Source organism: Lissotriton helveticus, chromosome 7, assembly GCF_964261635.1.
Source record: "Lissotriton helveticus chromosome 7, aLisHel1.1, whole genome shotgun sequence".
In the NCBI taxonomy this organism is placed as follows: Eukaryota; Metazoa; Chordata; class Amphibia; order Caudata; family Salamandridae; genus Lissotriton; species Lissotriton helveticus.
In genome coordinates this window covers 1804675498-1804819676 of record NC_136068.1, presented here as the reverse complement: position 1 = coordinate 1804819676, position 144179 = coordinate 1804675498, and the positions used below count along the sequence as shown (strand labels likewise).

Here is a 144179-nt window from a genome sequence, read left to right as displayed (position 1 = left end):
TAAAAGGGGTGAGATTGTTACTCTTGACAGATTTAGCTAGATTGAGAAGATGGAAGATATACTTAGAGTTTCTGACTGTTATACTAAAGTCTCTTCGAACTCTCTAAAAGAATTGGGATCTGCCATAAATAAATTATTACTGGAAGCTAACAAGAATGAGAGGGGCTATATTTTCTAAATCCTGAACCGAAAATGACTATGCTATCTGGTCTTCCGAAGATTCACAGAAAGGCAGTCGATCCACCACTTAGACCAATTGTGTTGAGTAATGGTTCAATAACTGAACCATTCTCAAAGTATTTGGACACCTTTTTGGGGAGATTGTTCTTTCTTTGAAGTCTTACATATGACACTACTGAAAAGCTCAAGATGAAAGATAATTTGACCTTTGAACCCAATGTTGAAATTTTGGTAACTCTAGATGTTAAGTCACTATATACAAATATTCTTCAGAAATAAGCTATAGAGAGAGTCTCTCTAGCATTGACTTCCTATGGCAATTCACTACTGATTGAATATATTGTGAAGCACATTGAATCGTTCTTGTTGGATAAGTATTTCCTGTTTAATGGATGTACCTATTAGCAAATAAAAGGGATTGGACTGGAAACAACTTTCATGATACATAAGTACACGTTATATAAAAAGAGAAAGTCCTTACGTCTGCTCTATTAGGCCAATCCTGGGGTGAGCTTTATGCATGCTGCTTATGTTGTATCCATAAAGTAGAATTTACCATCAAAACTGAATCAGATGGGGATAAGGTGTTCATCAAGGCCTCAGAGCCCAGTGGACTCCAAACATTAGCATGGAGTAAAAGCAAAATCTAAATAAAATTAATAATAATCATGACAAGAGTATTTAGTGGCGAATTTGTAAAAGAATAATTGCCAGAGTCCAAAGTTTGGCTCAGAAGCCTGCGGCTGGTGCTATTCAAATATCAGTACATCTAGTATAGTGAATCTGTACATGGGATAATTTGAAGAACACACCCATGAGAATGTTCTTCACTGGTCAAGATATATAGATGACATTTGTTTAATCTGGATAGGTGAAGAAGAGATATTAGAAAAATTTCTACAATTCAATCTGGGCGACAAGAATTTTAAATTGACAGCACATAAAATCAGGTTTAGCAAAGAGTTTCTAGATCAAAATTCAAACAGAGGTTTGAAGCAAGGTTATGTCTTAGCCCCCCTCCTTTTTGATTTATTCCTGTCAGATCTTAGAACTCGATTGAGCCAACGAGACTCATATCCCCCAAAACTGGCTGAGGAACCATGCTCATCCTTACACTATGGATGTGATGTGGTCTTACTGAGTCAAACTGGAGTTGGCCTCCAGAGACTACTCTACTCGCTGGAAAACATACTGCAAGGAAAAAGAAATGATGGTGAATCTGGAAAAATCGAGCATTCTCATTTTTGGAAACACCTCATCAAAATGGGCTAATGGCACTTGGGTGGTGCCAGGGCAAACAGAACGAGCTTGTATAAACATCTGGGAGTTTGGCTTCAGGGCCTGTGAGAAGTTGGCCTGATATATGATGCTCACTAGTTCTACTGATCACCTTGTATCAGTCCAAACAACCCTTATGGTGATTGGTTGTAAGTCAACCTTATAGACCAGCTATCCTAATGGTAGCATGGACAAAGCAGTCTTAGGCCAAACTCTTTTGGCATGTGAAGCCAGCTGTTTTACCACAATATAACCCCTTGAATACCAGATGAAAGGACACCACACAGGTTGTTATGAAAATAAACAGTATATTTACTAATAACAACACCTCTGAACTCTTTATGAGGTCAGAGGGCTAAGCACATGACAATCTCTTACGAAAAATACGACAAGTTGCACAAAATTACAATGGTGCCCTAGAGGCACGATAAACCATATACTAAGTAAGTGGAATGTGAGAGTCGATAAAAGGAATGGAGCTGTCCAGAGGCTGTAGGATCGGTAATACCACGCTACACTAACTTCAGGTAAGTAATAGGAGGCCCACGGAACGCGTGTGCAGAGTGTGAACTCACACGTGAGATGCGTAACAACGTCTATGGACAGTACAGTTCAAGTTAAAGGTAAGTACGGACAATCCTGACTAGTTAGGACAACAACGACTGTGGAACTGGACACTAGGACAGTTAAACTACCCTTGAGCACTGAAATGCTCTTGTTAACTCACCCACGGACTGCGGATGCACAGGTGTCAAAGTGCGTCGGGTTCTCGCGTTGAAGTCTATGGAGCCTGAAAGAAAAGATGCTGCAGGCGACCAGGAGGAAGATGCCCGGTGCGATCCAAGGGTGGATCGGTGAAGAGGAGGACCTGAAAGCAGAGGGGACAGTGTTCAAAGTCACTGGCCAGTGACCGGTGTGAAACCAGGAAGGAACCAGGTACTATCATCGAGATCAGGTGAAGAGTGGACGCTTGACTCTGCAGCCACGTGGACCTGGAGGTGTCTTCGAAGACCAGGATGGAGGCACGAGCTGTCCCACGCAGGCTCTCACTGTCGGCCGTGTTGGATCCGGAATCGGCGTTAACAGGCCTTGGCAAAGGCAACCCACGCGGTGAGTGGAGAAAGCATCTGGTGCAGACTAGGAGAGTCCGGGGTGCCCCTCTATTGGAAGGGAGCAAGGGCCAGTCTGGAGCAACCAGACCAGCAGCAAAGATTCAAAGGTTCGTCGTCTAGGAGGCCACTAGCCAGCCGGCAAGTGACCAGACAACGCGTCGAGCAGCAAACAAGCAGAAGGGCCCCACAAAGATCTCGTGGATGCTGGAGGGCTGATCTTCGGTGCAGTGGCTGCTCGGGGCTGGGGCTTCTCAGTCCCCAAAGCACTTGGTCGAGTTTACCTCGGGAGTCGTGCTGGAAGCGAAGTGCAGGTTCGTTCAAGATGGCCGGTCTGTGGAAAAGTAAATTTTGCCATGTTATATGTGCCTACGTGTTCCCCATCCTATGTTATATGTGCATGATCGATATGCATGTATCCCCCTATGATCGATTAAAGACGCAATCATAGTTGTGTCCAACTCTAGTATGCCAGTTTCCAGTTCTCGTGAAAGCAACGAGTATTAGGCCTATGTTGCCACGTTTTACAGTGTGCACGTTAATTCAGTAAAATGTCCCCGTTTCTAGGCCTCAAAAGGGGCCCGGACACCAGATTCAAGCTCCAGTCTCCTGAACCCTCTCCGAGGAGCGATACAGCCCCCACCTGCATCCCTGACCCTTCGCTTACTTCCTGCCGCACAGTGCCCGGCCCGGCCTGGCTCTGCCTGCCTGTCTGCCAAGAGTATGTTATGCTTCTAGTTATCAGTCCAGCCCTCCTTCTCTGCATTCCTAAGCTACTAAATCGCATCAATAGTTTCAGCTATGGTCTAGCCTTTCTGTCTCCATGTAAGAGAAATACTGTATTAATATTCATAGAATATTCCTAGCACACGCAATACATGTAGAATAATGCATGCTCCAGCCTTAGTGTCAAGTAGCCTTTGCCCTGATAACTTTTGGATTCTATCAACATGTACTCCAAACACCAGATACCAGATATGATATAGGTACATGTCGTCCTGACACCGCAGACTTTAGTCTCCTCTTCTAGCGCAGAAGTCATAGCCCCCAGTTCTCCCTAGTAACACGTCATTGCCCGTTTGCGCGCACCACTAGGTTAAAGGTCCCAGCTGCTCGAGTAGCCCCCTCCATGTTTCCGCCCCATTCATGACACTTCTGTGACGTTCATACCACATGTCTATGTATACGCCCTGTACACGCCTTCTTCCTCCACCCATTTCACTCTTATCTTTCGCGACTGCTACGAGTTACGCCTACTGCTACGCCTACTGTATTGAATGTAATGTAATTGTTTTAGTATATATACTGTGTACTGTTACTAAAAGTGGCTCCCATATATTCCATTCCCATTTCCTTATCCTCTCATTCCATCCCTGCCCCCGGCAGCTGCCTTCTTGTCTTCCTTCCTATTTTATTTCAGGCTGTCCCGTTCCAGTCCCTTCCTTTTTGCCTGAATAAAATCCTTCTGACTCGGATACATCGGATCCTGCCTCTTATTTATTGAGCTACCTGTTATTTTTATATCTTGTCAAAAATAGTACCGGTAATTAATTATTTATTTACCACATAATGGCGCCCGAATAGGGACTTGCCCTTTCCCCGCGCGCCGGCGAAGCCACGCAGGCCCCCTGACCCTCTGCAGCCGTGACGGAACCATACCGTGCACGTGCAGATATTTCTGCTTCAAGTATCCCTCAGGCCCACGGAGGAGACGGAGGTTGCGGTCCAGCATCCAGACGAGGCGGTGTGGAACGCGGCGAGTCCCGACCAGAGCCCAAGCCGAGAGTGCAAGGTCCGAAGTATCTGGAGGCCCACCTGTAACCGAAGTTTCCGAAGTTTCCGAAGTTCGTAGTCCGACGTCGTAGCAGTCCAGTCCAGTCCAGTCCGAGGCCTTCCAGTTTTTGCTTTCCCGGTGAGTACCGTCACAGGGGGGTATCTAGACAGGAGCATTAGTTTGCTCCTGGTCCGATGGGTTTGGGTACACAGATCCAGCACGAAGTATCCACTTAGGTGGGTACGGGTCCAGACGTGTCTCTTTATGGGACCGGTATGTTCTGTACTGTTTTAGCAGTGCATCCAGTATTTCTAGTAAGTTCAGTTCTCGAGAAATTCATGTGTTCTGTTTTCAGTGTATCAGGTAGTATTCTGTTCGAACTGTTATTCATGTATTTTTATGTCGTGGTATGAAAGTTTGTCTGCTATGTTATTACTGTGATTATTGTATATTGTATTCCAAGTGTATTCCCGTAATGCCTCTGTTTTCCAAGTCACGTCAGTTAAAGACCAGAAAAGGGCTGCTTGAAGAAGCAGTCCCTGTCCCTCCTAGGGACAGTCCAGGACATTTTATGTATCACAAGCATGGCTTAGATGCCATAATATATCTAGACTTATGGTCTGATTACACCAAAGATCTCGAAGAGAAATATAGATGGCCTGTATCAGGTACATGGGATGCCGAGTGCATCATGCGAGTAGAAGAAGCATTATGGAAAAAGAAAGCCAGACAGTCCCAGAAAGATGCCATCGAGTTATGGCGCAAAGAATCTCATAAAAGAACCGAAAAAGAATTCAGAAAAACAGAATTAAGTAGAGAATCCTCAGAGAAAGCCCAAGAAAGGGAATTAATCGAAGAAGGTGAACGAGTTAGAGCAGAACAGTCAGACAGACAGAGAAATGCCCTTATTAAGGGTATGTATCCTCTTCTTGCTGAGGGCTTGCCAAAAGCAACCCCGGAAGCACCCTGTAATTTTCCGCCGCCATTGGTCCCGATTAAGCTACGTCATAAACCGACCGCAGCTGATATTTTTCTTTCGTCCTATTTGGACGACACAGTCCCAGAATATGCAAATCCTGTCCCGCCTGCTCCCGTAAATAATGTAATTCCTGCTCCTCCAGCCGCTGGTCCCGTGGGTCCAGTTAATGTTACAGTACCCCCGGCCCAGTCCATAGTACATGTACCCGCTTTGCCAGTCACTCTACCAGCCCGTACAGTATTCCCCGACGATTCTAGTTTAGGAGCCGCGGGGGGAGGTTCTCCTCGTACCCCGCCTCAACCAAGACGTATGACGCTACATGAACTAGCGTTACAGCGTACGCCAAAAGTGACTACATACGGAGATATCAAGCGAGCACTTACTGAATGTCGATATGATCCAGTTCCAGGCGATGATCACATGGTCATATATTCATTACGTTTAAGACGGGTTGCCAGCTATTTGGACACCCTTCCCGATATGAAAGAGCATCTAGACAGAATATATTGTTTTATCCGTACAGGAGTGAATCCAGAAAGCATTCACGAAGCCATGGTTCAAAGAAAAGTCGAGACTCAGCTCATGATTTTAAAGTTTCTGATTAACTGTTTAATAAGAGAACAAGATTATCCTGATAAAGACAAGGAAGAAATGAAAGTCCTGACCAGGTGGAGTGACAATATAGCAGATGGAAAACACAAGACACAAGGTTGTGTAGAAAGTATGTACAAGAAAATACGTAAAGAAATTGTAAGTATACATGAGAAAGAGAGAGTAAGTAGAGCAACCGAGAAAGAGAATGACTCTTCCAGTGAAGAGGTAGACAGCGAGAATCCCGACAGAATAGCGTATGTAGGTAGAACTAGACTTTCCGACCGATATTCACGCCTAGACTACAAGAAAGTTTTTCCCTCTCCAGCACCAGAACAGTGTTCTCTGGAACAAGTATTCCAGGCTACCGATCATATTCTGAAATCACGAATAGGTTATAGCAATCTCAGTACTATGCATGAACAAGAACTAGCCCGATCAGCAGTCCGGTGGACTACTGATTCTACCACTTTTCCTGACGAAATAGTGGCTCAAACGTTTCTGAAACTGCCCCCAGCCGAACAGCGACTGGTGGGTATGTATATGATCCAGCATCTCATTACACTGTATGAGGATCAGCATTCCGATCCAGGTCCTCTACATGATGTATTAAACGAGTTACTCCAGTACAGATGGAAAGGTCTAGGTACCGATTTAATTAGTGTCATTCTAGAACAGCGCCACAAATACCGAACGTTTCTGAATCCACATTTTGTTCACGTCTCACCCCCAGAAGGTAAACCATTCTACATAGACAGACAGAATCCGTTACGAGAAGTACATCCAGTCAAGAAAGAGGGTGGTGGTCTAGAACGAGTATTTGTTTACACCCCTATTACAAAGATGGAACTCTTAGAAATGAAGAAGTTAATTCCCTGTCATGACAAAGATCCAGCAGGGTTCCACCGTGAATTAAAAGACATGCTCCGTATGGGAGAATACACGTATCCAGATATCATTAAAATGTTAAAGGTCCTGTTGCCTGCGGGCATATATGAAAAACTCAAAGAAAAAGAATGGGAGGTGGGAGAGAAAAAGATAGATTGGACAGCTCTAGAAGCTGAAGATAATACACGAGTACCAGGTACCGGTCTTGGGGATAAAGCTAAAGAATTGCCCGAGTTATTGATACAAGTGTTGCCAAGATTACTAGCCATGAAAAAGGAAGATTGGGATGCCATCTCAGCCTGTAAACAGAAACAAGACGAAGATACTAGTGATTTTTATTCTAGATTTGAAAAATGTTTTATTATTAATAGTGGTCTGAACACAAGTAGTGAATCATACCCTCACCTTTTTGTCACGAAACTAGTCGAGAATTCAAGTCCACAAGTTAAAAATCGAGTACTGAAAGTCGAAAGTACCTGGCAAGCTAATACTCCGTCACAGATGTTACAAATGCTCCAGTACCACCAGAACAGAATCAGGGAAGAACAAGAACACGAAAGGAGACGTATGAAAGACACGAAAATGAAAGTATTAGTTGCACAATCTGTTCCCCAAGACAGTCAGAAGAGGGGTACGAATCCAGCCAGTCATCCTGCAGTTCCCGTTAAAGGGACCTGCAATTATTGTAAACAGCCCGGTCATTTTATAAGTGAATGTGCAGTTCTGAAACACAACATAGCTACTGGAAAGACTAAAGAAAGACCACGTCCGCCTAGACAAGAACAAGTTTCACAGACTTCTCAGACACCACAGAATGCACAACAGACAGTTACAGTACCGCAGCCTATAGCTGCAACACAGCATGTTACACAGCAGATGTATCAGTATGCACAGTCCGAGTATCCAGATTATCAGCCGTATTCATGAAACAGCCTAGAGAGGGAGGTAGGCTTGCCTCTCATCGAGATACCTGTAGATCAAGAGGGTCCCTATGTACACAGTCAAGTATTGGGGAAAGACAGAAAGTTTCTGATTGATACAGGGGCAAGTAGGACTACTATCAGTCATGACGAGGTTCCAGGGCCTCCGCTCTCAGGCTCTAGAAATGTTTCCCTTGGATTTTCAGGAAAGCCTATTGTTAATGAGATATCGAAACCAGTTTCCCTAGAAGTTGGTCCATTGTCCCGAACTACTGATTTGTTACTTACGAAGTCTTGCCCAGAAAATTTGTTAGGCATTAAAACATTAAAAGAATTAGGAGCAGTTATATGCTGCTCTCCAGAAGGAGTACGTCTGTTCTTGAGAGATTTCAAAGGTCATTATGTATTACGTGATTTTGATCCAAGATTATTGAATGTACCACAGCATTTATGGGCGCAAGGTCCAACTGATGTAGGTTGTATGCATATCACACCCCATCGTGTGACTCTGAAACAAGGTGTTGTTCTACCACGAATCCGACAGTACAAATTGCCACCTGAGGCTGTAACAGCCTTATCCAAAATTATTGACGAGCTCATTGCTCAAGGAGTGGTTGTAGAAACTGACTCCAATGTATGTAATTCTCCTATCATTCCAATTCTGAAACGTACTGATCCAAATGCACCTCCAGTTTATCGATTAGTGATTGATCTTCGAGAACTTAATAAATGTATCATACCCCAGTACCCAGTGGTTCCCGATATTTCTTCCCTATTGACAGCTATTGATTCTGAAGCCACATTCTTTACAGTTATTGATCTCAAGAACGCATTTTTCAGTGTCCCCATTCATCCAGACAGCCAGTTCCTTTTCGGATTCTGTTTAAATGGAAGGAGCTATAAATTCACACGAGCTCCTCAAGGTTTCACAGAAAGTCCTAGCATTTACAGTCAAGCACTTAAAAGACAACTAGACAATATTCACATGCCAACTGACACTGCCCTGCTCCAGTATGTCGACGATCTACTGATCACAGCCCGTTCTGAATGTGACTGCGAACGTGCGTCACTTACAGTCCTGTATTTTCTGGCCGAGATGGGGCACAAGGTGTCCCCTTCCAAATTACAATTCTGTGTCCAGCAAGTGGTCTACTTAGGACACTTACTGTCCAAGAGGGGTAGGCAGCTGACACCTGACCGTATCCAGTTAATAGCATGTCTTCCACAGCCCAAGACTCAGAAGGAGGTACGAGCTTTTATTGGCCTCACTTCTTATTGCAGACAATGGATTCCTCAGTATGCATTTCTAGCCAAGCCACTGATACAGTTAACGACACAGGAGGCAGCCGTATCGTCTGTCCTCCCTTGGACCCAGGAACATACACTTGTTTTTAACGAGTTAAAGAAAGCTTTATGTAATGCACCTGTTCTAGCCACACCGAACTATAGTAAGCCTTTTACACTTTTTGTTACAGAACGCGAAGGTACTGCATTATCTGTTCTCACACAAGATCAAGCAGGACAATACAAGCCCTGTGCTTATTTTTCGAGCACATTAGATCCAGTAGCCCAGGCTCTGCCTGCGTGCCTCAAGTCAGTTGCAGCCACAGCACTAGCTATCAGACAAAGTGATTCCATAGTGTTAGGACACTCCCTGACAGTACAAGTCCCACACTCCGTGGAAGTTCTTTTAAACCGAACCCAGACTCAGCACTTGACAATTGCACGTTTAACAGGTTATGAACTGACACTGTTCCAGCCACACATAGAAATCAGACGCTGCAACATTTTAAATCCAGCTACACTATTACCGTCAGTTACTTCAAATCCTGCCACACATGACTGTGTGGCAGTTGTTAACACTATGACAAAGCCAAGACAAGACTTGACAGATATTGCATTACCTGACCCCGACCTGACACTTTATGTGGATGGTTCATGTATGAGAACAAGTACAGGAGAACTAGTAGCCGCGTATGCAGTGACTACTGACACCGAAGTTATAGAAACACACCGTATTGACACCCTGTCGGCTCAAGCAGCAGAGCTAGTCGCTCTGACCCAAGCCTGCATACGTGCCAAGAACCTGAAAGTTAACATATACACAGATTCACGTTATGCATTCGGAGTCGTACACGACTTTGGAGTGCTCTGGCAAGAGAGAGGTTTCATGACTTCTCATGGAACCAAGATCCAGCATGGTCTCCTTATTCAAGCTCTGTTAGATGCAATACATTTACCGACAGCTATTGCTATCATGAAGTGCAAGGCACATACGAAAGTCACTGATATCATTTCCCAAGGTAACGATCTAGCAGATCGAACAGCCAAGCTCACAGCTCAGACTCCAGACATTCCAGTTAACACGACACGGACACACATTCCAGAACAGACTACTTGTATGACAGTTAAGGACCCTACACAAGATGTCATAGATATACAGTCACATGCTACTCCCGATGAAATCAAGAAATGGTCCGAACAAGGAGGGGTCGAGACAGATCAAGGATGGTTGACGAAGGGAAAAGCCACATGGTTTCTCCCCGACTCTATGGTTCAAGTCATTATTAATACCACACATAGTCCAGCACATCTAGGAGAAAAAGCTATGTTAGACAGTATCCAGAACCTCTGGTTCAACAAGCATTTACGAGCAGCAGCCAAGCAGAAAGTCCGTACCTGTATGATATGTTGTCAGTTCAATCCAGGTAAAAGTGTCCCGGTGGAACAAGGTGGATTCCAACCTCCTGACCACCCTTTTGAAGTCCTCCAGATGGATTATATTCAGATGGAGCGATGTCGAGGTTTCAAGTATGTCCTTGTAATTGTATGCGCTTTGTCCAGGTGGACAGAAGCATATCCAGTCCCAGATTACACAGCTGCGACCACTGCCAGGCAGTTGGTTCGTGAGTATTTTCCCCGCTATGGTTTGCCTAGGGTCGTGTATTCAGATAACGGCCAGCCATTCTCATCTGAGCTCATGAAACAAGTATCCCTTCTGTTAGGGTACCAGTGGAAGTTCCATTGTGTACGCCATCCTGAAGCAGCCGGTCTCGTAGAGAGACATAACCAGACTCTGAAAATCCGAATTGCTAAAGTATGTAGAGAAAAAGGTGTAGACTGGCTAGTAGCTCTGCCAGTTGCTCTGTTTTACATGAGAATGGTTGCACATTCCAGATCAGGTCTGTCCCCGTACAAGGTCGTATTCGGCCGGCCTCCAAATATGTGGGGTACACCTATGCCCCGAAAGATTACAGATGTTTCCAGTAATATGCTGACAGATTACCTAGCTTCCTTGATGTCTGCACTACAATCTTGTCGTTCACAGGTTGCCGCTACATTTCCAGACAACACTGAGGTGAAACCGCATGAAGTCGTTCCGGGAGAGCTTGTCCTGGTGCGAAATTTTGATCGTTCAAGTCCGTTGGAGCCCCGGTGGAAAGAGCCTCGAATGGTGTTGTTGACAACAAGGACTGCGGTCAAGCTAGAGGGCCGGAAGGGGTGGGTCCACACCAGCCATATTAAGAAGTTTCATGGACTTAAGCCAAGGACATTTTTCAAGGACTGCCTCATTCCTAAAGACTGCCTAAAATCAGACTCTGAACCGAAACTTCCCCTGTTAGAGAAAACTCCGCAGCAGGAGTATAAAGCCAAGTTGAGGTCTAGTAAAATAAGTCAGCCAGTTTAATTGTCTAAGTCCCTCTCGGGTGAAACGGTTAGACAGGTTCCTGACATATATGAGACAGACCCACACAGTGAGAGAGTTAGTCAAAACTCTAAAAGATGTATTGTCGTTCTATTCTTCTTGTTATTTTTGAGTCTAATGGTTACATGCATAAGTTATGCTTTACATTTATGTTTTCCGATGTCACATGTACATATGTTTTCTAATGTTATAGTAGAGCACACATTTAGTGATCTGCCTCCTCACGAGTTATCCTATCGTCTTGCTATGCGCAATAACAGTTTTATCCGAATGTTGCATTATTCACACCAGACCAGCAATGCCACTAATTGTTGGGTGTGTGGTCGACTCCCCCCTTTCCAGACACCGAAGGGAGTTCTGCCACTCTTTCCTTATCCGTTCTCACATAATGGTTCGTGTGGAGCATGGTCCACGTTAACGTCATCCTCCACTGATATGTCCTTCCTGAATAGAACATGTTTCCCAGACAAGCAAGGTCTTTCCCATAGAACAGGGTTAGATCTAGAAAATGAAGTGTACGATTTAGGTAATTATTCCTCGAATTTCATGGTCCTGAATGTCCAGTCCGAGACTACTCCAGATTTGCCTGCTATTTCAGTACTACCAGTCAAAGGCGAATTATGTGTCAGAAAGAATGGTTCCGCACATGTAGGTCATAGTGATTGTACTACTGTGGTCGAGTATAGTGACAGTGGGAAATCTATTTTCAAAGCCTCACGTCATTCTTATTTTGTTTGTGGTCAGACCGCATATGTTCGTCTGCCCCTTGATTGGGATGGAACATGTTACATTGCCTTCCTACTGCCACCAGTTTTCCTAGCCCCATCCGATTATCACAGAAACACACATCTAGTACACGTTAGACATAGAAGGGAGATCGAGTCCCCAATTGTCGATCAAACTGAAACTGCTTTAGAACAGTATACAGACTTCAATAGAGGTTTCTTTTTCTTCATTGGACCTATCCAGAATAGTAAGTTAATACGTAGGTTAACCAGAACCCTTGAAGCAGTAGTGAATGAGACTACTTCCGCTCTAGGTAATTTAACAGAAGAACAATCTGCTATGAGATTTGTCGTGCTCCAAAATCGTCTCGTTCTTGACGTCATACTGGCCGATAGAGGAGGAGCTTGTAGAGTCATCGGATCTAGTTGCTGCATTTTCATTCCTAATAACGCGCCGTCTGTTTATTCAGCTATAACCAGACTTCATAAAATTGCCCATCAGTTACACCAGAATCCAGGCACCTGGACATGGTCCGGTTGGCTCTGGAGTATTATATCTGCCTGGGGATGGAAAGTATTGTCATTCCTGGGTATAGCAGTAATGATCATATTCAGTTGCTGCCTCTGTTTACAATGTGGCCCTGCGATTTGCGGCATGTGTGCTACCTCTTGTATTCCTAGTCCTAAATCCCGTTCTAAGACAATTCGAGACGAGCAAATGATGCTATATGAAATGATAGATGGTATCATGAATATAGATGTTTCCTGATGGAAACGTAGGGCACAAGGAGGGAATGTGGAAAAGTAAATTTTGCCATGTTATATGTGCCTACGTGTTCCCCATCCTATGTTATATGTGCATGATCGATATGCATGTATCCCCCTATGATCGATTAAAGACGCAATCATAGTTGTGTCCAACTCTAGTATGCCAGTTTCCAGTTCTCGTGAAAGCAACGAGTATTAGGCCTATGTTGCCACGTTTTACAGTGTGCACGTTAATTCAGTAAAATGTCCCCGTTTCTAGGCCTCAAAAGGGGCCCGGACACCAGATTCAAGCTCCAGTCTCCTGAACTCTCTCCGAGGAGCGATACAGCCCCCACCTGCATCCCTGACCCTTCGCTTACTTCCTGCCGCACAGTGCCCGGCCCGGCCTGGCTCTGCCTGCCTGTCTGCCAAGAGTATGTTATGCTTCTAGTTATCAGTCCAGCCCTCCTTCTCTGCATTCCTAAGCTACTAAATCGCATCAATAGTTTCAGCTATGGTCTAGCCTTTCTGTCTCCATGTAAGAGAAATACTGTATTAATATTCATAGAATATTCCTAGCACACGCAATACATGTAGAATAATGCATGCTCCAGCCTTAGTGTCAAGTAGCCTTTGCCCTGATAACTTTTGGATTCTATCAACATGTACTCCAAACACCAGATACCAGATATGATATAGGTAAATGTCGTCCTGACACCGCAGACTTTAGTCTCCTCTTCTAGCGCAGAAGTCATAGCCCCCAGTTCTCCCTAGTAACACGTCATTGCCCGTTTGCGCGCACCACTAGGTTAAAGGTCCCAGCTGCTCGAGTAGCCCCCTCCATGTTTTCGCCCCATTCATGACACTTCTGTGACGTTCATACCACATGTCTATGTATACGCCCTGTACACGCCTTCTTCCTCCACCCATTTCACTCTTATCTTTCGCGACTGCTACGAGTTACGCCTACTGCTACGCCTACTGTATTGAATGTAATGTAATTGTTTTAGTATATATACTGTGTACTGTTACTAAAAGTGGCTCCCATATATTCCATTCCCATTTCCTTATCCTCTCATTCCATCCCTGCCCCCGGCAGCTGCCTTCTTGTCTTCCTTCCTATTTTATTTCAGGCTGTCCCGTTCCAGTCCCTTCCTTTTTGCCTGAATAAAATCCTTCTGACTCGGATACATCGGATCCTGCCTCTTATTTATTGAGCTACCTGTTATTTTTATATCTTGTCAAAAATAGTACCGGTAATTAATTATTTATTTACCACAGGTCCCACGTGTCTCGTCGCACCCACAGGTCTCAGCTTTGCTGTAGATGTAGGTAGAGGTCGGAGAGGTCTGGGAATCTGGGTCTCGTCAGGCTGTGAAGTCTGGATCCTCGAGGGAAGATGACAAAGTGAAGCCGCTGGATGCTTGATGGTGCCTGCAGTTGCAGGGTGGACACTCCTTGCCCACAAGGGAGATTCTTCAGTCTTCTGTGGAGCAGAACGTCGAAGGCCAGAGTTTCTTCTTGTTGAATAGTTCAGGATAATCTAATTTGGAATGGGACCAGCTCCTACCTTTATCCGGCTAAAGGAGGCTGCACTACTGACTAGGTCCCTTCCCTGGGTGGGACCAGGAAGGGGGGTGGTTACACCCCCTATCCTTTGTCCGGTTTCCCACCAGAGCTGGGGCAGGGATGCCCCAGCAACTGGTTTGAACCGGTGTATGCACAGGGCACCTTGTGTGCCCCAGGCACGTCTCATTCCTTTCAGGCCTATCCTACCCAATACACAAAACCCTGTCTGGGGTGGTGCTAGCACCTCCCAAGGCAGGAAACCCTTTGTCCAAGCCGTCCTCGCTGGAAGGACTCCCAGCAGCAGGAGGTCAGACTTGTGTCTGTGGTGGCGGCATCCATTTTGTGATGCTGAGGCTCGAGTTAACTTTAACCGGGGTTCACAGTTACATACATGTCGTGTCCCTCTAGAAGGGTGGAATGCTACCCCCGTCGCCAGAATTGGCGAGGGGATAGTATTCCAAATCGTATGACACCTTACTCGACATGTTTTGACAATGTTATACCAGAGTTAGCATTTAACCGCGAGGTTGATAATGCACTTAAGAGTATATGGTATAGCGTTATCATGGAACAGCTATTAGGACTTGGTTCCGTAAGCTGCAAACGGGCTCAGCTCATGCCAGAGCACCATCTCACATAATTCCAAGCACTCTGCCTTCAGGATTGATAAGGCCTTCCATAGGAGTGACTGATAGGAATATATGTGTCCATTTTAGGGTTAGATATAGGTATACTATATCTACAGCAAAGGGTAATTACACCACCTTGCCCCAGCTGTCATGCAGCCAGTTGTGTCAGTTTTAGATGGCCAGCCAGGGGTGGCATAATACATGCATCAGCCCCTGGTAGGCCCTGGGTACACCTATGCCCTGGATACCTAAGGTATACTGTACAGGGACCGATAAGGTGGCCCAGTACCAATTGGTAAATGCACCTAAAGTACATGATTGTCAATTTAGAGAGAGAACAGCTAGGCTGTGGGTCTGATTAGCAGGCCCACAGCCAGGGAAAGTCGTAAACCAGTGAAGCAAATAGCAAAAATCTGGGGTGACCATAGGATTGCAGACCCCACTCTCCTACATAACCCCCCCCCCCCCAAACTTAGGGACATTAAACTAACCTTGACCAGGTGAGTCTTCCTGTTCTAAGTGGAAATACCTGGAGAGCCCATCTGCATTGCCATGGTCAGTCCCTGGTCTGTGCTCCACTGTAAAATCCATCCCCTGTAGGGAAATGGACCACCTAAGAAGTTTGGGGTTTTCACCCTTCATCTGATTTAGCCATAAGATGGACTTATGGTCGGTCTGAATCTTGAAGTGAGTTCCAAACAAGTATGGCCTCAACTTCTTCAGGGCCCAAACCACAGCAAAGGCCTCCCTCTCAATAGCTGACCAACGTTTCTCTCTAGGGGTCAGCCTTCTGCTTATAAAAGCAATGGGCTGGTCATGACCATCAATATTCAGTTGAGAAAGAACAGCTCCCACACCCAGCTCAGATGCATCTGTTTGGACAATGAAGGTTTTGGAGTAGTCAGGACTCTTGAGAATAGGTGCAGTACACATGGCCTGCTTTAGGTCATCAAATGCCTTTTGACAGCTAACTGTCCACTGAACTTTCTTTGGCCTTTTCTTGCTTGTCAGGTCATTAAGTGGTGTCACAATGGACCCATAATTTTTGACAAACTTCCTATAGTAACAAGACAGGCCCAAGAAAGCTCTGACCTGTGTCTGGGTGGTTGGAGGAGCCCAGTCCTTTATGGCCTGTATCTTGCTCTCCAATGGTTGAACCTGGCCTCCACCCACAAGGTGGCCCAGGTACACAACCTGACTCTGCCCTATCTGGCACTTAGTAGCCTTGATAGTGAGGCCTGCCTTTTGCAGGGCCTCCAAAACTTTCCTCAGGTGGATCAGGTGATCCTCCCAGGTGGAGCTAAAGACAGCAATATCAACTAGATATGCTGCACAGAAGTCATCCAACCCAGTGAGAACTTGGTTCACCAACCTTTGAAAAGTGGCAGGTGCATTTTTCAAACCAAAGGGCATCACCACAAATTGGTAATGACCTCCTGGGGTAGAAAATGCTGTTTTGGCCTTGGCATCCTCAGCTAACCTGATCTGCCAATAACCATCTGTTAGGTCAAATGTACTTAAGAAAGTTGCAGAAGCCAACTTGTCTATCAGTTCATCTGCCCAAGGTATTGGATGGGCATCTGTCTTAGTGACAGCATTGAGACCCCTGTAGTCTACACAAAACCTCATCTCTCTCTTACCATCCTGGGTGTGAGGTTTAGGCACTAGAACTACAGGACTAGCCCAAGGGCTCTCTGAGGGTTCAATGACTCCCAATTCCAACATCTTTTGGACTTCTTTCTTAATGCAGTCCCTGACGTGGTCAGGTTGCCTCCATGTACTCTGCCATCCTGGAGCGGAGACCAAGTACATAGTCCACTATGTCAAGTTTAGGCTTTTTGAGAGGTAACTCCCATCCTTCCTTCACCAGACATAGGGGTCCTCTTACAGGATGCCCAAACAGAAGCTCAAAAGGGCTGTAGCGAACGCCCTTCTGTGGGACCTCTCTGTAAGCAAACAGGAGGCAGGGTAAAAGGGTGTCCCATCTTCGCCTAAGCTTTTCAGGTAACCCTTTTATCATCCCTTTGAGGGTCTTGTTGAATCTCTCAACAAGCCCATTGCATTGTGGGTGATAGGGTGTGGTGAACTTGTAGTTCACACCACACTCCTTCCACATTGCAGTCAAGTATCCTGACATGAAGTTTGCACCTCTGTCAGAGACAACCTCCTTAGGAAACCCCACTCTGGAGAAAACTCCAAGCAGGGCCCTGGCCACAACAGGAGCTGTAGTGGTCCTAAGGGGAATAGCTTCTGGATACCTGGTGGCATGATCCACTACCACCAGTATAAATATGTGCCCAGATGCTGTTGGGGGGTCCATTGGTCCAACAATGTCAATCCCCACTCTTTCAAAGGGTACCCCCACCACAGGTAGTGGTATAAGGGGGGCCTTTGTTGTGCCACCTGATTTGCCACTGGCTTGACAGGTGACACATGAGCGACAAAACTCTTTAGTGTCTTCAGACATATGAGGCCAGTGAAAGTGTGGTGCAAGCCTGTCCCAAGTCTTGTTCTGGCCTAAGTGACCTGCAAGGGGAATTTCATGGGCTAAGGTGAGTAGGAAACCTCTAAGAGACAAGGGGATGACCAGCCTCCTGGTAGTACCAGGTTTGGGGTCTCTTGCCTCAGAGTATAGGAGTCCATCTTCCCAATATACCTTATGGGCACCTGTAGCATTCCCTGCAGCCTCAGCAGCAGCCTGCTGTCTGAGGGGTTCAAGAGAGGAACAGTCTAATTGGGCCTGCCTCAAGTCTGCCCTGGAAGGTCCCCCTGTCCCATGAAACTCAATCTGATCAGGTTCAAGCTCTTCTAGGACAGTTCCTTCTGGGTCTCTGGGTCAGCCTCCTGAGATGGCTGATCCTCAACCTGAGGCAGGGGGGAAAGCTCTGGCTTAACCCTACCATTCCTTCTCTTGGGTAGTGTCTGGTCCATTCTTCCAGGATCCAGCACTTGTTCAGCTGGGCATTTCTTGGCGTGTGACCTAGCAAGGACATGTGAGGAGAGACCTAGCATTTCTACATGAGTCCTATACTCCACATCTGACCACAGTGAGGATTCCAAATCATTGCCCAAAAGACAATCTACTGGGAGGTCTGAACTAACTACAACCCTTTTGAGGCCAGTTACCCCTCCCCTGGAGAAATTAACAACTGCCATACTGTGATTGGTAGTGACATTGCTAGCATTGGTCACTAGGTAGTCTGAACCTAGCATGATCTGGTCAGGGTCCACAAATGTTGGTGTCACCATGGTGACACTGGCACATGTGTCTCTGTAGGCCTGAGCCATCTTTCCATTTATCAAAGGCGTTTGCCTGTATTTGCCCAGAGTACTAGGACTTACAGTAGGGGTCATATCCATGTCCCCAGTACAAACAAGAACTGCCTGAGTAGGAATTCTAACTAAGTCAGAACCCACCTCAGTTCCCAGGGTTAACCCAACTATAGCCTTGGGAGGTACACTAACACTACTAACTGTACTAGGGGGTGCAGGTGTCTTAGGAACAGTAGTGGTAGGAGTTTGGCCTTTCTTGGTGCACTCACTAAACCAGTGAGTTTTACTTTTACAGTATTGGCACCATGGTTTCTTAGGACCATCATTCTTCTTCTTTTGGGAAGTTTGAGACCCACCCTCCTTAGGTTGTTGGGGCCCTGTTGAAGACTTCTGGTCATTTTGCTTATTCTCATTACCCTTCTGGTCTGCTTTCTTCTGGCCACCACCCTGGTTCTGGTTCTGCTGCTTGACCCTTGTCCTGACCCATCTGTCTGCCTTCTTTCCCAATTCTTGGGGAGAGGTCAGATCTGAGTCAATCAAGTTCTGATCCAACAACTGGTTCTGACAATTATTTAAGATTTGCTCTCTCATAATTAGATTATACAATCCTGTGTAATCAGTAACTTTACTTCCCAGTAACCAGCCCTCCAGAGCCTTAGTGATTCAGAAAATGGGGTGGTGATGAACAGAGTGCCTGAATTAAGCAGACCACTCTTACCCAGTCCAAAGATCAGGGCTTGATCCATCACCTTTTTTTAGCTCACTGCACCATCCCAGCTCAGAACTTGGCTGTATGCAAATTAGTCTGTTCCTGTCCCAGTGCATGATGGGAACAGGGCAAACCAAACTACCAAGCCAATTCTTGTACTGGGAAGGAAACAAGCTTCCGGGGACCGGTTTCTGCCATTTCAGGCGTCGTCGGCCCGGCTTGCTTGAATCCTGATGGTGCAATGAGCAAGGGACTCACATCTGAGTATACCCTTCCACGCTTATGGTGGACAAAATGATTCAGAAAATGGGGTGGTGATGAACAGAGTGCCTGAATTAAGCAGACCACTCTTACCCAGTCCAAAGATCAGGGCTTGATCCATCACCGTTTTTTAGCTCACTGCACCATCCCAGCTCAGATCTTGGCTATATGCAAATTAGTCTGTTCCTGTCCCAGTGCATGATGGGAACAGGGCAAACCAAACTACCAAGCCAATTCTTGTACTGGGAAGGAAACAAGCTTCCGGGGACCGGTTTCTGCCATTTCAGGCGTCGTCAGCCCGGCTTGCTTGAATCCTGATGGTGCAATGAGCAAGGGACTCACATCTGAGTATACCCTTCCACGCTTATGGTGGACAAAATGATTCAGAAAATGGGGTGGTGATGAACAGAGTGCCTGAATTAAGCAGACCACTCTTACCCAGTCCAAAGATCAGGGCTTGATCCATCACCGTTTTTTAGCTCACTGCACCATCCCAGCTCAGAACTTGGCTATATGCAAATTAGTCTGTTCCTGTCCCTGTCCAGAGCCTTAGTGGCACAATCAACAAAGTCAGTCCAGTCTTGAGCCTGAGTTTTCTGGGTATCCCTGAACATTAACCTGTACTGTTCAGTGGTTAAGCCAAACCCATCAATCAGAGCAGTTTTCAAGACTTGGTAATCATTAGCATCCTCCTCTCTAACAGTGAGGAGCTTGTCTCTACCTTTACCTTCAAAGGAGAGCCACAATATAGCTGCCCACTGACTCTGGGGTACCTGCTGTACTTTGCAGGCTCTCTCCACAGCAGTAATCCACTTGTGGATATCATCTCCTGTCTTATAGGAGGGCACTATTTTACTCAGGTGTCTATTATCAAAACTCCTGTCTCTATCCCTAGGGATATTGCTGCCACCAGTGGGGACTACCCCACTCAACTGTTGCTCCCTAGCAAAGGCAAGCTTCTCTTTGGCCAGGGAAAGTTCTTCCCTCTGGATCCTCAGATTAGCTTCCTTCATCTTTGCCTCATGCTCTCTCCTCTGAGGGGAAGTCATCCTCCTCTGAGTAGATGCATGAGAGACACGAGAGTGCACAGATCTAATGGAGTCCCTAGAATGAGACCTATCTCTTCTAACTCCATGGTTAGGCCTGCTTAGGTTCAGTACTGGGGGTCCCCCAGTTCCTTCCCTATGTAGGTCTAAGTTGGCCCTTGTGAGTCTGCTGACTATCACAGAACCTTTGTCTTCCTCAACCCCAGAGAGTTCCTCATCCTCCTCCTCCTCCTCATCTACATCTTCTGTTTCAGGGAGATCTGGATCACCACGAGTACCTTCTAAGGGGGGCATGCTCGTATCTGGATTAGAGGGGTCTGTGTTAGCAGCCCTTCTGGCATCATATGTCTCTAAGAGACCTAACAGAAAAGGAGTGGTAGGGTTAGAACCCTGTTTCAATTTCCTGGAGGTACACAATTGTCTCATCTCCTGGAAACTGAGAGCTGCATATTTGGAAAGGACCTGTGGAGGGTCACTAACCACTAGGGGAGTCTCTGAAGTCTCTCCATGGGTAGACATGCTTTCTAGTGAGGTGTAAGTGTTGCACCTACCTACACTATGGGTTTTCCTACTGATCCCTTGCTAAGAGTTGTAGTCAGGGTGTGCTAGGCCCTTTCTACTACAACAGCTGGTTCAGTAGAACTCAGAGTATTTCTAAGCTTGTTATATGTACCTAGAGTACCTTATGTGATCTTTCAAATGATATTTCAAGATTATACATGGTAAAAACAACAGCAAGCTCAAATCCCAACCGCTGCACACCAATGTGAGAAGTTGGCCTGATATATGATGCTCACTAGTTCTAGTGATCACCTTGTATCAGTCCAAACAACCCTTATGGTGATTGGTTGTAAGTCAATCTTATAGACCAGCTATCCTAATGGTAGCATGGACAAAGCAGTCTTAGGCTAAACTCTTTTGGCATGTGAAGCCAGCTGTTTTACCACAATATAACCCCTTGAATACCAGATGAAAGGACACCACACAGGTTGTTATGAAAATAAACAGTATATTTATTAATAACAACACCTCTGAACTCTTTATGAGGTCAGAGGGCTAAGCACATGACAATCTCTTACGAAAAATACGACAAGTTGCACAAAATTACAATGGTGCCCTAGAGGCACGACAAACCATATACTAAGTAAGTGGAATGTGAGAGTCGATAAAAGGAATGGAGCTGTCCAGAGGCTGTAGGATCGATGGGACCACGCTACACTAACATCAGGTAAGTAATAGGAGGCCCACGGAACGCGTGTGCAGAGTGTGAACTCACACGCGAGATGCGTAACAACGTCTATGGACAGTACAGTTCAAGTTAAAGGTAAGTACGGACAATCCTGACTAGTTAGGACAACAACGACAGTGGAACTGGACACTAGGACAGTTAAACTACCCTTGAGCACCAAAATGCTTTTGTTACCTCACCCACGGACTGCGGGTGCACAGGTGTCAAAGTGCGTCGGGTTCTCGCGTTGAAGTCAATGGAGCATGAAAGAAAAGATGCTGCAGGCGACCAGGAGGAAGATGTCCGGTGCGATCCAAGGGTGGATCGGTGAAGAAGAGGACCTGAAAGCAGAGGGGACAGTGTTCAAAGTCACTAGCCAGTGACCGGTGTGGAACCAGGAAGGATCCAGGTGCTATCGTCGCGATCAGGTGAAGAGTGGATGCTTGACTCTGCAGCCACGTGGACCAGGAGGTGTCTTCGATGACCAGGATGGAGGCACGAGCTGTCCCACGCAGGCTCTCGCTGTCGGCGGTGTTGGATCCGGAATCGGCGTCAACAGGCCTTGGCAAAGGCAACTCACGCGGTGAGTGGAGAAAGCGTCTGGTGCGGACTAGGAGAGTCCGGGGTGCCCCTCTTTTGGAAGGGAGCAAAGGCCAGTCTGGAGCAACCAGACCAGCAGCAAAGATTGAAAGGTTCGTCATCTAGGAGGCCACTAGCCAGCCGGCAAGTGACCAGACAACGCATCGAGCAGCAAACAAGCAGAAGGGCCCCACGCAGATCTCGTGGATGTTGGAGGGCTGATCTTCGGTGCAGGGGCTGCTCGGGGCTGGGGCTTCTCAGTCCCCAAAGCACTTGGTCGAGTTTACCTCGGGAGTCGTGCTGGAAGCGAAGTGCAGGTTCGTTCAAGATGGCCGGTCCCACGTGACTCGTCGCACCCACGGGTCTCAGCTTTGCTGTAGATGTAGGTAGAGGTCGGAGAGGTCTGGGGATCCGGGTCTCGTCAGGCTCTGAAGTCTGAATCCTCAAGGGAAGATGACAAAGTGAAGCCACTGGACGCTTGATGGTGCCTGCAGTTGCAGGGTGGACACTCCTTGCCCACAAGGGAGATTCTTCAGTCTTCTGTGGAGCAGAACGTCGAAGGCCAGAGTTTCTTCTTGTTGAATAGTTCAGGATAATCTAATTTGGAATGGGACCAGCTCCTACCTTTATCCGGCTAAAGTGGGCTGCACTACTGACTAGGTCCCTCCCCTGGGTGGGACCAGGAAGGGGGGTGGTTACACCCCCTATCCTTTGTCCGGTTTCCCGCCAGAGCTGGGCAGGGATGCCCCAGCAACTGGTTTGAACCGGTGTATGCACAGGGCACCTTGTGTGCCCCAGGCATGTCTCATTCCTTTCAGGCCTATCCTACCCAATACACAAAACCCTGTCTGGGGTGGTGCTAGCACCTCCCAAGGCAGGAAACCCTTTGTCCAAGCCGTCCTTGTTGGAAGGACTCCCAGCAGCAGGAGGTCAGACTTGTGTCTGTGGTGGCAGCATCCATTTTGTGATGCTGAGGCTCGAGTTAACTTTAACCGGGGTTCACAGTTACATACATGTCGTGTCCCTCTAGAAGGGTGGAATGCTACCCCCGTCACCAGAATTGGCGAGGGGGTAGTATTCCAAATCATATGACACCTTACTCGACATGTTTTGATAATGTTATACCAGAGTTAGCATTTAACCGCGAGGTTGATAATGCACTTAAGAGTATATGGTATAGCGTTATCATGGAACAGCTATTAGGACTTGGTTCCGCAAGCTGCAAACGGGCTCAGCTCATGCCAGAGCACCATCTCACATAATTCCAAGCACTCTGCCTTCAGGATTGATAAGGCCTTCCATAGGAGTGACTGATAGGAATATATGTGTCCATTTTAGGGTTAGATATAGGTATACTATATCTACAGCAAAGGGTGATTACACCACCTCGCCCCAGCTGTCGTGCAGCCAGGGGTGGCATAATACATGCTTCAGCCCCTGGTAGGCCCTGGGTACACCTATGCCCTGTATACCTAAGGTATACTGTACAGGGACCGATAAGGTGGCCCAGTACCAATTGGTAAATGCACCTAAAGTACATGGTTGTCAATTTAGAGAGAGAACAGCTAGGCTGTGGGTCTGATTAGCAGGCCCACAGCCAGGGAAAGTCGTAAACCAGTGAAGCAAAAAGCAAAAATCTGGGGTGACCATAGGATTGCAGACCCCACTCTCCTACAGGACCTTGCTTCCCATCTTCCACACTAAAACACCCTGAAACCCAAGCTTACCTTGTTCATCTTTGCCTTCTGGGAACTTCTGGCCAACATAGCAATTCCACCACCCAGGACCTGATTATGACCTTGGTGGACAGGGTTACTCCATCGCAAACATGACGGATATCTATTCCAACAAATTGCAATTCCATTATATCTTGTGGAACTTGTAATACTGCAGACGGAATATCCACCACGTTTGTGATGGAATATTCCATCCACCGAGATCGTAATCAGGCCCTTAATCTGCTGCTTCATGTGGTGAAGGCAAAAGTAATTCCAACTCTAGCCTATGGTGCTGAACCATTCCCCAACAAACTGACATCATTTATAAATGCTGCACAATGCAAAGTTTTCTGGGCTCCTTTTTGAATTGCTAGGAGATGCCTCATTGTCCCAAAGAAGGCTTAAGTTTGGGCTAATTGAATAAGACCTGGCCCACAACTCAGGGCTCTTGAAATACTTCTTTGCATAGCATAGATACAGAGACCCTCAAGGCGCTAATCTGAGAAGAAATCAATACAGTTCCACTTAAGAATGCCCGGGCAATTGCACTGGAAGATGAACTTTCAACGATCAAAGCAGAATCACTACGGTACCAGCTTATAAGAAAAAAGCAGTTTACACTTCTACTCAATTAAAAAGTCTTACTCATCTCATTCACCCTTGATATGGAGTCAGTCCCAAGTAGAAATCCTGGTTGGATGTCCATCAGCACGTACAAGCACTTGTCATCTCAGGCATATCAGACAGAGAATTACAGATGATACTATAAAACCAGGCAACTACAGGATTTGGCGACACACTGACATTGGAACATTGGCCAAAGTGACTAATGAAACCTTTGACAAAGTTGTGCCGCCTTCCCAACAACCAAGAGGAATCTCTAGCACACATTCTATGAAACTTGCACTTTCTTGTATACCAACTGTCACTGTTGGCTCTGCAACACTTCAATCAATTTTGAGTCAGAACATGTCAACATGCAACAACTTTTCACCTGCATGGAAATCCTACAGCCACCACTGCTATGTTCATAAAGTTTTTTTTTATTTTTTTGTCCTCATCTCACCAATAAGCATCTGCAGATCTTACATGACAGGTCATACCAAACTGTGCACCCTACGGCTACTGCAGTCGCCTAGGTCAAACCAGACCAGCCCCTTTGATGATGGCTTGGTGTAATCATTGGACCGGAACGTACCAGGGGGGGTTATATCAATTTCAGATCCAGGCCCCAGATCACTGGAGCCTGCCAGATGTTCACTTCACTTTCCCTAGTTTCTCCCTGATCCAAACGAGCCATAGAGAACACAGCTTTAAGCCATTCCTCACACCTCGAGGTTGTGGCTCATTCCACTTCATGCAGATCTCTCTCCGGGTCAACAGTACCAGATTTAACAACAACCCTCTATGTGGCTGTGGTAAATTTCTCCCAGACACACCATCATCTCCAAATATTACCAGAGAGATATTCACCACTATATTGACTTTAAAGATGCCCCATACTACATCCCCCACTTCCTTCCAATAAACTCCACGATCAGTACATTAAAAAAAAATGTGTATGTCATTGGCATTGTGAAGATTGCATCTTTGACATTTGTGGGAAGAAAGAGGGGCGAACTTAGCAATTTTTTCAGGTGTGTAGTAAAGTTTGTTGATCACAAAGAAGTGGTTCTTTTTTAAACTAGCCAGTTTAACATGTTTATAGAGAAGTTTTAAGGAAGATTCATAAAAGTCTGCAATATTAGACTAAATTTTTTATCCAAACTATGATAAATTGTTATCATGGAGCATCCGCAAAGATCTTGTTAAATGGCTTAGTGACCTTCAGTTTCAACATCCAAAGAGGAACAAGACAGGGTTGTCCCATCTCTCCCCTATTGTTTGACATCTATATCGAGCCATTGTCACAAGCAACAAGACTAGACAATTTAATTTTTCCATTTAAATCGCAGCAATATAGTAGCAAGTTGGCTCTTTACGCAGATGACTTGCTGTTATATTCTAGTAACCCAGGGGTGGTTATGCCAAGGGTTGAAGCATTGTTGGAGGAATTTGGCTCCCTCTCTGGGTATCTGGCCAACACTTCTAAAACTGAGGTAATGTGCTGGAATATCGATGATTGGGAGGGCCTCATGAGCAAAGAGCTAATATATCTGGGTATTATTATCATAAAGGATTTGTATAAAATCCCCCAGATTAATTTAAATAGGAACAATAAAGAGATAGATTGTCAATTTGCCAGACGGAAGAACCTCCCATTGACAATCTTTGGTAGGGTTATCTTGGTGAAGATGGTCATCTTGCCCAAGTTGACATACCTATTTAATACGATTCCTTTAGCTTTCCGTAGTAAGGGCATCAGTAAAATCCAGAGTAAAATTAGAAGCTTTATATGGGCTGATAAGGGAGCTAGACTGTCCTGGTATTTAAGAGTAGGTAAATTAGAAGTAGGCAGATGTAGGTAATCTTTCTTTTTCAATTACCAAATCTGTCTGATTCGGTATTTACCGATTCGGTAAATACCGAATCAGTATTGCCATTGATTCCTATGGGCCTTGAAGCCCATAGGAATCAATGGCAAATACCGATTCGGTAATTACCGAATCGGTAAATAACTAATCCTGCCAGGGGAAACAGGTTGTCACTTTGACACCCTGTAGCACCCCAATGTCAGGCTTGTGTGCCATGTAGCACACAGACATGCCCAAAGGGCATGTCTGTGTGTCACATGGCACAGGTGTACATGCACAGATGTGCATGTGCACCTGAATTCGTTATTTACCATGCAATACTATTACATGGTAAATAACGAATTCTGAGGGGCCTGTGGCACTGTTTAAAGCGCCACCTACATCTGCATTTACAGATTCGGTATTTTTACCGAGTCTGTATTTACCAATTCGGTAATTTTACCGATTCGGTAAATACAGATTCGGTAAAAATACAGAATCTGTAAATACATGCCCCCTACATTGGAAAATGCATTTACCGGTCGGTAACGGCCGAATTCGGCCGTTACCGACCGGTAAATGCCTACCTACATCGGGCCCTTAATCTCCCCGTGCCCAACAAAAAAAATAATGTGTGTCCTCATGTAACTGGTGCTATGTAAAGTGCTCTGAGACCCGATTAGGTTCGGGTCAAGTTCGTGTTATATAAAACTCTGCAAAAAAAAAAAAGTGTCCCAAGGCTTTTTGATTCCTCCTGGGATGCCTGTGTTTGGGACCAACATGAAAAGTGGGACCCTAGGAATGTCTATTGTTGAGATAACAAATGACAATAATCTTTTAATTATATTTGGTCCTGGGATATGTGGTGAAGATCAGGTACTGGATGATCATGGAATTTTAATTTCGGTAAAAAATGAAAATACAAATAATCATCAGGATGCTCAAATCTTAGGTCAAGTTGATATATCACTGAATTCAGCTGATCCTACTTTAGGTCAGCCTGATAATTCATTGAGCCCTGCTGATCTTTCATTCTTGGACAAATATGACATTTTACCTAATGTTGATACACACACTACAAAATATAAAATTACTGATGATATCGGTGTATGGAAAAGTGTGCTAAACACAATGAATGTCATAACAGGTGCACTTGACTTCCATTCAAATAAACTTGAAATTCAGGTGGATCTGTTAAATATTTTAACAGTCTATGTGGCCGGTATTGACTCAAAACTACAAAACCTGACAGGATTGGTGGTTAAGGCAGAGGCCGAGGTTAATGACCAGTTGATAGGATATACATATTCTCACATGTTGGATAAAATGTCTGAGCTCCTAGAAATTGTAGATTCTCTTGTGAAAGAAAGTAAAGAAAACAGCAGGGAAACCTGGTTTGTATAAAGGAAGGAGGTGATAGTGTATATTCTGAAAACAAGAAGCAGCAAGAAGTTGCGGCGAAGGTGGGTTGTGGCAACTCTAGTTTGTTAAAGGAGGTAGATGGGGAGGCCGAGGTCAGTCTCGGTTTCAATGTACATGTAGAGGATGGCCAAGTCGCCCATGGAATCATTAAAGGAAAGTCACTAATTATTGCTAAACCCCTGTGCTTGAGCTCTGGAGATAGTCCCCCATTATCCAAACATTCAAGGAAAATGTTGCGGGATAAGGCCAGGACAGTTGCCTTAGCAGCTACAGCAGTAAAGCCTAAGGATTATTATCCTATATTAAAACCAGTTGTTAAGAAATGCTTACCTCAGGTTGATGTTGTAGCAGGTGGGGACTCCTCTACATATTGCTGTTACCATTGAGGGATAATGATCAGGGATCTAGAAATGGTAGTAATATTGATGTTCTTAAACCCAATGGCATAAGAAAATCGGATTTGGTAGACATCAGTAAGGAATGTGTGATTAGGTTGGATAATAACCCCAAGGGGCCATGATTTTTGCCCAAGGAACAAGTTGTCGATACACTGAAGCGATTAAGTACTGTAGAAATGGTAGAATCTACTAATACCCAGAGTCAGTCAATCAATCAATCAATCAGGAAATTGTAAGCGCGCTACTCACCCGTGAGGGTCTCAAGATGCTGAGGGGGGGGGGGGACCCGCAGATCTGTTCAACCAAAGAGCCAGGTCTTGAGGGTCTTCCTGAAGGTGTTCAGGGAGCGGGTACATCTGATGTCTGCCAGTAGCTCGTTCCAAGTCTTGGCTGCAATGTGAGAGAAAGATCTTCTGCATGCTCTGGCTCTGTTGATGTGCGGAGTTACGGCCACTGCAAGGTTGGAAGTTATAGGTTTCTTTTGGGTACGTGGATGTTGATTCTGTCATTGAGGAATTTGGGTCCATTGTTGTGTGGGCATTAATAGGCATGAGTGAGGATTTTGAAAGTGACTCATTTCTCCACAGGGAGCCAGTGGAGACTTTGTAGGTGTTGACTGATGTGTTCGTGTAGGGGGATGCCAAGGACGAGTCTGGCGGCGGTGTTCTATATTGCCTTAAGTTTGTGGAGTAGGGACTTGTTGATGCCTGCGGCTTCTTCCGGTGAGGAATGGTTGGATCCAGTCCAGGGCTGTTCCTTGCATGCCTGCGTCATGTAGTCTGGCGACTAGTGTGCGGTGGGAGACGGTGTTGAAGGCTGCTGATAGGTCGAGTAGGATGAGGGCTGCGGAGCGGCCTTGGTCCAGGAGGATGCGGAGATGTCTGTGGCAGTGAGTAGGATTGTCTGTGGTTGCTTCAGAATCCGGATTGGGACGGGTCGAGGATGGCGTTCTCTTCAATGAATCATGTCAGTTTCCTGTTGACTGTTTTCTCTGCAACTTTGGCTGCTTCACCAAAAGAAAGTAACTCAGGAATACTAAACTCCATGTGTGGCAGACAGGACTATAGTTGTAGAAATGGGACACCAAACTAGTAATGCACCCCTTGTATGAATCTCAGGGATCCTATGATACCCTCTACCGGGTATAATATTGAAAATCATCTCAACTATCCCAGACTTAGCATTCATTAAATCCACTGATTTGGTGTCAGTTCAATATAAACAGGTACAGACAATGCTCTTCGAGAGTCCACTATTACAACTTGGTCCTCAAATGATAATGTTACTATGATTTTAAGATCAGGTTTGCACTTTATGGAATGTGGAATTAAGGTTCAGATCTGGGCCTGTGTACAATATCCTCCGATCTTGAAGGTATTTGCCCTTAAGGTGGATAAAGGTCGCAAAACAGTTGAAAGTAACAAACCAAATCCTGTACTTAGAGTAGCAGTGGGTCCATCAAATAATCAATCTTGCAGTTCTGGTCTGTTGATCACCAATCCTCAATCAGGGGGTCAGCTCTGCAAGAGGCTACCCAAAAACAATGTGCGAATGGAGGATTGATCTTGGCAGCCAGCATCATTGGCAAAGGTGCCCCGTGGAGATAGTAATTGAATAACCGGAGCTATGTATGTTAATGTAACTGAAATAAGTTTATGCTCCTGGAATGTCCACGGATTGAATCATTTATTGTTTGACACAGTTACGATATTATTTTTAAATTCATTTGCATTATCATTATTCCAAGAAACATGGTGCGAACAAATGACTCCTTTGTCTGGATTTAATGAATATTGTATTCTGGCACTGAAAACTAATACATTTGACCGTGCAAAATGTGGATTGGCGTGTTATATTGAGGCCGACGTAAACCTAGTTGTGGATGTGGTAGACTTTAATCTGGGTTGGCTCCAATGACTTGTGGTAAATACCACTGATTCAAATTTAGTTATTCTTAACGCGTCCCTGAGTGCCAATAAAAACAAGTCTGCACAGTTGTATATTTTGCGGGATGTATTGAGCACATTAATAATCCAATACCCAGATGCTGGCTTAATAGTATTAGGTGATTTTTATTTGCAATCAATTTGGTTCTCAGAATTTAACTGTAAGTCTGAAAGTTTGGCAAAAGAATATTGTAACATTATGTCTGAGGCAGGAGTCAGCCAGTTAAAAGAAAAATTTAGATCTACTCCCACGTTTAAGAACTCTAAGCAAGGTTCAATCATTGATTATACATTCATTTCAGACAATTTGAGAACAAGTATGTCTGAATATAAGGTAATCAGCCGGCCAGAAAGTGATCACAACACCCAGGTTGTAAAATATAATTTCTCTATGAAATGTCATTCTGAATCTAATGATCGTCCCAACATGGCATATTCTGCATATAACCTGAAAAGGATGGTTTTGCATTTTTTAGCCACAGAAGAGGAAATTATGCAAATAGCTGAGGTATCAATTAAGGAATGTGATCGGGGTGTTCAGGGTGATACAAACATGATTAATAAATGGAATTTTATTACAACGTCCCTTGTGGGGAAATTTGCAACTAGAAAGACTAGGAAAATTAATACCCATCTGAACATTCCAAAAATATGGTTCCCCAAACTATTAAAGTTGAAGAAATTACTTAACAAAGCTGTCCGTGAGGCATATGCCTGTAGATTTTGCCAGACCTATTCAGTGTATAACGAAAATCTGAAGGAACATATGAAGACCTATAAACAAGAAGTATGGAAAGCCAAACTTAAACATCAAAATAATGCAAAGCAATTTTGGGCAGTTGTTAACAAGCTCGAAAGAAGAGGATGTAGGGCTTTTTCTGTAAATATATCAGTTGGGTAACATTTATAGCCAATCTGTATGGCTTACCGGTTCAGATGGGAAATCAACCAGATAAGTTGGTTGTATGTGAGGTAAATAATATATCAACCACCAATGGGGGTATAGTGAGTGTCTGGATTTGAATTCCACAGATCATCTTATTGACTTTAGTCTGGATCCAAATTTTGACTTAGAAATTCCAAGTTGTAGAATTTCCAAGTATTGACCCTGTTACGTGGGCTCCGGGCAAATGGAGCCCCCTGTGCCGAACGGCTACTTAATGCCCTGTTTCGTGCCAATGGTGACATGTGGGGCGGCATTCTGCATAATTTATTTAGGGAAGTGTTGTCACTGGCGATTGTCCCAGAATCATGGCAAGGCAACATACTGCAACCCCTTTATAAAAGTGGCCCGGTGGTAAATCCTGCTAACTATTAATTAATCTCACTGACTGATGTCAGGGAAAGATCTGAAGGTGATTGACCTATTGATTGTCAAGATCTTCAAAGCTAATTTTGGGATTGCCAAGTCAGTGTGTCAAGCAGGAATACGATTGGAGTTTGGTCTTCAGAGACAGAGCCTGGTATCAAAATGAGCATTTTTTAAATGTATGGTCGCATTGTCAACATCAGCCCCTGTATCTTTAGGTAATATTTGTTAGCAAGAAATAGACAAATCTGTCTAGGCAGCTAAATGGAGACATTATATTTTAACTTCCCTACGAGATAACGGCCTCCAAAGTACACTGCAAGATCTGAAAATGCCCAATTAAAAGCTCATTTTAAAAGAGCTTATCAAAGCTGAATCGTTTAAATTGGATAAAAATGCATTGGTAGAGAAAAATTATGCATGGTATTTGATTAATTCATACCAATCCCTGAGTGTTCAGCTGTATCTGAATGTTTTCTTTTCAGCAAAGTTTAAAAATACATTTTTAAGGTTACGTATGGGAATAAAACCAACAAAGGAGGTCACGCAATCTTGGATTAAGCTGTGGCCAGATTCCAACTGTAGGCTTTGTGGATGGCCACAGGAAACTTTAGTACATATAGTATGTGTGTGCCCCAAGTTGATTAATCTAGACGTACAGTTTTGAGACCATTCTTTCTGTTGTGGGGGGAGATGTGCTCAACAGGCCTTAATCATGTCACTATCTGGTGAATCGATTCCATTATTATGTCAATTGGTAAAAATTGTATTGGCAATTGAAAAATGTCAGATACAATAAGGCAGATGTCCACTATTTTTATGGCTTTGATGACTAATAGTTTTAATCAGTTTATACATTGTATCACCTAATAACTTTTGTTGCGAGGGTGCTAATTTGAAATGTTAAATAGCTGGGTTACCATCACAGTAAATTGATGCAGTTTTATTGTTTTGATATGAAGGTTGTTGCAATTACTGCACATTAGCACTTTGAAAGGTAATTTATGCAAGAAATGTACAATAGAAACTTCTCCACTTTAGCCACTTCTGCACTTTCTCATTAGCACTTTTGAAATATAACATGTGTAATGTTTAATAGTAGAAATGAATGGTTATTTGTTAGAATATTTTTCCGTTCTACAAGGAAATAGTATGCTGCACACACCGTCACGTTAAACTGTAAAATGTGCAATATTATCCTGTAATTAAGGATTTAAGGTGGTTAGATTTGAGTTTATTGATAAGTTTTTAAATTGTATATATGGGACCGTTTATTTTATTTTATATTGAGTGATGAGAAGATGTTTTGCTTGTAATTTAAACTTTTTGGGGGGGAGATGTGAAGAAGTTGTGATTGCAATTATTTTAATTAATCAAGCAATAACGATTATACAATAAAAAAAAATCTCTTCTGCAGAGATAGGTGTGGTCTGTTTTCACTTTGTTTGATGTGACATCACTGTGCTGTGAGTGCTGCTTGTCATAGCAAACAAGAAATTTAAGAAACTAGAGATGCAAGGGAAGTTCTTCTCTTGCTTACTGACTTTATTTCTTCAAAAGAAAATGCCTTTTGAGGTTTTGCCAAAAGCATTTCCTGGTTTAATTTCTTGGAGGAGCCGTTTACGACCTTCGCAGTGTGGAGGTAATGCAGTGCAGATCAATGGGTCATCCTCAACATAAAAGCAGTTAAAAGAGCTTGCAGGGTTAATGAAGGAAGTCCTCTGGCTTGTCAGGGCCTGGTAATTTTTAGAGTTGCTCTGAGTCTCTGCTGCATTTTGCATAAGCCCAGCCTCCCGCTGACGAGTTGAAGGGAGAGGATAGACCTGCCAAGAAATTTTCAAAATCATACAAATTGCTACATAATATTCCTCAAAAAATTGTGAGCACTCACTATAGTGCACGGCCTGTGAGCATATCTGTGGCACACTTGCTATTGCAACAAGGGCCAGAGGTTGCTATCTGCCGGCTACAGCAGTAATCAAACAAAGACTTTGATTAGAAAGATCCCAAAGATAGTTGACAGAAGGATGCCCGGCTGAAGGCGGATGCTGTTGTCCGTGCAGGCCAGATCAGTGGCTACTGTTGACCCTTGGTATGATGCTGAGGTGCTTCCCATATCACAGAAACTTTGAGTCGCACAGCCACGTAGAGCAACATTGGAGGTCAGAGAACCTGCAGAGAGAGAAAAGAAAGTCAGAAAATTGAAAAGGTGGGATTTGAAGGAGGGATCAACACAAGAAGGAAGAGCAAGAAAACACAAGCAACCCAGACAAGGTGGATAATGTATAAAGAGTTTTTCTCTGCAAGTTTACCTTGGTGAATCTTCTGCATAAAAAATAGCATTGCACAAGAGAACAACATTATGAGAGTCTGGGTATTTGGACTGGTAATTTCGGCCTCTGGAGTTACTGTTACACCTGGTACAGGATCCTCAGAGGGAGAACAAACAAGACATTCCTTTCAGGACCCTGATGGTCCATAAAGACGGGCATAACTGAGGATGTTGCTTCATTGCATCTCCTTCCCCCGAATATATCTCATTCTGTGGCATTGTTCAAATTCAAATCAAGCTTTATTCGATGTTTGTACAAAAAAAAGCATAAAAGCATACATAGTGTTGCAGGTATAACATAACATTTTGACACAGTGTTAAAATTAGTTCATTGGACAATCATGACTACATAAAAACAAATAGTGCTACGCCATATCATTTTGCATTATCTCGCTAAAATTATTTTCCTGCACTTGATTGTACTTTTAAAAAATGAAGCTATGTCTCTTATAAAACATTAACTGTCTAAAATCTGCAGTGTAATAAAAGCTTGGCGGCATTGCTTCAGGCCCCATAGTTTTAAAATGGCTATGATCCATCTCTTTCTATTTGCAATGTAGAGTTAGCAAAATAATACTACATGCATTGTAGTTTGCTGGGAGACCTCATCACACGGGCAAGAGCACAATGCTTTAGACCAATCGTTTGTTGATGGAAAACTTACCAAGTGATGGAAAGTGCTCAGTCTGAAGCGGGTCAAAACTAATCTATTGTACACATTTGATGTATTAGTTAGATAAGGCTGAATGCCATGGATACTTAGCAGCATTTGGTTTGAAAACTACCATTGGGCGTGAGGCTTCCCCAGCAAATCTGATTGTCTCCAGATGGGCCATACAAGACTTTTTAAAAGCTTTTCTAGAGATGGAACCCATAGAGGGTGGGTCATCAAAATAGCCCAGTTGCCCATATCATTCGTGAAGTCTTTAATATATTTCAGCCAACGTATTTCAAGTGGGTAATATAATTTAAGGCTGTCTCTTAAGATTTTACAATTAAGTACTGTGTGCGATGCCAAAGGAGGACCGGCTGTGCTTTAATTATATCTGTTATATACGAAACTCCCAATTCTGACAGATATAGGTCGAAGTGCTGCATGAAACTGCCAACAGTAATCTTAGAAAGGCATTCTCTGTCTTTTGAAAAGAGTTTACATCGCAGTAATCCCATAGTCCAGCGCCATATATGGCTGTGTTAATGCATTTCGCGATATCAATGTGGAGCAATTCGGCTGGGGATTTTTTCCCTAATTTCTTGGAGATGTTTAACCTAGGCTGACATTGCTCGCAAAGATGCAGGTTTCTAATCTTAATCGCTTGGCTCCACGATCCATTGAAATCAAATAGAATTCCTAAATAGGGACATGTAGTGGTCTTAGCTACCTTTGCATTGACTTTCCCACAGCTCATTACAAAAGTTTTGGTAGGGTTCACTCTCAGGGCCAGATTTTTCATATAATCATTATGGGTGTCAAGGGCCCGTTGTAGGCCCAGTGCGGGCCATTATCACAGCATCGTCAGCGGAGAGAAGGGCAGGCAGGGGGCGACTGGCTATCTGTGGTAAATCACGACACTTCCCAAGCAATGTCTGCGCTAATCCATTAGTGTATAATGTAAATAGAAAAGGAGCCAAAACGCAGCCCTGCCTAACCCCCCTCTTCACACTGAAGGGCACCGTACACTCACCGTTAGACCCGTACCGGACTGTAGTAGTCGTATTGCTGTACAACTGCCTCAAAAATTGAATTAGTGGTGCCTCTACCCCCATGCTAGCTAGTGTGTTCCATAATTTCTTGTGGATGACACATTTGAAGGCGGCTGTGAAGTCTACGAAAGCCAGGTATGGTTGGCCCTTTCTTGATCTCGTATATTTGCCCATCAAAATACTGAGGTTTAGGCCTTGCTCTAATGTCCCAATCCTTTCCTAAATCCAAATTGCAGATCGGATAGAACGTCATTGTCCTCCACCCACTCTTACTATGCGCCCTGCCACCTTAGCAAGAGAGTCAAGCAACAAAATAGGGCGATAGCAAGCTGGATTGTTTAGAAATAGGTACCACTATACATTCAGACCATGTTTTAATGAAGCCAGTTGCACAACAAGCTGCTAGCACTCGCGTTAAAAGTGGGCCCCAGAGGTCGGTGTTAAACTTAAAAAGATCTTTGGGTACCCCATCTGAGCCTGGTGCCTTGCCTAATTTACTAGTATTGATTGCGTTGAGTACCTCCTCCAGAGTGAAAGTTAAAACTATAGGGTAGTTTAATGTTGGCATACAAACTTGTGTGTCAGCACTGCGATCTTTTCCGTCCACGTCCTCTGTCTGTCTATACATATCTGAATAATGTTCCACCCTGTGTCCTTCCTCAATAGTGATTTCTATGCTTGGAATGTCATTACTTTCAAAGAATGGAGCTTTCACCACCCGCCAGAAGGCTTTGCTTTCCTTATTTTTACTATCCTCTTGTAGGTCAGCCCAGGCTTTGTCTTTTATTTCAGTTTTACGTAGTTTCAGAGCATACTTATAGTCCCTCCTGCATGTTCTAATTTCATTAGTGTCACTATTGGTTTTATGTAGGGTTTGGTTTATGTTTGAATATGCTTTTATGCATTTGTGGTCGAACCACCCTAGATTCCTGCCATGGCTTTTGACCTCAACCCTTAGAGTAATTCTTTAATGTCTCTGTTATCTGGACATAGGACTCCATGATTCCTTTGTGTGTCATAGATTCATAGATTCGTCTAAGCAAGTTTCAATAAATTCATAACTGCTCTTTACAATTTTCTTAGTGAAATCGATCGGCTCTATGTTCTTTCATCTCAAGGAGTAGCCATTGTGTTTGGTCAAAACTATATCCTGGGCTGCATGTATCGTTTTTCTCTGAGAAAATCGCAGCTTGGTAATTATAGATATGGTCACACACAGGGGAAAGTGGTCACTTGTGGCATCCTTGTGCGTTTTGTAGCCCAAAATTTGGTTTGAATACCTGTTGGGAGCAATTATCAAATCTATGGTAGAACTCAGACCTCTAACATTGAAGGTCTGAGTAAAAGGGATTGCTGGGAAACATAGTAGGTTGGCAAAAATCCAAATCAAATGGAAATATCATTCTGTTTAAAAAGTCCCTGTATAGAGAATGGGGAAAGTGAGGCTACGATGATCATCATCTATTAAAGAAATGTCACTATCTGCTAGACATAAAGGAACATTAAAGTCTCCTCCCAGACAATAAAAACAGCACCAGCCCATTCATTATGTATCTGATATACATTGTTCATGAGTTGTTTCAAGATGCCCGCCTCTTTTTCTTTTGAAGCATTATTATAAAAATTGATCAACACATAACTGTTCCGGTTATCCAGCTTTAAGATCTAAATTTGATAATACGTTTCTGGTTTAGTGAATAGTATCTATCGCAAGTTCAACATGTTTGAGATATAGATGCTAATACTCCCTTTGGGCCTTCCATGACTTGACGGGATGGCTTGACGGGTGGAAGGTTTTGAAGCCATTTATGTGTGTTGGATTAAGCCTCAGAGGATTTGCCAGTTTGGATCGTATTCCAAAATAGGACAGAGACACAATGCTTGTTATTATTAGAACTGTTTACCCTGACTTGTGATATACTTTCAGGGACAGTATGCTCGTTTCTCTGGTCATTATCTGGTGTAAGTCCTACATCCCTCCCAGAAATGGAGGGATCCATGCCGCTGTAGGTATTACTTACACAGGACTCCCCAAGTTCCTTGCCTAAATCCTGTGGTTCTGGGAGGGACTCCATAAAACTATGGCCATGTTTATCCGGGGCTACTATTGAATGGGTGGGCAATCTGACCGAATCAGCTGTAGTGATTCTGTTCCGTCAATCTATTTCATCCAGGGAAGAGAGGAGTTCAAAGCGATTTCCCACGGTTACGTTATACACATAGTTAGATCTATAATGGATGTCTCTTGTTTTATTGCCCCGCCCCTGTTTACGTGGAGATTGGTAAAAGAAGCCAAGGGAGCCAGTGCAGGAATTTATTTCTTAAAGTATCCCACGCTACCGTGTCATGTGCCCTCAAACTAGGTAAGTTTCCTAGGATACCTGTGTACGGTGTGACCGCTGGAGGTAGATTCAGACGGATTTGGTCAGCTTTCTCTGGGTTAGTAAATAGAGGCATGGGATTATAATTATGCAATGTCTGCCTGGGTTTACTAGCTCGTAGGTTGGAGGCCGTGTTATCCCTATTTGGCGTTACTTTCAGACTAGCAATGCAGAGCTCTGTAGCTTGTTCAATCTGTGCTACAGTATGGGGCTCATTACGTTTTTTTAATCTCTGATTATGACATGGTTCCTCCAGACATTCGGGGCTACTGTGGTGAATTAAGGCTGGCTGCCCCCTGCTTAACTGTAAGGTTAGCCAAACTTGCTTCTATCTGGGTGACTCTTTCCTCCAATGATGATAGTGAGGTTCTTATGAAGGAATCCAGGGGTATATTATCAAGCACGGCGTTAACATTATCGCTGCTTTTGCGGCAGAAAACTGCTGATAAAGCGGCGATAATGGGCTTGATAATACGCCGTAGAGAATTCCCATAGAAGCCCATGTTCACACCAGAACATGGGCTTCTATGGGAATTCACAAGGGCATATTATCAAGCCCCTTATTGCCGCAACTGCCGCTAAAGCAGCGATAATGTGAACGCCATTTCTAGATAATATGCCCCCTAATTTTTCCACTGGTGAAGTTAGATTACCCACTTCATTAACCTGAGATTTAGACTTACTCCTGTTCCCTGCTCCTGACAGGAACTTTTTTTAATTGGCCTTAGATGTCTTTTAACGTAAAGTAAGGGGTGTAGCTCTACATACCATGCTATTTTTCCACCCTGCTCTACAGTCTTACTAGTCTTGCTTGCGGCTACCGGTGTTTTATGGCGCTTATATGGAGGCTGTGCGTGAATCTTGGTCACTCAGTGTGATATGATCTGACATATTTGCAATGCAACCGTTCTGAGGGACGATGACTTGTGAGAGCGCAGTAGAGGAACCGGCCATTATAGGTGTCTCATCATTCATCATATCCTTTGCATCTAGTGTACCTGAATTCAGTGACTTCTCGACCGTAGATATCTGTTTCTCAATAACCCCCATGGCCCCTGTGAAATAGCTTATCAGTGTGTGATGCGTATTTGTGACTGCCTTTTTACGTGTTGGGACGAAACAATCGCAGCCTTTCTCTTCCCCATTTCTTTCCCACCAGGAGCTTTGGCCAGAATAATACAATATAAGTAAGTGACCAAGACAGCCACTTAATAGCTCTTGTGCACGCACACAGACAGGCACATTAAACTGGCAGATTGATTGTTTACTACCCAAAATACGATTTTTTTTTCTTTTGTAAGCGTTCGTTGGAACTCAAAACATCTATGTGTGTATATGGATCAGGTGTTTGTATGCTGTGGGCTACAGTCACATATAATCCGGTATTAGATAGACACTTTTACAAATTGTCCACTAGAGGGCTGGCCAGAATAAATATTGCGGAAGTGAAGGACCTCCCTTACATCGTACTCGATAATGGGGAAGTCTCCCAAAACAAGATGTCCACTGACCAAAAGGATAAGCCCAGCCCAGCCCAGCCTCATTCGATCGTGGGCGGGTGCAGACAGGCCCGCCCTTGGCTCGGGCACTCTCGCGCATGTCCCTCGCTGCGGGAGCCCTGGCCACGGTTTAAGCGCCTCCTGTCACGTGGGATGACGTTGTCGGCGCCGATGCCGCTTGGCAGTCGGGACAATGGAGTCTTACTCCCGCAGGAATGGGACGGGTAGCAGGTCCGTTAGCAGGTCCAATTGCGGGCAAATTCTATGTCAGGACAGGAGGCTCCGATTATGCTTTCTCATTTCTTTAATATAGAAATGCTCAGCAGCCAATAAAACAATAAAAAACTACAGTACCCATGAACACCAGGGTAACAACCATAGAGACTACAGTATAAAAGGCCATATAGACAGTCTCTCTTCCTCTTCCTTTGCTGCTCCACAGCCAGTTAAGTGCTTTTGGTTTTTTCTCTGATGTAAACTTGCATTGTTATGTTTGTAAATTGCTTATTACTTGCCTTGTGTTGAGCGCTTTCACTCGCGCTGCATGTTATCGTCCCAAGCACTTTGATTTTCTTTTCCGCATGTTCCGAAGTTGCCGTGTATTTTGGACTCCGCTTTGCGCGCGCTGAACAGGGGGCGTGAGCTCACCTCCCTTTTAAACCGGGCGCTTGCCGCCCGCGTTTACTTCTACATTGTGGAGCGGGAGATCGGGGTTTGGGAGGCTCGCGCGTTGGGTGCGCGAGCTCTTCCATGTGTTCCTTGAGGCGGCCGTTACCACGCATGCGCGGCGGCCATTTTCCCAGCATCGCAACATTGTTTCCACGATGCTGAGAGGAATAGAAGGTCGTATTTCACATCCCCATAAGTTCGTCAGCACGGTGTTCCTCGTCGAGACAAAAGGGGGCGGGTCCCGCCTCGTTCTCAATCTGAGAGAATTCAACCGAGGGGTCGTTTACAGACATTTCAAGATGGAGGGGATCCATCTGTTGCAAGATCTTCTACAGGAAAGAGATTGGATGGTTCGTCTAGACCTCAAGGACGCGTATTTGTCGATTCCCGTCTTCAGTCCTCATTGCCGGTTCCTTCAGTTCCAATGGCAGGGGACGTGGTTTGAGTATCAGGTTCTCCCGTTCAGCCTCTCGTCAGCACCTTGGTGCTTCACGAAACTTCTGAGGCCTGTCGTGGAACACCTACGCGCACAAGGTATTAGTCTGATTATTTACTTGGACGACATTCTGATTATGGCGGATTGTCCGCTCAAACTCCTCTCTCATCTGGAGTGGTCCATCGACCTCTTACAATCTCTGGGGTTTCTGTTGAACGTTCAAAAATCAGTCTTGGCTCCGACCCAGGTGATAGATTTTCTGGGTTTTCAGGTCAACTCACTTTCATGTCAACTTCTTTTACCCAATCAAAAGGTTCGGTATATCAAGAGGGAACTGACTTCGGTTATTTCCAAACCGACGGTGTCATTGAGATCGTTAGCACGAGTTGTGGGTCTCTTGGTGTCCTCCATTCAGGCGATCTTCCCAGGTCCCCTACATTACAGAGCGCTTGAGCGATTGAAGATTCGTCATCTCCAAAAAGGCCTTCGCTACTCAGATCCAATTCCTCTTTCGGAGGAAGCGAGGTGGGAGAAGCAGTGGTGGTTGGACCACATGGAGGCCTGGAATGGACGAGCCCTGTTCGGTGCATCGCCGGAACTAGTGATAGAGTCCGATGCCAGCCAGTGGGGCTGTCTCGACTGGGGTCGGTGGTCTCCCCGGGAGTTGTCTCTTCACATCAATTGCCTAGAGCTCCTGGCGGGGTCGTTTGCGATCCGTTGATTCTCTCCGACTCAGTAAACTTGCTGCATTCTTCTCCGCATGGACAATATCTCGGCGGTCCGCTATGTCAACAAGTTGGGCGGCATGAGGTCCAAGATATTGGCGGACATAGCCAAAGATTTTTGGCACTTTTGTCTGCAACGCAAGATCACGGTTATTGCAGAATATCTTCCCGGCCGCAACAATCAGATGGCGGATTGGAATTTGCGACATCTTCGGGACTTCAGCAATAGGAGGCTTCATCCTCGTGTGTTACGAGCTCTCCTCCGGATCTGGGGCCAGTGTCAAATCGACCTGTTTGCCTCTTGCCTCAATACTCCGCTCCCGCGGTTCTTCAGCTGGAGGCAGGATCCGGACGCCCTGGCCACGGATGCCTTTCTGCAGACCTGGCCGTTGAGTCTATGCTATGCCTTTCCCCCGTTCATGATGATTCCCAGAGTCTTGGCCTACACAAAACGCTTTTGCTCCAAGTTGATTCTGATTGCTCCTCTGTGGAGGCCTCAGGCGTGGTTCCCGGTTCTCCTGGAAATGTGTTGTGCAGTGCCACTCCTTCTTCCTCGGAAGTGGAATCTCTTGCTGGATCCTATCGGCACTCCGCATCCCCTGATTCTCTCCGACAATCTTCATCTGTTGGCATGGCGGATTTCGGGAACCGCTGGACGGTCCCAGACCTTTCTCGAGATGCTTCCAAGTTCATTAGTGAGGCCTGGTCACCCAATACTCACAAATGCTACAAGGGGTCCTGGAAGCGATGGTGTGACTGGTGTGCTCAACGGGAGATTGATCCCACTTCGGCGGATGTCTCCATGATCATTAATTTTTTGGCCTCTCTTGCTTCTTCCGGTTTGGCTTATCGGACTGTCAATAATTTCCGTTCCGCCATTTCTGCGGGCCATGTCCATATTGATGGTAAACCTGCAGGTGAGCATCCTCTGCTTACTAAACTGCTTAAGGGTATCCGTCTGCCGAAACCCCCTTGTCCTAACTACGTCTCTTTATGGGATGTTTCCATTGTTTTGCGTTTTCTTGAGGCCTGGCCTTCCAATTCTTTATTGTCCCGTAAACAGCTGTCAGCGAAACTGACTATGTTGTTATGCCTTGTTTCCTGCAAACGGGTTTCCTCATGTTCGGGCTTTGGATTTGGCAGGTCGCAGCTTTACACCAGAGGGTGTTACGTTTCTCCTTTCCAGGCGTACCAAGACTAATACTACTTCGATTACCTATCCTTCTTTTCCCACTCATCCCAACCTTTGTGTTGTTCAATGTCTCAAGGATTATGAAGTAAGTACTTCTCCTTTACGTTCTGATATGCAAGGGCAACTGTTGATTGCTTTACAGAAACCTTTTCGCCCCGTTACACCAGCTACTTTAGCTCGCTGGGTTCGATGGCTCATGTCAGAAGCTGGCATTGATGTTTCCGTTTTCGGTGCCCATTCGGCACGTGGGGTGATGGCTTCTAAAGCATTCTCCATGGGTGTCACTCTTTTTGACATTATGAAGGCAGCAGATTGGTCTTCTGACTCTGTGTTCAAAACCTTTTACTATAAACCGATTGATCATATTGCTTCTGTGGTGGTGGATCAGCTTTAAACAAGCATAATCGGAGCCTCCTGTCCTGACATAGAATTCAAAATTTGCAAACATTCGTGACAAGAATTTTCAATTCTATTAAGGACAAGGAGGTGAGGATTATCCCACCCATTATTGTTACTGTTTTGAATGTATTGCTATAATGCACATATATGATATTTGTCTATGGCTTTCTTCAAATTGCCTTATTTTTCTACCCCCCCTGATTTCTGCTTAGACTTTTTGCACTGGATGTGTTGTAGTGTGTTTATCTAGGGACCTGTATCGATACTCCTATTTTTGACCCTTGCCCAGTTATAAATCACTAATATCCATACAACGGCACAGAAACCCGTTTCATAAATTAGTCATAGCGCATGCTGTCACATTAAGCAAGCACTATTCCTCCAGCCCCCTAGAAAGCACACCGAGTTCTTAAACAAATCCAAGCCTCGAGCAACCTGGGAAATCCCCGCCTGCCATGTTTTGATTTAGTCCAAGAACTCCTGTAAAGCACTGCAAGAACGCTCAGTTCTTAGTGACATCCTTATTGACGTCTTATGTCCATCCTTACGTCAAACCCAGCACCTCTCAGGTATAAATATACCAACGCTGTCCTAAGCAGACACACGGTGGTGATGAACCTGGAGCAGTGACTACTTGCCGGAGAGCCCAGCTGATGCGAGAGCCCATGGACGATGCCCCTCCCCTTTTGACGCGCTGTCTTTTCTCTTGCCGAGAAATCCAGCCTCCAGCGTTTCCAGCCCCACCTTCGCGGATGACTGGGATACCGAGTCCTGAGAAAGAGATACCAGATCTCCAGCCTTCTAAATCCCAGGTACTGAACTGACTAAACCCTTATAGAGAATTCTTGAGTCAGATTCTTGGCAAAACAAACTTAACTTAAACTGCTACTTACTTACTCCCTCCCATGTATTAGGCTTAGGTCAGGTACTCCGGGTAGGCGTAGTTAGAAGCACCAGTTGAGTACGATTAGTCAATGTATATATGTAAGTATATCTTTTATCCATTTTAAAGTATCATATGGCTAAGAAACCATATCAATGCTTTTACAGTATTATTTCATGATCCTGCTTTTACTGTATGCACTTTACTTAACTATAAGTATTGCAATTGTAGCGATTCATTTCTCTTGTATGAGAAAAGAGACTGATCAATAAATAACACCTTTTATTGAAAACGCCCGTCTCTCCTTTTCTCTGCAATCTGGTGAAACTAAGTATGCACGTATTGACTGAGTAAAATAGCTGTCTTTTGTTTTCACACGACTCTAGAGATATACTCTTGATCAGGGAGAGCAAAGTTGTCATGTTCTATGGTTGTCAGAAACTAAATCCCTTCTTGTCTATCCAGGGAGGTTAAAATCTTCCTCGCCTATTCGAGAAAGTTTCTAGTGAAGTCTGAGCTAGCTGGCACACAAAAACTTAAGTCTAATATCGTCAGTACAGACCTAGTTAACCTCAGTCCTACGTCTACACTACTGAAGATATTATTCCAATGCGCAGAGCCTATTGGGAATATAGGAACTACACTACATGGCGCCCAACGGTTTGGTAAGGCGATAAATCTAACGCAAGACATTAGAGTAACTCAGTCGTGCTTTTTCACACAGACCCTTTCTCCCGTAAATACTCCAAAGACGTCTGGAGTGGGTCAACGGTTAAAATCCGCCAGAACTTAGTAGAAAGAGATTTCTATGTAAAGTTTTTGGTTTATTCAACGTTGAAGGATACAGTGTTCCAAAATATTGTGCACCTAATCTTTGTTTCCTTGAAAACCTGATCTGCAACAAAAAACCTTCTTGTCAGTAAAATGTCAGACAATGAAGAAGAAAGGGAGGCAGCTAGAATAGCAGCTCAACTCCCGGTCAGCATAAGAAAAACTATAACTCTTAAGCTAATAGATAATGGACTAACATCAAGAGGTGGTACAGTCATATTCGTAATTGAGGCACATGAATATCGGCAGACAGAGGTATTCTATTCATGGATAAACTTTCCAGCAGCAAACGCTGTCACACATGAGTTCCACTATTACAAAATAGAGGAACCACCTGATGAGTACACTCCTTTCGAGGAGGTGGAAATCCCATTAAAATAACAAGAGCACCTGCTCTGGTTTAAAGGCACCCTAAAACATAATAATCACATCACCAGGCTCGGTCCACTAGGTAGACAAGGAGCAACGTGGCCGGTTCTAGCCGGTTACACACCACATCCAGACATTGAGAAAATGTCTATACCAGAACTTCTAGTCCAACTAAAAGTACTAATTAAAATACACAGACAATTAGTCCAATATGTAATGCGGACTTCAACAGTCCAACCAGCTATTAAAATTCCACAGATGACCCCTCATCAGGGGAACACAAATAAAATCACACCACAGAACATACAGTCATGTCTAGGTAAAGTACCCACAAAACGGGAACAAATTCCATTCTGGTTAGCACAAAAAATCACTCAAATAGAGGCGGTATTTCCGGATACTACCCCTACTGAGAAACACAGAATTCTGACTATCTGTCTTCCAATGGGGATCGCACCACATGTGGAGGACTGTGACACTTTGCTTCCATTTACACAAAACCACATGGTGTTCAGCCCATGGCGGTAATACCAGACGTTCTAAGACAGATTCAAAATGAATATGGTCCAGAACCTGCTTTAACTCTGGGTATGAAATTACTGAAAGACTTCAAGCAGGTCTCGGCTATATTACTAGCCAACATAAAAGGGGAAGCAGCATCTGTAGCAATCCGCCAGAAGTTTAAAGAAACAGATATAGCAGAACAACCATTTGAACTTGCCAGAATCATAGAAAAATCCTATGAAGAACTAGGAAGAGATAGTTTGGGTGGGAAACCAGTGAAACCCCAACTAACTGAAAATCCTGAAAAGGTATTTATTAAAAACAATCTAACCGCTCCAAAAAAGAGCTGGGATGGAAATAAACAATCCACTCCCAAAGAAAAAAGATTCCAGTCCAGAGGAAGGTCTCCTCGGCGGAGAGAAAGATCTCCAGACCAAGGACACAAGTCTCCCCAGAGGGAGCCCTCTGAGAAAAAATACAACCTTAGAAATAGGGATAATTTGAAGAAACCTGATAGTTATCAAGATATTGATACACGTCCATCTCGATCTTTTCAGACTTCCTCGCAGAAATCGGAAAGACTTCAAGTCCAAAGACAAGGAACCTGCTCATCAAAGTAAAAAGTTAAAATTTCCAAAGAAGAAGGTAGCCAGTATTAAAGTAATCAAACATGCCGAGGATCCTGAGGACACAGCTGAAAAACGTAGAGTGGGCTCAGACAATGCTAGACAGCGCAGCAGAAGTGAGCATAGCTCGCAAGATCCTGATGAATCATCTGGAGACAGTGGACACGAATGAATACATTCAAGTGGAAACTGCAGACACCAGAGTTAGCAAACCTCATAAAATATACGAAATAACATTACGTATAGAGGGAGATAAGACTAGGAAAATAAGGGGTCTATTTTGGGATAACCTCTCCAAAGGCTATGACATCCTTTTAGCTGAAAAAGACTGGCCACCAGAGTTTGTCAGGGAGTGCCCTCATGGTGAAGAAATGATTATGCCTGCCTTCTCAAATCACATTCCAATACATAAAAAATATACACTTGCAAGAAAGTGGGCAGTAGCCCAAGCTCCTGCATTATATAAAAACCATGTAGGATAGGATGAGGACTCACCTCCTCACAAAATCCAGTTAAAATCTCAACCAACTGCACAAAGACAGTACCCAATTAAGCAAGAAGCAAAAAAACAGGTCAGGGAGATCTTAGATCAACTTGAATACCAGGGGGTGATTGAAACATGCACCTCACAGATGAACAATCCTTTGTTTCCTGTCTCCAAGCCAGATGATTCATATCGTCTAGTTTTGGACTACAGACACCTTAACTCCTGTTGCAAAACATTTGCAGTACAAAACTCACACAGTGCAGCACTAATGAATACCATAGTGCGCAAAAAATACAAAACAACATTAGACATCTCTAATGGATTCTTTTGTCAAAATATAGCACCTGAAAGCAGATATTTGACCGCTTTCTCAATAAATGGCTCGCTGAAAAATTTCTGTTGTTTGCCACAGGGGTTCAAGAACAGCCCAGGATAATTCTCAGCGAGAGTAACAGAGTTACTACAAATATATGATGATGAGGCATTATCTTATGTCAATGACATCTATCTAACAGATGATGACTTGGATACTCACTTGAAAAGAGTGAACACCATAATACTTGGGTTCGCAGCAGAGGGTTATAAATTCAACTTCAAAAAGTCAAGAATTGCCCATCTAACTGTCCTGTTTTTAGGATATGAACTATCAAGTGAAGGCAAAAGCCAGGCAGACAATTTCCTAGAGAAATGTGCCGTAATCCAAGCACCAAGAACGCTGAAAAACTTACAATCAATTCTAGGTTTCCTGAATTTCGGTAGAACGTACATTATAAATTATGCAGAGAGGGTTAAACCTCTCTATGACCTGATAAGACCAGATTTTAAAACAATAAATTGGACTCAAAAACACACAGAAATTTTGAGATCATTACAAACAGACATGTTGACTAAAACAAAATTGCAAACACGCGATAACACACGCAACCTTGTAATCCGAGTCATCCCAGGAAGATGCGGATTCACATACCTGACCTCTAATGAGGGAGAAATGGTACCAATAGCTTACAAATCACATTTGTACACAGAAGCTGAAAACACATTCAGCATTAAGGAAAACATTGTTCATGCGGTTCAAACAGCTGTAGCAAGAGAAAGAGATCAAGCTGACGGCAGACGGATTACAGTCAGAACAGCAGAATCAGCCTTTGAGGCATTAACAAGCCCATGTAATTTACCTATTATGGCATTAAATCCAAAATGGATACAATGGGAAAATTCTCTTGCAACAGACAAAATGAAATACTATTTTGACCGGGAAATGAAAAAATTAAAAAATATAGAATATGAAAGAGAATACCGACTGCCAATCGACATTCTGCCCATACGACAGTACGCCTGTGTAATATATACAGACGGACATGCACAACCCTCGGTTTGGGGAAAACAAGCCTATAACGCCACAGGCGAGATTGTAAAAAACGTGTGGCACGGAGAAAAATTAAGACCTCTGTTAACGAAAACACACTCAGTGGAAAATAATTCAGAACAACAAACTGAAATAATAGCGTTAAAAATGGCGCTAGATAATGCTGATCGCGAATTCCCGACACTAATAGTGTGCGATTCATATTACTGCGTCAAATCATACAATAACAATTTACAGAAATGGATTCTAAATGGTTACAAAGATGACACAGGTGCCACAATTAAGCAAAAATCGCTTTGGGAACAAGTAGTTCTTTTACAGAAAGAACTACCAAAGACTCACGTGATACATTCACTGAGTCATGAACGTGATGGCGTTCACGTTGCAGGGAATTCATTGGCTGAAACAGCCAGAGCGGAAGCAACTAAATCGGCTTCCGTAGCTACAAAAAAGCGTTCGGAAAAATACATTGACGGGGAAACGATGCTGGCGGTGAAAACGTCATCAAAAGGCGACTGCTCAGCGCTACCCATCACCTATCCACTCAATTATACATACATAATCGATGCAAACTCCGTTCCTTTTGCTCAAATCCCTGGAGTGGGGCATAGAGTAATTCCAAACACGAACAGGAGAATATTGTTAATAGCAGACGCACATATGGGTGAGGGTCTTAGACACCTTAAGCTAAAGGATTCTCTGGAAGAATTGTAATCCACATACTGGTGGCCAGGAATGAGCCTGCAACATCACATATTTGCAAAAAACTGTCCAAACTGCAACAGAGATCGCAGTGGCGACCGAGACGGTGTTTTACCATGGTGTTTCGCTCAAGATGGGATTAAACAATAAATATATAAAACCCAGTATGAATAATGCGTCATATTAACATATAGAGACTAATCATCACCTAAAATGTAGACCCCAGCTCTCGGCTGACGTCTGAACTGTTATAAAAAGATTTGCGAGTCTATAATGGCATATACGCAAGGGGCATGCTACATTCTGACCATGGTCCTGCTTTTAGCTCTCGAGCTTATGGGGGGGGCATGGCCAGCATGGGCATTGCATTGCGGGACTCTTATCACTACCTTCCTGAGGGAAACGGGATGGTGTAAAGAAAAAAACAAGGCATAGAGCAATCTATAACGGCAAAGGTATTAGGTTCGGGGGCTGGGTGGGTCAAACATTTAATAAGTGTCCAACGTAGTCTTAATAATCTGCCAAGAAATTCTCTGAGAGGTCTCAGTCCTTAGGAACTATTGTTTGGGACTAGAATGTTGATCCAGGACCTCGATAGTCAATCTTCAGTGGTTAAAGAAAAATGCTTTGATATCAAAGATCGTTTGGCTATTTTACAGGACTTAACCGAAAAAAGAAAAGACCTGAGCAACATAAAATTGAAACAACAGCCAACAACCACTGAAGAAAAACCTCCTGTCCCAGCAAGGCCTGTCTGGATTCCAAAAATCGGGGATCTGGTCAAAGAGAAGATCGCTGTAAAGAAGGAACTTGGGCCTTCTTACAGAAAAGCAGTACCTGTCTTGGCTATCAACGGGACAAGATCAGTTGTATTACCGCCCCTTACTGGTAAAAAAGGAGAACCAAGTTGTATCCATCGACCTGGTTAAACCACAATCATGTGGCCGATAATAAGTAGTAGGCCAAGTGGACTCCCAAGAAATAGCAGAACACCAAAGTTTGCTACAAACAGAGAGGTTCAAACTGAGAGACTAATCACATTTGAAAAACCTACAGTAAATCAACAAGGACTATGCAACAAAGCCATGGAACTTAAACCTCTTGAACCCCAAATCCAAATCTTACATCAAGAAACACCAGTCTACAATGATGTAACCACAGACTATGCTAATGAAACAAAGAGAATTCCAAAAACAAGAAGGAATCCAGAAGCAATTGAAACAATTGACAGAACAGCATTAGGCTACTTCATCAACTTCGATGATTTTTCTGAGGATCCGAGTGAACCTGAGGAACAGCCGACAACAACAAAGACTTTTAAAAACAAAACAGAGGAACTCTTTCATCAACTAGATGAAACTTATCTGATTTCTCCATGGATTGAATTTTGGGTGGCACAAGGTGTATTTGTCCTCATACTTTGGCTCATCATGGTACTATACTTGGGACATTTCATTGAGGGAAAATATGTTACAATGGACACAGCAAGTCAGAATATCAACTTGGTCCTGAAACCACACAAGTCTTCACACATCGAGAAAAGAGAACTTTCTTCAGTAAACTTCACAGCCAATCCTATACCCGGTGGGGTAGCATGGGACAAAACTGATTACGAAATCTATGGCCCGGTCGAACTCTTGAAGTATCCACATCAATTTAAGATTTCTTTAAGTGACTTTGTAAAACAGAGCACATTCGCTGATGATTGGGACTTTGAAAGTATTAATGATATGATGTCAGATCTAGTGATGTCAGCTAAATTTACAGAACATGATTATTTACAGGGTTCATCTAATTATGACCAGATGTACTGTTACAACCACTATGGTAACCATTATCTGCATAAATCTGCTCAACCTAGAAATGTTTTAATTTATAACCAATGGGAACATTGTGCAACTCCGCCAAAAGGAAGCTCGAAAACATTCTATGAGAAATTTCCATACTTCTCAGGGTTTAACACAAGTGATGCAGAAACATTTTATTTCAAATTATTAAATAAGACAGGAATGAAAACCATGCTAACAAACACAAAATTAATCTATTCAGAATCATTTTTTGACAAAATGAATACATTCTGTTTTGATTTCTGGAACAATAATTTTGAAACGAAAACAATCTGGGGTACAAAAGATTGGCAAATGCAAGGTACAGATTCCTTATTTAGAGCCTGCATGATCCCAGAACAAATTATATTCTTGAATGACACAATTCAACAGACTACCTGTCTTGGCCTAGCCAAAATTAAAGACTTGAACAAACCGTCTATTCCAAAGCCAACACCTGACAGTAATAGCACTACAGATGTTGAGATAGACGTATCCCATATTTTTAACCAAAACAGAACACATCCTGATTGGAAAAAATGGTTGATCTGGCCCACAGACACAAATAACTGTCAAGATAGATTCCTGAACAAAATACAGGGGTTCAAATTGACCAGGCCAGACCCTAGATACTCCCAGAGACAACATCCAGGGATTGTAACAACATACAGTGTAGGAAAACTCTGCCTCCCATGGCTACAGACATCCACACTGGCAGAAATTAAGCAACACTTAACTTTACTTAAAGAAGGTGCTGACTTGCGTGATTTCATTATGGGACCACGCAAACAGCGTCAAAAACGTTTCATAGCGGCCTCTATATATGCAGCTTATAACGAAGCTTGGAAAGAAACTCAAATTGAGACAGCAGAGAAAATACGGGAAATTGACCGTATTAATTTGGAAAAATCACTTTCTGTTGTGGACAATGGGTTAATGACTCTGTCTTCCAGAATATATTCACTGGACAGTATTGGATCATCTGCAATCGACATAATAGAGCAAGACTTACTGATGTTGCAACACGGTAGTCCCAATTACGTTCTATTGTACAGCTTGGCTGGACGTTACAAAATCTGCGTTCAGGCTACGTGCCTTGGCGTTTAATCAACACAACGTCATTATTCACTATCTTTAACCTTACTGATACACAAATCAGCTTGGCACAAAAGGGAGCAGAATATACAATTCTGAGCATTGAAAAACTTGAGAGATTACCATTGACAATGTCAGAACGACCTGTCATTGAATGGATAATACATGGGATAATAACTATTCCGATAACGACCTTCCAATTTCGATACTGCCAAAAATATATACAGGCAGGCCAGTATGAAAGGTTGGGTAAAGGATACATTAAGTCAACATGGAACCTACCTTATACACACACATGTTATAGTGAAAAAGGACAGAGTGTATTTCTTAGTGGTAACAATTGTGAAAAATCACTAAGTGGTATACTTCTGTGTCAGGGTATAAGTTTACATGGGGCCTGTGAGGGGACTTCAAATAACCTTTCATGTCACCAGCTCGGCACACCTGCAACGCGAATAGAGCATCCTTTAGACGGTTTTCTAACGGGAGCTACATTCTAATTGTGAATCACAGATGTTGTGGCTTGCTGCCAGGAAAACCTTATCTAGTAAGCGTGAGTTCCATGGTCACTTGCTGTGAGCGAGTATTGTATCCAAATGACACTCCAGACAGGGAGGGAAAAATTTGGCCCAGTTTGAAAATCTCTTCTATTCGAATTGATACTTTAAGCAGAATGAAGACTGTGCTCCTACAGACACCAGTTCATTTGACGTCATCAAAAGAAACGTATGATCTCCAAGTTGCAAGGACAACGGAAGAGATACATGCATTGTTATCGACAAATTGCCCCCTACACTTTGCAGAAATGCTAAAGGAAATATTGAACATTTCGGATACGAATGGTATCGCGAGTGTATTTAAGACCGTTTTTTCGGGACTATTAACCCCATTCAAAGCAGTCCTGGGTATATTTCCCAATTTTGTCCATTCTGTCTTTGGCGGACTTCCACTCCTGTTGGGACTCATAGCAGGCATCTTATTTTTGCTACTCCTGCTTCGTTATGGCAAGCCATGTCACAGACAAGACTCCAGCAACAATGGAAGAAACGATCCTAGCTATACGCTATCGGGACCGCATAACTAAAGTCCTTGGATTAGCCCGGCTAAGAGATCTGAATATGACCTGGTTTCTTTCATTCAGACCCATATGACAGAATTGTCTTACCTGTATTGAGATGCATGCTATGCGGCGAAGAATGCGTGTTGGACACCTGTCTTACACTACACTCAGAAGTACCATTGGATACAGATACTTTGTTGGGTCCAGTAAAGGCTCATGCATCGTGCTGTCCCCAGCGGCTACCTATCCTGATGACGGCATTCGTGGAGACTTCACCACTACGATTGAAGGGTAGTGAAGTACAAGATGAGAGCAGCATCAACCAGGTACGACCTTCCGTAAGCAATGCTGATCGAAACATCACTGAAAGCGAACATGCGCACGACTGCATGGTAGCGACATTTTCCAACTTGGTCGAACTTTCACCTGAAGCGGTAAACTGCTTTTTTGAAAATCTGTCTGACATGATGTTTTCCCCCGAACAGAAAGAATAACTTTAAGCAATCGAGCACACAGCGTTCCCTGAACTCTGAATTTGGCCTTCAGCTTTAATAAACAGAGCTACTTAGACAATTTGGAACTATTTTTCTTCTTCCCCTGAAAACGAAAACTTTTTTTGAATTCCAAAATATTTACCTTTTTTTTTTTGGGCACTCGTCCTCTGCTTAAAGTAGAACTATTCTTAGAGAACAGAGCTTCTATTTTTAGGAACTCTAGAGACAATACTTTACCTCAGCCTCTATCATATTTATTTAAAGTATCATATGGCTAAGAAACCATATCAATGCTTTTACAGTATTATTTCATGATCCTGCTTTTACTGTATGCACTTTACTTAACTATAAGTATTGCAATTGTAGCGATTCATTTCTCTTGTATGAGAAAAGAGACTGATCAATAAATAACAACTTTTATTGAAAACGCCCGTCTCTCCTTTTCTTTGCAATCTGGTGAAACTAAGTATGCACGTATTGACTGAGTAAAATAGCTGTCTTTTGTTTTCACACGACTCTAGAGATATACTCTTGATCAGGGAGAGCAAAGTTGTCAAGTTCTATGGTTGTCAGAAACTAAATCCCTTCTTGTCTATCCAGGGAGGTTAAAATCCTCCTCGCCTATTCGAGAAAGTTTCTAGTGAACTCTGAGCTAGCTGGCACACAAAAACTTAAGTCTAATATCGTCAGTAGAGACCTAGTTAACCTCAGTCCTACGTCTACACTACTGAAGATATTATTCCAATGCGCAGAGCCTATTGGGAATATAGGAACTACACTACATGGCGCCCAACAGTTTGGTAAGGCGATAAATCTAACGCAAGACATTAGAGTAACTCAGTCGTGCTTTTTCACACAGACCCTTTCTCCCGTAAATACTCCAAAGACGTCTGGAGTGGGTCAAAGGTTAAAATCCGCCAGAACTTAGTAGAAAGAGATTTATATGTAAAGTTTTTGGTTTATTCAACGTTGAAGGATACAGTGTTCCAAAACATTGTGCACCTAATCTTTGTTTCCTTGAAAACCTAATCTGCAACAAAAAACCTTCTTGTCAGTAAAATGTCAGACAATGAAGAAGAAAGGGAGGCAGCTAGAATAGCAGCTCAACTCCTAGCGGATGACACAAGTCTCCTACAGCAAGACCCGGGTGCAATACTCATCCCGGTCAGCATAAGAAAAACTATAACTCTTTAGCTAATAGAAAATGGACTAACATCAAGAGGTGGTACAGTCATATTCGTAATTGAGGCACATGAATATCGGCAGACAGAGGTATTCTATTCATGGATAAACTTTCCAGCAGCAAACACTGTCACATATGAGTTCCACTATTACAAAATAGAGGAACCACCGGATGAGTACACTCCTTTCGAAGGAGGTGGAAATCCCATTAAAATACCAAGAGCACCTGCTCTAGTTTAAAGGCGCCCTAAAACATAATAATCACATCACCAGGCTCGGTCCACTAGGTAGACCAGGAGCAACGTGGCCGGTTCTAGCCGGTTACACACCACATCCAGACATTGAGAAACTGTCTATACCAGAACTTCTAGTCCAACTAAAAGTACTAATTAAAATACACAGACAATTAGTCCAATATGTAATGCGGACTTCAACAGTCCAACCAGCTATTAAAATTCCACAGCTGACCCCTCATCAGGGGAACATAAATAAAATCACACCACAGAACATACAGTCATGTCTAGGTAAAGTACGCGCAAAACGGGAACAAATTCCATTCTGGTTAGCACAAAAAATCACTCAAATAGAGGCGGTATTTCCGGATACTACCCCTACTGAGAAACACAGAATTCTGACTATCTGTCTTCCAATGGGGATCGCACCACATGTGGAGGACTGTGACACTTGGGGCACAGTCTTTGCTTTCATTTACACAAAAACACATGGTGTTCCGTCCATGGCGGTAATACCAGATGTTCTAAGACAGATTCAAAATGAATACGGTCCAGAACCTGCTTTAACTCTGGGTATGAAATTACTGAAAGACTTCAAGCAGGTCTCGGCTATATTACTAGCCAACATAAAAGGGGAAGCAGCATCTGTAGCGATCCGCCAGAAGTTGAAAGAAACAGATATAGCAGAACAACCATTTGAACTTGCCAGAATCATAGAAAAATCCTATGAAGAACTAGGAAGACATAGTTTGGGTGGGAAACCAGTGAAACCCCAACTAACTGAAAATCCTGAAAAGGTATTTATTAAAAACAATCTAACCACTCCAAAAAAGAGCTGGGATGGAAATAAACAATCCACTCCCAAAGAAAAAAGATTCCAGTCCAGAGGAAGGTCTCCTCGGCGGAGAGAAAGATCTCCAGACCAAGGACACAAGTCTCCCCAGAGGGAGCCCTCTGAGAAAAAATACAACCTTAGAAACAGGGATAATTTGAAGAAACCTGATAGATATCAAGATAGTGATACACGTCCATCTCGATCTTTTCAGACTTCCTTGCAGAAATCGGAAAGAAGAGCACGGTCAGAACAAAGGGAAGAGCACTTCAAGTCCAAAGACAAGGAACCTGCTCATCAAAGTAAAAAGTTACAATTTCCAAAGAAGAAGGTAGCCAGTATTAAAGTAATCAAACATGCCGAGGATCCTGAGGACACAGCTGAAAAACGGAGAGTGGGCTCAGACAATGCTAGACAGCGCAGCAGAAGTGAGCATAGCTCGCAAGATCCTGATGAATCATCTGGAGACAGTGGACACGAATGAATACATTCAAGTGGAAACTGCAGACACCAGAGTTAGCAAACCTCATAAAATATACGAAATAACATTACGTATAGAGGGAGATAAGACTAGGAAAATAAGGGGTCTATTTTGGGATAACCTCTCCAAAGGATATGACATCCTTTTAGCTGAAAAAGACTGGCCACCAGAGTTTGTCAGGGAGTGCCCTCATGGCGAAGAAATGATTATGCCTGCCTTCTCAAATCACATTCCAATACATACAAAATATACACTTGCAAGAAAGTGGGCAGTAGCCCAAGCTCCTGCATTATTTAAAAACCATGTAGAATGGGATGAGGACTCACCTCCTCACAAAATCCAGTTAAAATCTCAACCATCTGCACAAAGGCAGTACCCAATTAAGCAAGAAGCAAAAAAACAGGTCAGGGAGATCTTAGATCAACTTGAATACCAGGAGGTGATTGAAACATGCACCTCACAAATGAACAATCCTTTGTTTCCTGTCTCCAAGCCAGATGATTCATATCGTCTAGTTTTGGACTACAGACACCTTAACTCAGGTTGCAAAACATTTGCAGTACAAAACTCACACTGTGCAGCACTAATGAATAGCATAGTGCGCAAAAAATACAAAACAACATTAGACATCTCGAATGGATTCTTTTGTCAAAATATAGCACCTGAAAGCAGATATTTGACCGCTTTCTCAATAAATGGCTCGCACAAAATTTCTGTCGTTTGCCACAGGGGTTCAAGAACAGCCCAGGATTATTCTCAGCGAGAGTAACAGAGTTACTACAAATATATGATGATGAGGCATTATCTTATGTCGATGACATCTATCTAACAGATGATGACTTGGATACTCACTTGAAAAGAGCGAATACCATAATACTTGGGTTCGCAGCAGAGGATTATAAATTCAACTTCAAAAAGTCAAGAATTGCCCATCTAACTGTCCTGTTTTTAGGATATGAACTATCAAGTGAAGGCAAAAGCCTGGCAGACAATTTCCTAGAGAAATGTGCCATAATCCGAGCACCAAGAACGCTGAAAAACTTACAATCAATTCTAGGTTTGCTGAATTTTGGTAGAACGTACATTATAAATTATGCAGAGAGGGTTAAACCTCTCTATGAACTGATAAGACCAGATTTTAAAACAATCAATTGGACTCAAAATCACACAGAAATTTTGAGATCATTACAAACAGACATGTTAACTAAAATAAAATTGCAAACACGCGATAACACACGCAACCTTGTAATCCGAGTCATCCCAGGAAGATGCGGATTCACATACCTGACCTCTAATGAGGGAGAAATGGTACCAATAGCTTACAAATCACATTTGTACACAGAAGCTGAAAAAACATTCAGCATTAAGGAAAACATTGTTCATGCGGTTCAAACAGCTGTAGCAAGAGAAAGAGACCATGCTGACGGCAGACGGATTACAGTCAGAACAGCAGAATCAGCCTTTGAGGCATTAACAAGCCCATGTAATTTACCTACTATGGCATTAAATCAAAAATGGATACAATGGGAAAATTCTCTTGCAACAGACAAAGTGAAATACTATTTTGACCCGGAAATGAAAAAATTAAAAAATATAGAATATGAAAGAGAATACCCACTGCCAATCGACATTCTGCCCATACGACAGTACGCCTGTGTAATATATACAGACGGACATGCACAACCCTCGGTTTGGGGAAAACAAGCCTATAACGCCACATGCGAGATTGTAAAAAATGTGTGGCGCGGAGAAAAATTAAGACCTCTGTTAACGAAAACACACTCAGTGGAAAATAATTCAGAACAACAAACTGAAATAATAGCGTTAAAAATGGCGCTAGATAATGCTGATCGCGAATTCCCGACACTAATAGTGTGCGATTCATATTACTGCGTCAAATCATACAATAACAATTTACAGAAATGGATTCTAAACGGTTACAGAGATGACACAGGTGCCACAATTAAGCAAAAATCGCTTTGGGAACAAGTAGTTCTTTTACAGAAAGAACTACCAAAAACTCACGTGATACATTCACTGAGTCATGAACGTGATGGCGTTCACGTTGCAGGGAATTCATTGGCTGAAACAGCCCGAGCGGAAGCAACTAAATCGGCTTCCGTAGCTACAAAAAAGCGTTCGGAAAAATACATTGACGGGGAAACGATGCTGGCGGTGAAAACGTCATCAAAAGGCGACTGCTCAGCGCTACCCATCACCTATCCACTCAATTATACATACATAATCGATGCAAACTCCGTTCCTTTTGCTCAAATCCCTGGAGTGGGGGATAGAGTAATTCCAAACACGAACCACCCCCCTTCCTGGTCCCACCCAGAGGAGGGACCTAGCAGGTAATCCGGCCCCTAGATTTGGAATAAGAGTAGGAGCTGTGTCCCAAGACTTCAGATCATCCTGAACTCGACTTGAAACTAAGAAGAAAACTGGACTTTGACATTCTGCTGCACGGACGACTGAAGAGAATCTCCCTTGTGGCCAAGGAGTGACCACCCTGTGAATACAGGCACCAACCAGCAACTCGATGTCTGCTTTGCCGCCGCTTCCCGCCAAAGCCCGAGCCCAGAGCCCAACAAGACCTGGATTCCCAGACATCTCACAGCCCAATCCATAGTCCCTGAAAAGAAGAGATCCGTGTAGGCATCGAGAGACATGGGACCAGCCATTTCAAAAGACCCCCGATAAGCTGACTGTGCAGCACCCAAGACTCCCTCGATGCTGTGCTTTAGGGTTTGAGAAGCCCCACCACCGAGCAACATCTGCACCAAAGATCAGCCCCCCAGCATCTCCACGATCTTCGTAGGGCCCTTTTGCACTTTGCCACTCGACGCGTCTTCCCGGTCAGTTGCCACGCGGCTAGTGGCCATCTTGGCGATGAAATCTACAATCTACACCACTGGTCTGGTTGCGCCAGACTGGCCCTCGCTCCTGTAAAAAGGAGCAGCTCCTCTGACCTTGCTGGTCTGAGAAATATGCTTTCTTCACTTCCTGCGTGGCTTGCATTAGCCAAGGCCTGTTTGCTCCAATCAAGTTGCCAACACCGCCATCAGCTAGAGCCTTTGTGGGACAGCTCGTTATCGACTCCTGGACGTCCTCGACCTCTTCGTGTCCACATGGGTGCGGAGACAAGCTGCACCTCTTCACCTGTTTGCACCCGACATCGCCTGGTTCCATCCTGGTTCCACGGTAGTCACTGGCTAGTGACTTTGAACAGTGTCCCCTCTGCTTTCAGGTCTTCACATCTTCAGATTCATCCTTGGATCCACCGGAACTCTCCTCGACGACCCGCCTGCAGCATCTTCATCTCCAGGCACCATCGGCCTGCGCGACGAAACCCGACGCTATTTGGCACCTATGCACCCGCTTCCTGTGGGTGAGGTAACTCAGCAACGCCGGTGTTCCTACACTGGTACACACCTCTAGTCCCTAGATCTAAAGTTTTGTCCTTCTAGGTCAGTCGGAAGGTTCCTAAAACAGTAACTTTATAACTTTTATGCACCATTGACATTGCATTGGTGCATGCGTGCACTTTAAGCACTGCACCCGAGTCCCGCGGGCCTTTCCCGACTTCTTCACTGTTAGTCCTGAACAGCTCCAGCGATTCCCCAGGCTCTAGGCCTATTTCCTTTCCAATTGGTGGTTCTTATACCACTATCTTAGTATATGGTTTAAGTGGCCCCTAGGGCTCATCCATATTGTGCAACTTTTGTGTATTTAAACTGTGTTTTGTTTTAACGCATTTGCTTCTGTGCTCATAAAGAGTATAGGGGATATTTGTAGTAAATAAATATATATATATTTTCAATATATATCTGTGTGTTGTCCTTTCATTTGGTATTCAAGGGGATTGTGTATGGTAAAACAGCTTGCTTCACATGCCTTTACAGAGTTTAGCCTAAGACTGCTTTGTCCACGCTACTAGGATAGCTGGTCTATAAGGTTGACTTACAACCAATCATCATAAGGGTTGCTTGGCATGGTACAAGATGATCACTAGAACTAGTGAGCATCATATAACAGGCCAACTTCTCACATTGGTGAGCAGCGGTTGGGATTTGAGCTTGCTGTTGTTTTACCATTACAATCTTTGAGAGTATCTTTTGAAAGATCATACAGGTACCTGTTAGGTACATATAAAACAAGTTTAGTATACTTAAGTTCTACTGAACTTAGTTGTTGTAGAGGATAGGGAGTAGCACACCCTGACTACAACTACTAGATAGGTTAAGTAGGTGAACACCAGTGTAGGTAGATTGCAACATATCCACCCACACTAGAGCAATGTCTGGAGCCGAGGGGTCCACTGGACCTGTCCCTGTTGAGAGTGACCCTCCAAGGGCACCATCCACATTTGCTATGTTAAACTTTAAAGAAATGAGGCAGCTGTGTACCTTAAGAGGTCTCAAGACGGGTCCAGTCCCTACCACAGTACACCTCAGAGAGCTTTTAGACCAGTCTGAAGCTCTAAAGACCTCTAAAGCAGACCCCACAGGGAATGTTGAAGGAGGCTCTCCCACTGAAGATGATAATACTGACACCCCTGTCCCTGTTGTCCAGATAGATGAGGGAAACCAGAACACTTGAGATACTCAGCCTGAGGATGAGGAGGATGAAGAGGAGGAAGAAGAAAGTGATTCTGATGATGAGAGACTTAGTCAGGTGCCAGCCAGAGGGCTTAGCCAGGCTAACTTAAGCCTATTTGGGACTGAGTCAGGGTCAAACCCATTCAGACCCCCAAATGGATTTAACCAGGAGCAAATGAGGAGGAGGAATCACTCAGGTGAATCCAATTCTTCCCAAGCTTCTAGAGGTTCTCATGGTCACTCCAGAAGGGGAATGACTAGCCCTCGGAGAAGGGAACATGAGGCCAGAATGAGAGAGGCTGAGCTTAGGATCCAGAAGCAAGAATTAGAAGTTGCCCTGGCCCAAGAGAAGCTTGCTAAGGCAAGACAGCCTAGAGAGAGTGGATTAGGATCCACTGGTGGCAGCATTATCCCAAAGGATAAAGACAGGTCCTATGACAATAGAAACCTGAGTAAGATTGTGCCCCCCTACGAAGCTGGGGATGATATCCACAAATGGATGACTGCACTTGAGAGAGCCTGCAGAGTACAGCAGATCCCTCAGGAGCAGTGGGCAGCAATCTTGTGGCTCTCCTTTGAAGGTAGAGGCCGAGACAGACTCCTCACAGTTAGTGATGGGGATTCTAGAAACTACCTGGTCCTGAAGAGGGCTCTGATAGATGGGTTAGGCTTAACCACTGAGCAGTACAGGTTAATGTTCAGAGAAACCCAGAAGACACAGACTCAGGACTGGTCTGAATTTGTTGAATGTGCCACTAAGGCTCTGGAGGGATGGTTGCTGGGAAGTAAGGTTACAGACTATGAAGAATTGTACAATTTGCTTATGAGAGAACAAATTTTAAATAATTGTCAGAACCAGCAGTTGCATCAACATTTGGTTGACTCAGATCTGACCTCTCCCCAAGAATTGGGAAAGAGGGCAGACAAATGGGTTAGAACCAGAGTTAAGCAAAAGAACCAGAACCAGAACCAGGGTGGTGACCAAAAGAAAACAGACCAGCAGGGTGGGGAGCAGAAAGCTAAAGACCAGAAGTCTTCAACAGGGCCCCAAACTAATACTGAGGGTGGGTCCCAAACTTCCAAGAAGAAGAAGAAAGAAGGTCAAAGAAAACCCTGGTGTAGTACATGTAAAAACACCTCTCACTAGACAAGTGAGTGTAAAAAGGGTGGAGCCCCCAACACTGCAGCCCCTAAGGCACCTGCACCCACTAGTACAGTCAGCAGTGTTGGTCCACAAACTAAGGGGGTAGTGGGTATCACCTTGGGAAGTGAGGGAGATTCTGGCCTAGTCAGAACCCCTACACAGGCTGTTCTGATTTGTGATGTGGACATAGATTTGTCCACTACTGTCAGCCCCAGTAATCTGGGCAAGTACAGGCAGACGCCTTTGATTAATGAAAAAGTGGCTCAAGCATACAGGGACACATGTGCCAGTGTCACCATGGTCACACCTAGCTTTGTGGACCCTTGACAATACATACCAGGTGATAATTACCTGGTGACCAATGCCAGCAATGTCACTACTACACATAGTGTGGCACTTGTTAACTTTTCCTGGGGAGGGGTAACTGGCCTAAAAAGAGTTGTGGTTAGTGCAGATCTCCAAGTTGAATGTTTGTTGGGCAATGACCTGGAGAGCTCTCTATGGTCAGAAGTTGAATACAGGACTCAAGCAGAGATGTTAGGGATATCATCACATGTCCTTGTTGTGACCAGGTCACAGGCCAAAAGGTGCCTCTCTGAACCTCAGGTCTTGGATCCTGGAACAATGGACCAAGCACCTTCCAAGAAGAAGAACAGGAGGGTAAAGGCTGTGCTTTCCCAGCTGCCTACAAGTGAGGATCAGCCTTCACAGGAAGATGATCTTGAGACCCCTGAAGGAACTGTCCCTGAAGAGCTTGAACCTGATCATGTTGAGTTTCTGGGGACAGGGGGACCTTCTAGGGCAGACTTGGGGCAGACTCAGTTAACCTGTCCTTCTCTTGAACCCCTCAGACAGCAGGCTGCTGCTGAGACTGCTGGGAATGCTCAAGGTACCCATAACGTATATTGGGATGATGGGCTCCTTTATTCAGAGGGTAGAGACCCCAAGCCTGGTACAACCAGGAGGTTGGTTATACCTCTGCAATTTAGGGACTTCCTTCTAACCTTGGCCCATGAAATTCCTTTAGCAGGACACCTAGGCCAGAACAAGACTTGGGACAGGCTTGTCCCTCACTTTCACTGGCCTCACATGTCTGAAGATACAAAGGAGTTTTGTCGCTCCTGTGTAACCTGCCAAGCCAGTGGCAAAGCAGGTGGAACAACAAAGGCCCCCCTGATACCACTACCTGTGGTGGGGCCCCCTTTGAAAGAGTGGGGATTGATATTGTAGGTCCAATGGATCCCCCTGCAGCATCTGGGCACAGATTCATACTGGTGGTGGTGGACCATGCCACCAGGTACCCAGAGGCAATTCCCCTTAGGACCACAACAGCTCCTGTTGTGGCCAGGGCCCTACTTGGCGTTTTCTCCAGAGTGGGGTTTCCTAAGGAGGTAGTATCTGATAGAGGTGCCAACTTCATGTCAGGATACTTAACAGCTATGTGGAAGAAATGTGGTGTCAACTACAAGTTCACCACTCCCTATCATCCACAATGCAATGGGCTTGTTGAGAGGTTCAACAAGACCCTAAAGGGTATGATCAAAGGATTACCAGAAAAGCTCAGGCGAAGATGGGACATCCTTCTACCCTGCCTTCTGTTTGCTTGCAGAGAGGTCCCACAAAAGGGGGTTGGCTTCAGCCCCTTTGAATTGTTGTTTGGGCACCCTGTAAGAGGACCCCTGTGTGTAGTGAGGGAAGGATGAGAGTTACCTCTCAGAAAACCCAAGCAAGACATAGTGGACTATGTACTTGGTCTCCGCTCCAGGATGGCTGAGTATATGGAGAAGGCATCCAAAAACCTTGAGGCCAGCCAAGAATTACAGAAAGCTTGGCATGACCAAAAGGCTGTCTTGACTGAGTACCAGCCTGGACAGAAAGTATGGGTGTTGGAGCCAGTGGCCCCAGCAGCACTCCAAGACAAATGGTCTGGACCCCATACTGTCATTGAAAAGAAGGGAGAGGTTACCTACTTGGTGGACCTAGGAACTACCAGGAGCCCCCACAGGGAGCTCCATGTTAACAGATTGAAGGCATATGTTGACAGGGCAGACATGGGCTTGCTCATGGCTACAGATGAGGGGCAGGAGGGAGAGAGTGACCCTCTCCCAGACCTGCTGACTCAGAACCCTGAAGATGGCTCAGTTGATGGTGTGGCCTTAGATGGCAGCCTCACTGAACATCAGCAAAATGACTGTAGACAAGTTTTGCAGTCATATAGACATATGTTCTCATTAACACCCAGTCAGACTAACTGATGTACCCATGTGGTGGACACTGGTGACCGTCTTCCTGTGAAAAACAAGATTTACAGGCACCCTGACCATGTCAGGGACTGTATAAAGACTGAGGTGCAAAAGATGCTGGAATTAGGTGTTATTGAGCCTTCAGAGAGCCCCTGGGCTAGCCCAGTGGTTCTGGTCCCCAAACCTCACACCAAAGATGGCAAGAGAGAGATGAGGTTCTGTGTGGATTACAGAGGACTCAATGCTGTCACCAGGACAGATGCACACCCTATTCCAAGGGCAGATGAGCTCATAGACAAATTGGTTTCTGCCAAGTATTTGAGCCCATGTGACTTGACAGCTGGCTATTGGCAAATCAGGTTAGCTGAGGAGTCTAAAGCCAAAACTGCATTTTCTACCCCAGGTGGGCATTACCAATTTGTGGTGATGGCCTTTGATTTGAAAAATGCACCTGCCACCTTCCAAAGGTTGGTGAATCAAGTCCTTACTGGGTTGTATGACTTTTGCGCAGCATATCTGGATGATATTGCTGTCTTCAGCTCCACCTGGGAGGATCACCTGGTCCACCTCCTGAAGGAAGTGCTAGAGGCTCTGCAAAAGGCAGGCCTCACTATCAAGGCCACAAAGTGCCAGATAGGGCAGAGTAAAGTTGTATACTTGGGCCACCTTGTTGGTGGAGGCCAAGTTCAACCACTGGAGAGTAAGATCCAGACCATAAAGGACTGGTCCCCTCCAACCACCCAGACTCAGGTCAGAGCTTTCTTGGGCCTGACTGGGTACTACAGGAAGTTTGTTAAGAACTATGGGTCCATTGTGACTCCTCTTAATGATCTGACATCCGAGAAGATGCCCAAAAAGGTTCAGTGGACAGTAAACTGTCAAAAAGCATTTGATGACCTGAAGAAGGCCATGTGCTCTGCACCTATCCTGAAGAGTCCTGACTACTCAAGAGAGTTCATTGTCCAAACAGATGCTTCTGAGTTGGGAGTGGGAGCTGTGCTTTCACAACTTAATGTAGATGGTCAAGACCAGCCCATTGCTTTTATTAGCAGAAGGCTGACCACCAGAGAGAAACGTTGGTCAGCCATTGAGAGGGAGGCCTTTGCTGTGGTGTGGGCCCTGAAGAAGTTGAGACCATACTTGTTTGGCACTCACTTCAAGATTCAGACCGACCATAAGCCCCTCTTATGGCTTAATCAGATGAAGGGTGAAAACCCCAAACTGCTCAGGTGGTCCATTTCCCTACAGGGGATGGACTTTACAGTGGAGCACCGCCCAGGGACTGACCATGGTAATGCAGATGGTCTCTCCAGGTACTTCCACTTAGAACATGAAGACACAACTGGTCGTGGTTAGTCTAATGTCCCTGCGTTTGGGGGGAGGTTGTGTAGGAGAGTAGGGTCTGCTATCCTATGGTCACCCCAAATTTTTGCTTTTTGCTTCACTGGTTTATGACTTAATGTGGCTGTGGGCCTGCTAATCAGACCCCCAGCCTGCTGTTCTCTCTCTAAATTAATACCAATGCACACCAGGCGCATTACGAATTGGAACTGGTTCACCTTATTGGCCCCTGTAACAGTGTACCCAGGTACCCAGGGCATAGGTGTTTCCAAGGCCTACCAGGGGCTGCAGCATGTATTACGCCACACCTGGCCTGGCCTCCATATTTGACACAACTGGCTGATCACTCAGCTGCGGTAAGTCGGTGTAATCACCCCTTACTGAGGTATAGTATGTCTATACCTAACTTAAAATGGACACATATGTTCCTATCAGACACTCCTATGGAAGGCCTCATCAATCCTGGAGGCAGAGTGCTTGGAAATATGTGAGATGGTGCTCTAGAATGAGCTGAGCCTGTCTGCAGCTTTCGGAACCACTTCCTGTAGCTGTTCCATGATACTGCCATACCATATACTCTTAAGTGCATTATAATCCTCGCGGTTATTTGCTACCTTTGGTTTGGCTTTATCAAAACATGTTGAGTAAGGTGTCATACGAATTGGAATACTACCCCCTCACCAATTCTGGTGACGGGGGTAGCATTCCACCCTTCTAGAGGGACACGACATGTACATAACCTGAACCCGGTTAAAGTTAAACTAGAGCCTCAGCATCACAAAATGGATGCTGCCACCACAGACACAAGTCTGGCCTCCTGCTGCTGGGAGTCCTTCCAGCGAGGGTGGCTTGGACAAAGGGTTTCCTGCCTTGGGAGGTGCTAGCACCACCCCAGACAGGATTTTGTGTATTGGGTAGGACAGGGCTGAATAGAATGAGACATGCCTGGGGCACACAAGGTGTCCCTGTGCATAAGCCCGTCCAAACCGGTGCTGGGGCTTCACAGCCCCAGTCTTGGCGCGGAGATGGACAAAGGAAAGGGGGTGTAGCCACCCCCCTTCCTGGTCCCACTCAGAGGAGGGACCTAGCAGGTAATCCGGCCCCTGGATTTGGAATAAGAGTAGGAGCTGTGTCCCAAGACTTCAGATCATCCTGAACTCGACTTGAAACTAAGAAAAAAACTGGACTTCGATATTCTGCTGCACAGAAGACTGAAGAGAATCTCCCTTGTGGCCAAGGAGTGACCACCCTGTGAATACAGGCACCAACCAGCAACTCGACCTCTGCTTTGCCACCACCTCCCGCCGGAGCCAGAGCCCAGAGCCCAACAAGACCTGGATTCCCTAACATCTCACAGCCCAATCCACAGTCCCTGAAAAGAAGAGACCCGTGGAGGCATCGAGAGATGTGGGACCGGCCATCTTGAAAGACCCACAAGAAGCTGACTGTGCAGCACCCGAGATTCCCTCGATGCTGTGCTTTGGGGTTTGAGAAGCCCCACCAACGAGCAGCATCTGCACCGAAGATCAGCCCCCCAGCATCTCTACGATCTGCGTGGAGCCCTTTTGCACTTTGCCACTCGATGCGTCATTCCGGTCACTTGCCACGCGGCTAGTAGCCATCTTGGCGACAAAATCTACAATCTACACTCCTGGTCTGGTTGCGCCAGACTGGCCCTCGCTCCTGTAAAAAGGAGCAGCCCCTCTGACCTTGCTGGTCCGAGAAATAAGCTTTCCTCACTTCCTGCGTGGATTGCATTAGCCAAGGCCTGTTTGCTCCAATCAAGTTGCCAACACCGCCATCAGCTAGAACCTTTGTGGGACAGCTCGTGCTCGACTCCTGGACATCCTTGACCTCTTCGTGTCCACGTGGCTGCGGAGACAAACTGCACCTCTTCACCTGTTTACACCCGACATCGCCTGCTTCCATCCTGGTTCCACGGTAGTCACTGGCTAGTGACTTTGAACAGTGTCCCCTCTGCTTTCAGGTCTTCACATCTTCAGATCCATCCTTGGATCCACCGGAACTCTCCTCGACGACCCGCCTGCAGCATCTTCATCTCCAGGCACCATCGACCTGCGCGACGAACCCCCGACACTACTTGGCACATATGCACCCGCTTCCTGTGGGTGAGGTAACTCAGCAACGCCGGTGTTCCTACACTGGTACACACCTCTAGTGCCTAGATCTAAAGTTTTGTCCTTCTAGGTCAGTCGGAAGGTTCCTAAAACAGTAACTTTATAACTTTTACGCACCATTGACATTGCATTGGTGCATGCGTGCACTTTAAGCACTGCACCCGAGTCCCGCGGGCCTTTCCCGACTTCTTCACTGTTAGTCCCGAACAGCTCCAGCGATTCCCCAGGCCCTAGGCCTTTTTTCTTTCCAATTGGTGGTTCTTATACCACTATTTTAGTATATGGTTTAAGTGGCCCATAGGGCTCATCCATATTGTGCAACTTTTGTGTATTTAAACTGTGTTTTGTTTTAACGCATTTGCTTATGTGCTCATAAAGAGTATAGGGGATATTTGTAGTAATAAATATATATTTTCAATATATATATCTGTGTGGTGTCCTTTCATTTGGTATTCAAGGGGATTGTGTATGGTAAAACAGCTTGCTTCACATGCCTTTACAGAGTTTAGCCTAAGACTGCTTTGTCCACGCTACTAGGATAGCTGGTCTATAAGGTTGACTTACAACCAATCATCATAAGGGTTGCTTGTCATGGTACAAGGTGATCACTAGAACTAGTGAGCATTATATACCAGGCCAACTTCTCACAGGCAGTGGTTATTGGAACTACTTACTTCTCTTAAAAATGTTTTTTTCAACCTTCTCAAAGAGGAAGGGGTCCCAAAGTTGTACTCAACAATGCCACCTCTCTTGTTAGTATAAACACATTGCTTGTCATACTGAAACACCATTACCGACTACTTCAAAGTTAACTTCTCTCCCCCCCCAAAAAAAATTTAAAGTGAGCTTCAACATTAAATTTAGCACTTGAATATAAGTAATGTGAAAGAACTGTGAGGCTTACCAGAGGTTGTTTTGACTGAATAACGAACGCACTTTGTCTCCACTCCAGTGCACTTCATGGTTTCCGACGTATAGCAGGAAGTGGATAATGCATCTATGCAAGATCGGCAGATGACACCGTTCTGTGTACTACCGGGTGATGGCACTGAAACAAAATGAAATACTTGAATTGTAAAGGGCACAGACTCTGTATATTGTACCACTGAGAGAGCGATGATGGAACGATCTGGAGGAACGCCTCTTTCAAAGATGGCTGACGCTAACAACTTGGAGAAGTCTTCATGTTCCAAGGGGTACATTGAGTTTTGGTGACCTGTTTAAGAGCTGGGAAATCAAGGTTCAAGAATGGTATTAGGAGTATGCAATGCAGAGACTTGGTGGTGAAGTTAGTCTGATGTTAGGCCGACATTGTGCAATGCTCTGTAGGATAGATCCCGACCAAGGGCCTAATTATGAGTGGTTCATTAAATTTGCCCTTTGTCTGTAAACCCCTGTTTATGTAAGGAACACAATTATATGTTTGGCTTAATTTAATGCATCTGATAACTATCAAACTCGTTAAATAACCAACATTCGTTACATTTCCGCAGGCTTCACCTGCCGAAATGGAATTGACGGTATTCACAAAATCATGCACACTTGAATAAACACCAAAATCCGCATGTTATTCCAGCTCAACTCATAATCGATGTTATGGATCGCACCCGATTAATAAGGTCCCACATGGAATCATGAACCAGGGGCATTAATTAACACCTCAAAAAGTAATGAGGCCCAAAGGCCCTGACTATGAGCTAAGGCATTATTTATCGCCCATGAAAAATAACAAGAGTACGTTATTTATCAGGTGCAATAATAATATTTTGAGTTTATCTGGAAAAATTTGTATTTTAAGTTTAATGCACCAAAATCCACATGATATGGTAATTATCCTATGTTTTCCCCAGGTAATGGTTTAAATACCTTCACACTCGCAAATGCAACCCATGCTGTAACAGAAGTTAACGCGTGGGTCGGAATATTATTCTGAACACGTAATAAGGCCCCTAGAGATGTGGAAAGAAAAGCTTTCTGTAGCGAAGGAATGTGAAACGACACAAGATATCTGGGACCAGATTTATTAAGTCCTTGCGTTGCCCTTGCATCACTCAAGGTGGTACAAGGCAACGCAAGGGTTTAAGTGAGATTTACTAAGCCAGGAAAAGCCACTTTGCATGGCTCTGTGTCGTTTAGTAAATCCAGAGTAACACAAGGTAGCTCAAATTACTGCCTTCCATTACTCTGTGTTGGAAGTCAAAAGTAAAACCCTAGGCAATCAACTGGTCACATATATGTCTTTGACCTATATTTTTACAGTGCGTGTCTTAAATGCAAAAATTTGTAGAGACCAACTGAAGTATAACAATAAAATATATCACGTTAAAAACATATATTTATTCAAATTATTGACACAATAAACAGTAAAAATTACCTAGCAAAAAGCTAGTATCTCTTTAACATCTCCTATACACAAAACAACATAACATTTCATTCCTAAAAACAGTCTTAATTAAAACACAGCATTTTTCATGTCAACAGACATCAGCAATTCACAATAATTGTAATGTTTCCTGTGGCAAGGAAAATGGTAGTCTTCGACGCGCGTTTCGACGCCAACTGCGTCTTCATCAGGAAGGCCACTTATAAACCTAAAATGTAATTGTAACAGTTATACTCCAGTTTTCTTGATATAGATTAACCAAGTTGACCTTCAACTTCACCCAGTGCAAGAAGATAAAGAAAAGGGGAAGTGATTTCCTATTTTTTTTTTAAAAACAATTTTATTTTAAATTATTAAACTAAAAGATAGTACATTCTGTTAGTGTAAACGAAGATCAAGGCAATTGGTACATTCCATGATCAGATTTCTTCTACGGATCTAGATTTGTTGGGGAACTGCGTGACTCCAATTATTTATCACATCACTCCGATAAATCCAGTGAAACTCTTTCCTCTAGTTTTGTGATGTTTATTATTTTAAACTAAGCCCTTTTGTTCTGCCAATACTTTAGAGTAGATTTCTTACTTGGAAAAAACCTTTTTGACTACACCATGAGATGATGATCTGATGGAGCAGGGTTCAAAACTGTGAAGTTCTAAAATGATGTAAAAAAAAGAATTCAATAACAGCGCCAGTTCGTATATAAATATTCTGAATGTGTCAATTCTGACTGTTGAAGATAACGGAGACGAATATTTGCCCCCTTTTTCAAGTTTTATCAGTAATGAATTTAAGGAGATGAGTTACTCTAGATAAATAATAACACCCACGTGACAGCGTATACTCGCGAGATAGACATGTAAACAAACGTATATGATGTAAGACGTTAGGAATTGCCCTATCAATTCTTCAGGGGGTCCCAGATATTTTTCAATTACTATGTGTTGGGAAAGCATTCGATGGGCGTTCCCAATGCATCCACCTATGGGTTTTGGTGTATTCTCAGATTTACAAAGACTTGTAAACTTGGGAATGCCTCAATGTTGTATGCCTTCTCAACAGAGGTACAATAAGGAGAAATATCCTCCGGTGTGTCCTGTTGTTTGAACCATTACATTACCAACACATTGCAGTGGTCTTATCTGTTCCATTGCTTCTCTCCCTTGTGCACCCTCACTTTTCTGCAGTATGGGACACAAAAAATTCTGTCTATAAGCAGGCACATTTGCACCATGGCGCAAGGGTGACTGCATTTGCTCTAGGCAGCACTCAGTGAACCAGTGCAGGTAGCAAGCAGGAATGCATCATATCTTAATAGATACGGTGCATTCCTGCTCTCTCCCTGTCATGCTACAAAATGTAATATAACAATATATTGACAGTACAGGGGCATCCATCAGACATCCATTCTGTTGCCTGAAAGAGTCATTAGTAGGCCAGAGGATCTGAAGCAGCAGATAGCCACATAGGTCTTACCTTGATATGGTGGATGATGAACAACATTTGTTACTTGCTCAAAGTCTCTGTCATCATTGCCCACTTTAAGGTAAAACCACAGTGAAGCCTGAGGGCATGCAGTGCATTGCTCCAAACGCTCATAGTCACAGTTAACACCTGTACCAAGGTATTAATAGTCCTACACAAGGTGTGTGGGCTCTGCATGCAGAGGGATTTGTGCTCTGAGGTTCAGGAAAGCTACCTGGACCGCATTCCATAGCTTCACCCTCAGGCTTGTTAGTTTGGGGGATTTAGGAAACACCCAGCCAGTTTTCTAAACCTCCATGGCCAGGAGGAAAGGACCACTCTACCCCTTGTGACATTGGAAGGGCTTTGGATGAGCTTTACTGGACCTTAAGTTCTTCTGCAGCCTGCTGGGTGCTGTACCATCCACCCAAATCAGGAGAAGTCCCAAATTTGTGTAATGAGAACAGCAGTGCCCTAGCCCTTAATGCATGCTCTTGTCAAGTTCCCACACTAAAATCACAATCATAGTCACTGGGGTAGAGGCATTCCTTTGGCGAGCTTGGCAACCAATGACCCATGCTGCCCTCCATAGAGATCGGAACTCTCAGTAGAGGATCAAATATTAAGGCTATTTGCCAGGGGCCTACACTCAGTTCCCTACATTTATAATGCTTAATGTTGGTTTGTGGGCAGCTAGAACATTGATTATTTCGGCCAATGTCCAGTGTCACCTGACTCATGAATGACTCTCCAGTAGTGAGATGTGGATTGCTCCCAGACAGTGGACAAAAGGCTTGGGTGTGGACAGTTGTTTTTGTTACTTGAGCAGGATGCCCTGGAGGTCTATGCTCAGCCCCTTCCCGAGCTTCAGGGTGCCTACCCTGGCACTGGCAGATGTGGCTCCTTTGTCTTTCTCTTTCTAGCCCAACCCCAGTGGCAGAGGGGAGCTGTCCCAGAGTTGGTTTTGAGCGACCAAAACAGAACATTTTCCAATTTCCATAGCCACACATCTGGGTGGGCGTATGAAGCTATGATTAGGGAGAAAAGTTTATGCCTTGGTGGGTTTGGGTAGAGAGGGTCACAGTGGGATAGTCTACAGTAAAATACACAGGAAGTGTTGCAAAGGTTGGCAGGGTAACCCCTGGGAACTTTAACCCATTGATGAGTGAGGGGGGTGAGTTCCCCCCACCCACAAGTTGGCCCTATGCAACAATTTATACCCCCAGCACTGTTTCATCCTCAGAGCACTCCAGAACCTGTGAAGATCAGAAGAAGTACTCCCCTGCTGTCTGAATCCTGAACGATAACTGAACATGATTACACAAAACACAGGACCCCAGAAGTGACACATAGGGTCACTTGGCTGACCCCTCTTTGACCTCTCCTTGCAATTTCCCAGAATTCCAGTTTAACTGGAGATGCTCTGGGCCTTGCAGCTAGTCTCTGCTGAAGTGAGTACTAGCCCCCAAGTGAGGTCTCACAGGTCCTGGACCCATGACTGGTGTTGGAAGGTTCTCCACCTGCCAAACTCCAAATGCTGTGACTTAAAAACGTTTTTCCAACTTTTTCTCTAAAGAACCAGTAGGGGTCGGGACAACCTTCGATTTTGAATTGCTGATCTGATTCAACTGAAGGAGATCTGACTTCCAGAAAGGTTTATTGGTCAAAACGCAGAGGGCTTCATTGAGACAAACGCTAGACAGCTACCTGTTAAAGCTTCCCTGAGCACAGTCTTCAGACTTCGCCCGCTCAGAGCTTTCCTCACTTCATACTGGAATGTCGCTCTTTAGCAACCTCCTAACTCTGAAACCAGCATTAGATCCAGCTTGCCCGCCAATCGCTCTTACAATTTCTACGACAGAAGGTAAACTTTTCACCAGGACAAACCTGGCCCCTGAATTTGGCCCATGCTCCATCGCAGTCAGCCTTAACTTTTGGCTTTTACCCTGGTTTAGCATGACCAGACACCCGCAGCTGGCGTTTTTACCTTTTTGGGGTTATTTTTAATGTAAACTTTTAAAAATCATATAACCTGTTCTACTTGTTGAAATATGTGTAGTTTTGGTGTCATTTTATTTATGATAATGTACTCTATTTTTCTAAATGTGTTTGAGATTTTTCTTGAGTTGTGTTTTCAATTGCATAAATGTTTACACATTGCTACTAAGTTGGGCTTGACTGATTTTGTGCCAAGCTACCAGAGGGTTAAGCACAGGTTTAGTTAGTGACTTTAGTAGTTCACTCTGATAAAGATTGTGATTATTATTTGAGATGTTTTCTCTCACCCCTCAACTAATTATCCAATTTCTTGTACACATTGACAAACAAAGCTGTGACTAAAGGCCTGTTTTCTCTTTTGGAGGACAGTACTCCGTCACTCATAGTGGCGGAAAACATTAGCTCCACCATCCTCATGGGCTACTGTCCATCCGATTTAGAGTTGACCACCAGCCCAGGGGTCATCGCTGTACATAGAAAGAAATTGACAATGTTGCAGTTCCTTTCAATGTAAAAAATGTTCGGTGGATGTTCACCATACTTTTCAAAAGTGTCTGTGTTCATGAAACAAACTACCAAAGTTGATTTTGTCTCAGAAAAACAAAAACCTAATGACTCCCACACCATGGGAGTTTTCTCCCAGAATGTAGAGGTGATTATCCGTCCCTCGCTGCCAGGTTTTCCAGTTATTGCAAGACATAAAAAAGAGGTATTATGCAGTTTACCTTAAATAGGGCAGGCAGTGTTATATCCTTCCTCTGACAGCTCTTACTCCATCGAGCCTTCGAAGGACGTTTTCCATCAATGCAACCAACTGGGACTCTGTCAGCAGTAAAACCTATGGTCCACCCATTGCTAAATGAGGCGGGCAGATTTGGGTTTGGGGGACTGGGTATGTTATGTTTATGATGGAGTACCCTGTCTAACAAACGCTACATTGGTCCCCAGGTGAAGTGCAAAATTGACTACTTTCTTTCATGGAGACGTATTAATTTATTTTGGTATTTTTTATGTTCATGCTTTGCATGCCATTGGGATCGTATCTGTCACTTTCCATATACACAATGGGCCAGCACATATCTACTTGTGTAGGGATGGCTGTGTTTCAGACATGTGCATTGGGGAAATATCCATCACAACGCAGTCATTACAACAACCTACCTTTACAACGCAACTGTTACAACGCAGGTGCCTTTACATCAAATGCCATTACAATGCATGCTATTACAAAGCATGTCACTACGACGCATGCCATAACAATGCATACCATTACAACGCATGGTATTACAACACATTTTAAGGTAAGTAATGGAGATTTGTTTAGTATTAGGGTGGGTATGGGTTTTGGGGTACATGGGACTAGTAATTCTTACCCCTACACTATCCAACTCTTACCCTACTGTTGCCCTAAAAGTATTATGCATTGTAATGGTATGCGTTGTAATGGAATGCATTGTAATGGTAGTTTTTAAAAATGCCTTGTAATAGCATGCGTTGTAAAATCATGCAATGTAATGGTAGTTGCGATGTAAAGACTTCATTGTAAAAGCATGCTTTGTAATTGCATGCGTTGTTACGTCATAAATTGTGTGGATTGTATTCTCCCTGCTTCCAGTTGCTTGTTTTTCTGCCGATATTAATTTGAGCACTGTTTGTTATTTATTGTGACTGGACAAAGGGTTAATGTTGCACCGTGTCATCTAATTGGTTATGTATTAAGCCTGGTTGGAACCCACAAAATTTCACTCTGTGGAATTTTGCTGAGTTAAATACAAATGCATGCTGCACTGCTTGTACTGCTTGATTTAGTGTGGTAGCGCATTCAGGCTAAAGAATCAGATCCAATGGCAGTATGTGGTGTGCTGCTTCTTGCGTAGAAAATCTGACCTTGACTGTTTGAGGCCTTCTGCATTATAAAATCATAACGGAAGTCCTCCTAGTGACTGGAAATCACGCTAGAGAGTGCCAAATCTCGCTTGCATACACCATATTCCATACCGGCGTTGTGGAGTCTGGTGGCTAGTGTGCGGTGGGAGACAGCGTCAAAGGCAGAGGCCCAGGAGGATGAGGGTTGCCATTTGGCCCAGGTAGATGAGGGAGCGGATGGCATCCGTGGAGGCAAGTAGGGCAGTCTCTGTGCTGTGGTTGCTGCAGAATCCGGATTGGGAGATGTCCGGGACATTGTTAGCTTCGGTGAAGTTTGCTAGCTGGGTGCTGATGGCCTTTTCGATGGCAGCGACTGGAAGCAGGGAGATGGGTCTGAAGTTCTTGGGCCCAGCGGGTCTGTGGTGGGTTTCTTCAGGAGGGAGTTGACTTCAGCGTGTTTCCATTCGTCGGGAAATGTGCCGGTTTCGAGGGAGCAGTTCATTGTATGGCGTAGTTTGGGTGCGATCGCTGTGGCAGCTCTGTGAAAGATGTGGAGTGGGGAGGGGTCTGAGGGTGCTCTGGAGTGACTGCTCTTCATGGTCTTTAGAGTATCTTTTGTAGTGAGCTGGGTCCAGGTGAGCAGGGTCTGTTGGATGGAGTCGCTGGTGGTGGGATTAGAAGCAGTGCAAAGTTCTTAGTTGTCGTAATTGTTGTAGATCATCTTAATCTTGAGGTGAAAAAAGGTGCAGTTTTTTGCAGAGGTCTTTGGAGGGTGGGACATCCATTGTTTCGCTGTTGAGTTTGGCAAATTCCTTGATGATGGGGAAGAGTTCTCTGCTGTTGTGAGTATTAGTGACGATTCTGTCTTGTAGGAACTTCTTCTTTGTGGATTTGACGAGTTTGTGGTGTTCTGTGGTGGCTGCTCTGTAGGCGGTGTGTGTTTATGGGGTTCTGATGTTCCTATGTGTTTTTTCAAGTGATCAGCAGGAGCGCTTTGATTCTTGGAGTACAGGGATGAACCAGCTTGCTTTCTTGATGTGTTGTCTTGTGGCTTTCTTGAGAGGGCGAGAGTGTGGGTGCAGTTTGCGATCCAGCAGTAGAGGTTGCATGCCACCGTGTTAGCATTTAGCATCATTGGTGGTGGGGTGTTGATGAGTGCAGAGGTGAGCTGGTCTTCGGTGACTTTGTTCCAGCATATGTGGGGGAGGAAGTGGGCGTGTTTGTGTTCGCTGGGTTTTCTGATGGAGAAGTGACTGCAGTGGTGGTCTGTCCAGATAACTTCCATGGTGTGGCTGTAGGAGACACTGTTTCCTTCTGCGAAGATGAGGTCGAGAGTGTGTCCCTCTGTGTGTGTGGGGACAGTGGCCAGTTGCTTCAGTCTTATGCTGACGAGATTCTCTAGGAGGAATGTGGTGTTGGGTTCATCCTGGTTGTCCAGGTGGAATTTTAGGTCTCTGAGTAGGAAATAGTTAGTGTAGGTGAGGGCGTGGGGTGTAATGAGGTCGGCAATGGTTCAGTGAAAGGAGCGGGACCAGCAAATGAGAGTTCTGCGGAGAGTCATTTAGGGTGGGTCTGGATCTGGAAGTGGAGATGCTCCATGAGGGTCATAGTGTTGTCCAGGCCAATGGTTGTCATGCGGAGGGTGCTTTTGTGGACGATGGTGATGCTTCCTCCTGGGCAAGTGGTCTATTCACAGGATCTTGTATCCATCTGGAATGGTGGTGTTGATGTTGGGCACAGATTTGTTGTTGGTCCAGCTTTCTGTGAGGAAGGCGATGTCGGGTGAGTGGTTGTTGAGGAGGTCCCAGATTTTGATGGCGTGCTTGTGTAGGGAGCACACATTGATGAAGTTGCCGTTGAGCGGTGTGTGATCGTTAATGACTGGTAGGCTGCGGGCTGCTGCTGGGGTCCTGCGATGGGTGAAGGTGTAGTGGTAGTGGCGACAGGAGATCGGCCCTTGGGTGTTGCTCGTCCTCGAAAGCCAGCAGTTGTTGCAGCGTCTGGGGTTGAGACCGTGGGGGTTGCTGGAGTCATAGCAGAGGTGGGTCAGAGGACCAGGGTCCCTGGAGCAGGTCACGGTCGGGTTGCTGGCAGGCAGAGACAGGCTTGATTTTGGTGCGCCTTTGGCACGGCTGCACAACAACTGCCATTAACTAGAGGTCAGGGAAGGCGGTGGGCTGGGATGCAGGAATAACATGTTGGAGGGGCTGCAGGGGCAGCAGCAGTGGTGAGCGCGAGAGAGTAAAAAGAGAGGAGAGAACAAAAAGAAAAGAGAAGAGGGAAAAGAAAGCAAGAGGGAAAATAGAGCAGGGAGAGCAAAAAGAGAGGGCACAGAAAAAAGCCAAGAAGATGAACAGCAGAAGAGCATGGTGCTCTCCCACTGGACCACCAGGGATGAGGCACAGGCAGGAGCCTGCAGGGAGAGGAGGGCCTCGGACACTGAGTAAAATGGAGAGCCCAGGGACTCATTGGGCAGCACTTATTGATGGAGCTGCCAGGGGGAGGACAGTCACACTGACCAGGTCAGTGGTCTAGCTCTACTTGCCGAGCAGCAGCCTCCATAAAGTAGGGGTCGGGTGGAGGGCGTTCAGATGGGAGGTGGGAGTGGGAATGACACACTGGAGGGTTGAGGGGCAGAGGGGGAAGCAGCAGCAGTGGGCGCAAGAGTGTAAAGAGAGCGAAGAAAGCAAAAAGAAAAGAGGGTAAACAGAGCAAGAGAAAAGAGAGCAGAGTGAGCAAAAAGAGAAAAGAGGGCACAGAAAAAGCCAAGAGAGGTAGAACAGCAGAAGAGCATAGTGTTCTCCCACTGGACCACGAGGGATGAGACTCAGGCAGGAGCCTCCTGGTGGAGGGGGGCCTCGAACACTCAGTAATACAGAGAGCTCAGGGGTTCAGAGGGCAGCACTTACTGGTGGAGCTGCCGGGGGGAGAGCAGTCACACTGACGAGTTCAGATAGATTTCTGATGCAGAAGGAGCTACTTCAAGACTGCATCTGTCACAAAGAACAGCATTAAACCCCCAGCTGACTATACAAAAAGATAGGATTATTCATAGATCAGGTGGCATGTATCTAAACTGCAGAGACCAGAGCCTAAAGACTTAAAAGTATTCTAAGCCCAAGCACACTCCTTCATGGACATGCTGGGTCAGAACTGGTCTCAGAATTTTTGTAGGAGGCCATCACTGTAATGATGCCTAAGGCAAGGAAAGTGTGCATGAATTTGTATCACACTACCCTCCCTAAATGCTCAGTTTGCATCATGAAATCCAAAGTAAGCTTCTGGCTGGCAAGAAAGATGCAACAGATAGCCAGCATGTTAGAGAACCAAGAAAACTTGCTTTGTGAATGAAAACAACTCCTCTGTCAAGCATGAGAAGTTGTTCTATATTTTGTAATATATGAAAACAAGGATTGGGACATGACATCCTCCATGGTGTTTTTGAGATTCACAGAAAGCTTTCAATATGTCTCAGTGGGGTTAATCTTCACAGTACTTGAGAGACTTAGGGCCTGATTTAGATCTTGGCAGAGGGTTACTCCATCACAACAGTGATTAATACCCTGTCCGTCAAAATATAAATCCCATAGAATATATACACAGCTGATACTGGCTGTTAGGAATAATGGGGAAACAGTGGCGGAAAATTTCAAGACAGGTATGCTGGCCATTGGAAAATGGATGTCAGCAAACTGTCTGAAATTAAATTCTGATAAAACTGAGGTGGTCACCTTTGGCCACCTCAGTCCTAGCTGGTCCCCAACCTGGTGGCCATCATCTTTTGGAGCCGTACCCAAACCGGTTACGAAAGTAAGAAATTTGGGTGTCATCTTCGATGACAAGCTAAATTTTCTGGCGCATGCTAATCAGACGGCCTCTACGGCGTTTTACAAACTACGTCTGGTTAGGAAGATTCTTCCTTTTCTCCCTACTAATGTGGGAAAGACACTGGTCAGCGCTCTGGTATTGTCAGCACTGGACTATTGCAATGGCTTGTTCGCAAACGCACAAGTCAGGATAATAAAGAAATTGCAAACAATCCAGAATGCGGCAGCCAGACTTCTCCTGAACATTCCCAAATTTAAGCCAATACAAGAATCCCTGAGGAGTCTTCATTGGCTCCCGGTCAGGAACCGAATTAAATTTAAAACACTTTGTATCGTCTACAAGGCTTTACATCAACAAGCACCTCAATTCCTGTGCGACCATCTTGTCCCATACATTCCCACTCGAATGCTACGATCAGCAGGACAGAATGACCTAGCAGTGCCTCGGACTAGGCTGGTCAACTGGGGAGACAGACGTTTCCTAGTTGCCGCCCCAAGATTGTGGAATTCTCTCCCACAAATCATAAGAACTTGTCCGAACCTAATGTCCTTCAGGAAGAAATTGAAAACCTGGCTGTTTAACCTCTGAAAAACATCCTCAGTATCAAACAAGTGAGTAATACAATACAGCGCCGAGACGCCTGCGGGCAATTGTTCGCGCTTAATAAATTCTAAAAATAAATAAATAAATAAATAAATATTTGGCAAATGTCACCATTGTGATGGAGTAACCCGTCCATCAAGATCTAAATCAGGCCCTTAATTAGAGACCTGAAATGCATAAATGGATCTGTCTTTTACATACTGCCCTACCAATCTTTGGTCAATGGATGTGCTCTAATTCTTTTTGTGTGCCTGCAGACAAGGCAGAGATGCATCCCTCCTCATGATATTCACTCTTGTTCTACTTGCCATGCCAATGAAAGCCTGCTAATGCAGTACATCTTGATGAAGTTGATGCACTATTACCATGCCCCTGAAAACATGTTGAGCAGATAGGACATTTGTCTGTGTTAGGCATGAAAAGTCATGTTTTTTCTCCTAGAATCCCTGGGTGCAGATAGTGGCAGATGGCATGCAAGCTCGTTGACTTGGGAGGTCGCTTGTTCAGAATATGATGTATAGTATAGCCGCCAATGCACATCCCCGTATTCCCAGTAGGGGGGATAGAACGCGAGAGGAGCCACAGGGGGAGACTACTATTCTCGTCACCTCCTGCATTTAGAACTCTGATAAACGCGACGCCAGCCCACGGCAGACTGTAGCCACCAATGCACATCCCTACATTCCCCAGGAAGGGGGAGAGAATGCAAGATGAGATGAAGGGGGACACTACTCCTCCCATCAACCCCCGAGTTTAGAGCGTTGATAAGCGCGATGCCGGCCCATGGCAGACTGTAGCTGCCAAAGCACATCTCTGCATTCCCCAGGAGGGTGCAGAAAACACAAGAGGAGCCACAGGGGGAGAGTACTACTCCCATCACCTCCTGCATTTAGAGCACCTATAAGCGCTATGCCAAGACTGTAACCACCAATGCACATGCAAGTAGAGCCACAGGGGGAGACTACTACTCCCATCACCTCCTGCGTTTAGAGCACTGATAAGCGCAATGATGCCCCGTGGTGTGGGACGTGCAAGGGGAAGCATCCGGCCCACATCCGGGCGAAGCCCAGGCTAAGGGCGGGCCCATCCATGCCTGCCATCACCCGGAAGAGGCTGGGCTGGGCAATCCCCCTAATATTTTTTCATTTTTGCACCTGATTGACTTGGGGGCAGAAAATGGTTAAGTGCAAGGTGAAGGCTAAGTTCCTGGAACATAGAGGGGAAGCTGTTAATACTTTGGATTCTTAGAGCAGCAGATTTCCTCTCCAGAGAGATTGAATTAACAAAGCGCCGCCTATCTCTGGGGGAATTAAGACTTACTAATGTCAAGACTCTACAGCCTTCTTCTACTGTCCCCAATGACCAGGGTTTGTGTGAAGCCCTTGTGTGAAGCCCTAGCTAGCCATAATCAAATACTAAACATAGCTCCCCTGACCAGAATCTCTAAGTCACGAACTGCTTCTAAATACTCTGAAGATGAGCCACCACCTAAAAGGCAAAGAGTGAAGATAAAAAGATTAATGCTCCCTAAACGATCTAAATCAATTGTATCTACTGCCTTCATTGCAAACCCCAAGGCTTCCTCCACCACCTCGAAAACGCTGCCATCTGGTGTGGAAGCCATGGAGGGTAGACAAGGTAAAGTTTGTGAAGTTGCACTTGATTCATTTTTTTCAATACAAGGGGTTGACTTGTGCCTGAAATTGGGGCAAACTGTTAAATTACTCCTCCAACCACTTATGTCTGAATTGGGCATAATAATGGAGAGACCTGACAGGTTCTCTACCTCCAGACTGATTCCTGCTCAACCAAGGAGGACTCAAATCCAAACCCAAGGAGATCCTGCTTCCAGATCTTTTCCTGTGTGGACTTCTCATCAAGGTTTTGAACCCCACACATTGGGTCCCCTTCCAAAAGAGAGAATGGTTACCACCAATCTTAGGCAATTTGCCGGTGCTGACAGGGGAATAAATCATTATTCGGTCCAACATGTCCAACACGTTGTGTAACCCTCTGGCTCAGCTCAGTTAAATGTTGCACAAGCGAACAACGATTTTGCCTCTGATCCACCCCGAGAATCACAGCTGAAGTGAGTCAAGGAGGGAGGCCTCCAATAACAGTCATGCTACTGGTCCACTGATTCCTGGCAAAATAGAAATTATAGGTGATAGCCTGGATTTACCCCCGGCAGCTTATCCTTTTGTAAATATTTTAGCAAATGTCCCCTTTTCTCTGCGAGATTAGCACAAATCCACAACCCAGTCGATGGACAAAGTCTTACACTGGTTGTCTAAATCTAAAATGGTATTTCTAAACTCTACAAAGATATCATTATGGCAAGACAGGTAACGTGGATAGGTAAAAGCACCAAGTCAATAGGAGGGGATTGTATTGTTGATAACTTTAACAATCAGAGGGTAATTGAACATTTATTAGACAAACTCCCTACTTTCCCCTATCCTGCAAAACAGATTTTTGCATTACCATAGTTTTTTTTATAAACCATTTACCTTAAATTGTGTTTCACATTTTAAGGTCAATCCCCCTGTTTTTGTTTATAATGTTACTTTGTCACCATTCACAAATACAAATAGATTTGCTACTTTGAGCGACATTGAAACATGTGATTGATTGACTGTATCTCTTGAACTATATCTAGTGGCTCTCATCTTTCTCTAAATATTCTTTCTAATCAGGTCCCCATCCGATCCCCAATTTTACCTCCAAATTCTCTGAAAGTTTTGTCATGGAATGTAGCGGGCTATAATCTCAAAAGGAACAATTCCCATTGGCTTGCCATTTTGGACATTTTTGGATATCCCATGCTTTTAGGATATGTGGGAAGCTCACTTTAAAGGAGTGTTTGGTAATTTAGAGAGTGAACTATCTGAACCACCCATCTTACCTGAAACTACCACCACAATTCCTCTATCATTTATCCTGGCTGAAATGAGATTTGCCCTAACCAGTGTAGTACACTTAAGGCTTCTGGTCCTGATGGGGTCCCCATTGATTTCTTTTTGCATAATCAGGATATTTGGGCACCTTTGCTCACTAATGTTTTTAATGTATTAACTTAATCAGGAGTACCACCCTCTTGAAAGAAGACTGTTATTACCCCAATATATAACAAGCATTTGCATGCAATAGGTCTCGCATTTTAGAAACTTTGACCTATTAGTATTGTAAATGACAAGGCCTTTTATTTGTGTAGGTTTTTTTAAACAAATAAATAAAAGGTATTGTCATTTACAATGCCAATAGCTCAAAATCTCGCAATTGCGAGACCTTTGCATGGCAAAAGTTTGTTTGTGATAATGCCCAGCCTTAGTAGTTTACAGCTGTAAGGTGGTCTCTTAACGCAACCACCACAAGCTTGCCGACCCTGTCTTAAAATTTTACCGTGAGAAACTCCTATATCGCTTTTCCTAGAAAATATAGAAGGGTGTTCTAGTGTCCCCAATTGTACTTTTCCCCCAAATACACTGGAACAGGACGATATCCTCCATATCGTAATGGTAACATCATGATGTTAAGTGTTGCGGCCCTTTCTTTGCCTGCTGTGTAATTGTATGGGCAACAATCAATCAGTGGTTTATAAAGCGTGCTACTCACCCTTGAGGGTCTCAAGGCACTGGGGGAGCTCCGGATCAGTGTAATAGCCAGGTCTTGAGGTCCTTCCTGAAGGTGTGCAGGGTTTGCGAGCATCTGATGTTCTCATGGAGCTCATTCCAGGTCTTGCTATGATGCTGAGCCCATGCTGTCTGACGATGGCGGCGAGGGGGGCCATGTAGATGTTGAAGAGCATGGGGCTAAGTGATGAGCCCTGGGGCACTCTGCAGTTGATGTTGGTGGGTTCGGAGAGGAAGGGCGGGAGTCTGATCGTCTGCGTTCTGCCTGAGAGAAAACATCGGATCCAGTCAATGGCGGCTCCTTCTATCCCAGCGTCGTGAAGTCTAGCTACAAGGATGCGATAGGAGACGGTGTTGAAAGCTGCAGAGAGGTCTGGAAGGATGAGGGCAACGATGTGCCCCTGGTCGAGTAGCAGACGGATGTTGTCTGTGGCGGCGAGGAGAACGGTCTCGGTTGCTGCGGAATCAGGACTGAGAGGCATCTAGGATTGAGTTCTCTTCGATGAAGGAGGTCAGCTGAGTGTTCACGATTCTCTTGGTGACTTTGGCTAATTTTGGCCCTTCAGGTCATATCACTGAGTAGTGTTCTGCTGGTCATAATTTTCCCGATAATACATTTTGGCAGGCTGTTTATTGGCATTCAGAATTTGGAATCCCCATGCCCTTTAATATTTAAAAAGACACTTTTATTTCTTTTGTTGTTTCCTGCACATTTGTGGTGCGTGCGGACAACGTACTGACAGCTGATTAAGCTTGCTGTGGTCAATCGCACTTCCACGCACGTAGCCAGTGACACAGCTGCATTTTGTCCAATTAAGGTTACAGGGAAAGTATAAAACCGCACCCATGCCACTCAGAGCTAACATCTGGGACGAGAGAGACCATTCACCACTCTTCTTTCACGTAAACATGGAGATCGGAAGAAATAAAATTAAAGAATACCGACGGGGCTGGACTGGCTGTGGCGGACACCGGGCATTTCTCCATTGGGCCAACAGTGTGGGGGCTGGTTTTGGGCCCCTGGGGGCTGTTTTTGTTACCAGGGGCCGGCAATATCGGCCGTGTAAATAAATCGTCTGAAAGTGGCCCTAGAAAACAGCTTGGCCGCACCCACACTTCCCTCTCCCAGGGGCTAGCCATGCAGTTTGCCAGGGATGGTTGCGGTTTCGAGGCTGGCCCTTTATACTGATTGGTGAAGCCAAAAGTTTCCATCCACATGTAGTGCACTGCCCGCCTCCCATGTAGTTAGCGCAGTCCAAGAAGTCCTAGTTGGGGTCCATTTGTCCGAGGCCACAGTAAATCAAGAGGTGGGCGTGCGAACTGTGCTGAACTAAAGGCAGCCGCCATTGTTACAGATAAAGCGCCCACATGCAATGCTAAAAAGAAATACAACAAGGACCGTTCAGCTAAGTTGGCTACTCGTCTTCCCTAGTAAGCATAACAGGCCCCAAGCACATGGAGCAGTGAACACACCAGGCACTCAGAAGTAACCCCGTTTTACATGCATGGAGCGAGGGGGAGCTGAGAGTGTTGAAAGGGTGCCCCCCAGACGATGCTTGTGGCATTCCACCACATGCGAAGAAGCCCCCCGGCACCCTGAAGCCTTTTCATGTGCACTACTGCGTGTGCACTCCTCGCTTTGCAGATCTGTTGCAGCTTTTTCTGTATAACTATGAAGTTGTTCCTAGCTCGGGATATTTCGCTACATCCTCACCAATAATTTCCTAAAATGTGCACGGCTAACTGATGAAAAATTTGAGATTTCTTTATTTCGGTTAATAAAAACCATAAAAGCAATACAAAATTCATTGTTATACATGTTAAAATTATAAAGATTGTGCACATGATTACAATTCAAGTTTTACAAAATAAAATAATTAAAATCTTTGATACAAGGACAGAGTAAAATGGGTATCAAAGTTATGTTATGTCAAAGTTTGGCCTGTGCGTAAGCTGAGCATTAAGCAAAGGAATGGCGCACCAGGAGGCACCATGCTGGCTTGGGTGACCTGTGTCTGCTCTGAATATCTGTGTACCAACAGAAGAGAGGAGAAACATGAGCTCGCCTCCTGGGAAACTGTGCCCTTCATTGCATACCCCGTGGACTGCCTGTGCTATCCAGATCCATGTATGTTGGGGTGCAGTCCCAACTGAGGCACCCCTTATGTTCAACTGCCCGGTAAAAAGTAAAAAACGCCACACAAAGGGCATAGATTGGGGAGGGAGAGGGAACAAAGGAGGAAGCCTGCTTCCAAGCAGATTTTTTTAATTAGCATCCACTTTGCGGGCATCCGAGCAGCGGGGTAGAGATGGCCTGTAATCGAGTGTATTTAAAAGTTAGAGTGCAACGACAAGCAAGCATCATGTAAACAGAAAACGGATCAACAGCACAAGATAAATCAGGGTATACATACAAGTAATGTGGGCTGCATACCATTAAGCGGGCACGATGGGAAATCACAAGCAGGAAATAAACAAAGTGGTCCCTTAGGGAAGAACTAGCCAGCTAAAGTGTAAGTAAGCTGTAGTTTTTCGGTGCTGCTTGACAAAACCTGAAATGATGTATCCGGACAAGTAACCAATATGGAGTCAGGAAAGCAGAGTGGCGGAGAAGTGAACCAATCCCAAGCAGCAGAAATGCAGACCAATATCCCTTCTGGATAGTACAGCTAAACTAATGGGTTGTCTACTCCTGAACAAGCTAGACATTTGGGTTCAGGAAAGAAACAACTTATCTACTGTCAATATGGTTTCAGAAAGGAAAAGGACACAGTCGATCAATGTCTAAATTTAAATTTGTTTGTAGCCAAATACACCGCGGCTAGGAAAAGTTCATGGACTTGTCGGCAGCCTTTGATTGTCTGATTCATGCAAAACTGTATCTAATAATGGAATCCCTGGGCGTTGGCAAGTCCAGAATTAATTTTATCCTAGATATGTACTCTGAGACATTAGCCTGTGTCCACTATGGGAGACAGGGTGAATCTACAAGTCACTTTAGGATTACCCGCGGCGTGAGGCAGGGTTGTGTCCTCAGACCATTTTTATTTTCTTCATATACTAATGCCATAGAAGCTGTTTTTACTGGGTCCATATGAGATGTCCCCTCAGTCGACTCAACTCCCGTCCCAATTCTCTTGTACGCGAACAATGCGGTCACATTGACCCGGACTGGCAACGCATTACAAATACGAATTACTTCTTATTTTAACTTTATGCACGATCTGGGCCTTGGGGTTAACAAATCTAAGTCCTATGTATTGGTGAAAGGGGCCACATTAAATAAACCTAGCCTGACAATTGAAGGGAGATGACTGGAGGTGGTGGATACCTTCTCCTATTTAGGAATACTTTTTGATAATAAAAATACCTGGCAAAAAATGGTGGTGAACAAAGCCCGTCATATGGAAAGAAGCATAGGAGCATTGTTTGGTTTTATAAAGAAACCTGATTCTAAACCCATTGTACCAGTTAGAAAAAGATGTATAAGGCCAAACTGATCTCTGTTGTCAGTTATTGAGCTGTTATATGGGGAATAACTAATACCTCTATCCTACAAGGAATTGAGGGTAATTTTTTAAGAGGTTGGTAGGACTCCCTTAATCTTACTCCACCTATATTTGTCATTCAGAATTGAATATACCATTCATCTTGGATAAAATCAGTATTGGCCGATACTTTTATGGCACTCTATTCGGAAAAGAGATACACTCAAGATATCGCAGGAAATTCTTCAGGACTGCCTAAACCTAGACAGACTAAGCAAGATTAGATGGCTTCCATATTTAAAGGAAAAGGTATATTTAATTGGGAAGTGTGAATTATTTGACAGTCCAGCATTATGTTCTACTGTGTCTAAGGTTTAACTAAAAGAGTTATTGATAAGCAAATGGATGAGAGATAGGTGGTCTGTTAATTATACCAAGTCTAGGGTAATGCAATATAATGTATTGCCTTAATTAGAAAATACTGCTAGCAACTTTTGTTACGTGGTCTCTACATAGATAGCATTTGTTGAGGTTCCGGCTAAAACCTACTCCCTTCATGTTGAGCTTTCCTCCTAATGTTTGCACCTATGACGAACTCTCATTGTGCCATTGTGCCCTTGTGACGGAAACTCTGTTCAAGGAAATCTCAAACTAATATTTTTTTGCAGGTTTTATAGAGAGGAGAGGAAAAGTTCACTTTACCACTAGGGTGCCCTCTTAAATGTAGGCAATGTCGCCCTGCTCTTTACTATCTCCAATCACTAATAGATCCATTAACCTACTAGTGTATGGCTTCGTTTTCATGTTGTGCTTTTAAAACGAGAAAACAACTCTTTCAAAATATAACAGGAGTAACTCATTATGAAATTATATATTTTTTTATCTTGCTGCACTTAATTATACTGTTATGAGGACTGTTTACTCAAATTTGTATATATTTTGCAAATTGAATTGCACGCTGTAATCTTTTTATTTCATTTATCTCCATAGACTAAGCAAAAACAAGTTGCAGGGAAGTCACAACAAATCATGAATCAGTTGGAAAAGATAGATCAGGACACAGTGGTAAACACCAGACTTTAAGGATCGCTGATGCTTCTAACCTCTGACACCTCTAAACATCGATGGGCAAAGTCTCTATAAGGTTGGACCTCATGGCCTTCAACAGATGCTTAACTATGTGCGAGAACGGACTGGCAAGCATTGAGCAAATGTTAACTATCACAACAGACAGGGAAGAGGACCATTGCCACATGCAAGCCAAACTTACAGTGTTGGAGGATAGAAATAGGGCCAACCTACACGTTTCCACCATTCCTGAAAGGATGGAAATGGACAATATCATATACTGTCATGTTCCACTTTATTCAAAGAACTGGGACATTAGATCTAAGCATGAAGATACCTTGCTGCACTTGAGGATTTGCCACTTTCCCAATGGACCACCATACCACCGTACCACCCAGGACAGAAGGTATGGCTCCATCCAATGAACTGCACATCTTGCAAAAAGGCAAGTCTTTGGAAAAGGGGAGGGATATCCTAATGCACAGTTAAATACATAGACTGATTTTAGAGGATCTTCCCTATTTGGCCAGGGCTTTCTTTTCCCCTATTTCCCTTCTGTTTTAGTTTTGTTTGTTTTAGATAGTATTTCTTGGTGCCCAGCATCTTTCACCGAATACACCAGCCCTATCTAGTTCATTATACTTTTTCTATTTACTCAAGTCAGCGCACTTTGCATACAAATCGTATTACACTGACTCCGCCACAAAGGGCTGTTATGTAGACCCCAAAAGAACTGGTAGTACCCTCTCTCAGTGTGAATGGCCTCAGCCACTTCATTTAACTCAAAAAAATATATTTCACAGATCTTGTCCGATGAGCATTAATTGAGAACATCTTTCTCAGGCAGAAAGTGGGAAATTGGGTTGGCATAGAATATCCTGCCTTTTCTCTCTAGACCGGGGATGAGAACCTGTTGCTCAAACGTATCTTAAATGAGAGGTTGCTATTTTGATCAAAAAGTGACTGCTGCTGAGAGTACTTAATACATTTTCCGCTCTACATATTTAAGACTACTACCCAACACCAGACCCTGTTCCTAGGATCTATTTGTGCTCCATCTGGGGAGAAAAGCCATCTCTGCCATGCGCTAGATCGAATACTATTCCCAAAGTCCAGATCCAAGATACTTGCACGTGGGGACTGGTACCTGGTATTGGGCCCCTTAATGTAGACATCTGACCACCATGTGGTACCTAGCAACAGAAATAGACGTGTTTAAAGACCTGACGACTGACCACTCACTACTGGATCAGTTGCTACTGGCCCACGTCACTTTTAGGGGATACACATTCACTTCTTGTGTGCATGCTACATGGAATATGATATATTTTTACTTAGTGACAGCTTGCCTCTGCAATGTGTCAGAGATGAGAAGCAACACTCAGTGACCTCATCTCAAATAATTTGGGAAGCTGCATAAGAGGGGAGATGGTGCAAGATTCTGTAATGAAACAACAAGCACTGACTAACTAGGAAGCTCAAGAACTGCAGAAGACACGTATCACAACAACTCGATACAATAAGGAACTCATGAGCTCTTGCAAAATAAATTATCGCTGAATGAATTATGGACTTCACTAGCAAAAAAGGCCTTATTCCGCTTTAAGCAAAGAGCATATAGAGCAGGCAAAACAACAAGCTGGCCAACGGAGATACGAAGCAGCCTCTCATACAACAGTAGACATAAAAATAAACGGGGGGCTTCTTATACATCCGGTAGATATCTTATCTGTCTTTAGTGTCCCTTATAAAAACGTATACACTCATCCGGTAGATATCTTATCCACTTTTAATGCCTTCGATAAGGGGCAGCACATACCATCTATTTTGTGCGGAGTAACTTGCAAGATAAGACAGGCTTATCTCTTTATGGGCGGTATTCTCCGCCTCGACTGCGGAGTCTTTGCAATTGTTGTAACATTGCAATTAGGTTGTTTGTTTGTGAATAAGGAAAAGAGTAAACCTACACAAAAGTGCAAGTTTACCTTTGTGAATTGGGCACTGAGTATCGACATTTCTGTCGCACACACTACCCACCATTAAGGTGGCAATAGACTTCCAAGTTTGGGCAATGCCATGGCCAGTGTTATTACTGTAACAACACTTGGTATATTAGATGGAAAAACAAGAGATTGTATTGCACGTCCCACCTTTGCAGATCAAAGGATAATATTGTTTGATGTCTATCCAACTTTTTTAAAGCCATATTCTAGACACATTTTTCTCCAGTACATGACTCAGCCTCTTGCTGATGGGAATCCTCTAGGGAACCTATCGTGTGACAGCAGTTAGTAACATTCTGTACATTTATTCCACTCGCTTCATTAACGCCATGGGAGTGAAAATAAATGTAACATAAAACAAATATATAATGATACTAAACATACCATCACAACGCTGTATTTTACATCGCGGTTTTGGCAACGCAAGTCGTCACATCGACTTGGTTTGGAGGGCGCTAGATTTAGGAATAGTGTGATTTACTATTCCAACTCCAGTCTACGTACAGTAGGAAAGGTGTTGGAATAGTAATTCACACTATTCCTTTGTCTAGAGCGCCCTCCAGTGCAAGTCGACGTAACAACTTGCTTGTTTTTTTAAAACCACAATGTAACCATTACGCGTTGTAATGGTTGCGTGGTAAAGGATGTTTCCCACCTAAAACACAATATTTGGATCAACTATACTAATAAACACTTCTTCGTATTTATTACTAGAGTGAGAAGATCAAACTCAAGTTTATTAATACAGAACAGCAAAACTAACATGAGAAAACACTGCTTACTGCCTCAAAGATTGAATGTAACAAATTACTGTACAGAGGGACACAACATTTTTGTATAGTGAAAAACCCTCTTGAGTGTGGTTTTGCCTTAATGCAGAAATGCAACAACTTGTATCCTGGATGTGTTTTAGTGTCTTTTGTCAAAACAAATACATATGAAAAAATACTATAACATAAATAATCTATGCAGAAGCGCAGAGTATAATATGTTTTTTGTCACCATTGTTGAAAGAGGGGAGACATAAGCCATGGCCTCTCCCTTTACTGAACAATGGTTATGAACAGCATATTACAGTGTGCATCTGCATATATATTATACATGGTATATTTATACATACATTGGGGTGGTGCAGGGGTGCAGTTATCCGTGGTGCAGCACGCCGAGCTGGATCTTACTGCCATGTATGAATTGCTCAAACTAGAGGTCTTATCGCATGCACTGGATAGCCCACAGGAACGCGCAAATACAATGGATTTTTCACTGCCTATAATAAAGAGAAATACATATCAACACATGTTTTTTGCTGCCTTAACAAAACAAGTACAAAAGGAACATAAAGGAATCGTTTATATTGTAAATCATACACAAACACATAGATGAGCACTGGATCCAGGAAGCATTGGAAAGTACGTTGTCATCTATTGAATCTGCATCTAGAAACATATTTGCCTAAGTCTTATTCCACCCAAGAGAGCTCTTTCCCTTTGTCTCCACACTACAGAGGTAAAGATTTAGATAGTGTTTTAACTTAGTTTAATTTATAACCCTAACTGTACACAAACACACATATAAATAAATATATATATATATATATATATATATATATATATATATATATATATATATATATATATATATATATAAATAAGCTTTCTTTATTCGGATGCAACACGTCCATAAAAGATACAGTGATGCATTTATACAGTATAAAAGGATACACAACATAATAAAAGTTCATTGCACACAATAAAAAACTATCACCGACGTATAAAATAGTGCAGGAATAATAAAACTCTAGTGATCTAAGACTGAACAATCCCCCACACTAAAAATAGCCTCTGCATGCCGAACTTTCAGGAGTCAATCAATTCTAGAAAGCCTAGATCTGTGGGCTGCACGTAACAAGCTTATCACTGCACAGAGGGTATTAGGGTTTGGTACCAACTGTAAGTGCAAGAGTGCCACTTTGACCTACCTGAAGCCAAAATCTTTAACAGGTGCCAACGGAATTCTTTTCTAGGCACTGAGAACAATTTACACAATAAAACAAAGTGGAGGATGTCCTGTGGAGATCTAAGATCACAGTCACAAGGACTTCTTTGTTTCACAGGGTGAAAACCAACCGGGATGCTAAAAGATGGTGACGTTGATTCAATCTAAAATGTGTAATTAAAAATCTGGCATGAGCGCTGGATAAGGCAGAAAGGTATTGTTCCATGCCCGACACAGATTTTTACTGGATATACTCCCTCTCTGTGGGTTTACTCAACTCAGTATATTCAAGCAGCATGGTAAAAAATGTATAATGTAAATCTTTTATGATGTTAACATCCCGGTGGCTTAAAGTGTTGTGTGCAAAGAAAATCTCTGTCCTTCTTATCGCCTGGAAAGACTTCCTAATATAACGTATCCATGGGATTTTGTTTGCATGTTCCAAGGCCAAACAATCCGACAGGATCAAGCAGTTTAAATTCTTGTTCTCACATGTCCATATCTTAATCCACCATAGTAAAGGTTTAATTGCCATTTGATCCTCCAATTAATCAACCACTAACTCTTCATGCACAGAGCAGGTTGGCTTACCTTGAAGGACTCACAAGATCCCGCACAAAAACCTATTTTCCAACACCTGTAACCTTTGGGGAGAGGCATACCCCTAAACCTCACTTCCGTATAAAAGTTTCACAATGGTTTTGAACTTATCGAGTTTTAGGATGACCTCCGGAGACCATGAACCCAGTCTGCTTGCAAAGCTGGTAATAACCCCCACAGCTCTGTTCAACTCGCTCAACTTCCCTTCTAGGAGGGCTCTCCATTGTAATTGGTCATCAAATAACACTCTTAGATAAGGGGATACCGGAAACTTAGCAAGAGTATGGTGACCAGCTTTAAACCTTTTCGTCCAAAACCCCCAGGGGCCTAAAACTAATACATAGGACTTCGCAAAATTAACAGACATGTCCAACCTGTAATAAATCCATCTATAAAAACCTGTATGCCCCGATCGATGTGGGCCATGAGCACCGCGTCATCGGAATAGAGTAAAACTGGCAGAACTCTCCTTCCCACTCTAGGGTTGTCTGACTGGAGTGCCAATAAGGCTGCCTCAAGACCACTAATGTATATTGAATATAGGAATGGAGCTAAGATACATCCTTGGTGCACCTCCCACGTGAAGTTAAAATGATCTGTAAGGACCCCCTCATGTGAGTACCTCACTGCCGCTGTTATCTGGGATGAAGTCATATTAGTAAATGCACAATACCTTGGTCCATTCCAATAGAGTTAGAATCTCCCACAACTTAGCCCGATTAATTTGATCAAAGGCAGACGTAAGGTCCATAAAGCCTAAGTACAAGACACCCAGTTGTGTGAGTGTACATTTAGATGTTAAAAAATAAAGATTGAGGCATTGGTCTGTGGTTGACATGCGGCACACAAATTGGATGTCCAATAAAATCTGGTTATCTGTGGCTCACAGGGATAATCTAGATAAGAGAACCCGCTCCATGACGTTTTCAACTGCATCATTCAGGAAGTTCGGGAGATAAGATTGCGGGTTATCCTTGACCCCTTTTTTAAAAATTGGTACACTTGTAGCGGTAGACCAAGAAGGCAACGCCCCCTTTAAAGCTGCCGCATTTCAGACTTGATTCAATATAGGAGCCCAAACCTCAATATTATGGAGTCATTTGTACCAAAAAACTTGGATGATGTCCATGATATTATAAATGTTGTAATTTGAGATGCCATAAGTGATGTAAGAAATGATGTCATGGAACATGTCATGAGTACTGTAACATGTAAGGTCATAAGCAGTGCATGGCAGGGGCGCAAAGTATAGTTACCTCTCCTAATTATGACTTGTATATTTCTGTGTTTTTTTTTAGTTCCAAATGTTAATGTTGTGATTGACATATTCACATAATTATAACGTTACTTTAAACAGGTGTTTTTTCAGTGATTAATATACATTACTATTAATAACAGGCACACAGATAGTGATTATCATAAATAAAGAGAACCAAAAACCCTGGAAGGCAACTGCATGGAAAACAAACCGGAACAGAGTATACAAGAGAAATTCCACAAGTTTAAGGTATTCCTTTTACTTACTTACCCTCATTAGGGCCAAGAGGGAGTGACCCTAAACAAATGGGAAATAGGAGAGACATATACAAATTCTAGATTCTCTATCAGTAGTAGTGAGATTCTTCATTAATGGAGAATGTTATTAATAAATTACTCATGACGATCCTTTGGGTAGGATACAATGATATTTGCAGATATATGGTTTTTTTTTTTAGATGTACTTAGAATATGAAAAAGAGGCAATTAAATGATCCAGAATAGTTCTATAATTTCTAAAATTAGCCCTGAAGAAGTGCAAGGTGTGCGAAGCATGTGTTGGCTGTTTAAGAATTTACTACGTGTATGAATAAAGTACTCATCTTAAGAAATTCTGCTGTCAGACACTAGTATTTTCTGAGTGTTGTTTTTATGTAGTATACTTACCACCACTGGTAGGGTACCAGTGTGCTGAGAGTGTAGCCCCAGGCATTATTGCTGTTCCGATTACCCACAATTTGTGCTACATATTCACACAGACTGTCACTGGGTAGTTATAGTTAGGATCAGGTTTCCATAGGAAATGTATGTTTTTGTTCTGCTACTAAATTGGACACCATTAGACGAATCTTCACAAAACGTTACCAATAAAAATGTATCCACTTCTGCTCTTTCCTTTGTGATGATTTGCCAGTAGGGACAGAGAAAAGGGGGGGGGGGGGGGTTCCATCGGATAATTTGACAAAGCTGCAATCAAAATGGCAAAACAGAAATAAATACACCAGTTTCGGCAGAAATTAAGGTCCCAGAAAGTGTGTTTTTTGTGATTTTGTGCAAATCCATTCAGTAGTTTCTGAGAAATTACGTTTCAGGATTAATGTATATATCACACCGTGGAGGATTCATGGACCCGACATATCTAAAGATAAGATCTGACTGCCGACACCAAATCAATAAAGATGTGGGGGTATCATTCCCTGCCCAGTCAGGCCGGGTGGGAGGTTCCAGAGCACCGAGTCAAAAACGATAATTTTTTTAGCAGAACTACGGATCGGCAGATGTATGGAGGAGCGCCGCTCTGTCCGTTCATATTTCATGTCCCTGGGTGATGGGGCTGTGGTGTCAGCGCAACATTTTTCTTGATGAAGGGAGGGTGCGTACCTCCATCCCCAAGCCTTTTTTAGGCCCTTGGGACTCTGTTACCTAGGGTCAAAGATTTTTTCTTAAATGGGGAGGGGTGGAGCAAATGGGGGGGTGGAGCTACCACCCGACCCATTCTATGGGTCTAGGGTCCCCATTCACTGGGACACTGCTGTTCTCTGCATTAAAAAATAAATACACTAAGGGGCTTATTGATGAGAGCGTTGTGTCACTTTTATACCACGAAAATGGGTACATACGAGATGCAGGCCTCTCATAAAGATCTATGAAGCCACACAAAGCCACCTTGCATGGCTTTAACTAGCCCCATAAATCACGAATAAGGCGACACAGCACAAATCGCTACTTTGCCTTACTCTGCACCTGGGAGGCGTTCCATGGGCATTGCAGTAGGTTTACCCATGCAGCACCCACGGAATTTGATGCTGTCCCAGATTTACAAAGTGATGTAGGGCCTTCTACTAGAAGTTGATGTACTTAAAGAGTGACATATTCTTTAATATCATTGTTCATAAAGAACTGCTGTTACTCGGCTTGTCCACAGGGTGCCTCTTAAGAGAAGATGATTAGCGCTCCTCATATCCCATGACGAGTTCCTCAGTTTTCCGTGCACCATCTCATAGTCCAGTGTGCTGCCACTTTGAGGAATGTTTTCAATTTCTCTGCAGGTCCTTCCCAAGCTACCAAAAACCATATAAATGTTTTCAAGGCTGGAGTGGCTGGGGCAAAGGATGTCTTGATCAGATCCCCACCCAGCTCTCAGTACAGGTCAAATATTATTGTCTCTCCTTGCTTTGGTTACTTTCTGACTTCAGTAAATATGCCTGTTCATCCAATCACCCCACTCTGTTATTCATAGTTGTAGTTCTAAGATGATGGGGACTTCTACTAAATGAAGGGCCTAAGACCTTTTTTCTGTCTGTGACACATATTTAAGCTTGAGTTTCTCTTTGCTTTGAGTGGGTAATGTGATATATGTACGGTGGGTTTGTAGAGCACTGCTTGTCACCCACGAGAGTCACAGTTGTTAGCTGTGTTTATATGAAATAGTAAGTGCAGAGAAAACTTGCAGCTAAGACATCCCAAGCAGAACTCATGGGCAGACAACAGCAGTCATAAGCACAGACAAAAGCACGTATCTGCTGGCTGCTGCAGGGCCACTCAGTATCCTTCCCCCTTATTTTAAAACTAAGGCCCTGCCCAGCGGCTTGGAATTCTTTTATGTGGAGACAGCTTACTGTTTATGGCTGGCATAAGCTCGAGTTATGACTACTGCTCCAGATCGTTGCCTTGCTGATAACAGTGTTTAATTTATAAAAATAAAAAAATAGCAAGAACACCCGCCATTGCTAAAGGTATTTCTCAGGGGTCCCCTGGCGCAGGCACCATCCAGAGGTCCTGCCAGTACTGCTGAATGCCTTACTAGCCATCAAAGTCATACACGCTTGACATTTTGAACAATTTCAGGTCACCTCAAACCATAGGGATGGGCTAGAAGTACTAAAGCTTTGCTGACAGACAGCCATGCTAAGTGTGTTAAAAAAATTAAACCGTGCTAATAACCCAAGATGTTTGGACTATTTCAGGTCACCTTAAACCACAGGGATGGCCTAGAAGTGCTAGTTGTATCATTTTATAAGTATGTGCTCTATTGAAGAGTAGACAGATAATGCAATCTTAATTACCGGTGTTTAGAAATAAGGACCTCATTTACAAGAGGATTGCGCCTCCAGAACATCACTTTTATATGACGCTCTGGTGGCACAAGCCCGTTGCGCACCCAGAACATCAATTTTTGTGACATTCTGGTGGTGCACATGGCTTAGACATGTATACAAGGTCACGTAAAGCCACCCTGGCTTATCCTGGCATTGTCAATATGGAGTAGGACAAAGCAGCGCAAGTCACTGCCTTGCCTTACTCTGCAACAAAGAGGCGTTCCATAGGTGTTGCTGTTGGTGTTCCCTCACAATACACATGGAGTTTGGCAAAGCCCCAGATTTACAGCATCTCGTAAACCTGGGGCAGCGCCAAAACCTTACACCTCCCTAGAGCAGGTGTAACAAGGAGAAATGTCTACATTTCTCCTCGTTTTTTGTGCAGGAAACTTTCCATTCCAGCACAAAAACAATCCTGCCAACAACACACACCCTTGCATCATGGTGAAAGGGTGCCTGCGTTGGTGCTCAGTTGCAAATTGTGTGTTGGTGTAGACAGAAACATGATGGGAATGCACCTCATCTTGTAAATGCAGTGCATTCCTGCCCTTTCGAATGGTGATAAGCAGTGCAGCAAAATGACTTGTGGCTGCTCTGCCTTTCTCTTTTTCCTCTTTCTTGGTGTGCTGCAAAGCACACATAGATACATTTTGACTGAAAACAGCACCAACTCCAGTTGCACTTGCATCCAAAGTGACCATATTGGAATCATCATGTGAAAATGCAAATAATGGTTTTGAATTAACAATTGCTTCTTTCAAAACACTGAACGCAGTGGGGAGAGGAGTTGGCCTAACGGGTATGGTGGTCCACCTCAGTCTGGGGAACCAGGTTTGACTCTCGGCAAGGACTCTCAACATCCAGTGATTCTGGGCAAATCTCTTAATCTTCCTGTGCCTAACAAAAATGAATGTGTCCTCGTGTAACACAACTGGTGCTATTGTAAAGCGCTCTGATACCTTCGGGTCAAGTTTACGCAATATAAAACTCTGTTAATAAAACATGGACATCCAACTACTCAAATGTGATGCCATTTTTAAGTAATGACCTCAAAGGTTTGAACAAACCTTACATAATACTCACATAACCCCAAAAAAGATGAGGGTGGATCTTTACATTTGAGAGTCTGCATATCACAGATGATATTTAGCAAATCTTCTTTAGGAGAAATTCCAGAGCTGGAAATTCTGGGTCCTAGATACTCCAATTTATGCGTGACAAATTTTCACTAATAAAGACATACCTTTCTCCTCCAAAATGGTCAGCAGTAAAGTAGCATGCTGATCATCAGTTTCGAAATACACAAGAATATCATCCTGGAATGCAACCACCCCATTGATATCTCCAAAAAGATAGAACATAATTTTTTGAAATACTGATGCGGCAGACGCTAAGCCAAATGCTCCTTGACCTATCTGAATGCCCGTCAGGTGTAATAAAAATAACCAATTTCTTGATTGAGGAGACAACGCAACCTGATGATAAGCTGATTTGAGGTCTATAGTCGAAAAAACATTTGCCCCATCCAATTTTAATAATAATTTATGAATTCTAGGCAAAGGATGGCAATACGCTAGAATTTGCTTGTTAACAGACCTCAAATCCAAACAGAGGTTCAATAATTCCTTCTTTGCACATATTCTTTAGCATTTGAGACAATTCCGCATAAACAGACAAAGGAACATGTCTCAATTTATGTTTTAAAGGAACAGCACCTTTTTTTACTTGGATATGGTGGGAAAAACCTTTCACTTGACCCAGATACTTGCGCAATAGATTCTAATGTTTATCTAAAATTCACTCTAATTTGTTATCTTTATCCATGACACTTTGTATGCATCCAGAGTCATCAGCAAAACAAACGTGTACCTTAGCATTAGGATGAAGAGTGATATTACACTTTCCTTGAGGTCTCCAACCTAATACCTACAACCCATCTAGCGTGACATACACTTTCCCGAAAATAGATTTATGTCTGAATTTGATCTCAGAAATGAAATAGCCCTTTATGGAGATTTCTTTTCCTCCAAACCCATGCACCTTGATATCAGAAGGCTGCAGAACCTTATCATGCCAATTGTCTCTAAAAAAATATCTGAAATATTAGTATATGGAGAACCGGAGTCTGCCATGACTTGTAATGATCTGCCGTCAATTCTAACGTCACACATAGGCGGAACGTAAGGCTCTGCATCTACATCACACGAGGAAGCACCAGAAATCAAATGACATTCATAAGATTCACCAACACAAGGTACTGATATACTTACTTGAGAGGTAGTTAAACAACCGCCAGAAATCAATTTGCATTACAGATAGAGTTCGTGTTTAGGGTATTTTAGTGTAGCCACGTGAGTTGTTAGAATAGTTTTTTTAGTTGAGTTAATTTGGCTGTTTAGGTTAGGGTCAGAGTTTCGGTTAAGCCTAGTTGTTAGTACTCAGATTGCTATGGCTAGGCTTACAGTTACTATCTAGCTTAACAGTAGTGTCTGGTAGTAGTGGCTGTGAATTGGTGTCATTATGTCCCTGCAGGGCTTTGATCACATGCTAATCAAATGTTGTGATCTGTAATGCCCGCTATCAAACATTGCACATGCAATTCATTTGTATTGTAATCTACCAACAGTAATCCTTTTACCATGCTCATATTTCTAATCTCACTTGTATAATAATTCCAGTGAATTACAGACAGTTAACCAGCCGCTCTGCTTGTTTAAACATGGCTTTCCTTTCAGCAGTAGCAGGGCAGTTCACTCTGCCCAGTTCTCCCAGGAGGTGCCCTTAAAGCCCCTCTATGCCCTTAATTTACCCACTGCCCTCTATTAACAATAGTGGTCACCTGCAGTGCAAGAGGGCATCCAGGCAGGGAGGTGGGGGCCACGGGTCTCTGAGGTCTTAATCTGCCAAATGTGCGATGAATAACTCCAAAATACAGGAGACTCAGGGAGGCCACGTCATATCGTCATATCCTGAACAGGGCCCTGTCATTAGGTCGAGCTACGGGTCCTGTCCCGGACGTGCTCGCCTGACTGGGATCCACAGATTTGTGGTTATCGTGCACGTACCACAATGTCTAATATGCCTGGACAGATGTAGTGAATTGAGCAACCCAATGTGGTTGTATGCAGTCCATACTGAACAGTCAGGTCACTGGTTCTGTATAAAACCTTTTTGATTTATTCACCTGTTTTTCATGTTTCTCACTTATTTACACCGTATTTCTGCAGTAGCTGAACAAATTGACCCTGAAGAAGGCCGCAATACTATTTAGGTCACCTTGGCCGAAACATGTTGGTCTAGCTACACATTTGTCTCTAATGATTGGCACTTGTGTCATCAGCTCCTCACTGTTTTTAATCCTGACACCGAGTAGCTAAATAAAGTTACAATATAGCTAACCCTGTAGCCAGTTTTAACCTCTCACATTACAGCCCAACACCCTTTTCTCACACACACACACCAGCTCACATAGAGGTTTAGTATACCCTGCCTAATTCAACCAAAAACATCCCTGTGGTCCTCCCTCATAAAGAAGGGGTTGTAGCCCATACGAAGACTAGGTCTTTCGTGTGAGGAGGCACTCCCATGATGAAGCATGACACCTCTGGTGTGTGAGGGGAACCGTCCTAAAAAGGGAATTCCCCCATTTTTGCATGACATTCCTGCCTTTTTTACTGCTGCCTCCCCCCACCTTGGTTCCTTTGTGGTTGTTTGTTTTAATAATTGTGGACATTCCGCACTGCACCTGTTTCACAAGCACTGCGCTGGTTACCCTTTCATTCCTGTGTATTTTTTGTGCTCTCCCTCACCCCTCCCAATCAGTCAGCAGGCTCCAGCCTGGCCTGCCTCACAGCTGTAGTGATAGTTTACAATGCCCTACGGTGTCCCGGCCTCTCCTGCTGCTGTAATTGTTCTTTCGCAACCCCAGTTGGTTTCTTTTCAACATCTGTTCGTGGTCGTGGCCATTCATTGGCTCTGCCGCTCCTTTCATTCTTCACCACACGGGGGGGAGCGCTTGGCTGGGAGGCAGGAAGCAGTTCACTGTTTTCACTCACAGTCAGTGGCACACAGCAGAACACTCGTCCATTGTGGAGGACCCCCCTTACCCCCCCCCCCCCCCCCGCTATTGTGTTAAACTGCACTAAGCAGCCCGTAATTCGGTTGTATTTTACATATTTACAGTTTTGAGGCACCTATATTCGGCTGATGTTAGACATTCCATTATGAAACACGGGTTACTGTGAATTTGCTGAGACCCTAAATTCTGGCTCACTTTGACAAGTTGTTTGCTGATATATGATGCAAAAACCTGGATTCTACTTTGGGCAGCAGTGCTTCGTGCTTCTGCACGCCGGAGATTGTTTTCCATTGTATGTATACACCTACAAGTCACTCTAAAGTGCGATTGAATTAGACACAGTAGAAACTGAATGTGACCCCCGTAATAGGGAGCCAAATGGAAACAATGCTATTCGTTCATCTGCAATTCAGAAGCCTACTCCTACAGTATGGTGTGCCAACATTCCAGACCAAAGTACAAGGACGTAGGATGTACGTCACTATTATTCCCTCAATCACCAAATAATACAATAACAATAAATAAACTAACTTGGGGTTTCTATATCATTTATGGGAAAACAAGAAGCCGACTGCATGTCATATGAGGTTTTCGACATGTCGAGTAATGGCCTCAAGGAAGAAAACACTAACTACCGAGTGAGTGGAAGTGCTTTATTTTTATAATTAACACTCCCTCCCTCTGCTCTGAAAGTTGAAAGGTGAGTCACACTTCTTAATTAAGCTCATTAAACACTTGTAATGAACTGGCACTGATGCGCTTACTTTTGATGACCTTTTACCTCCTCATTAGCATTCGATTAGGACACGGGAGTTGGCTCCTGAGAGCAGCAGCACAAGCAGTGAGACGTTTCGTTTCGTTTCGTTTCAAAAGCTTTATTCGATCATTGAAAAAACAATCATGAAAGCACATAAAATACATCACAGCATTACAGGCCAGTTACAATGTTAAATATTTGCAATTATTAACGGAAGGAAACACAGTTAATATATCAAAGATCAGGTCTTATCAGTTATTCAATAAGTGTCGAAGACCATACTTTTCCTGGCAGACACAGATTTCAGAATAAAAACAGCTGTAAAAAAACACACCGGATCGGATCGTCAAGTGCAAATAAAAGGCTCATAGCAGTTTTGATAGTGAACACAGAATATTTTTTAAAAAGAGGCTTAAGATAGGCAATACGGAGGTGCAAGTACAAAGGACAAATAAGTAGAAAGTGCTCAGTGCTCTGCTTCGAAATTCCATCACAAGGGCAGCGGATAGATGGGTGCTTTTTTATCGAAGGGAAAGCCACCAGTTTATGTACGATACCTAGTCTTAACCTGGTAAGGACATACTGGTGGGCTTGCTTAGTAACCACCTTCAGATATTTTGAAAAGCCAGGGCTATTCAGATTGTATTAATAATAAAATTGATGGGTTGTGAGCTTACTGGTGGCCTCACCACGCAATATAGCTTTAGCCTCCAAGTAAATATTTTTAAGCTCCTTTTTAGAGATATCGGTTGCACTAGCGGGGTCTACAGAGACATCCAGGTCAAATATGTCTTTGAATGAAGTTATGACATAATTAAGCCATGGGATCAGGTTACAGTTATCCATGCGTAGGCAATCATTGATAATTCTCCTGGTGAAACCAGTTTCTTCCTTAGCCCAAATCGATCGCCAGGCCATTAGCGGTCTTAAACCAATAAGGTCCGTCAGAAAGACCAACCTAACTTCCTGGTGTACCAATCCATTAGGGGCAGATGTTGGGAGACAAAGAAGTCTCTTTAAGAAACTATTTTCCTCCACTTGCAGGTCCCCGTGTCGGCAATGGCCCCAGACACCTGAACCATAGAGTGCAACTGAAACACATCTATGGCGATAGACGTGCAACATATCGCTTATACGCCTACTTCCTAATTTGGAGGCAAATTTGAAGACACCAAAAACAGTTTTGCCCATCTTTGCCTTATCATTAGATATTTCCTGAGCCCACATGCCATTGCTATGGAAAGTGATGCCAAGATAGCAGAATTTATCGACCACTTGGATTTTCTGGTCTTCAATCTGAAATGTTCGTAATTTCCTGACCTTTTTCCCGCACGCCATAATAAATGTTTGAGAATTATTAATCCTTAGTTTCCTCCCCCTAATGAAATCTGAGAATCTGTCCATTAGTCTCTGGAGACCGATAGGGGTTCTAGAGAGGAGGACCGTGTTGTCTGCATAAAGCAGCACGGGGTCGCATGGCCCTCAACTAGCGGTGCATCAGAATTAACAGATTTCAGCTCGGAATCAATGGCATTGATGAAAAGGGAAAAAAGTAGTGGAGCAAGAACACAACCTTGTCTGATACCTGATTTGACCTTGATGTCATTGGTGCATTCCCCCGCTTGACCAAATCGAATCCGGGCTGATAATTGGGAATACAATCTGGCCAAAAAATTAATGATGGCGGTTGGGGCCCCCAGTTCTAATAGTTTAGACCACAGTAACTCATGGTCCACCAGGTCGAATGCACTAGACAGGTCCGCAAAGCAAAGAAACAACGAACCATGCTTGGCCCGTGTGTATTTGCCTATAATCAGGTCCAGATTAATGCACTGGTCAATGGTACCGAGGCCCTTGCAAAACCCGTACTGGCAATCTGCTAGGATACCATTGTCCTCGGCCCACTCTTCCAGACGCCCCAAAAGTACCGTACTCATTATTTTCAGGGAGGAGTCTAGAAGGGAGATAGGTCGATAGTTCTTAGCCTCGCATCTATCTCCCTTCTTGTATATAGGGATAATTATAGACTCACCCCAGGTAGAGGGGATGCTTTCCATAACTGCCGCATTGAAAACTTTAGTCAAAAAGGGAGCCCATAGCGTTGTATCGGCTTTATACAAATCAACGGGCACCCCGTCGGGCCCAGGAGCCTTCCCTCCCTTGCTATTACATATGACTTTCTCCACCTCTTTGACTGTGATATCTGATGGTGGTTTTTGGCTACAAACTTCAGGCCCAGGGTATGAGACGGCATCCCCCCCTGGGTTAAAAATGCCAGAAAAATGCAGGACCCAACTTTCCTCGCTAACCTGGGCTGTTAATATAGGGAATTCCTCCATTTTAAGGAAGGGGCTATTCACAGTATCCCAAAAGAGCTTACTATCAGGAAGCTCTGCCGCCTTAGAAAGGTTGTCACAGGCTTCCTCACGTAGCTCTTGCTTCCTGCGTTTCAAGTGGATTTTATAATTTGCCCTGAGAGCTGTGATAGCTCCCTTGTCCCTAGTGCTACTTGTTAGAGCTTTCTTTAAATCTTGTAGGGACTTGGTGCAGGCTGCATCAAACCACCCCACGTTGTCCCTCTTTCTACTGGTCTTGGCAATTGTTAATATCTTTTTGGTTGATTCGTTAATCTTCTTAAAACCAGCAAGAATGCATGCAGGGCCTGCATTAACATCTAAACAACTCTGCAGCTCCTGTAAGCTAGCCGATACAATTTTATTCAGCAGCCTCTCTGAATTGTCGCTGCACCACTTAATCCTAAAACCATTTGGCCTACAGGGGGTTATTTCGGCAACAGTCCTTCGGAGAGCTTGATCCTTCAGTCCCCAAATGAAAATGGACATGGTGATACAATTGTGGTCGCTGTAGGCCAAGTCTAGAATAATCGGGACATCACAGAAAATACTAATATTCTCAGTAATCAACACATGATCAATAACAGTGGCTGAGTTCCTACCAGTAAAAGTCGGGACGGGGTTACCATCGCTATCTTTTGCAGGCTGATATATTAGCAAATCAAATTTAAGCAAGAGTGAGTTAAGTGACTCTCCGTGCGGTGTGTGTGTAAAATGAGCACAATCTTCCCCTCTAGCATCGTCAAATCCACAAACATTCGTGAAAGAGAAGGGGCACAAAGAAATGTTAAAATCCCCCCCAAATAATATCGAACGGACCGAGGTTGGCATCACATAAATTAACCAAGGCAGACTCTAGTTCATTAACTACTAGGGAGCTGGAGGGGTCGAACACATTATTATAATGGTTTATTCAGTAAAACATTACGGCCCCCGTATGTTGCAGCCAGAGTACCTGTGAATGAAACCCAATTTTGGTATAGGATTTGACTTGTACCGGGAAGTTTACAGAAAGTAATATCAGGAGCCCCCCTTTAGCCCTGCCCATGGTTACACTCTGCGCAGGGAGGTTATAAGAGATATACCCATCGAAGGTTATCAGTTCCGTAGACCACGTCTCTTGCAAACAGAGAATATCATAAGTATTAACAAGCACCCGCCAGCCAAGGGATTCTTCCTTTTTGCGCCAGCCAGCAATATTCCAGCTTGCAAGTTTATACCCAATACCTAGAGGTCCCATGCCCGATCCTAAGTCTTCTTCCGGGGGGGAGACAAGGGGGCTCCGCTATTGTTATAACATCTGGGTTCTGGGTTTGTATATCACATGTATTCGGAGCAGAGGTCTGCTGTAGGATATCCCCTGGAGAGGCTATCGCCTTTAGCTGACACACTATTGGATCATGCCCTGGTTGATCAGTAAGCTCCACAAAAGGTACTTTCTTCCCCTCAGGATTTCCGCCCTCAATTGTTAGTCACTGTGAGTGCGCTAAATTATGCCTGCGTCAGGTATAATGTATGCAGGGGGGCGTTCCCACGCATGTAGGCCTCATAGAAGTGATGCAGTGAAATCTATGGGATTTCATTGCGTCAATATCTTGCGCCTGCCTCACAGCAGATGTAAGACTGACGCAGGCCCTTTCACATGGGCCTTGCCCCATGTGAAAGGACACATTGATGGAGTTGCGTCACTTTTGTGACACACTCCAGCAATGCGTCATTTTTGCGCCTACAGATACGTCAGAAATACTGACGTATCTGTAACTCCTTGTAACATGATGCGTCATACTGTAAATATGACGCATCCAGCATGTCGCAAGGATGGCGTCATTTTTCATAATTGAGATCCTGTCTCTTTATGCCAAACCCTAAATAAGACCCTTATGACCTGATTTAAGGTTTGGTGGTCAGAGTAAAGGCAAACAAGGTTACAGATTAATGTTCACCACCCTGACTTTATTCTGCCCTCCGCAATTGAGAGATGTCTGTAGTCCCTGCAGACATCTCTTTACATTTGCAGGAGCCGCCACCAAGGCTGTTTCTGTCTATTTCTTTTATTTCCTGCTTGCCTGTTCCTAGTACCAATCGCTGTTTATTTAATCAGCAGAGCGCCCGCTAATTGGGCCGCCGCGCACATACCTTTTAACAACAAGGGCGCTGCGCTTCATGTTTCACCACAACACCCGCTGTCATGTTTCTGCCTCAGCGTACAATGGCGCATTTTATTTTATCACCACGGCTACACCGGCCACCATGCGCATAACACATGGGTAAAAGACATTGTTATTTACAATACTAATAACTCTCACAAATGCAAGACCTATTGCATTGCAAGTGCTTGTTCTCTCTTTTGTCATGCTTGATCCTAACCAGAGCCGGTATTAGGTTTACCTTGTTTCCCCTTGCGCCACAGAGCAGTCAGACAAGCACCCCGTACAACCTCCCTTGGGGCACTCACGCAAGACACTTTCACCCCAGTTCACCTCTGGACCATCCTCCTTCACAGTCTGACTTCAAGCCCCAGGTTTGACATGTAGCGCCACCCACCGGTGACACAAGAGACTAGTTAGTTTTGTAAATGGAACCTTACCAGCGCTGCTCTCCGTGAGCAATGAAATGCAAGTATTAGCTGGGGAAGTGCAGGTCTGTGAAGTCCCCGTGCAGGTCGAAGCAGTGGTGCTAGAACATGTTTGGCATGAGAGGGCATTCACTGGAAAAATAAAAGAGAAGAGAAAACATTTCTGAACCTGAATAAGATGATGGTTGGTCGTTCTTTGTTTTTTTCAGATATTTGAAAGGGCCCACGAGTTGCAAAGATTGCTGGAATGTCAGCAACTCTAATCTCATAGATCAGTCTTTTAATGTGTTTTCTTGTTAGAAATAGTAGAACAGCACAACTAGACCCCTGGGTAAAAGCATTTGCAAACCACAGTGGTTCCAGGGACCAAATATTTGGTGCTGACCCAGTGATTATTTGCATTACGTAGCACCAAGGGTTCCATGGGTGGTGCATTGGGGTTCCCATAAACCCACCCATGGTGTTTGAAACAAAACCCTATCTCCTAAAAAAAGTAGGAAGGGCTTTGCATCAAAAACTAACACCCTTATAAAATAGGTTCTTTGAAGGAGAAATGTTTTTATTTCTTTACAACTTTGCATGTGTAAAGCGCACTTACAAAATAGGAAGTGTTTTAAGTTTAGCCTAACCATAGATGGTTGTACAGGAAGGGAACCGTTCCAGTACTAAACTTACTCTAGAATCACGCAGAAAGCTCTTCTCAAAAGTGTCCGCGTGGTGATCACCAGTCTGATTAGGCACCAGCGCTTGGTAGTGAGGATGAGAGTGGCAGATCTCTGTTGTTATGGCACTGTCCTGCCCTCTCCTGCCCTCACTTTCTCATGCAACACAGTGCAGCATTTATGTCTGCTGCTTTGCCTTGAATGAGAATTCAGTAAATAGACCTCTGTGTGCTGACCAAGCACCAGCAATGGGACACTTGCCCCATGGTGCACGGGTGTCTAGGATTGTTTTTGTGTAGGAAGGAACACCTTAGGGTGAGGGCATATACTTTGAGTAAATAGAAAAGGGGGATCTGAATAAAAAAAGGCAATTTTCTCTTCAGCCTGGCGGACAAGACGGATTAAGGTTGTAGAGAAGCAGTTCCACTCACCCGCAGATAGAAAACCAGGGACCATACATACTGAGGAGAGGGAGAGGGCACCTCAGCTTGAGACAAGAGAGCAGAGATACAGGCCAGTAAGAGGGCTCATCACCTTCCACCAGGAGTGTAAGGATGATACAGGCTAGAGAGAGGGAGAGGGCACCTCATCTTGCACCAGGAAAGTAGGGAGGATACAGGCAAGAGAGAGAGAGGGAGAGGGGTCCTCACCTTCCACCAGGAGCGTAGGGAGGATACAGGCTAGAGAGAGGGAGAGAGCACCTCATCTTGCACCAGGAAAGTAGGGAGGATACAGGCTAGAGAGAGAGAGGGAGAGGGCTCCTCACCTTCCACCAGGAGCGTAGGGAGGATACAGGAGAGAGAGAGAGAGAGAGAGAGAGAGAGAGAGAGAGAGAGAGAGAGAGAGAGAGAGAGAGAGAGAGCATCTCACCTTTCACCAGGAAAGCAGGGAGGATACAGGCTAGAGAGAGCAATAGAGAGGGAGAAGGCACCTCAACTTCCACTAGGAGCGTACGGAGGATACAGGCTAGAGAGAGAGAGAGAGAGAGAGAGAGGGCACCTCACCTTCCTTCCACCTGGAGAGTAAGATGGATACAGGCTAGAGAGAGGTAGAGGGTGTCTCACCTTCTACCAGGAGAGTAAGGAGGACACAGGCTAAAGAGAGGGAGAGAGGACCTCACCTTTCACCAGGAGAGTAGGGAGGATACAGGCTAGAGAGAGAGAGAGAGAGAGCACCTCACCTTCCACCAGGAGAGGAGGGACCATGCAGGCTAGAGAGAGAGAGAGAGGGAGAGGGTAGCTCACCTTCCACCAGGAGAGTAGGGAGGATACAGGCTAGAGAGAGAGAGAGGGGGGGCACCTCACCTTTCACCAGGAAAGTAGGGAGGATACAGGCTAGAGAGAGAGAGAGGGAGAGAGAGAGAGAGAGGGCACCTCATCTTCCACCAGAAAAGTAGGGAGGATACAGGCTAGAGAAAAGAGAGAGAGGACACCTCACCTTCCACCAGGAGAGTAGGGAGGATACAGGCAAGAGAGAGGGAGAGGGCACCTCACCTTCCACCAGGAGAGTGGGGAGGATACATGCAAGAGAGAGGGAGAGTGCACCTCACCTTCCACCAGGAGAGTGGGGATGATACAGGCTAGAGAGAGGGAGAGGGCACCTCACCTTTCACCAGGAGAGTAGGGAGGACACAGACTAGAGAGAGAGGGCACCTCATCTTCCACTAGGAGAGTAGGGAGGATACAGGCAAGAGACAGGGAGAGGGCACCTCACCTTTCACCAGGAGAGAGAGAGAGCGACGGAGAGGGCACCTCACCTTCCAGCAAGAGAGTAGGGAGAGGACACCACACATTCTGCCAGGAGAGTAGAGAGGATACAGACTAAGGGTGGGAGAGGGCAATCAGGGCTGGCTTTAGGGCAGTGTGACAGGTGTGGCCGCACTGGGCGCAAGACCTGTGGAAGGGGTGCCAACCTCAGGGGCTGAGCGCTATGTTTAGCAATAGCTTATGATTGCAAAGATGAAGGACACTTTTGCCTGGTGGTAGTGTGAGAAACTGAGGAGGGGTCATGGTGTGCGCCAAAAATGATTGTCGCACCAGGCCCCACCAGTGCTAAAGCCGGCCCTGAGAGCACTTCACTTCCAGCCTGTAGATCTGAGAAGATACTGGTTATTTATATATACAGAAAGAGACTCGTCTTCAGCCTGTATAGCAGAGAGGACTCAGGAGGGAGAGGGAGAGGGAGAGGGAGAGGGAGAGGGAGAGGGAGAGGGAGAGAGAGAGGGACAGGGAGAGGGAGAGAGAGAGAGAGAGAGAGAGAGAGAGAGAGAGAGAGAGAGAGAGAGAGAGAGAGAGAGAACCTCACTTTCCAAGAGGAAAGGAAGAGGATACAGGCTAAAGAGAGAGATGGAAAGCACCTCACCTTCCACCAGGAGAGGAGGAGGATACAGGCTGGAGAGAGGGAGAGGGAACCTCACCTTCCACCAGGAGAGTAGGTAGGATACAGGCTAGAGAGAAGAGAGAGAGAACATCTCACCTTCCACCAGGAAAGGAGCGGGATACAGGCTTGAGAGAGAGAGAGAGAGAGAGAGAGAGAGGGCACCTCGCCTTCCACCAGGAGAGTCGGGAGGATACAGGCTAGAGAGAGAGGGAGAGCACCTCACCTTCCACCAGGAGAGGAGGAGGATACAGGCTAGAGAGAGGGAGCAGGCACCTCACCTTCCACCAGGAGAGTGGGGAGGATAGAGGCTAGAGAGAGTGAGAGGGCTCCTCGCCTTCCACCAGGAGAGTAGGGAGGATACAGGCTAGGGAGAGAGAGAGGTCACCTCACCTTCCACCAAGAGATTAGGGAGAATAAAGGCTAGAGAGGGGGGGCATCACACCTTCCATCAGGAGAGTAAGGAGGATACAGGCTGGAGAGAGAGAGGGGAAACTTCACCTTCCACCAGGAGAGTAGGGAGGATACAGACTAGAGAGAGAGAGAGAGCACCTCACCGTCCACCAGGAGAGTAAGGAGGATACAGCCTAGAGAGAGACAGGTAGGGCACCTCACCTTCCACCAGGAGAGTATGGAGGATACAGGCTAGAGAGAGGGAGAGGGCACCTCATCTTCCACCAGGAGAGTAAGGAGGATACCGGCTAGAGAGAGGATGAGGACACCTCACCTACCACTAGGAGAGGAGGGATGATACAGGCTAGAGAGAGAGAGGGAGAGAGAGGGAGAGAGAGAGAGGGCACCTCATCTTCCACCAGAAAAGTCGGGAGGATACAGGCTCGAGAGAAGAGAGAGAGGACACCTCACCTTCCACCAGGAGAGTAGGGAGGATACAGGCAACATAGAGGGAGAGGGCACCTCACCTTCCACCAGGAGCGTAGGGAGGATACAGGCTAGAGAGAGAGAGAGAGAGGGCACCGCACATTCCACCAGGAGAGTAGGGAGGACACAGGCTAGAGAGAGGGAGAGGGCACCTCACCTTCCACCAGGAGAGTAAGGAGGATACCGGCTAGAGAGAGGACGAGGACGCCTCACCTTCCACCAGGAGCGTAGGGAGGATACAGGCTAGAGAGAGAGAGAGGGCACCGCACATTCCACCAGGAGAGTAGGGAGGACACAGGCTAGAGAGAGGGAGAGGGCACCTCACCTTCCACCAGGAGAGTAAGGAGGATACCGGCTAGAGAGAGGACGAGGACGCCTCACCTTCCACTAGGAGAGTAGGGATGATACAGGCGAGAGAGAGAGAGAGAGAGGGCACCTCATCTACCACCAGAAAAGTAGGGAGGATACAGGCTAGAGAAAAGAGAGAGAGGACACCTCACCTTCCACCAGGAGAGTAGGGAGGATACAGGCAAGAGAGAGGGAGAGGGCACCTCACCTTCCACCAGGAGAGTAGGGAGGATACAGGCTAGAGAAATGGAGAGGGCACCTCACGTTCCAGCAAGAGAGTAGGGAGGACCCAGGCTAGTGAGAGGGAGAGGGCACCTCACCTTCCACAAGGAGAGTAGAGAGGACACAGACTAGAGAGAGAGGGAACCTCATCTTCCACCAGGAGAGTAGGGAGGATACAGGCAAGAGAGAGGGAGAGGGCACCTCACCTTCCACCAGGAGAGTGGGGAGGATACAGGCAAGAGAGAGGGAGAGGGCACCTCACCTTCCACCAGGAGAGTGGGGATGATACAGGCTAGAGAGAGGGAGAGGGCACCTCACCTTTCACCAGGAGAGTAGGGAGGACACAGACTAGAGAGAGAGGGCACCTCATCTTCCACTAGGAGAGTAGGGAGGATACAGGCAAGAGTCAGGGAGAGGGCACCTCACCTTTCACCAGGAGAGAGAGAGCGACGGAGAGGGCACCTCACCTTCCAGCAAGAGAGTAGGGAGAGGACACCGCACATTCTGCCAGGAGAGTAGAGAGGATACAGACTAAGGGTGGGAGAGGGCAATCAGGGCTGGCTTTAGGGCAGTGTGACAGGTGTGGCCGCACTGGGCGCAGACCTGTGGAAGGGGTGCCAACCTCAGGGGCCGAGCGCTATGTTTAGCAATAGCTTATGATTGCAAAGATGAAGGACACTTTTGCCTGGTGGTAGTGTGAGAAACTGAGGAGGGGTCATGGTGTGCGCCAAAATTGATTGTCGCACCAGGCCCCACCAGTGCTAAAGCCGGCCCTAAGAGCACTTCACTTCCAGCCTGTAGATCTGAGAAGATACTGGTTATTTATATATACAGAAAGAGACTCGTCTTCAGCCTGTATAGCAGAGAGGATTTAGGAGGGAGAGGGAGAGGGAGAGGGAGAGGGAGAGGGAGAGGGAGAGGGAGAGGGAGAGGGAGAGGGAGAGGGAGAGGGAGAGGGAGAGGGAGAGGGAGAGGGAGAGGGAGAGAGAGAGAGAGAGAGAGAGAGAGAGAGAGAGAGAGCATCTCACCTTTCACCAGGAAAGTAGGGAGGATACAGGCTAGAGAGAGCAATGGAGAAGGCGCCTCAACTTCCACCAGGAGCGTACGGAGGATACAGGCTAGAGAGAGAGCAATAGAGAGGGAGAAGGCGCCTCAACTTCCACCAGGAGCGTACGGAGGATACAGGCTAGAGAGAGAGAGAGAGAGAGAGAGAGAGGGCGCCTCACCTACCTTCCACCTGGAGAGTAAGGAGGATACAGGCTAGAGAGAGGTAGAGGGTGTCTCACCTTCTACCAGGAGAGTAAGGAGGACACAGGCTAAAGAGAGGGAGAGAGGACCTCACCTTTCACCAGGAGAGTAGGGAGGATACAGGCTAGAGAGAGAGAGAGAGGGGGCACCTCACCTTTCACCAGGAAAGTAGGGAGGATACAGGCTAGAGAGAGAGAGAGAGGGCACCTCATCTTCCACCAGAAAAGTAGGGAGGATACAGGCTAGAGAAAAGAGAGAGAGGACACCTCATCTTCCACCAGGAGAGTAGGGAGGATACAGGCAAGAGAGAGGGAGAGGGCACCTCACCTTCCACCAGGAGAGTGGGGAGGATACAGGCAAGAGAGAGGGAGAGGGCACCTCACCTTCCACCAGGAGAGTGGGGATGATACAGGCTAGAGAGAGGGAGAGGGCACCTCACCTTCCACAAGGAGAGTAGAGAGGACACAGACTAGAGAGAGAGGGCACCTCATCTTCCACTAGGAGAGTAGGGAGGATACAGGCAAGAGTCAGGGAGAGGGCACCTCACCTTTCACCAGGAGAGAGAGAGCGACGGAGAGGGCACCTCACCTTCCAGCAAGAGAGTAGGGAGAGGACACCGCACATTCTGCCAGGAGAGTAGAGAGGATACAGACTAGGGGTGGGAGAGGGCAATCAGGGCTGGCTTTAGGGCAGTGTGACAGGTGTGGCCGCACTGGGCGCAGACCTGTGGAAGGGGTGCCAACCTCAGGGGCCGAGCGCTATGTTTAGCAATAGCTTATGATTGCAAAGATGAAGGACACTTTTGCCTGGTGGTAGTGTGAGAAACTGAGGAGGGGTCATGGTGTGCGCCAAAATTGATTGTCGCACCAGGCCCTACTAGTGCTAAAGCCGGCCCTGAGAGCACTTCACTTCCAGCCTGTAGATCTGAGAAGATACTGGTTATTTATATATACAGAAAGAGACTCGTCTTCAGCCTGTATAGCAGAGAGGACTCAGGAGGGAGAGGGAGAGGGAGAGGGAGAGGGAGAGGGAGAGGGAGAGGGAGAGGGAGAGGGAGAGGGAGAGGGAGAGGGAGAGGGAGAGGGAGAGGGAGAGAGAGAGAGAGAGAGAGAGAGAGAGAGAGAGAGAGAGCATCTCACCTTTCACCAGGAAAGTAGGGAGGATACAGGCTAGAGAGAGCAATGGAGAAGGCGCCTCAACTTCCACCAGGAGCGTACGGAGGATACAGGCTAGAGAGAGAGCAATAGAGAGGGAGAAGGCGCCTCAACTTCCACCAGGAGCGTACGGAGGATACAGGCTAGAGAGAGAGAGAGAGAGAGAGAGAGAGGGCACCTCACCTACCTTCCACCTGGAGAGTAAGGAGGATACAGGCTAGAGAGAGGTAGAGGGTGTCTCATCTTCTACCAGGAGAGTAAGGAGGACACAGGCTAAAGAGAGGGAGAGAGGACCTCACCTTTCACCAGTAGAGTAGGGAGGATACAGGCTAGAGAGAGAGAGAGAGGGGGCACCTCACCTTTCACCAGGAAAGTAGGGAGGATACAGGCTAGAGAGAGAGAGAGAGGGCACCTCATCTTCCACCAGAAAAGTAGGGAGGATACAGGCTAGAGAAAAGAGAGAGAGGACATCTCACCTTCCACCAGGAGAGTAGGGAGGATACAGGCTAGAGAAATGGAGAGGGCACCTCACGTTCCAGCAAGAGAATAGGGAGGGCACAAGCTAGAGAGAAGAGAGAGAGGGCACCTCACGATCCACCAGGAGAGTAGGGAGGACCCAGGCTAGTGAGAGGGAGAAAGCACCTCACCTTCCACAAGGAGAGTAGAGAGGACACAGACTAGAGAGAGAGGGCACCTCATCTTCCACCCGGAGAGTAGGGAGGATACAGGCAAGAGAGAGGGAGAGGGCACCTCACCTTCCACCAGGAGAGTGGGGAGGATACAGGCAAGAGACAGGGAGAGGGGACCTCACCTTTCACCAGGAGAGTAGGGAGGACACAGACTAGAGAGAGAGGGCACCTCATCTTCCACTAGGAGAGTAGGGAGGATACAGGCAAGAGACAGGGAGAGGGGACCTCACCTTTCACCAGGAGAGAGAGAGAGCGACGGAGAGGGCACCTCACCTTCCAGCAAGAGAGTAGGGAGAGGACATCACACATTCTGCCAGGAGAGTAGAGAGCATACAGACTAGGGGTGGGAGAGGACAATCAGGGCTGGCTTTAGGGCAGTGTGACAGGTGTGGCCGCACTGGGCGCAGACCTGTGGAAGGGGTGCCAACCTCAGGGGCCGAGCGCTATGTTTAGCAATAGCTTATGATTGCAAAGATGAAGGACACTTTTGCCTGGTGGTAGTGTGAGAAACTGAGGAGGGGTCATGGTGTGCGCCAAAATTGATTGTCGCACCAGGCCCTACTAGTGCTAAAGCCGGCCCTGAGAGCACTTCACTTCCAGCCTGTAGATCTGAGAAGATACTGGTTATTTATAAATACAGAAAGAGACTCGTCTTCAGCCTGTATAGCAGAGAGGACTCAGGAGGGAAAGGGAGAGGGAAAGGGAGAGGGAGAGGGAGAGGGAGAGGGAGAGGGAGAGGGAGAGGGAGAGGGAGAGGGAGAGGGAGAGGGAGAGGGAGAGGGAGAGGGAGAGAGAGAGAGAGAGAGAGAGAGAGAGAGAGAGACTCACTTTCCAAGAGGAAAGGAAGAGGATACAGGCTAAAGAGAGAGATGGAAAGCACCTCACCTTCCACCAGGAGAGGAGGAGGATACAGGCTAGAGAGAGGGAGCAGGCACCTCACCTTCCACCAGGAGAGTAGGGAGGATAGAGGCTAGAGAGAGTGAGAGGGCTCCTCGCCTTCCACCAGGAGAGTAGGGAGGATAGAGGCTAGAGAGAGTGAGAGGGCTCCTCACCTTCCACCAAGAGATTAGGGAGAATAAAGGCTAGAGAGGGGGGGCATCACACCTTCCACCAGGAGAGTAAGGAGGATACAGGCTGGAGAGAGAGAGAGGAAACTTCACCTTCCACCAGGAGAGTAGGGAGGATACAGACTAGAGAGAGAGAGAGAGCACCTCACCGTCCACCAGGAGAGTAAGGAGGATACAGCCTAGAGAGAGACAGGTAGGGCACCTCACCTTCCACCAGGAGAGTATGGAGGATACAGGATAGAGAGAGGGAGAGGGCACCTCATCTTCCACCAGGAGAGTAAGGAGGATACCGGCTAGAGAGAGGATGAGGACACCTCACCTACCACTAGGAGAGTAGGGATGATACAGGCTAGAGAGAGAGAGGGAGAGAGAGAGAGAGAGAGGGCACCTCATCTTCCACCAGAAAAGTCGGGAGGATACAGGCTCGAGAGAAGAGAGAGAGGACACCTCACCTTCTACCAGGAGAGTCGGGAGGATACAGGCAACATAGAGGGAGAGGGCACCTCACCTTCCACCAGGAGCGTAGGGAGGATACAGGCTAGAGAGAGAGAGAGAGAGGGACCGGCACATTCCACCAGGAGAGTAGGGAGGACCCAGGCTAGAGAGAGGGAGAGGGCACCTCACCATCCACCAGGAGAGTAAGGAGGATACCGGCTAGAGAGAGGACGTAGACGCCTCACCTTCCACTGGGAGAGTAGGGAGGATACAGGCAAGAGAGAGGGAGAGGGCACCTCACCTTCCACCAGGAGAGTGGGGAGGATACAGGCAAGAGAGAGGGAGAGGGCACCTCACCTTCCACCAGGAGAGTGGGGATGATACAGGCTAGAGAGAGGGAGAGGGCACCTCACCTTTCACCAGGAGAGTAGGGAGGACACAGACTAGAGAGAGAGGGCACCTCATCTTCCACTAGGAGAGTAGGGAGGATACAGGCAAGAGTCAGGGAGAGGGCACCTCACCTTTCACCAGGAGAGAGAGAGCGACGGAGAGGGCACCTCACCTTCCAGCAAGAGAGTAGGGAGAGGACACCGCACATTCTGCCAGGAGAGTAGAGAGGATACAGACTAAGGGTGGGAGAGGGCAATCAGGGCTGGCTTTAGGGCAGTGTGACAGGTGTGGCCGCACTGGGCGCAGACCTGTGGAAGGGGTGCCAACCTCAGGGGCCGAGCGCTATGTTTAGCAATAGCTTATGATTGCAAAGATGAAGGACACTTTTGCCTGGTGGTAGTGTGAGAAACTGAGGAGGGGTCATGGTGTGCGCCAAAATTGATTGTCGCACCAGGCCCTACTAGTTCTAAAGCCAGCCCTGAGAGCACTTCACTTCCAGCCTGTAGATCTGAGAAGATACTGGTTATTTATATATACAGAAAGAGACTCGTCTTCAGCCTGTATAGCAGGGAGGACTCAGGAGGGAGAGGGAGAGGGAGAGGGAGAGGGAGAGGGAGAGGGAGAGGGAGAGGGAGAGGGAGAGAGAGAGAGAGAGAGAGAGAGAGAGAGAGAGAGAGAGAGAGCATCTCACCTTTCACCAGGAAAGTAGGGAGGATACAGGCTAGAGAGAGCAATAGAGAGGGAGAAGGCGCCTCAACTTCCACCAGGAGCGTACGGAGGATACAGGCTAGAGAGAGAGCAATAGAGAGGGAGAAGGCGCCTCAACTTCCACCAGGAGCGTACGGAGGATACAGGCTAGAGAGAGAGAGAGAGAGAGAGGGCACCTCACCTACCTTCCACCTGGAGAGTAAGGAGGATACAGGCTAGAGAGAGGTAGAGGGTGTCTCACCTTCTACCAGGAGAGTAAGGAGGACACAGGCTAAAGAGAGGGAGAGAGGACCTCACCTTTCACCAGGAGAGTAGGGAGGATACAGGCTAGAGAGAGAGAGAGAGGGGGCACCTCACCTTTCACCAGGAAAGTAGGGAGGATACAGGCTAGAGAGAGAGAGAGAGGGCACCTCATCTTCCACCAGAAAAGTAGGGAGGATACAGGCTAGAGAAAAGAGAGAGAGGACATCTCACCTTCCACCAGGAGAGTAGGGAGGATACAGGCTAGAGAAATGGAGAGGGCACCTCACGTTCCAGCAAGAGAATAGGGAGGGCACAAGCTAGAGAGAAGAGAGAGAGGGCACCTCACGATCCACCAGGAGAGTAGGGAGGACCCAGGCTAGTGAGAGGGAGAGGGCACCTCACCTTCCACAAGGAGAGTAGAGAGGACACAGACTAGAGAGAGAGGGCACCTCATCTTCCACTAGGAGAGTAGGGAGGATACAGGCAAGAGACAGGGAGAGGGGACCTCACCTTTCACCAGGAGAGTAGGGAGGACACAGACTAGAGAGAGAGGGCACCTCATCTTCCACTAGGAGAGTAGGGAGGATACAGGCAAGAGACAGGGAGAGGGGACCTCACCTTTCACCAGGAGAGAGAGAGAGCGACGGAGAGGGCACCTCACCTTCCAGCAAGAGAGTAGGGAGAGGACACCGCACATTCTGCCAGGAGAGTAGAGAGGATACAGACTAGGGGTGGGAGAGGGCAATCAGGGCTGGCTTTAGGGCAGTGTGACAGGTGTGGCCGCACTGGGCGCAAGACCTGTGGAAGGGGTGCCAACCTCAGGGGCCGAGCGCTATGTTTAGCAATAGCTTATGATTGCAAAGATGAAGGACACTTTTGCCTGGTGGTAGTGTGAGAAACTGAGGAGGGGTCATGGTGTGCGCCAAAATTGATTGTCGCACCAGGCCCCACCAGTGCTAAAGCCGGCCCTGAGAGCACTTCACTTCCAGCCTGTAGATCTGAGAAGATACTGGTTATTTATATATACAGAAAGAGACTCGTCTTCAGCCTGTATAGCAGAGAGGACTCAGGAGGGAGAGGGAGAGGGAGAGGGAGAGGGAGAGGGAGAGGGAGAGGGAGAGGGAGAGGGAGAGGGAGAGAGAGAGAGAGAGAGAGAGAGAGAGAGAGAGAGAGAGAGAGAGTGAGAGAGAGAGAGAGAGAGAGAGAGAGTGTCATTTTCAGCCTGTAGATCAAAGAGGATACAGCTTATAGGGATACAGGCTAATGTTCAGCCTGTAAAGCAGAGCCGTTATGGTCAGAGATAGAGAAAGGGAGCTTAAGCAGAGGAGAACACAGGCAACAGAGAGGGAGGGGGCACTTCAATTACAGGGAGGAGAGCAGAGAGGTGTAAGTGAAGGAGAGAGGACGCCTCACCTTCAGCCAGCAGCGCAGACAGGATACAGGTGACAGCTAGAGTGACCCTCATGTTACAGAAGAACAGGTGGAGCTGAGTGCGTCTGGGCTCTGGTCCTCTGGCGCTAAGAGTGTGGGGAGGGCCCATGGGGTGGGAGTATATAGCGTGAGATGTACCAGGGGTGGGGCTTGCGTCCAGTGTTCTATTTCTAGCAGGTTTAACCACAGTGATCAGTTCTGTGTTTTTAGTAGCGGTTCATTCTTAGAAATCTCATGCATGGTTAGGGGTGGAACAAGAATTGTCAGTTTAGTTGGGTGCAGGTGGCAGGATCCCTCCCTCCGTTGTTGTTACACCTGCCATGCTTTTTCAGCATGCTCATTTGGGAATAATGTATCTAGCTTGGAAAAGATGAAAGAGGTATTTATATTTCCAAAAGATTTTCCAATTTTTTTTTTACTAGACCCTTGCTTAAGATCACTGCTAGCCCCTCAGCTAAGATCCAGGCAGGCTTCGTGGGCGCTGATGGGTCAAATGCTGGTATTTGCCTAGTTGGGATTCGTGGCGGGGAGATGTCTGTTTCAAAGCCAAATACAGTCCGGATGACAGTCACAAGTGTTATGATTGCCATTGAATTTCTTCGACCTTTTACCACGTTTAGCCGACTGGGTCCAGGTCCCAGTAGTGTCAGACAGGGCTGGACTGAAGGGTGAAGTTCCCACGTAGTCACCACACTAGGCTTTGGGGACATTTATCACAGACCCTGGACACTGCCACCAGCAGGTTTATTTTACAGTTTAAATGCAGGAAACACACGTTTATGTCAGAACGCTTCAAGTTATTTCTGCAGTTCCTAGAGGTAGATCCTCATAGGGGAGACGGTGCAACAGTCCATAACATGGGTGAACTGGTCAACACCTAAAAACAAGTCGTGGCATACTGCCTTAACACGCCCCCTGTGCCTCATTAATGCAAATACCACCACAATTCCTCCCTAAAAAGTTATCCACCTCCCCTTTCCCCAGTATTCATAAAACTTGCCAAAAAACTATTGCTGCCCCTTGGTTCTACCTATGCTTAATTACCTCTGTTGTTAAGCCTACGTCTTCCTCATACATTACCATTGAGATGCCAATGGATTTTACTGAACTAGAAATAAATGAGGGTCTCCTGTCCTAAATCGGGAGTCTTGACAATGGTTCAGCAGCAATCCTGCACGGACAGCTGTACCGTCATAACTCGCTCTGCCACCCTGTCCTGGGTGCCCCATCAATCAATCCATCAGGGTTTTTTTAAGCGTGCTACTCACCTGTGAGGGTCTCCAGGCGATGGGGGATTGGTGGGGGACAGCTCCTGTTCAGTCGAAGAGCCATGTCTTGAGGTTCTTCCGGAAGGAGTGGAGGGAGGGAGAGAGTCTGATGCTCACTGGGAGTTTGTTCCATGCTTTGGCTGCGCCTTAGGGGAAAGCTCTACCTCCTGCTCCGGCTCTGTGGATGCAAGGGATCTCTGCGAGGGCGAGGTCTGCGGAGCGAAGGTTCCTCTTGGGTATGTGGAAGGAGCCTCTCTCGTTGAGGTATTTAGGTCCAATGTTGTGGAGGGATTTGTAGGCTTGGGTCAGCAGTTTGAAGGTGACTCTTTTTTCGACGGGGAGCCAGTGGAGGGTATGCAGGTGTTGGGTCATGTGTTGGTGCCGTGCGGTTCTAAGGACTAGTCTGGCTGCCGCATTCTGGATGGTCTGTAGCCTGTGTAGGAGATTTTTGTTGATTCTGGCGTAGAGCTCTTTGCCATAGTCCAGTCTGCTGGTAATGAGTGCGTGGGTGACCGTTTTCCTGCATTCCGGGGTATCCATGTGAAGGTCTTGTGGAGAATCCAAATGCAGTTGAAGCTGGTGGAGGCGATGGAGTTGATCTGGCGGGTCATGGCGAGTGTAGAGTCATGGATGATGCTGAGTTTTCATGCGTGGTCTGTCGGGGTGGGTGGACTCCCGAGGGCAGCGTGCAACCAGGTGTTGTCCAAGGCGGAGGTGGAGGGTCTGACAATGAGGACCTCGGTCTTCTCCGAGTTGAGCTTCAGGCAGCTGCTTTTCATCCAGGCTGCCACATCTCTCATTCCTTCCTGGAAACAGAGTCTGGTGTCTTCGGTGTTCTTCATGAGGGAGAGGATGAGCTGGGTGTTGTTGGCATAAGACACTATGCTGAGCCTGTGTTGTCTGACGAGCCATGTAGATGTTGAAGAGCATGGGGCTGAGTGATAAACCTTGCTGAACTCCGTATTTGATCTGTGTGGGTTCAGAGAGGAAAGGAGGGAGTGTGAACCTCTGGTTTCTGCCAGAGAGGAAGGATAGGATCCAGGCGAGGGCGGACCCTTGTATCCCTGCGTTGTGGAGTATGGCTTCGAGGGTGCGATGAAAGACGGTGTCAAACGATGCAGAGAGGTCTAATAAGATGAGGGCTGCGGTGTGCCCCTGGTCCAGAAGCATGCGGATGTCGTCAGTGGCTGCGAGGAGGGACGTCTCAGTGCTGTGGTTGCTGCGGAATCTGGATTGGGAGGCATCTAGGATGGAGTTTTCTTCAATAAAGGTGGTCAGCTGGTTGTTTAGGAGCCTCTCAGTGACTTTGGCAGTGAACGGGAGGAGAGATATGGGCCAGTAGTTTTTCAGGTCTGTTGGGTCTGCTGTGGGCTTCTTGAGGAGAGGTCTGACCTCCACCTGCTTCAAGTTGTTGGGGAAGATGCCTGATTAGAAGGAGGAATTGATGGTGCGTCCAAGTTTGGGTGGAATGGTGGTGGCGGCCTTGTAGTGGATGGGCGGTGGGCAAGGTTCCGTGGGGGCTCCTGAGTGGGTGTTCTTCATGGTCACGATGGTGTCTTTGACAGTGGCAGGAATCCAGGTGGTGATGCTTGACTCTTTGCCGGTGGTGGAGTGGTGTCAGGTTTCTGTTCGCTGAAGTTGTCATAGAGGGCCTTGATTTTCAGATGGAAGTAGGAGCTGAGCTTGTTGCAGAGTTCCTGGGATGGTGTGATGCTCATGGCTTCTCTAGTGGGTTTGATGAATTGCTGTATGACGTTGAAGAGTTCTTTAGCGTTGGTTGCGTTGGTGTGGATTTTGTTCCTGATAAAAGTTTACTTGGTGTCTCTTAACTGCTGGTGGCTGTTCAAGTATTCCGTGGTTTTCCGGCTTCACCAGTTTTTCTTGAGGCGTCCGGAGGAGCGCCAGGCTGCTGGGAGATAAAGGGTGTACCAGGCTGTTTTCACGGGCGATGTTTGCCGCCGTGGTGGAGGGGAGCAAGCTTGTCGGCGCAGCTGGCAATCCAGCGGTGCAGTTCTTGGGCTGTGGTGTTGGTGTTGGTCGTGGCGCAGTGGGGGTCATGGAGGAGCAGGACCTCTGACATCAGGGACCCGCTCTCCCCCATGCAGCTCCGGTCTGCTGGGCTGCGCTTCTGCCCAGACTGATAGGGGTTCAAGCCCAGGTGTGCCTCCTGTTGCTCGCTTCTTCTTCGCTTGCCTTACTTTGGGCACCTAGTGTTGTTCTCTGTGCTCGTCCTTCTCTGCTGTTGTGCCTGTGCCCGTTTTCTGCTGTTGTGCCTGTGCCCGTTTTCTGCTGTTGTGCCTTGTGCTCGTTTTTCTGCTGGAGTGTCTTGTGCTTATTTTTCTGTTTCAGTGCCTTGTACTTGTTTCTCTGCTATTGTACCCTTCGCTTCCTTTCCCGCCCGTTTTTTGTCACTGCTCCCCCTCACGCTCTGCTACCCCCGCGGCCCCTCCCACTGCCCCATCTGTCAGCCTCTGCAGCATCTGGCATCCCATCCTTGGCCTGCTCCTCAGCACTGCAGTCTGTTAAGGTGGATTCACCAAGAACAGTCCAGCCAGGTACTGTGCCCATGTGTTCAATCTCAGGTCCTGTCCTGTCCTGTGGTGAAGAAACAAGGAAGTCACTGGAACTGAAGTAAATCTTGTGTTAAAACAGGAAGGCAGACCCAGAACTGGAGACTGTTATCCATTGTGATGGCAGATTGAAGTGGGTGATGGCAGGACTGGTCTGCATGGTCAAAGGCAAACGCTCACAGGTTAGTGTGTGCCATCATTGACATGCATCAGCGCAAACATTCACAGGCACCATGTCTCAATAGTAAACCGCTGCCTTGTAGGCAAACCACCAAGTCCCTGACACCAGTTTGCTGCCTTCCTTACTGCCACTCCATTTCACATAGTTATGACATGGACTACTCTTAGGGAGGCTCAGGCACCCCTGAAACTGGATTACAATAGCCTTGCCTCAGGTCAATGTAGGTAATAGCTCATTTGTCTATTCAAATGAAAATGCGCAAACACCCTTACTGTAACACTTGTTTGAGATGCGTTTGTACTCTTTCATGGCTCAAACTCATGATTTGGATACACTTTGGGATATCACTACTATATTACCAGCATCTATCGTTGGGAAAATCAATCCATCAATCAATCATTCAGCATTTGTATTGCACAACACTGTCCCCCCTAGGGGTATCCGGGTGCTGTGGGCCCAATGTCTTAGTTGCAGATCCAAGTCTTGAGTTTCATCCTGACATCTGCCAGGGAGGGTGCTGTTCGAAGCTGGAGGGGTAGGTCATTCCAGGTCTTGGTGGCGATGAAGGAGCGGCTGCAATGTATGTGGGCTTAAATGGTTAGCACGTGATGGCTACCCTGCTGGCCCTGTCCCCCCATGTTTAAACAATTTTGATTTTGAGTTGATACACAGGGATAAGGACAAGTGTGGGTCAACATACAATTTAAGTGTTGATCAGCAGGAAGTTTTAGCCACACCTATAGTCAGTCACACTGGAATTATGTAGCAGGAGAGGTTACATGTATGTAGCATGTATGAGCATGTTATGCTGCATGGTGAAGCATTATATGTGGCATATTGACACACATTTTTTATTGATTTATTTAATTTTACCTTCATGTTAATACTTGGTTGCACCACATCAGCACCTTTCTCATACACAAATATGGACATTAGAAATGGAAACATTCCCGGACAAGCTTGACAACGGTCATTCCACTTCGCTGCTGTATCTGTTGAAAAATGGTTTATTACATTTGTGGTATGACCACATTTGATTGTGCTGAACATCTTCAGATTATGTACCAGGTCATGGTTCATGTGGTAAATGCATCAAGCCTATAGATATGCTAACATCACCAAAGATGTAAAAATGCAGGTATGCTGTGGGCCTGCTTACATCGGACCAACATTCACAATAGCATGCCTCCTTATCAATACTATGTGAATCTGTGGCCAAGTTCTGTTGTGTTGGCACACTGAATGTAATTTGGTTGCAGGTGATTGATACCTTCCCATGGATACTCACATGGATCACACACAGACGTCGCAGAGCTACATCCATGTACTCATTACACTTACTGGTTGCATTGAGTTCCAAGAAGGTGTCAACCTCAACCCGGTTGAATGGGACATGTCCACCTACAAGACAAAAATTTGAACATTGCATTGTATATAGTGCAGCTACACACTGTCCACATTCCAATTATAAATACTATCTCATCCCAGTGTTTATAAAAAAAAATCAACACACACATGTATACATTGCATGAATATGGGATGCAGCTTGTCACCTTGCATGGCTGAGCTGCCTGATGTTGAAGCTCAGGGGTATCTATTATCGTATGCCTGAAGCAAACCTCAGGCATGTGATATTTTCAGTACCGCTGGTCAGCATCATCTCAGGACCCCTTGCACCATGATACAAGGGTGAAACTATTGGCCCCAGGCAAACCAAAGTAGTGCTATGATGGGAAAGGACAGAAATACACTGTAGGTGACATTGTACGGGCCTTATCAGACATTTCATGGTGCTGGCAAGCGACAATGTATGGTACCTTGCAACATGGTGCAAGGGTGTATGCCTTTTAAGCAAGTTTGTATTGTTTTGTCCTGTAGGGACCACCTTCATGCACACTAACGTTTGCCTGAGGCACAATAGTCTGTCTATGTGTGCTACGTGATGTAGCACACATAAAACATTAAATATAAATGGAAATTGAACATATATTTCCTCCTTACCCATCACCTGTGGAGGACTCGCAATTTTTGGAGCATTCCCAGGTCAATCATGTATGTTAAATCACGGAATGCTTCTAATTCCAAAGGTGTTCAATGTGAACAACCACCCATAACCCATATGACAGCTCGCTGGGGCACGGCATACCAACACAGCTATTGGCTCTGCACTGTTTAACACTGGCTTTATATATCCACTCTGTGGCACACTAATGGCCTTATGCTGCTTGAATAATTTCACTTTTTGATGTTTAGGGTTTGAATGACTGCTTTAGCAACATTAATACATGCAGGTTCTACAAACAAAGCAAACACAAAGAGATGATGGACGGAGCGTTGAAACATTTTGGACACTCACCCCCAGTCACAGATCAGGGTTGAATCCAACATCGTTCTTTAGCTCACTTCGCCACCTAGTTCAGACCAAACTATATGCAATCAGTCTTGACCCTGTGCCCCATGGGAACAGTCCAATGGAACTTCCAAGCCAGTTCTTCCCCGGACCAGAAACAAGCATCCTGGGACTGGTTTCGGGGTAACAACCCTCATCAGCCAGGCTAGCTTCAATCCAGGGACAAAGTGAGCAAGGGACCCACGTTTGGGCTTACCCTACCAACTTAGGGCAAACAAAGCAAAAAAAAAGAGATGATGAAGAGAGCGCTGAAACTTTTCAGACACTCGCTCCCAGTCACAGATATGGGTTGAATTCATCATTGTTCTTAAGCTAACACATACATATATACCTACAGGGTCTCCAACTTCCAATCCCAGCAGGTCCAACAGATCAGCCTCACATACCACTATATCAGCTCAGTGATGTTTAAGTTGTGATATGATGCATTCCCCTCCAAATATTCTGGACATGTGCCAATACACATGCTCCCACATATCCTTCTGGTCTTTGGGCGGGTAGCCCTGGCTGACCCTTCCCCGGGAGGCCACCATGTGGGGTCGGTAGTGCATGATGAACCAAAGGAGGCCTCTAAACTCTCCCTCATGAAAGGTCTTTCCACTACCCTTTCCAAAAAGACCCTATCCCTACCTGGCCTTCTACATTCAAAACAAACACCCCTTAAACTAATTCCTACCCCTAATATATGAAACCCTTTAATAGATGAACACCCGGCAATACAATGACAAATAATAATAAAACATAATACAAAAAGACACAAAGGTACACAATTGACTCAAGACAGCCACACACAAGACACCAACTAGGCCAAAACTCTCACAGATCCTCCAAATGCTCCGAAAACACTTTCTACATCCAGCATAAACTAAAAAAACAGTAAGAGAAAGTGGAAATAACTTTCACACTTCCTAGTATGCAGCCAGCCACACCCAGTGCATAATTTACTGGGTGTTTCCATCACGTTTCCCACATTTGCAGCAATTTTTATGGCGCGTTGCTACACAAATGGACATTGTGTGATGGATGCACTGCAAAGTAGCACTTCTGCAGTACAGTAATTTCCATGCAATGGCGTCGATGCTCAGATTCTAACCAGCGCAACTGCAGCCATGCGCCGTGCAAAAAGGGGCAATGGGCGGACCCTGGCCCATGCAACAAGGCTGATTTGCAGTATCTACTGTAGAAGCCTGGGTTCTGCTGGATGAAACCCTTTGGCCCTCTTCCATTGGTCCAGGAGTGGGTGGCACCACATGGCAGGTCAGAGTGACAGATAGCAGTGTAGAGGTGCAGAAGTAGGGTGTTTGGAGGTCTTTCATAACCTAGAGACTGCATGACAGGAGGCCTGGCAGATTGCTCTTAGACTTGGTCTGGGTTCAAGTAATGCATGTGCAGTCCTTATCACCCAGCCAGAGGAACAGCAGGCAGCATGGCAGCACATCAAGTCAGGAATCAAGAGATGAATCATCTCTTTGGGAAAGCACTGGATTTCAAACAACTGGTAAACAAAGCAGTAAGGATCATCTCGCAAGTAGAGGATAAAGCAACGATAATCAACAGGGCCTATGGCTGGACTGTCATTCAAAGCTACACCAGTTGCTCTCACCAAACCAATCTAGGCGAAGGCTTCACTCAGAATATGAAGGAGAAGTTACTATGTCTACAGCTGGGCATCCTTCCATCATTGTATCCTCTGCCCCCATGGAAACGCCCTCAAACAATAACTAACTGTTGCCTATGTGGGGATTCAAAAGAGGATATTCTTCATCTAATATGCATCTGCATGGAACTGGACAAGGAGCGCAGGTCCCTAATAAAACCTGCCATAAAGGAAAAGGGAATAAGAACATGCAGGCAGGCAGTTAAAGCATGCTTTCAATCAATCAATCAATCAATCAATCAATCAATCAATCATAGCATTTGTAAAGCGCACAACATACCTGTGAGGGTCTCAAGGTGCTGGGGGGGAGTAACGCTACTGCTCGAAGAGCCAGGTCTTAAGGAGTCTTCTGGAGATCAGCAGGTCTTGGGTCTGCCGTAGGTGGATGGGGAGGGTGTTCCAGGTCTTGGCGGCGAGGTGGGACAAGGATCTGCAGGTTGCTCTTCAGATGCGGAGGACTGTGACGAGGGCGAGGTCGGCAAAGCAGAGCTGGCGGGTGGGGGTGTAGATGCTGAGTCGTTTGTTGAGGTATGCAGGTTCGGTGTTGTGGAGTGCCTTGTGTGCATGGGTGAGGAGTTTGAAGGTTATCCTCTTGTTAATGGTGAGCCAGTGCAGACCTCTCAGGTAGGGTGTGATGTGGTTGCGGCAAGGGATGTCGAGGATCAGGTGTGCAGAGGCATTCTGGATGCGTTGAAGCCGTTTCAGGAGTTTGGCCGAGGCTCCAGCGTAGAGGGCGTTTCCGTAGTCCAGCCTGCTGCTGACAAGGGCCTGGGTCACAGGTCTTCTTGTTTCGGTTAGGATCCACTTGTAGATCTTGCGGAGCATGCGGAGGGTGTTGAAGCAGGAGGAAGAGACGCGTTGAACTGCTTAGTCATTGAAAGGGTGGAGTCGAGGATTACCCCTACATTGCGTGCATGGTCGGTGGGTGTTGGAGCTGTTCCCAGTGTGGTTGGCCACCAGGAGTCGTCCCGGGCCAAGGGGGTGAATCCGAGGATGAGGACCTCAGTCTTGTCCGAGTTCAGCTTCGGTCGGCAGTTCCTCATCCATTCGGCGACGTCCTTCATTCCTTCGTGGAGGTTGGTTTTGGTGGTGTGGGGGTCCTTGGTGAGGGAAAAGATCAGCTGGGTGTCATTGGGGTAAGATATGATGTTGAGGTCGTGCAATTGAGCAACGTGTGCAAGCGGTGCCATGTAGATGTTAAACAGCGTTGGGCTGAGGGATGAGCCCTGTGGCACTCCGCAGATGATCTCGGTGGCTTCGGAGCAGAAGGGGGAGGTGGACACTCTGTGTTCTGCTGGAGAGGAAGGAGGTGGTCTAGTCCAGGGCCTTCTCTTGGATCCTGGTGTAATGGAGGCGTGTGCGTAGTGTGTGGTGGCATACCATATCAAAGGTGGCTGACAGGTCCAGGAGGATGAGAGCTGCGGTCTCTCCGTTGTCTAGCAGGGTCCTGATGTCATCGGCGGCGGCGACGAGGGCAGTTTCGGTGCTGTGGTTGCTGCTGAACCCAGACTGGGACCGGTCCAAAATGCTGTTCTCCTCGAGGTAGCGGGTCACTTCTTTGTTAACTGTCTTCTCAATGACCTTCGCCAGGAATGGGAGCAGGGAGATGGGCTGGAAGTTCTTGAGGTCCTTGGGTCCGCCTTTGGTTTCTTGAGGAAAATCCCAATCCATCTGCAGTAACTGCAGCATTTGATAAGATCTCAGCACAAATTAGTGAAAAACTGACAGGGTCAATACGGGAAGGTGAGAGGCTTAAGGTTAAGGGCTGGTTCAACTCCGAGTGTAGTAAAGCGTACTCCCAACTAAAACAAACTTTAAAAAGGACACCCAAAAATGTATTGGACATAAGGTCCCCCAGAGCAGCTTACAAATTTACATTACAAAAGCGGAGAAAAGAATTGAAGGAAGCTGCCTGGAATGCATTGTTAAAGGCTTGCTTCCTGAAAGATAACACTGCTTTTTGGAGGGCGGTGTATGCCCCGTTTTTTGTGGAGAGGAAATCTGATCAGGTAGAGATTGCTATAGCGGAGAATGTTTGGGTAAATCATTTTACTGAGTTATATAAAAGAGATGACTTGGTCAGATTAGAGAGCTCTTTATCCGACCATCTGACAAACATAGAGTCTGTCTCTTTAAATTTTTTCCCATTGGAGGTAGTCTTCTCTATGGCAGAGGTAGAAATGGTAATAGCTGAGAGCTCAAACAGGAAAGCCCCAGGACCAGATGGAATCCCAATAGACATTTATAAGGACAATGTAGCCTTATGGGCACCGCTCCTGACCAACGTGCTTAATAGCTGTAACATCATAGGTTTTCCATCTACGTGGCAGGAAGCGATAGTAGTGCCAATATTTAAAAAGGGTGACCGAAACGACCCCAAATGCTATTGGCCCATCTCACTACTGGATTCTTTGATGAAAGTAGCAGGCAGAGTTGTGTTGAACAGACTACAGGCTTGGGCCAAGGAAGAAGACATCCTCTCCAAATGTCAGTATGATTTTAAATCAGGTCTCGGCACTATTGAACAAGGTCTTAATTTGGCCTTATTAACAGGTAAATATACGGTGGCAAAAAAGGGTAACATTTTCCTGACGTTTGTAGACCTGACCTCAGCCTTTGACTGCTTGAGTCATGATGTACTGTGGGATACCCTGAAAGCTATAGATGTAAACATTCTTAACTTTCTCAAAGAGCTATGCAGAGGGTCAGGGGCAATGGTGCGCTACGGAAAGAAAGGCTAATGCACATCCAAATTCCCTATAAAAAAAAGGAGTACGTCAAGGTTCTATTTTGGCGCCGTTTCTTTTTAATTTATATATAAATGGGGTGGCAGACCATTTAATTAAAGTAGAAGTGGACTACCCGCAAATTGATGGTTTCGCAGTGCCTATTTTACTTTACGCTGATGATGCGGTCATAATGGCGAGAACCCAAGTAGGCCTCCAGAAGGCACTAACTAGTTTTTCAGTGTTTATGGGATCAAGGGGCCTTAAGATTAACATTGGGAAAACTTTCACCATGTGCTGCTCATCAAAGAATAAGATTTCTTGTAAATCATTTTTAGAACAGTCAAAGATAGGACTAACTTGTACCTTCTCATACTTAGGGATTGTTTTTAATAAGAGAGGTTCTTGGACTACGGCTATTTCTACAAGGAACCTAGCATTTTCACGTGCTATTGGCGCAGTGAAACAGTTCGCGAACAAATTGGGGGACAGGCCCGTGCACATTTTACTTGATATTTATAAAGCCAAATGCGTATCAACCGCTATTTATGGGGCAGGAATTTGGGGGGTTGCAGATTGCCAGGAATTCAAGCAAAGGAAAATTCCTTCCTACGCTACCTGTTGGCCGTCCCCAAATCTACCTCCACTTATGCTTGTCATAAGGAACTTGCTGTGGTTTATATAGTCGGTTTAATCAAGATGAGCCCTGTGCTGTTATGGCACAAGGTATGGACGTCAACTGCTACTGATTTTAATAGGGCGATCATCATTGACTGTATTAAACACGAGGGGTCTAGTAATATTCAGTGGCTTTCCTATGTTAAAATGTTTTTAATTAATATAGGACACTCAGAATTTTATGATACACCATCCTCCTTATCCTTAATTTTTAGAAAGGCATTGAAAGAATGTTGTTTTGCCTTCCTTGAGGATCAACGTTGGTGTGCAGAGGGAAAGAAGTCGACTGTGATTCAACATCACTTATTGATCCAAGGACCGGGCTTACAGTCTTACTTGTCGCCAGAACAGTCTAGTTATACTAGAATGCTATTAGCACGTCTGAGAACTGGTAGTTATTTCAGGTTGCTAACTTTTCCAACTACTAATGACTGGTCAAAAAGTTTAACCAAATGCCCATGCGATGATTCCTCTACGCAATCCTCCATACATTGTATCTTATTTTGTAAATTTTATGTATGGGGAAGAAAGAGATATTTAATACCTCTTTTGAAAATTTGGGGTTTGAGGCAATGTAGACCAGCTTTATTTAAGTTACTTTTGCTACAAGATGAAGTGACTATATGTGCTGTTTCTAAGTTCCTAAAATTCGGTATTAGATGCAGATCTACGCTTGCTTAAGTTCCTCTTTCTTGAATTTCAATTATGATGTCCCTAGCATGCGATAGTTTATTCAAGTATAACAATGTATAGAAACTGAGGTAATTTTATCTATAGACTACATTCCAGTATGTACTAAGATACGTAGTAATTCTCTGATTCATTCTTAAATTTTATAGTACTATGTGTTTTAATGTGCTTTTATGTTTTTTAATCAAAATCAAATAAAGCTATCTTTGACTTTGACTCTGACTTTGAATATGCTCCTATATTCGTCCGTTGTTAAACGTTTTATAGTAGTAAACGTGTTTTGCTATAATGCATGCTGTTATGTTTTTTTCTTTAATATCATTTTGTGCCTCTGTACATTAAGGGATTATGGGCCATATTATCAATAAAGGACGATACATTATCGCCGCTTTTATCGATAGGAAACTGCCGGTAAAGCAGTGATAATGGTCTAGATAATATATCCTTGTGAATTCCCATAGAAACCCAGGTTATGGTGTTAACCTGGGCTTCTATGGAAATTCACAAGGATATACTATCGACACCATTATCGCCGCTTTAGTGCCAGTTTCCTGCCGGTAAAACCGGCGATAATGTATCGTCCTTTACTGATAATGTGGCACTGACGGGCAAATTATCGACGTTTTATGCACAGTAAACTGCTGATAAAATGGCGAAAATGGGCTTGATAATAGCTTCTTGTAAATTGCTATAGAAGCCCAAGCTCTAGTGTTAACCTGGGCTGGTATGAGAATTCTCAAGGGCATATTATCAAGCTCATTATCGTCGCCTTATCGGCATTTTCCTGCCGATAAAAACGACAATAATCTATTGCCTTTTGTTGATAATATGTCCCGAAATTCATTTTATTAATTTAATTGTTTACTGCAATGATCGAGGTGGCATTTTACCAAGGGGGGCGATAGGCAATTATCATCGATTTACCGTCCATTTTCGGCCGCTAAGCGGTGACAATTCTATCGTCCTATTAGCAACCAGTCGCTAACTGATGTTAGCGACAGCTTTTACGCGATAGCGAGCAGTTTGGGGCCTGCTTTGCATGTCAGCGATGTGTATCGCTAATGAATTGCAAAGTGGGCGTACCCAACCAGTTAGCGACTGAAAGCAGTCGCTACCGTCGCTATCGCCTATTAGCAAGGCAGGCGTACCGTTGGAAATATTCGCGTTAACAGCGATTATCTCCAAATACTAACACCTGCCCAGACCAGTTCTTAGCCATGTTAGCCAATGGCAAGTGGATAATATGGCTAAGACCATTCCGTCTCTAATGCGTGAATATCGCTGTATTCTCAACGATATGCACGCATTTTGCCGCTATCGCTGGACATTTTACCACAATGCAGAAAAACTTTGCTAATAGCATGTTTTCTCCGCTAACATACCCAGCAATAGGCAGCGATAAAAAAATCGTCGCTAAACCTATTTAGAGATAAATATCGCTACTTGTTGGTAATATTCCCCCAGATTCCAATGTTTATCACTCCTCACACTGCCCCTCCTCCGCCCCACCTGCCTTCCCCCTTGGAACTCCCTCCACGGGCTGCGGCTGTTTCTATATTCCGTTATATTGTACTGTCTATTTATACTCTCATTATTCATTAAATTTTCCTTGCTTCATACTCCTTGTTGTTTTGTTGTAAGTCCTCTTATTTTTATACTCCAAGCTTTGTCCTCATACTCCTCCCTCTCTTCTTGTAAGTAATATAATAGAATATTTGATTAAAAAAATGAGTAATGTTAAAAATATTTTTTTATTATAGGTTGTGATTATCGATACTAAAAGTACTGCATCATGCCAATGAAGTACCAACAGACGAAGCAACGAAAGAAAAGTGTGTATTTGAAGAGAACTCACCAAGAAGATTTACATGAAGAGAGATGTCTTAACAAACAGAAAGAAACTCCTGGTAAGAGCAGGAGCACTTTTCTGAGGAAAATACTAAAGACTAAGAATAGTGTTCAGAAACAAAAAAAATTCCTTAGTGTATCAGCAGCGAAAAAAAAACTACTAATAAACAAAAGAATAATGGAAAATTAAGTGCAGAAAAAACTGTGTATAGTACAAGGAGAAAAAATCAATTCATAGAAATTAGGAAAAAAATGTTTTATAATAGATTGGTATCAAATTTAATTAAAGAAATGAAGGTATATAAGAACAAAAACTGTATTTTATAAGAAGAAGAAAGCTATAGAAAATGTAGTTGAGAAAGCTTTGGAATTGAAAAGAAAACTGTTTATATTAGTAATCAATAGAATTAGATCACTAGATAAACCAATCCATTTAATGAAGAGCAAAAGTAGGTGGAGAAGACTAATTAACAGAAGTAATTTTTGTGAATTTTATTGGGTGAATGGAAACATACTTCAACTTCTGAGCCTTTGTTTAATGAAGAAAGTTATCTTCAGAGTAATGATTTGTTACATGCAGTTGACACTACTGGTCGTGCTTATGAGGTTACAAATGGTTGTTCTATTGAGAAAGAGAAAATTGTTCCTACAAATGCAGAAGAGGTGTTAGCTGCTGAAGTTTTAGGGAGACGTCCTAAAGCTCCAGTGTACACTTGGAATTGTAGAAGTATTTGCAGTGTCCGGCAAGAATCTATTGATTTTTTACGCAATTTCTTACGTAATTACACCAAGAAAAGTGCTAAACAAAAGATTAAGATATTACAAGGACTAGACCCTTGCAGAGTGAGAGAAAATACTGGTTTACAAGGTCATTCTCTACCTTGTGTTTCTAAAAAAGTATGTCGAAGTGTTTTCCACAGTTTCAGGATGTTAGCAGTTCATCATACTCAGACGAGGAAATTAGTCAGAACATTGTATTACGCGAAAAGTCCAGCACTAATGTTAAAAAAGTTGAACAGTGCTCTTTTGCATGGATCTGAATTAGACGTAACAAATGTTTGTGATGAATTGAGATTACTTACTTTGTCAGGAAGACAGTGCAGAAAGTGAGAGATTAATAGAACAAAATGTGGAAGAGAATGTAGGACAGTGCAGTGTAGAAAATTATGAACAAGAAATTATACAGTTTAAGGTGATTTCAGGTGAAAGTCCAAATTATTCTTGTATCTGTTGTCGACGAATTCATTATAAAAATCAGACCAGGACTGTTGATCTGTATTTAAAAAGTGAAAAGGAAAATAATAATGAGTGGAAGAATTTTACAACTTATTTGTTGGTAGAGAATTTTTTGATTTGGGTTCTGATCAGCGTATTTGTAAATATTGTTATAAAAAATTAGAAGAGAACAAAATGCCTGCTAGAGCTGTGCATAATCATCTTGAGTTGGTAAATATTCCTTCTGAACTGATGGATTTAAATACCTATGAGTCTATTCGTATTCAATGTGTGCATCCATTTCAGGCTATTGTTCGTATGGAGCCTAAGACAGGAAAATTGCCTCCTTCTGATTTACAGAGAGGATTAAAGGGAAGAGTTGTATATTTGCCTCTAGATTTAAAGAAAAATATTGAAACTATTGGTGTAGAAAATGTAGAGGATGAACCTTTAGTTATTCCTGTTAATGGCGTTCCTACTAAGAGTAAGAAAATCTGGCAAGAATTAGTCGATGTTAGGAAAGTGAAAAAGGCAACGTTGTATCTGGTAAAAAATAATCAATATTACAAAAATGTGTATGTGGGAGAAGAAGAAATATCTGTACAAGAAGATACTGACTTGCCATCTGGTCAAATTGAAAAAGTTAATGTGTCCAGAACTGAAGAAATCTACGAACATTACAGTGTTCATCCATTGCATTCCAAAGAAATGATGGGGAATGCTATAGAGTTATTTCAAATGAAAGAAGCAAAAGGAAGTCCCTTTAGTGTATGGGAAAAAAGCTTGGAAGCTCGTTGTTTCCCTCAGTTGTTTCCTGCAGGAAAAGGAGGACGATATGATGAACGACCTGTGCAGATTCCTGCATCTGAATACCGGACATCAAGATTATATGCAGAAGATGCAAGATTTCGACAATGTATTCCATATTTGTTTCATCTTTTGTTTGAGAGTGATTTGTCTGGACTTTCCTATGCAGTAAACCACATATTGAAAACAGGTGTACATCTGCAAAATGTTTCAGCAAAGTAATTTATGGATAAAGTACAGCAAAAAGATAATGTGTTGGAAACTCAGCTGATTAATCTGATGGCATATCAGCGTGGTACTAATGAGTACTGGTACCGTCGTCACGGAGAACTCAAATGTATGCTAAGGAACTTAGGAACTCCTACATGGTTCCTTACTCTAAGCTGTGCTGAATATGCTTGGGATGATTTACTTCAATTTCTTCGAGAGGCAAATCCAAATATACCAAATATCGAATACAAGACACCTGGAGAATTGTGCTCTTTGGGTCCTGTTCTTGTATGCAGGTATTTCAATCATAAATTCGAAGCTATGATGTCTTTTATTACCAACAAAAAAAATCCTCCTCTTGGAGAGGTTCTGGATTTCTTTTGGAGAAAGGAGTATCAAGCGAGAGGTGCTCCTCACATATGTTATGTTATGTTATTGAGATTTTTATAGCGCAAAACAGCTGCCCCATTAAAGGGGCGTCCCGGCGCGTTAGCTGGCAACAGTAAATATCAAAACAAAACTAAACAAGTACAGAAAGGAACCAGAGAACTATAATATGCTATTATGGATCAAAGATGCTCCCAAATTTGGAACAGACTCAGATGATACTGTGTTGTCTTTTATTGAAGAATATGCTACATGTGAAGTATCCAAACGTACACAAGATAAGGACTTAAGACAACAAGTCTTACGATTCCAAAGCCATTGTTGTAGCAAATACTGTCATCGAAAGGACAAATCTAAGGACAAATTCTACAGCAAATGCTGTTTTGCATTTCCTCGACCTGTAATATCGAAAGGAAGAGTGAACAGTTTTATGTCATCTTTGCGACATAATATCACAAGAAAGTCTCCAAAAAATACCTACAACTTTAGAAGAAATGAAGAGTCAAAATACATAAATGACTATAACTCAGTCATTTTGTCTATATGGAATGCTAATATGGATATTCAATATGTTGTAGACAATTCCATTGCTGTTGCTCAATATACGAGACACTAATCACTAATTGGAATAGTCCGTGAGGGAATCTGAGAGCACGCCTAATCCATCGGGGATCGACCCGGGTTGCTGCTGCCATTGAGCAAAATGCACGAGGCGTCTCTACCTCTATTCACATGGCATTTGCCAGACGCCGCCCAAAACAAGTTACACACTACGTAAATGGCCTCAACTAGATTATATATTTTTAAGGTATCGTCCTAATTTACTTGCATGCAAGCTCTCAGCTATATTTGATTCCACTTGCTGATCCCTCCTGACTGCACCACTACAGTGTACCCGGCTGGGTCAACTGTAAGTGCATAATTTTATGTTTCACGCACAGTGTTTACCCTCTCCTTGACTATCCTGTCCCCGTGTCTTCTATACGTCCAGAAGTCCCATATTGCCCAGTCCTGACGAGACCCAGTATACTATGTGGGTCGAAACGCCGTCGACGCCCCCTGGAAACTAACCTTGCATACAGTGCCTATGACTTTTGATAGCCACTGTTACATTGATTGTTACATTATTAATTATTTATAGGTCATTTTCCTTCCCTTTCTTGTATATAATTCCTTTTAGAAACCTTGTAAATCACTGTGTGTCATTATTTTATATAATGTTATGTAAATTTTTGGTTCATATACTACACATTGGGTCACCTCTGCACTTATGGTTTGCAACACTACGTGTATAAATAAGTATTGATTGATGGAAAATAAAATGTTGATGATGGTATGTAAATCTATGGTGTAGAGTTGCTTCTCTTTCAGACACCCCTTACTAACCTTGGTATTGGTATTAATTAACTTTTATGGAGTATCAATTATACAATTAGGTTGCCACTGGGACCGTTGTTTCTGATATAAACATTATACCCTGGTTCCGTAGTGGGTAGGGTTTCCTTGTTCTTTTGTTGCTCAATATGTGACATCATACATAACAAAGTCAGAAAAGACGGAATTGAAGGAAATGTGGGAAGAGATTTCCCGTGAGAAGAGTCTAAGTAAGAAATTATACAGTTACAGTTTGAAGATGTTATCTCATCGAGAAATTGGAGCGTATGAATGCTCGGATCGCTTATCATCTTCAAGTCTGTACTCTAAATCCAGAAGAATCATTTGGGTGAATCTAGGTCTTGCTGCAACACGAAACCGAGTTCTTAAATCTGTACAAGAAATTGAATATTTAGCTGAAAAAGAGACAGAAAGTACTGATATTCTGAAAAGAAACATGTTGGATACATATTATCCAAATAGAAGTCATCATCTTGAGAACATTTGTCTCTATGAAGTGCTGCAAAACTATATTTTTAAACGGAATATTACCGAAAACATTAATAATGGTATATATGCCGTTATTGGTTCTGGAGGATGTCTGGTGAAACAAAAAAAGGACATTTGATTAATCACCGTAAACTGAGTTGCGAAACACCTGACACAAGGGAATTTTACTATTTAGCTCTTTTGCAACTTTTCATGCCATGGCGTTCAGAATTGGAATTACTTGGAGATTTTGAGAGCTATGGAGATTCCTTCAATGCAACTAAAGATACTATAGAATGTCCTGTTTTTGCTAATTATGTCAAAATGTTGAATGACGAAATTGAGCAAGAAGCTACAATTGCAGCTGAGATTGCTAGAGATAGTTCGCAAGACAGTCAAACTTCTCCTCCGTTGAGTCAGGACCCACTAGGAGAACCAATTGTTCTAAATGACGCTGCAACTGCTATGGAAGAGGTGGAAACAGTAATGTATCAAGGTCAAGAACATCTAACAAACTTAGGAATCTTAGAAGAACAACTAAATCATGAGCAGAAAGAAATATATGAGCAAGTGAGAGAACAGATTGACCATGGATTTCTTCATGAGAAGAAAGAGTGCTCTTGCTCATCATTTGAACCTATCCATATGTATGTGAGTGGACAAGCTGGAACAGGAAAAAGTTTTTTAATTAAAGTAATCACAAGTTTTCTACAGAAGAGAACTGAGTCCCATTTGTCTTGTGTTGTCACTGCTCCAACTGGGTTGGCGGCACACAATATTAATGGAATTACTTTACAGCATTTATTAATGCTCCCAGTAGAGCATGACAACAAATTACAATACCACAAGCTATCTGGAGAAGCTTCTTATGAAGTTTCAAGAGTGTTGAAGTACATTAAGCTTCTCATTATTGATGAGGTAAGCATGGTCTCAAACTTAATGCTTACCTTTGTGCATTTAAGAATGCAGCAAATTCTTAAAACAGAGTCTGACGTATTATTCGGAGGAAAACACGTCATAGTTTTTGGAGATCTTCTACAACTTACTCCTGTAAAAGGACAACCAGTGTATTAAACACTTGTGTGTATGAAGATACTAGAAAGTCTTTGGGGAGTATTGGCAATGTAAACATTTTGTCATATTTTCAGTGTAAGGAACTTACTACAAATATGCAACAAGCAAATGATGTTGATTACAGAACTATTCTTCAAGATATAAGAATTGGAAAATTTACTCAACATGGAAAACAAGCTTTACAGACATGATTACTTTCCAATGTGTTTCCAAATGCAAATATTGTCTCAGAAAAAATATACATGAGAATTGCAGAAATCTGTAATCTGCTTAATGACAACACTGCGTGAATGTTCTATATTCAATGAAGAAATGTTAAAGTTGGAAAATGAAGAAATTATAAAATTGGAAGCAATTGATAAATTATTTTGAGTGAAAACTTGAAGAGGAAATTGGATTGTTTAGTGAAATCGATAAGTAAAACTGCTGGTTTAGAAAAGAATTTGTATGCATGTGTAAATTGTAGAGTCATTTTGCGACGTAATTTGGATGTGCAAAAAGGTTTAGTAAATGGAGCAATGGGTAAAATTGTTGATTTTGTTAATTATGTAAACAGAGCTGGCATTGAATTTTTGAAAATCAAATTTGATGAAATTGCTGAAGTACAACAAGTTAGTCGTTGTGCAGCTCGTTCTTTGCTTGTAAAAGATTTGTATGTCTGCAGAAAACAGTTTCTTGTTTGTTTGGCATATGCGGTGACCATTCATAAATCTCAAGGTTTAAGTGTAGATTGTGCTTTAGTGAATATTGAAAGTACCGTGTTTAAAGAAGGTATGGCATATGTTGCTTTGTCTCGAGTCAGAACTTAATCTGGATTGTACTTGATTGATTTTGATGAGACAAAGGTTTCTGCAGATACAAACTGTGTGAAAGAGTATAATAGGTTAAGAAGAGAATATGCACCCAATTTAGGTCAATATCCAGTGATTGAAAAACGTGTGGTAGGTAGAAAAAGAAGATTTGAGAATATCGGTTCTGAAACTGTAGAGAAAGAAAAAAAACAAGATGAAGTTGTGCCTCCAAGCAAAAAGACAAAGGACAGAGTTGAAGAGAATGTTGGTTATCAATTTGAAAATAGTTCTGGTGACAACTGCTATGCTAATGTAGTTGTTAATGTTGTTTTTTTTCTTCAAAGTTTCCAACAGCAAATTGTAGAAAATCTGGACAAAAGATTCTGTTCATTGTTGAATTCTGTTTTTGAGAAATGTACTAGTGATAAAAGTAAAATACAAAGTGTTTCTGATATTCAAAATGTTTTGGCCATATGTTCTGGTTCTACTCAATTTACGCGGAATATTCAGCAAGATTGTCAGGAATTTTTAATGTTTATGCTTGGTGTACTGGAAGATGAAGGTATAGATGTTGAAAACCTTTTTGGCCTTTCTTATAAATGGCATTGATAGAGATTGTGGGTCACCCGACCAACAATTTCACCATATAGTTCTCGGGCCCATAAATTTCAATTCACCATATACATTAATCAGGCGACCTCACAAATCTACCATCACCAACCCTGATTCCTTTTCTCTATTGTAGTGTACCCGACTTACCAATCCACCGTTACGGGTACCTATGACCACAATGGATCAGGGAGCTAGCTGTGAAGAAAAGTAGACAAAATACAAAACCCAACTTTAAAATACCTTTGATATTCATAAAATGACCACGGACAACTGAGAAGTTTTAAAGGTTTTATCTAGAAATCAGTGTCTGAGAGTATTAGGCTTACAGTTAAAAGTCAATCGATAATCAAGATAACAAAAGAACATAACCATACAAGAAAAGTGTAAGGGCAATCATTTAAGTTTGTAAATAGTGCGACAGGGAACACGCTAAGTAGACTTAAAACTGAAACTCAAGAATAGACATCTATAAATGAGCAAACTTATTGCATGTACTAGAATTATACTATTGGGACGTACTTCATGAAAAATTAGAGGAAAATTAGGAATCCTATACCTCTATCGGAAGGGTGAAAAGTGGAACACGCTATAATTCTAATATTATTATTTCAAGAATAGAATTCAGGAGAAAATATAAACCACATCTAAATTCATAAACAGTATGGAGAGAATTGTGCTCTAAAAGGTAGGGTAACATAGGAACATGCTATGAAAAATTCAATGGTCATTCATATAGTAGATTGCGAAAACATGGAAATTATAACATGTGCAAAGACAGAAAATAGAAAGGTGCAGTATAGAGTTCTCAGCCCTATCTATATATTTACCTAGAATGGTGTGAAAACCAACCCTGGCCACGGATCAGTCAAGGACAGGAAATACCCCAAGGAATAGCAGTCATCAATGGGACAACAGGTGCAGAATGGACACCCCAGGACAGGACAGGAAACCCAGATTAGGATCAGGACAGGACCACCAAGGCACGACCAGCACCCGCAGTTTGGAAGCAATGCCTGCGCTCCACCCTCTCTGCAGCTATCAGTCAGAACCCCGATTGGGTTAGCTAACTCCCCAGCAAAGTGCTCCGCCAGCACTTAAGGTTTAGTAAAACCTTCAAAAGTCTATGGTCAATTTCGGACAGAGTGCTCCGCAGCGCTCTGTAAATTCAGTCACCTATTGAGTGCGTTGGGTCAGTGACAGGTCAGCTAATCAGACAAGTCGGACAATTTCTCTAGCTGAACCTAGGCTAGATATACTGTTTTGGGTCAGTGTACCACCCCCAAATGTTGCAAAGTGTCAGAATCCCCAATTTCGATTGGTCCCAAAGTAGGCTAGGTTAACACACCAATCAGAACAGACTACTGTAAGCCTAAATTTACATTCTAGGGATCCGCCTAGCAAGATTGGGGTTCCCACGAAAAGTTTCACAGAATACAATGAAGAATTATATTTGTTACAACCGAAGAACAAATTCTGCTCCATCCTCCTAGGTCAGAGGTGGCTTTCACAGGAGCATCTTGACTGTGGCTGCCAGCTGGCTGAGTTCCACTGTTCAAGGACATTTCTCTCTGGCTGCGCGACATGCGCAGAAGGGACCTTCAAGATGGTTCTCGGTTTGGTCAGACCCCCCAGTTATCGTGGTACATGAAAAGTAAGCGAAAACAAATTAAAACATAGAAATGAATGTATGTACTACATACCATAATCCTGTACTTATGGTTTACCACTAAAAAAATATACTATGCAGTTATATATTAGTGCAATACACAATAACACGAGAGCATCTGCACAAGCTTCACCACATTATTACACAAGCAGCCATCTTGTGGCTATTACGCATGCGCACCCTTTCCCTCCAGAATTACAACTACGTCACGTCACGTGAGTGTGACTAACGCATGCGCAGAAGCAAATATTCCAAACGGCGGCCATTTTAAGGACACAGATTAATCGTATTAGTAAAACACATAGGCAAGCATCACTAAGATACACGCGCATTCAAAAGTGAAGGAAAATTAGTACAACATACAATTTTGTTACCGGGTTATAACAGATTCGAGGTTCATGACTCAAGCAAGTCGCGAAATATGCGAAATCTTGCTCTATCAGCATCATGACTGTCAAAATTGTTTGTTTGCATGTAGCACTGACATAGACACTGAGAGTTTCATATATTTTACTTTACCTGACTGTGAATCAGTGTCTTTTAACAATCTCATTAGAGGAGCAAGTCAAAACATGGAGTGTAGCCAATGTAAATCAGAAATGTAACCAACATTATTTATACAAAGATATGGACAGTATGTTAGCTGGTCAATGTTCAATATCAGGAAGAACTTTTATAGCTGTTGCTATTATTTTTCATGATGGACCTTCTACCACATGTGGACATTACATTGCTTATTTAAAATGTCTGACATGTTGGATACAGTGTAATGATACTCAATTAGTTTTTAAGCAACGTTTGCCCAAAGAGTTACCAAATTCTTACCTAATATTTTTAAAGACAACATTTTAAGATCAAAATTTGCCCTTTAGGATTTGTGCTGTTAAGGTAGATAAGTCTGGTGTTGTAGAGTATTTTGTAAGTGAGAGTGAGGAGCTTAAAGGTGATCCTTTTCTTAATATTGAAGCAGTGTAGGTGTATCAGGTGGTGGGTGATTTGGGTGCAGCCGGGGACATTGATGATCAGTCAGATAGTGGTCTTTTGGATTTGTTGTAGTTGTTGTAGGTGTTTGGCTAGAACTCATGTGTAGAGTGTTTTACCACAGTGTAGTCTGCTGCTGATGAGGGCCTGTGTCACAGTTCTTCTTATGGTTAGGATCCACTTGTAAATGTTGCAGAGCAGGTGGAGGGTGTTATAGCAGTACGAGGACACAGTGTGGACTTGCTTACACATGGAGAGGGAGCAGTTGAGGTTGAATCCTACGTTGTGCACATGGTTAGTAGGTGTTGGTACTCTTCACACTGTAGTCAGGTAGCAGGAGTTGTCTGAAGCTGATGCAGTGGGTCTGAGGATGAGTACCTTCATCTTCTGCCAGTTTGAGTTTACAGTGCTGCTCTTTATGTAGTTGGTGACGTCCTTCATTGTGTCGTGGAGGTTACTTTTGGTGGTATGTGGCTTCTTGGTGACGAAGAGAATGACCTGGGTGTTCTTTGTGTAGTAGATGTTGTTGAAGTTGTGATGGTGGGCTACTTGTGTTAGGGTGGCCATGTAGATGATGAACAGAGTCGGATTGATGGATGAGTCCTGGGAGACCCGTAGATAATGTTGGTGGTTTTGGAACAGAAGGCTGGGAGGCGAACGCTCAGGATTACTATTGAACAACTTCCAAACAAAGGACTTGATGCATACTATTTGGCTGTAAGGAAAAGTGTGCGAAACCATTAAGGACTTTTTGCTGTGTATTTTGTCAGCATCTATTTGTAAGTACCATTATTTACAGTGTAAGAAAATTAATCAGAATGTATTTTTATTTTATGATTGTTTGAGATATGTTATATTTACGTAAGAAATTGCTCTTAGAAAAAACATTGTGGTCAGTCCAATGAAGTCCGGTGGAGTGGCTGAAGGAGATGTGCTTGCTGGAGGAGAAGACTGGGTCGAGCGTGTGGCCGGCGTAGTGGGTGGGGGTGTTCACCAGTTGTTTGAGGCCGAGGTTGGCGAGGTTGTCCAGCAGGGTGGTGGTTTTGCTGACTTTGTTGTTCTCCAGGTGGAAGTTGAGGTCCCCTAGGAGGATGTAGTCATCGGAGGAGAGGGAGTGTGGGCTGATGAACTCTGTGATGTCTTCGCTGAAACGATATCGTGGTCATGGAGGTCTGTAGATGAGGGTGCCTCTGAGTGTGGTCTTGGGGTCGGTGTGTATCTGGAAGTGGAGGTGTTTGGCGGCGGTGAAAGTGTCGTCGGAGCTGGTCGTGATGCGGATGGTGTTCTTGTGCATGATGGCGATGCCTCCTCCAGTCTGGTTGACGCGGTCCCTCCGGGTGATCTTGTATCCGTCCGGGATGGCGATGGCGATGTCGGGCGCTGAGGAAGCGTTCATCCAGGTTTCCGTGAGGAAGGCGACGTCTGGTGATGTAGTGTCGAGCAGGTTCCAGAGTTCGATGGCGTGTCTGTGGATGGAGCGGGTGTTGAGCAGGATGCACTTGAGGTGGTTGCTGTTGGTGTTCGGCTTGGTGGGTGCGGTGCAGGTCCGGAGGCAGGTGAATTTGCAGGCTTGGCAGGTGAAGGGTCTGTGGGTGCGTTTCGGGGTGGCTCGTTAGCATGCTGGTGATCGGCCGGTGTTGAGTGCGTTGAGGGTGGCGGCGTTGTAGGTCCGTCGTGTGGTCTGGCGATGGCAGAGGTCAGGGGTCCTGGCGCTGGGCGCGAGCCAGGCGCGGACGGGCGCAGACGGGCTTGCCTTTGGCGCGCCTTCGGCGCACCTGCTGCGCGTACGCGCGGTCTCTGCCATAAATGGAGAATGGGGGCGCGGGGCGAGGGAGGAGCAGCTGGGAGGCGGGAGCAGGGTGGCGAGTGGGGAGGGGAGCGGTGCGGTGATGCTGGAGGGAACAGGGGTTGGGCCGCGGGGGAGCAGCGGCAGGGAGCGGGGAGCGGGGTGGAGCAGCAGGGGAAAAACGGCGGTATAGGCACAAAAACAATCAGGGGCACAACAGTTGAGAAGAAAACAATTACTGGCACAACGGCGAGATCAGGGGCACAACAGTAGAAGGAAAAACAATTACTGGCACAACAGCGAGATCAGGGGCACAACAGTAGAAAGAAAAACAATTACTGGCACAACAGCGAGATCAGGCGCACAACGGTAGAAAGAAAACAATTACTGGCACAACAGCAAGATCAGGGGCACAACAGTGGATACAATACGGGCAGCGGCGGCGGCAATGGGGGCCGGACACACGAGGATGGGCCACGCAGCGGGTGGAGCGACCGGCTCTGACCAGGTCAGGTCAGGTAGCAGCTCCCCGCCTCGCGGACACAAGCTTATGTATCCAGTGGGAGGGAGGAGCAGCTGGGAGGCGGGAGCGGGGTGGCGAGTGGGGAGGGGAGCGGTGCGGTGATGCTGGAGGGAACAGGGGTGGGG

General features: G+C 44.7%; 1 protein-coding gene across 1 annotated transcript; it reads right to left on the bottom strand.

Moving 5' to 3' along the window:
• Positions 1-29846: 29846 nt before the first annotated feature.
• On the bottom strand, positions 29847-118190 carry LOC144770785 (phospholipase A2 inhibitor and Ly6/PLAUR domain-containing protein-like). Its single transcript, XM_078655539.1, has 5 exons — positions 118094-118190; positions 106272-106391; positions 90666-90812; positions 68117-68260; positions 29847-33609 (listed from the first exon to the last, which is right to left on the bottom strand). Exons 1-5 carry the CDS (start codon positions 118143-118145, stop codon positions 33416-33418), a joined length of 657 nt encoding a protein of 218 aa, XP_078511665.1. The 5' UTR covers positions 118146-118190; the 3' UTR covers positions 29847-33415.
• Positions 118191-144179: the final 25989 nt, after the last annotated feature.

Excerpts from the sequence above, each read along its gene's own strand:
- LOC144770785 (XM_078655539.1), bottom strand. The coding sequence starts at position 118,145 with ATGAGGGTCACTCTAGCTGTCACCTGTATCCTGTCTGCGCTGCTGGCT. Across the intron at positions 90,813-106,271 it reads GCTCACGGAGAGCAGCGCTG|GCAGTGAAAAATCCATTGTA; the intron begins GTAAGGTTCCAT and ends TCTTTATTATAG. Across the intron at positions 33,610-68,116 it reads TTCAGTCAAAACAACCTCTG|GTTCTCTGACCTCCAATGTT; the intron begins GTAAGCCTCACA and ends CTCTCTCTGCAG.